The sequence below is a fragment of the Coptis chinensis genome, chromosome 1, assembly GCF_015680905.1.
Source record: "Coptis chinensis isolate HL-2020 chromosome 1, ASM1568090v1, whole genome shotgun sequence".
Taxonomy (NCBI): domain Eukaryota; kingdom Viridiplantae; phylum Streptophyta; class Magnoliopsida; order Ranunculales; family Ranunculaceae; genus Coptis; species Coptis chinensis.
The window spans coordinates 69,597,285-69,741,463 of record NC_141456.1 but is presented as its reverse complement, the minus strand read 5'-3'; the positions used below and the strand labels follow the sequence as shown (position 1 = coordinate 69,741,463).

Here is a 144,179-nt window from a genome sequence, read left to right as displayed (position 1 = left end):
ATAAGTCCGAGAATAGAATGAGCCGAAGAAAAGAAGAAGAGAAAAACACGTGTAAACAAAAATTGTTACTTGCTTCAGAAAATAAAGAAAAGAAGTTTCCATCCAAAGAAAAGAAAAATAGAAATAAAATAAAAACTCCAAAAAATAGAATAAAAAGGAGTCAAAAGCCAAGGAAAAGAAAAAAAAAAAAAAAAAAAAAAATACGGCTAAGGATGGAAACAAAGTGTAGAAGCAAAAGAAAATAACAAGGTTTTCTCTAAGTTACATAATACGAAGACTCTATTATCTCAGACTTGTCCTTTTGAATATCCATTTCCTTCCTTCTTAAACCATCTCCTAATCCCCGTAACACCTAATAAAGACCTCTAGCTCAATTAGGAATAGGTTAGTGTGATAGTAAGTGGCGATGTGTTTGATCGACCCGCTTCCTTGTTGTCATTGAGATTGTAAGGTAAAGTGTGCCCACTGCATTAATCGGAGTAGCTTAAACTTGAGTGGAAAAATCAGAGTGTTGTTTCTTGACTATTATTGTGAGAACCTACTTAAGGACGCTATTCCGAAGTTCTCGTAAACAAACCCGCTAAACATTTTATAGTACTACTCATTGTGTATATGTTTTTATTGTAGATGATAGATTATTATGCATATATTAACTTAGGTTTCTGACTTGGTTATTCTTATTCAATTGCTAGAGAGATGTATAGATAGTTGAGCATGAATAAGGAAACAATAGTTTTATTTCTTAGTCGTTGTAGTATAGATGAAGTTTGTGAGTACCTTCACTGGAAAACTCTCACGAGGCTATAACTCGTCCACTAGGGAATTCCTAGTGGTTTAAGGCCTTGTTGCATATGGTCAATGCAATCGCACTCAGCGAAACGAGAGTAGTTAGAACTCCATTTTTGGTCACTTATTCTAATTTCTCATATTTGCTTGAGGACAAGCAAAATCTTTGGGGTGGTTTGATAAGAGCCCAAAACCCAAGTTTTAACCCCTTAATAATCATACCGTTAGACCAATTATGTGAATAATAAGTAAGAGTTAACACCGACACGCAGCGTTTTATGCATTTCAGGGCTTCAAAGTCCATTATGTGCGAAATGTACCACTTTAGCGAGATAAAGGAGCAAAAGTCGTGAGAACTTCCGAAGCCGTATCTTTGGACTCAGACCTCGGAATTGGGCATACCTTATGTCAAAACGACCGGATCGGAAAGAGCTTTGCAATGGTCCAAGCCTTGACCAAATCAGAGGAGCAGAAGTGGACGAAAAGTCTGTGGAAGCAAACTGCAGCTGAAGAGGCCTTTTTGGACTGAAAGAATTGGGTTTTGGGCCTGATTCTCTGGCCCAACCCATGGCTCCAAGCCCATGCACGAATTTTGGATCTGGATGTATAAAAACAAAAGCTTAGCTCTTCATTAATGGTAGATAGTTAGGTTAGAAAATAAATTAGATTAGTTAGCCTCCATTAAAACCTTAGTTCTAGATCTAGTTTTATATTAAAGTAATTAGTTTTATTCTTGTTTTAAATTTAGTATTGAATGATTGTTCTCCCTTGAATTAGATAATAAAATAGTTGTTCTTGATTCAATTTCGATTTCTAGATCTAATTTCCATTATTGTTTGTTATCATTTCATAGTTATTAATTAGATTTCGATTATTGTTTAGTGAAATCGCATAAAGTTAGAATCTTTTCATTATGTTTAGTTTAGATTTAATGGGAATTGTTAGTTTGATGACTCAAGGCTAAACCTCCATTAGAGGGGTTGATGAAGCCTTGATGAAAACTTAGTTGTTAGTGTAGAATTGTTTGTAGATTCTATTCCACTCTAGAAGGTCGTGTTTCGCCATGAGAATGGGTGGACGACTTCACATGCTAGTTAGTACTCGGTAGAAATGCCATGAACACTAGGGATTAGAACTCGAATTTCTTGCTGTAAGAACGTGAGAATCGAGATACAAGAATCTATACTAGGTTATTAAGTTGGATTCGAGGTGGATTCAATTCCCCTCTAATCCTTTATCTAGATTCAAAAACAAGCATATTTCCATAGTATTCGTAGTTAAATTCAACGTAGACTCATTTTAGTTTCATCGTAGTATAACACCCTTCGTAAAGCTCTCATTGACTTAAGAGCGACTAGTTAGACTTAGAAAACAATCCGTGCTAGGGAACTAGGAGTGGAACGAACTTCATACTCCATTTAGTGCAATTCGCATTGAGAGTAGAAGCTTTGATAATAGACACGTAAAAGCAAAGTTTAGTTTACTTACGTTTGGATTCGTCGTTCATTTCGTAGGTAAACTATTCATTTTATAGTTATCATATCCCTAGCTACTCCGGAACTGGTAGCGGAGGGCACATGGTCCGGAGACTGCTCCTGAGCTCCTGATGGACCAGCACCATTCGTCTTTCGGCGATGGCGCTCGTGCCTCGAGGGTGTATCCTCAGAAGGAGAGTCCCCGTGACGTTGGAATCGTGTCAGCATCTCGTCCCGGAACTGGCACTGAGCTTCTAGCTCGGCCCTCATCTGTTCCCACCTCTCGTCCTCTCTCTGGGTACGGAGCTCGAAGTTATGATGCATCGTTGCCTGTCGAGTCCGGAGGTCTTCACAGATAGTGTTGAGCTTAACGCATGCCACGATGGATCACAGCCATGCGTTCTCGAGATCGACCAAAGACCTCTACAAGGCATCCTCGTCAAAACACGCCAACTCCTCCTCATCCTCCTCGAGGCATCCCGATTTCCCCGGCCTCCTCTTCATTCTCAGCTCCACCATCCTCTTCTTCTTCTTCTCTATCCTCAGCCAATCTCCAAACCCCGTTGGACACACTCCTTATAGATCACGAGGGTTACGGTGGAGGGATGATGTATGTCCGATCGATCGCTGGCTGCTTCAACTTCGCGATGATCTTTGTTATCAACACAGGGAGAGGGCAACAGACCTCCCTACTCCCCTAATCATGCTCAAGAAAAAACTCTAAGATGCAGAAGTCATACTTCCGCCTCTGGAGTATCCATAAGATGTGGAGGCAGTTCAGGCCGATGTCGCTGACCTTCCCCTTCCCCTAGACGTTCCGACCAATCCATCGGGTCAGAGCCACCGGGTTGGTCCTAAGGAAGTCTGTTTTAACACAATGTGATCTCGCATTGTAGTCGCATCCAATAACTGTCTCGTGCGTCAATGGCTCTACCCCATTATGTTGGGACTCCTGTAGGGTGACATCGAGATGGATTCTAGGCGGAATGCCTAGAATCTCAGCCAACAACCCAGTCGTCACTTCCTTCCGCCTCTTAAGCCACAACTACAAAAATCCTCGTCCCTACCAACTCCCTCAGATCGTAGAACCCGCCGGACTAAGTCCTCGTGGTAATAGGCTTCAGTCGAGTACCACAAGCTACTCCAGTCTCGACTGATCATCTCGTCACCGTAAAACGGCGCGAAGTGGTCGGCGGTAAAAGCTTGCTCCGGTAAAATTCGGCGTTGTTGAGCCATTGGAAGTTTGGAATGTAGTGGGGGTTTAAATGTGATGTGGTGGTGGTGGATTGGTGGCGTGGTAGCACCAAAATTTTGAATTTTCGGTGGTTTTTAGTGATGGAAATCGGTGGTGGTTGTGGTGGGAAGCTTTTAGGTTAGATTAGAAATCGATTTGAATTGGGGGCGTGGGTTAATTTAGGTTTTCTTTTTATTTATTTTATTTATTTGTTTCAAGCTTTTGGGCGTTAATGGCGGAATGGAGGAAGAAGATCGCGACTGTTGGCTAAGGTAAGGTGTATGCGCGGTCGCTACTGTGTCTTGTGGTTGGGCCCAAGCCCAAAATCGAAATTTGTGATTTTTTTCCGATTTTTCGCGAAACTTCAAATCAAAATTGCTGCTTTGTTACCGGTCCGATTTTTGCGAATGAGATATGGAAATGATCGGAGAGAATTTCCAATCCAATGATCCATAAAACACTCTATTCCGACCGTGGATGACATATAAGATAGTGGAAAATGCCTCGAAGTGCGTGCATGACGTACGTTATGCGAACAATTGAACTCTAAATTCATGGATTATGTCAACCCAAATCGTAATACAAAAAAAACGGCCTAAGCAACTCTAATGGGACATAAATATTTAGTAATGAAACATCTAACACCCCACCCCAAACAAATTTTTACAACGGCTTAGAAAATTTGTTTTAGCAATAGTCTTTTAAAGTCGATTCTGAGACTTCCTAGGTTACTATGCTTATTCTTTAATATATATATATATATATATATATATATATATATATATATATATATATATATATATATATATTTTAATTTTAAAAGTAAAAACAATAAACAATAAAGACATAATTCACCCCATAGAGAAACATGACTCAAAAAATCCGAGAAAACATGCAAGAGTAGAAAACGTGAATTATGTTTAAACGTGGACTTAGGATCCGGTACTTACAGACACACTCCATAGGGAGGGCCCGGTTACCTTAATGGTGCACTCACCAATATATGGAAATGAAAGGAAATGCACCAACCACAAAAGTTGAGTCGTTTATAGTCAGATACTCGAGACTTTATCTAGACGTATGTATGAACATGCAGTTTATCATATATCAACAACCGAAATAATTATGGATCATTCCATAAATAAATATCACAGAAAACATATCCAAACACAATCAAGCACCAAGATTTCCTATGACTCAACCTAGTGAAATGAAAGCGAAGTCAGATAACCCTATTATGTAACCTATCATGCACCTTATTTTTCATTTTTGAATGAGTGTGTGTTCTAGTAAATAAGTGTGGAAAAGTGAATGGTTGTGGAGAATATGGTGGATATGGATAAGTTGTAGAAAGACAGCCTGTAAACAATAAGGATGTGGTTTTAGCACAAAACTCATTCATTGTGTGTGTAGGGACTGTCTCAATTCTGAAAATGAAGGTGTCAAGTGGTTTGTCCTTCTGTAGTATTTGTTTACTAGGTGGATTTAAAAAAATATGAAGCACAGAAGAAACAACAGGATCGAGTGCAAACTCGAGATTCCATTAAAAGGGTGGAAGGAGGGGAATCGAGGTGGATGTTGTGCAAAGTAGTTCTTGATAGGGTGATTCATCACCTGCTCGAAAAAACTTATCGAATTGCTCATCTAGATTGGTCATATCCTCGTTACTATGATAGTCTTCTACATCTTTGAGAAAGTCATCTATCTCTTTCTCATCCGTAATATGTGTATCGACTAGTGTAGGGATGGAAATGTTGGAGTCTGAACTTCCAAAGGAAATAAATTTGGGCATATGATTATCAGAGAACGTGTTGTTGAAATAATCTCGAGCAACGCTCTCGATCATGCTAACCTCTCCATCCATAGACGAATCGGGTAACTGTGTCTTTGTTTTAAAAATATTGACTTCAACAGCAAGATGGCCAAAAGACATGGACATTGAACCATCGCGGCAATTAATGAGAGCATTGGCAGTTGCCAGGAAAGGACGCCCTAAGATGATCGGGACAGAGTCGTTAATGACTTCTGTGTCGAGGATGACAAAATCAGTCGGATAGTAAAAATCCTGAATTTTTACCATAACATTTTCGATGACACCCTTAGGATACTTAATAGACCGATCAGCTAATTGCAACGTCATTTTAGTGGGTTGCATCTCGTCTAGACCTATTTGTCTATACAAATAAAACGGGAGTAAGTTTACACTAGCCCCCAAGTCTAATAACGCGGTCGTCGTATAGGAATCTCCTAAGGTGCATTGTACAAGAGGGGCGACCACCGGGTCCTTGTACTTAACAATTCCATTATGTTCAGATAGAGTTGGGAATTGTTCTGTTAAAAAGGCGTCTTTTGGTATATTGGTCTTACGCCTAGTAGTACACAATTCCTTAAGAAACTTAGCATGGTGTGGTAGCTTTTTTATAGCTTCGAGGAAGGGAAGGTTTATAGTTAGATTCTTAAAAACATCCCTAATCTCCTCGTAATTTGTATCCCTAGTTAACATGGCTAATTTTTGTGGAAACGGTGGTTTATGTTTAAATTTAGCAATGGTATTACCTGGATGTTTAACCGTGGCTTCCTGTTTCTTAGGTTTTGTTATAACTGGTACCTCTACAGTGGTAGGCTCTTCAGTTTCTATTTCGGTATCTAGTAATATAGCAGGTGTAGGGTTATCTTGGTGGGGTAACTATAGGCATAGTTACTTTGTTATCAACCACTCTGCCAGTACGGAGAGTGGTGATGTCCTTTAGCTCACCTACATTTTCATACTCGTTACTAGTATTATTGGTTACCTCAAAGGCTATATTTGTTGTTTTAGGATTAGGTATTTCGTGACTGAAACACCTTTGGGTTGGGCTTTATCTTGAGCCACCTTTGTTTGGTTAAATTATTAACGGATTGTAGAAGCTGTTGGTTAGATTGAGCCATGGTTTGGAAAAGTTTTTGGCTCACTTGTATGAAGGTGTCAAGATGATCCGGTTGTGTGGTGTAGTAGTCACGGGTGGCGTGACTAGAACTATTTCACGTGAATTATTTATGGGTGGATTTTGGTAGTTATTATTTACCGGAACGATACCTCCACTAGCATTAGAATTATTATAACTACTTTGACCTTGTCCTTGACCTTGTCGAGGTTGCACTTAGTTGTTATAATTATTAAAATTCCCCTGACCCTGTCCTTGTCGTAGTGGGGCTTGGTTAAAGCCGTATGTAGGCCTAACATATTGGTTATTGTACCCTTGAGGTGTGACGTTTTGGTTATTTCTCCAACCGAAGTTGGGATTTTGTCTCCAAGGGGCGTTAGGTTCACTATTAATGGAACAAGCCTGTTCATAGGCTATAGGACAGTAGGAGTCGGGATGCTCAGGGCTCCAACAGAAACTACATGGATTTGAATTTACATTCATGATGGGAATAGGATTTTGTTGAACCGAAATGGCCTCTACCTTTTTAGTGAGTGATTCGATTAGAGTTTTTAGCTCAGGATCGTGTTTAATTTCAAACATACCGGCGGCCTTAACTGTATTAGAAGAACTAGCGGAGCGGTGGATATCGTCCACTACCCCCCCAGGTTGTTATTTCGCTTAGTTTGGTCCTCTAAAATTTATATATGCCTCCAGGCTCCTTTGCTTATGAAACTACCCCATTCATTATGTCAAGGACTTCTTTATGGTGGTGTAGAAGTCCTTTGAAAAGGCACGAACTAACGTGTCTTTTTCGCTAAGTTATGATGTGGACACTCTATAAGGAGATCGGTGAAACGATTCCAAGCCTCGAAAATGTTTCATGAGGATTTTGTCGAAAAGAAATGAATCTTGGAAAGCATCTCATCCGCCTTTAGGGGTAGGTAAAAATGTTCCATAAACAAATGAACAAGTTTAGCCCACAAGTCCACAGAATTGGGCTTTGGGCAGTTAACCAAGACGCCTTTATCGGCTTAAGGGAAAGGGAATACCCTTTAATTTAATTTGTTCCGCACCAACCGTAGGATGGTGGAATGTTGTTAGGACTTGTTCAATCCTACGCGATGTAGCCGATAAGGTTTTTCATGGTCTAATCCATGAAAAACGGGTAACAAATTAAAATATTTGGAGGGATTCGAAATCCCATTTGGGTCCGCTAAAACGATGCAAGATTTGGGGCTATCGCCGAGGCTTTGTAGAAGTCGGAGAGGCCTCTCTTCTTCGTCGGGCAATCGTGGTCGAGTGATGTGTGTGAAATAGTAGCTAGAGGTGTAGTGGGTGGTATACTAGATAGACTTGTTTGTTGACGCGTTGTTATGTAATTACGTTCGGTGTTTTGTTCGCCGCACCTTTAATCTCATACAAGGCTAAAACCAAACTTAGCTAAACACATCAACACTCCAAATAATTCTGATATACTAGTATAAACCTCTAACAGAGAGCGAGGTGTGGAAGAAAGGAATACCTGATTAAGGCCCTTTTTATGAATAGCGTCTTGTTTACGCTTGTTAGTTCGTATATAGCAGGTTAGAACACTGAAAAATATGAAAGATCAAAGTTCGAATCAAAACGCCGAAATCCGACAAAATTTTGTTAAGGGCGAATTGGTCGCATAGAAGCGGATCGCTTTTAGTGTATCTTAGATTTCGAGAGTTTAAAGTTAATTAGTCGCTCCCACATGGGGCGGTCGAAAGAGGTCCATGAGTTAGGGTGGTCATCAAGGAAGGAAGTGTATATCGGTCATAATTTCTGACCCGGAATTTTTCAACTCTGAAATGGACAACCACAGTATGAATCAAACAAGGGTGGGTGGGTGAAATGGGACTTTAAGAACAGTACTAACACTACGAAAACAATACGAAAGTGAAACTAAGATGACAGCGGCGCCATTTGATAAAAGATAAAATGAATAGTTTTACCTACGAAATAAAGCGATGAAACTCTAAACGCAAGTAAAACTAAACTTAATCTTGTGGGTCTATGTTTATTAAAGATTCTACTCTCAAGTCTATGAGATATAGTGAAGTAGAGTGATTCGTTCCACTCCTAGTCCTTCCGCATGCTATGTTCTCACGTGTTTGTAATCTCTACTTAAAGTCTAATGAGAGATTTACGAAAAAGGCAACTAGACTACGATGCAACTACCCACGAAATGCAACTAGTCGACGATGGGAATAACTAAGGGAATGCTACGTTGATTCGATGATAAGGAGTTAGAGGGGATTGATTCCAACCTTAACTCGACTTAATCCTATTAACGACGAATCGTCGTAATCCGAATTGAATCGCCAGCAGAACAATTGGTTCTTCCTAATCCCTAATTACACATGGCATTCCTACCAATTAATAACTAGCATGTGAACGATTAAACCCATTCTCATGGTGAACTAAACGCGTTTCTAGAGTGGAAAGGAAATTACGACGAATCTATGTTAATCGGAATCAAGCTTTCATCAAGGCTTCTCAACCCCCTCTAATGGAGGTTTAGCCGAGAATCATTACGCAATCATTTCCGATTACATTTAAACTAAACATGATATAAAGAATTGAAATTTACTTAATTAAACAATAATGAAATCTAATTTAATGACTCAAATGAAATAAGGACAGGAATTGAAATTAGATCTAGAAATGGAAATGACAAAAATCGAAATTGATAAAAATACTACTTTATTGATCTAATCAAAATGAAGAACAAGATTCAAAGGTTTAATCTAATACAATAATTGAAATGGAACTAAACTTAATTAATCTACATGAAAAACTAGATCTAGAATTCATTAATGGAGGCTACTAATCTAATCTATTTCTAGGTCTAACTATCTACCATTAACAAAGAGCTAAGCTTTTGTTTTTATACATTTAGATCCAAAAATCGTGCATGGGCTTGGAGCCATATTTTGGGCCAGAGAATCAGGCCCAAAACCCAATTCTTTCAGTCCAAAAAGGCCTCTTCAGCTACAGTTGGCTTCAACAGACTTTCCATCCACTTCTGCTCCTCTGATTGGGTCAAGGCTTAGAACATTGGAATGCTCTTTCCAAGCCGGTCGTTTTGACATAAGGTAGGCCCCATTCTGAGGTCTGAGTCCAAAGATATGTCCTTCGGAAGTTCTGCTGACTTTGTGTGTTGTTTCTGCCCGCGTCAACTTTTCAGCTTTTGACCGGGTTTTTAGAAAGGCTTTGTCTTCTCGAAACTTGGCCTTTAATCACGGAATTCCTTAGTAACCGACCTTTGCTCCTTTATCTCGCTAAAGTGGCACATTTCTGCACATAATGGACTTTGAAGCCTGAAATGCATAAAAACACGTAATCAGTGTTAACTCTTAATTATTACTCACATAATTGGTCTAAAAGTATGACTATTAAAGGGTTAAAACTACAGTTTTGGGCTCTTATCAGTTAACTTGGCTAATCTCTGGGGAAACAGTGGTTTCTCTCTATATTTGGCGTATGGATCAACAGGATGTCTAACCTTGACTTTTTGTTTCTTAGGTTGTGGTTTAACTAGTACCTCTACTAGGGTAGGATCTTCAGTTATTACTTCGGTATCTTGTAAAATATCAGGTGTAGGGACTACCGGTGGGGTAACTACAGGCATAGTTACGGCATTATCAACCATTCTGCCAAAATGGAGAGTGGTGATGGCATTTAGCTCACTTAGGTTTCCATTTTCATTACTAGTATTACCGTTTAACTTAAAGGTTGTGTTTGTTTTTTTAGGATTAGGTATCGCTTGACCTGGAAACACACCTTTTGGTTGTACTTTCTCTTGGGCTAACTGTTGTAAGGAAAGTTGGATGGACTGTAACATCTGTTGTTGGGTTTGCATAAAGGCGTCGAAATGATCCAGTTGTGGATGTGTAGCTGTTACAGGTGGTGTGACAGGAACTATCTCACGTTGATTATTAACTGGTGAGTTGTGATAGTTATGATTCACCGGAACGATACCTCTATTTGCATTATAATTATTATTATTATAATTATTATAATTACCTTGTCCTTGTCCTTGTCTCGATGGAGCCTGATTGTAATTATTTGCTGGCCTAACGTTTTGATTATTATATGCTGGAGGTGTAACTTGTTGATTATTTCGCCAACTGTAGTTGGGGTTTTGTCACCAAGGTGCGTTAGGTTCGCTATTAATGGAACAAACATTGTCTGGCTGTGCGGACTGTTGTTCATAGACTAGAGGACAATATGAGTCGGGATGTGTAGGACTCAAACAGAAATTACATGGAATAGAGATGATATTCATGGCAGGGGTAGGCTTTTGTTGAATAGAAATAGCTTCTACCTTTTTAGTGAGGGATTCAATTTGAGTTTTAAGCTCAGGATCGGATTTAACCTCAAACATACTGGTAGCCTTAACTGTTGAAGAAGAACTAGCAGAGCGGGAGATATCGACACTACCCCCACTATTATTACGCTTTGTTTTATCTTCTAAAAATTTATAAGCATCTAAGGCTCCTTTACTGAGGAAACTACCCCCATTCATTATATCTAGGACCTCTTTATGGTGGTGTAAAAGTCCCTTGAAAAAGGCACAAACTAACATGTCTTTCGCAAGGTTATGATGTGGACACTTTATAAGTGCTCAAAAAGTGCAATTTAACCCCCGATTATGCCTCTTATTTAGCCATCTTAGTGGACTAATAGTGTTTGTAAGTTATGTTTTATGATTCTACATGTGAAAAAGTGAGTTTTGTGGAACATTAGAGAAAAAGGGGTAAAACGGAGCAATTCGGAGCATTAAAGATCACATGGGAAGCCCGTGGACAATCATGGAGAAGGCCAAGGAATTGAAGCTATTGAAGATGCGACTTGGACCTATTTTAAAGCCTATTTGAAAGCCCAAGGCAAAAGAATTCGTTGCTTGGACCAAAGCCCGCAAAAGAGGATAGAAGGATAGAGCAAAGGAGGGGAAATAAACTTCCGTGTCTAGGACGCATGGATCGTGCGTCCAGATGCATTTCTCGCGTCTGAGATGCAAGGATCGTGCGTCTAGACACATGAAACGACACTGTAGCCACTTTCTTCTCAGTTTTGGAGATGAAGTTGGACTCTGAAAGAAGTTGATTTGTATTTGGAAACAAATGGCGGTTTGGAATGCTTCTAGAACTTATTGTAACCTCTATAAATATAGGACCTAAGTGTCTCATGTAATTTGCCAATTCACTTATACTCTTGTCTCCAAAACTTGAGGTAGAGAAAGATTAATAATAAAAGATTCGGTTTTAACTAGCCGAGTCTTAATAAGTTAGTCTTTCTAGTCTTATGTTCTTCGACTCTTCTTCTTCTCAATTTTCATGTTCTTCCTTCTTTATGGAAGGCTAATTTTCTCCTTCGAGGGAGGAGATGAAGCCGGTGCTTAGGGTTTAATGATTTTTCTGGTTCATGGTATTCTCCAACCAGGTTAGTTCTGTATGTTTTTAGTAATTAGTTCCATTGCCCAGACCAGGGGATGGAAGTATAGATTCAGGTTTTCATTTCTTGCAATCGAATATCATGCTAGTTTATGGTTTTATTTATTCCAATTGAATATTTGCTAGTGACATGCTTTTATTTATTGCAATTGAATATAATGCTAGAATAGGGTTTTATTTATTATAATTGAATATTATACTATTATTCTCTACTTTTCTTCTAGTTGTGTAATATTTTAGAGTAAGGGAAGTATTCCTTGTGTTTACCTTAGATGGTGATTCATTGAATAGCTGCCCAAGCTCACAGAAAAGGAAAGAATATATTAATAGCATAAATATAGGAACAACATTAAGTAGAGTTATTCGTTAATGATGTTTTGTCCAAGAGGGCATCGGCACTCGCTCGATTGCCTAATTGTAGTCTACTTGTGAGAACAACCATGAAACATAAGGTCACAGATCAAAAGTAACGGTGGATTCTAATCTCTTGAATTCCCTCTCTTATAAATTCTCAATAGTTTAGTCAGTTTAGTTTAGTTTAGCATTAGAATCTAAAATATCTATAATAATAGTTTTTAATCCGTCAAACCCCTTTTCTAGTCATGTCCTTCATATAAACATACACTTAAAAGTGGAACAATACCCTACTCATTCTTTACTCATTGAGGGATAATTAGGTTTTGATACGCTTCTATTTTGTTCAACGACCATCATCTATCTACATCATCCATATGCCATCTCAACACGCAAAAAGGAGTGCGCGTCAAATGGCGCCGCTGCCGTTTTAAGCTGTTTATGTTTAACGTTTTCTTTCAAGATTAGAACTTTGGATCTTGAGATAAGTTTAGCCACATCATCCATCTTTTTGAAAAAGAGAGAAACTTGAAGGACATCTCGTAGACAAGATCTACCATCCAAGTTTGTCGAATCTTCATTCTTTTTATTTCATTATTAGTATAGTTGCATCGTAGTTTAGTTTTATTGCTTTCTAGTATAATTGCATTTAGGACCTTTTCAACAATTGAAGTTGTAAGCCAACACAGCGAAACATCAAACTCTAGTGTTTCTTGTCTGAATCTTGACAAACGGACTATCGTATGTGGGCAGTGGTACTTAATAGAATTTGTTTAAGTCTTGAGAGTTAAGTGTGGAACGAATCCTGACTCTATATATATTGCATGAATCTATATATGTGAGTAGGAAATAAAATATTGATACCGTAAGAATAAGGTTAGAGTAATCTAATTGAGTTTTTACGGGTTATCAAATGGGCAATTAATATGCAACCACAACTCTAAGCATACATTTCTAGATAGGCGTGTGGTATTTCATTTTAAGAAAACAAGCCTGGTTATACTAGAATTAAAACTCCTCTGACAGAAGAAACAAGGATTGAAAGAAGGAGTACCTGAATGTCTCCTTGCTTCGCTTACGAATAACGTCTTGTATACGCATTCTCAGTGTTTGTATGATGTTAGAAACACTGAATGACTTGAAGAAATAAAAATTTGGAACAAACCTGAGGAAATCGGGCAAATTCAGCAGTTTAGGGTGCAGTCGCGCTCTGTTTGGGCGCAGGTGCGCTCGTGGCTTGGCTCTAATTCCAGTAATGTTAACGTGCTCCAAAAAATTTGAAAGTTTTACAGTAGTTTTCTAAGACATCTATCAAGTAGCCTGTAAAATTTCAGATCAATCGGAGCTATTAAAATCCCTCTACTGCCCTTCAAACTTTGTGAAACAGTTTTCAGACACAATACAAACAACCGAATAGTTAACCCATCAAAACAAAGCCAAAAATCGCCAAAATTTTACTGGAGACTCCTGACAGATCATACTTGTTCCTGTAAAACTTTTAGAGCAATTGGAGTTCTACAAACTCTTCTTATGAGCTGGTGTTCCAGAAACTAAGTGTTTGCAAAACTGCAGAAACACACTGGAAACACTCCACTATTTAGGAGGTCAAAACAATTCAAAAACTCGTAAAATTTTTATTTCAAGCTCCTGACGTAGGATAGATACTCCTGTAAAAATTATAGAATTTTTAGAACTGCCTAAGTAACCTTACTCGACAGTTTTTCCAAGAACACACGGTTTGAAAACTGAAATGCAGCACTGTAAAGATCGTATTTGTTCACAAGATAAAACAATTAGGAAATTTCTGACAAAATTACAGTAAATCAATAGCACATTAAAGATTACACCTGTAATTTTTTAGAATTTTTAGAAATTTACAAATACCTTTACTGCAGTGTTTTCCTCTGTGAATCCGCAGCCCCTATGCTTAAAACAGTGAACAGTTCCGAAAATTCAAGAAATAGGAATGAAAATTTAAAAGGGTGGGTGGGTAGAGAATGGGGGATTGCCCCTTGGATTAAATTAATTGAATTCTTGTCTTGAACAAGATTAAGATGGCAGCGGTGCCATTTGATAAACGTAAAAAGAGTAGTTTTACTAATGACTAAAGCTCGCGAGAACTCTAAACGCTAGTAAAACTAGAACTATTTTCGTGTATCTAATTTATCAAAGTTTTCTACTCTCAATCAAATTAAGATATAGTGGAGTAGGAAGTTCGTTCCACTCCTAGTTATTTATCATACGATGGTTTCGTGTCAACTAATCAATCATAAGTCTAGTAAGAGATTTACGAGGGGAATTCTATACTACGAGGTGAATTCAATTAACAAGTTACGAATAACGAAATGATAGAATGCTAAGGGTTTGAATCTAGATAAAGAATTAAAGGGAATTGAATCCACCTTAACTCGACTTAATCCTACTAACAAAGACTCATCGTGATCCAAATTGAATGTTTCGCATATCAAAATAGTAATTCTAATCCCTAATTATACATGGCATTTCTACCAATCCATAACTAGCATGTGAGCGATTAAACCATGTGAGCGATTAAACCCATTCTCATGGTGAATTAATCGTTTCTAGAGTGGAATAACTATCACGACGATTTCTAAGTTTAACAAAGATCAAGCTTCATCAAGGCTTCTTCAACCCCTCTAATGGAGGTTTAGCCTTGATTCATACAACTATCATTTCCCATTGAATTAAAACTATACATCATATAAAAATTCTATCTTTATGCAATTTGTCCAAACAATAATTGAAATCTTAGGTAATAACTGGAAAATGAATAACAAGTAATAAAGGAATTTAGATCTAAACAATTGTAAATGACAAAATCGAAATAAACAAGAATCTACTATTTTATTTATCTAATCGATGAAGAACAATGACTTAAGAGTTTAATCTAAAACAAGAATTAAATTGAAACTAAACATAATTAAAAACAATTAAAACTAGATCTAGAATTATCTATAGTTTTAGGTCTAATTAGCTACCATTAACAAAGAGCTAAGCTTTTGTTTTTATATGCTTCAGATCCAAAAATCGTGCATGGGCTTGGAGCCATGTTTTGGGCGGAAAATCGGGCCCAAAACCCAATTCTTTTAGTCCGAAAAGGGTTCTTCAGCTGGATTTGGCTTCAACAGACTTTTCGTCCACTTCTGCTCCTCTTATTGGGTCAAGACTTAGACCATTAGAAAGCTCTTCTTGAGCCGGTCGTTTTGACATAAGGTAGACCCAATTCCGAGGTCTGAGTCCAAAGATACGGCCTTCGGAAGTTCTGCTGACTTTGTGTGCTGTTTCTGCCCGCGTTGACTTTGACTTCTTAGCTTTCACCGGGCTTTAGAAAGGCTTTGTCTCCTTAAATCTTGGCATTTATCACATAACTTCTTAGCAACCAATCCTTGCTCCTTTATCTCGCCAAAGTAGCACATTTTTGCACATAATTGACTTTACTGCCTGAAATACATAAAAAACACGTAATCAGTGTTAACTCTTATTTATTACTCACATAATTGGTCTAAAAGTATGATTATTAAGGGGTTAAAACTACAGTTTTGGGCTCTTATCAGTTATATACTAAAAGCATTACTTTTGTATTAACTCTAATTTTTATATTTTGAATGAGAATCATATGGGCAAATGTGATGCATATTATATATGTTATTAGTTATATGCATATGTCTAATACTTTATGTTGTAGATGATATGGTATGAACACACAGAAGATCATATCATCAGTACCTTATAAAGTATAAGTAATCGTTCACAACCTAGATGGATTTGGACAAACCATTAGTACGGTTGTAGTATAATCTGGTATTAGTCTATCTTGACTATAGGATTACACTAATACACTTTGTGTGTATTGAGCAGGACCAAGTGAGATTGTTTTTCCTTATACTGACTATATAATAGAACAAACGCCTCTGTTATTATGGATGCTTGTCCTCCTAATCCGGATATAATAACGGGCACTTACATACATTGTACATTGCTTTAAATCATCAATGAGTGAGATTCATATGTGAATCAAGAAACTCGATGGATTGGGTAATGACATTGTATGTAAGGTGTGTTGTTGATTATAGAAGGAATATGTGTCCCACAAGAAGTCGGGTTGATGATGTCCCCTTGAGGAGCTCAAAAAGATTATCATGTAAACCCTACAGGTGGATTTATTCCGACATGACAATGAGGTTGAGTGGTACTACTCAAGGACATAAGAAGTTGATTAATGTAGTTGTCGAGAACTTGACTTAATCAATCCGCATTCGATATCTCAAACACGGGAGATCAACGAGCATATAATATGGAGCCCATAAACGCGGCCGACCGTAATTTGGGATTAGGGCGGTAGTGCAACAATGGGCTTTAGTGGAATAAGCCATTTGTTGATGGACTTGGGCCGTGTGTTTGGGGCTGAACATGGGAAGCCCAAGCCCGTCAAGAGGCCCAACCTTAATTTCTCCTCATGGTCCCTGTTGTAGCCTATAAATAGAATAATCTCTCTCTGGCCGAAATTCACTATTCATTATTCTGAAAAAGAGGCAAGAAAAGTAGATCTGAATTCGTTTCTGATCTTGAGAGAAAGAAAGGGATTTTTAGATTGTTGTCCACACAACGTCCAATCTATTCTAAAGGAATACAACAGAAGATCAAGAGGTTGATTGTTGATTTTGGATTTGATAAAGCTTGGATTCTCAGAGTTATCTAAATCAGATTCAAAGGTATATTTTCCAATCACAAATCGTGGACACCCATTAATTCCGCTGCGCGTGGTGTTCGCGGTTTGTAAAATATTTGCATTCTGAATAATGGTTCCTACAGTTATGAACCCAAATAATCCTGAAGCTATCCCACCCATGCAAGCACAACAGAGGAAGAAGCTCAGCGATTTTTATTCACCAATCATTGGAGACCCACCTAGCAGTATTGTTTTTCCAAAGACAGAATCTAACCAATTTGAACTTAGAGCATCAGTAATCTCTATGCTTCCAAAGTTCAATGGTTCCGACAATGTTCAGCCATATGTTCACATGAACAAATTTCTATCAGTCCTCAGAACTTTCAAGAACTAGAATATCAAAGATGAGAGTATCAAGTTGATTCTTTTTCCACTCTCACTCGAAGGTAAAGCCTCCGAATGGTTAACTGCATAGCCGATCAATTCAATAGACAACTGGGAGAAGTTGAGAACAAAGTTTATGAACAAGTTTTACCCACCCCAAAAGACTGATGCCATGCAGCAAGTTTTCAACAATTTCAAAGGAAAAGCGACTGAGGAATATCATTATAGTTAGGAGCGATTCAACAATCTGCTAGTCTCGTGTCCACATCATGGATACGACAAGAGCACATGCACTGGCTCATTTTTTCTATCGAGGACTCTCAATGGTGAATAAGCAGATGATACAGTCAATGCACAAAGACAAGTTTACATCGATGGATGGAGAGGAAGCTTACAACTTTCTCGAGAATTTAGCTAAAGGAACACAACAGTGGACTACTAGCAACGAGGATGTAGCTAGAATGGAGGGGGAGCCAAAGCAATTTGGTTACCAAGCACATGAACAATCAGATCAGGAACTGAAGTCTACATTGGTCAGCCTGGCCACCATCATTGAAACTCTGAGTAAGAAATTCAACCAGTTCTCCATGAATCCCTCCAAGATCAACAAGTCTCAAGTTAAATCTCTCCCAGTCATGCAAGCTAGCCGATACTGTGAAGTCTGTTCGGGCACTTCCTATTCAACTCTAGAATGTCCTGGTTACTATCAACATGCATCAGTTGGAGAGTACAATATAAACTCATTTCAGAGGCCCAACCAAGGTGGTAATAACTTTCAAGGTAATTATTGGAGACAGAACGCTGGACCCCCAGGTTCTCAAGACCAAAGTTATATTTCACAGACAAGTCAAGCTTCACAGTTGGTTCCTCAACAACAATTATTCTCTCACCATAATTCCAATACAAGTGGAGAGTTAGTGTCTGATCCTAGGAGAAATTATGTCGCACCTGCCAACCTGGAGAATGCTATTACTTTGCTATCACAGAAAAATCAAAAGTTTGGAAGTGTTCTAGAGCTTCTTGCATAGTCTCAGCTTAATCTCCAGCAATCTCAGGCAAGTCAATGTTCTAGAATGGAGTCTCTAAAGGCTAGGGTAGACCAACTCACTACTGCTTTGTCTGTAAAGACACAAGCCACTCAACCTAGCTTATTGGAACCAATATTAAGGAGTGAAGATGTATGCCACATTGGGATAACTTCTAGTACTGATCACCTCCATGATCATGTCAGCTCAGTTACTACTCTCAGATCAAGATTGAAGATAGACAACAAAGTTGACTTACCTTCTCATGATAACATTGTTACAGAGCAATCGGTCAAGATTTCAAATGAAGTTCGAAAGGAAGTGGGAGAAATCCTTTCCACTCCCATTTGTCAAGATGAACAAGACAAGATATGCAAGAATGACAAAGAGAAAGAAGAGCAAACACATGCTGATGTGTTTGTACCGAAGGAACCTTTTCCTATGTTTTTTGCTCTAAGCAAAAAGGACAAGCAATTTTTAGAGATGAAGGAGGCATTTGAGAAAGATAAAATCAATATCCTCTTTCTCATAGCCATCAAGCAGTTGCCATCATATGCCAAATTCTTGAAGGATGCATGCAACATAAAGAGAAGTACTCATGTTCCAAAGCGAGCGTTTCTAGCTGGACAAACAACATCTATTATTCATCAACAAACTCTAGTCAAGCTCAAAGATCCAGGAAGTCCTACAATATCATGCAAGATATGAGAAAAATTCACAAGTAATGCTCTTTTAAACCTTGGTGCTAGTGTTAATCTCTTGCCATATCATGTGTACCAAGCGTTGGGCCTGGAGAACCTAAAGCCTACAGAAGTCAAATTAAAGTTGGCTGATCATTCTACCAAGATTCTCAGAGGAATAGTTGAGGATATTCTTGTTCAAGTAGCCAATTTCTACTATCCAGTGGATTTCATTGTGATAGACACCCAGGAGGCCTTTGATAAAATGCCAATTATTTTAGGCCGACCTTTCCTCGCTACCGCAAAAGCTTTGATAAATTGTTACAATGGTGAAATGAAGATCAACTTTGGTAAGATGTCTATGGACATAAATATCTTTCACCTATTGCATAAGGATTATGATGACGCCGAAGGTGGAGAGGTGTACTTCCATGATAGCATGATACAAGAATCCTTCCCATTCGAAGATACAATTGAGAGTTGATAAATGTAAAATGAATAGTTTATCTACGAAATGAACGATAAAACTCAAAACGTAAGTAAACTAAAACTATTTACGTGTCTATTTTATCAAAGATTCTACTCTCAATCCTACGAGATATAGTGGAGTAGAGTGATTTGTTCCACTCCTAGTCCTTCCGTATGCTATGTTCTCACGTGTTCATACTATCTACTTAAAGTCAATGAGAGATTTATGAATGAGGCAACTAGACTACGATGCAACTACCCACAAAATGCAACTAGTCGACTATGGGAATAACTAAGAGAATGCTACGTTGATTCGATGATAAAGAGTTAGAGGGGGATTGATTCCACCTTAACTCGACTTAATCCTATTAACGACGAATCGTCGTAATCCGAATTGAACTGCTTCGCAGAACAAGTGGTTCTTCCTAATCCCTAATTACACATGCCATTCCTACCAATTCATAACTAGCATGTGAACGATTAAACCCATTCTCATGGTGAACTAATCGTTTCTAGAGTGGAAAGGAAATTACGACGATTCTACGATATTCGGAATCAAGCTTTCATCAAGGCTTCTCAACCCCCTCTAATAGAGGTTTAGCCGAGAATCATTACGCAATCATTTCCGATTACATTTAAACTAAACATGATATAAAGAATTGAAATTTACTTAATTAAACAATAATGAAATCTAATTTAATGACTCAATTGAAATAAAGATAGGAATTGAAATTAGATCTAGGAATGGAAATGACAAAATCGAAATTGATAAAAAATACTACTTTATTGATCTAATCAAAATGAAGAACAAGATTTAAAGGTTTAATCTAATACAATAATTGAAATGGAACTAAACTTAATTAATCTACATGAAAAACTAGATCTAGAATTCATTAATGGAGGCTAACTAATCTAAATCTAATCTAGGTCTAACTATCTACCATTAACAATCTACTATTCTATACCTAATTTTCTACCATTAACAAAGAGCTAAGCTTTTGTTTTTATACATCCAGATCCAAAAATCGTGCATGGGCTTGGAGCCATGTTTTGGGCCAGAGAATCAGGCCCAAAACCCAATTCTTTCAATCCAAAAAGGCCTCTTCAGCTGCAGTTGGCTTCCACAGACTTTTTGTCCACTTCTGATCCTCTAATTGGGTCAACGCTTGGACCATTGGAAAGCTCTTTCCGAGCCGGTCGTTTTAACATAAAGTAGGCCCCATTCCGAGGTCTGAGTCCAAAGATACGGCCTTCAGAAGTTCTACTGACTTTGAGTGTTGTTTCTGCCCGCGTTGACTTTGACTTTCAACTTTGACCGGGCTTTAGAAAGGCTTTGTCTTCTTGAATCTTGGCCTTTAATCATAGAACTCCTTAGCAACCAACCATTGCTCCTTTATCTCGCTATAGTGGCACATTTCTCGCACATAATGGACTTTACAACCTGAAATGCATAAAACACGTGTCGGTGCTAACTCTTAATTATTACTCACATAATTGGTCTAAAAGTGTAATGCATTCTGGGTTAAAACTACAGTTTTGGGCTCTTATCAAACCACCCCAAAACAGCATTTTGCTTGTCCTCAAGCAAAGATGAGAAATTAGAATAAGTGACCAAAAATGGAGTTCTAACTACTCTCGTTTAAAGTGCGATTGCATTGACCATATGCAACAAGGCCTTAAACCACTAGGAATTCCCTAGTGGACGAAGTTATAGCCTCGTGAGAGTTTTCCAAATGAAGGTACTCACAAACTTCATCTATACTACAACGACTAAGAAATAAAACTATTGTTTCCTTATTCATGCTCCAAACTATCTATACATCTCATTAGCTATGAACAAGAATAACCAAGTCACAAACCTAAGCTAATAAATGCATAATACTCAATCATCTATAATAAACATATATACAATGAGTAATACAATGAAATGTCTAGCAGGTCCGTTTCTGAAACTCGGAATAACGTCCTTAAGTTGGTTCTCACAATAATAGTCAAGATACAACACTCTGATTTTTCCACTCAAGTTTATTTACTCTACTAGTCTGCTTGGGCACACTTTACCTTACAATCTCAAATCTCAATGACACAAGGAAGCCGGAGTCGATCAAACACATCTGCCACTTTATCACACTAACCTATTCCTAATTGAGCTAGAGGTCTTTATTAGGTGTTACGGGGATTAGGAGATGGTTTAAGAAGGAAGGAAATGGATATTCAAAAAGGACAAGTCTGAGATAATAGAGTCTTCATATTATGTAACTAGAGAAAACCTTGTTATTTACTTTTGCTTCTACACTTTGTTTCCATCCTTACCCTTTTTTTTTTTTTACTTTGGCTTTTGACTCCCTTTTATTCTATTTTTTTTGGAGTTTTTATTTTCTTTCTATTTTTCTTTTTCTTTTCCTTGGATGGAAACTTCTTTTCTTTATTTTCTGAAGCAACTAACTAATTTTTGTTTACACAGGTTTTTCTCTTCTTCTTTCTTCCTCATTCTATTCTCAGACTTATTCTAAATTAGGTAGGTTGATTTTTATATATTTTTTTATTTTGTTTTGTTTTTGTAACAAGGTAAAGGAATTGTGGTTCATGGAAGGCTAAGGAAAGGCTCAGAGGGGCGACTAGCGGAAAATAATTCATAGGTTTAAATTTCTGGCTATATCGATCCAAAGAGGGCCTAAATTCTCACTTAGGATATGGCATAGTGATCAAGCAAGTGGACGTGTGATATCTCTATCCGGATTTTACTTCTCCCTTGTGTCATTTCTCGAATGTTTAAACTCATATCGGGCTTTAGGCTATATTCTCACAGGATTTGTAGAATAAGTACTCTAGCCTAGATTTCAGAAACTTACTACTAACAATCATAGATACTCATGTAATATATTTATAGATAGATGCAAAGATTATTACCTACATCTTAACCTGAGTTTCTAACAATTATTCTAATGCAAAAGCTACGTGAGACTTCTAGATTGTTAAGAGCATAGAGAAGGAAAACAATACCACTATTCCTAAGTGTATAGCATGAACTTATTTATTTATATTTTTGAATTTTTAAAATTTTAACTAGAAAACAAATGTATATTAACTCTATCTATATCCTAACAGATGCCTTAATTAGACGAGTTTCTATGCCCCCAAACAAAAAGCATGCTTTGTCCTCAAAGCATTTAAATAAAAAGGGTAGTAAAAATACCATTGAAACGCTGCGTGAAATTCGGGAACATCCGCAAAACAAAGTTAAAACGCATCTAATATAGGAAATAAAAGCCCACACAACTCTATACGAGTTCTACCCATTATGGGGTTAACAAGAATGAAATTGCTTGGGACATAAGCAAACACTAACTAGAATGAACACTTACCTTATTCCCCGCATTACTCGTCATCTTCCTCATTCTCTTCTTTCATAAAGAAGTGAGGTTCCTTTCGCGTCCTGCCATTCAATGATAATTTGCCAGGCTTCCCGCCATTTATCATCTATGATTGCTAACCTATTAAGAGCCACTTAGTCTGACGGGGTGTAGGGTGCAACCAGATGAGGTTGTATCCTCCACCCTTGCCAAGTCATTGCTCGGAAAGATTGAATAATATTATTGGTGGGTCGTACAGTGTCGACCGTAATCCAATCCGTGAAGCGTGTACAAAAAACAGGAAAGAAACATAGCATAATACGAGAAACTAGAACGGGCATAAGAAGGTACTTATGCCTCATGCTATGGGATCGAGCTAAACTAGACATCAAGGTTCGGGGAAGGTCATGACACATATGTCCCGTGGCTAAAGCAAGGAAGACGCGGCGCAAGTGGCATCATTCACGTAAGAAAAACGCCATTCCTCTAAAATGTTTAGCATGATCCAAAACATAACAGTTCCTATGTTCATGGACAAAGGGCTACCAAAGGCGACGTTATATTCCCCTTGGTCCTCAATACGAAAATGCCCGCCATACCATACGACTCATGCAAAACTCATAAGTGTAGACATACATATTATCGACCCAATAGCACCATGGGTCTTGTATTTCAAATGGGGCATAGCCACCCAAGAACAAATGCTAGCAAGAACACGGTAATTTCCATTGGTTCATTATCAATGTTGATGGAGAACACTTGTTCTCCATCCGGTCTTTCAAAGAAAATGCAGTTATCGTAAAAATAAGATGCTAGAGTCGGAGAATAAAGTGCATCCGGTCTTACCATAAAAGCGGCTCCCAACCAACGAATCGATAAACCGCGAAACCAAGCACCATAAGTAGTGCTTTGGAACAAATCTTCGAAAGACTGTTCGGTATCAATGTTAGAGATGTCATCTCAAAATTACGCTTTGGAATAGCTGCGAATGATCCGGATACTACGCGAAAAGCCGGAAATTTTCTGGTCCACGGAAGTCGTATGAAGTCGCTCTCGATAGGAGCGGTCGCTATTTCTCAAGAAATTGAAATTTCCAGTGTTTTGAGCGCTGGTCGCTCACTCAGCTTGGGCGGCCTCGACAAAAACTCAAAAATATACAGAGAGCGAAAAGTGCGCCTCAGAAGGGAAAAAAGCTTCGGAGTTGCGTAAACTCGGAAAAATGAGCCGAAACGAGGGAATCGCGGGAGTGAAAGGTGAGTGATGGAGTTTAGGTGTAGTGTGAGTTGTGAGGATAGATTGTATCAATTTTATATAGGTTTAAAGTTGCTAAAATAGATCGGGAAGTTGCCAAAACTAATTACGGCAGTTTCCGGAAATCCTAAAATTTCCAAACCCGAAAACGGAAACAACTCATATCCTTGATTCTAATTCAAACCCAGTATCTTTTAGGTTGATTTTATGATAGAATGTACCTATTTAATCTAGATTTCATCCTACAATGATACTCAATCATAGATATGCCTAAACGGCCAAATTTTCACGTTGACTCCGCAATAAATTCTAACACGAGGGTTATAAAAATAATGCTTGAATTGATAAAACCACCCCCAAACAAGTTGGGAAGGTGGGATCAATATGAAACAACCACGCATACTGAAAATAACCCCTTATATTAAAAATTTCATTCGGAGTACATTACACTACAAAATTCAAATTACGAAAATAAACTTGCAATAAAATAAATAACAATAATGAAATTACAAATAAAACAAAAAACATCAAACTATACTATCCCTAGCTACTCCGGAACTGGTGGCGGAGGGAACATGCTCCGGAGACTGCTCTTGAGCTCCTGAAGAGCTAGCACCATTCGTCCTTCGGCAACAACGCTCGTGCCTGGATGGTGTGTCCTCAGAAGGATAGTCCCCGTGAGGTGGGAATCGAGTCAGCATCTCGTCCCGGAACTGGCACTGAGCTTCTAGCTCGGCGCTCATCTGTTCCCACCTCTCGTCCTCTCTCTGGGTACAGAGCTTGTAGTTGTGATGCATCGTTGCCTGTCGAGTCCGGAGGTCTTCACAGATAGTGTTAAGCGAACGCATGCCTCGATGGATCACAGCCATGCGTTCTGCATCTGTCCAGCACCTCTCCAAGGCATCCGCGTCAAAACAGGTCAAGTCCTCCTCATCCTCGGAGGCATCCTGATGTCCCCCAGCCTCCTCGGCATTCTCAGCTCCTCCATCCTCTTCTTCTTCCTCTCTATCCCCAGCCAATCTCTAAACTCGTTGGACACACTCCTTATAGATGCGAGGGTTACGGTGGAGAGTGATGTATGTCCGATCAGTCGCCTGAGCTGCTCTCAACTTGAGCATGATCTTTGTTATCAACACAGGGAGAGGGGCAACAGTCCTCCCTACTCCCCTAATCATGCTTAACAAAAACTCTAAAATGCATAACTCATACTTCCGCTCCTGGAGTATCCATAAGATGTGGAGGCAGTTCAGGCCGATATCGCTGACCTTCCCCTTCTCCTGGATGTTCCGACCAATCCATCGAAAGCCAGAGCTTTGGTTGGTCCTAAGGGAAGTCAATCGAACACAATCGATCTCTCGCATTGTAGTCCCCTCCAATGATTGTCTCGTGCATCAATGGCTCTACCCCATTATGCTGGGACTCCTACAACGTGACATCCAAATGGATTCTAGGCGGAATGCCTAGAATCTTAGCCAACAACCCAGTCGTCACTTCCTTCCGCCTTTTCGCTACAACAACAAAAATCCTAGTCCCTTCCAACTCCCTCATATCATAGAACCGTCTGACTAAATCCTCGTGGTAATAGGCTTCAGTCGAGTACCACAAGCTATTCCATCTCGATCGATCATTTAAATCACCGAGAACGGCGCCAAGTGGTGGTCATAAAAGCTTGCTCGGTAAAATTCGGCGTTGTTGAGCCATGGAAAGTTTGGAATGTAGTGGGGGTTTAAATGTGATGTGGTGGTAGGATTTAAATAGACCGGTTGAAACAACAGTGGTGGTGGTGCAGTGGTGGCGCGGCAGCACCAAAATTTTTAATTTTTGGAGGTTTTGAGTGATGGAAATCGGTGGTGGTTGTGGTCGGTGGTGTTTGTGATTGATTTGGGATGGAAATTTATTTTGGGCGTGGGTTAATTGTTGGTTTCATTTTATTTTGATTTTTTTGTTTTGGTTTTGTTTTAAGCTTGGCGTTAATGGCGGAATGGAGGAAGAAGAAACGCAATTGTTGGTGGAGGTAAGGGCGCGTGCGCGTTGTCCGTGGGCGCAGGTTGGGCGAGGGTTGGGCCCAAGCCCAAAATCGAAATTTTGTGGATTTTTTCCGATTTTTCGCGAACTTCAAATCAAAATTGGTGCTTCGTTACCGGTCTAATTTTTGCGAATGAGATATGGAAATGATCAGGAGAGAATTTCCAATCCACTGATCCATAAAACACTCTATTCCGACCGTGGATGACATATAAGATAGTGGATAATGCCTCATGGACGACGTTATGCGAACAATTGAACTCTAAATTCATGGATTATGTCAACCCGAATCATAATACAATAAAACGGCCTAAGCAACTCTAATGGGACATAAATATTTAGTAATGCGAAAACACGAACACCCTATACCCCAAAAAAATTTTACAAAGCTTAGAAAATTTGTTTTTAGCGATGGGTCTTTTAAAGTCGATTCCGAGACTTCCTAGGTTACTATGCTTATTCTTTAATATATATATATATATATATATATATTTTAAAAGTAAAACAATAAACAATAAAGACATAATTCACCCCATAGAGAAACATGACTCAAAAAAATCCGAAAACATGCAAGAGTGGAAAAACGGAATTATGTTTAAACGTGGACTTAGGATCCGGTACTTACAGCCACACACTCCATAGGGAGGGCCCGGTTACCTTAATGGTGCACTCACCAATATATGGAAATGAAAGGAAATGCACCAAACACAAAAGTTGAGTCGTTTATAGTCAGATACTCGAGACTTTATCTAGACGTATGTATGAACATGTAGTTTATCATATATCAACAACCGAAATAGTTGTGGATCATTCCATAAATAAATATCCCAGAAAACATATCCAAACACAATCAAGCACCAAGATTTCCTATGACTCAACCTAGTGAAATGAAAGCGAAGTCGGATAACCTTATTACGTAACCTAGCATGCCCCTTCTTTTTCATTTTTGAATGAGTGGGTGTTCTAGTAAATAAGTGTAGAAAAGTGAATGGTTGTGGAGAATATGGTGGATATGGATAAGTTGTAGAAAGACACCTGTAAAACAATGAGGATGTGGTTTTAGCACAAAACTCATTCATTGTGTGTGTAGGGACCGCCTCAATTCTGAAAATGAAGGTGTCAAATGGTTTGTCCTTCCTCAGTAGTATTTGTTTATTAGGTGAATTTAAAAATTATAAAGCCTGAAGAAACAACAGGTCGAAAGTGCAAAATCGAGATTCCTTTGAAAGGGTGGAAGGAGGGGAATCGAGGTGGATGTTTTGCAAGGTAGTTCCTGATAGGGTGAATCGTCACCTGCTCTAAGAAACTCATCGAATTGCTCATCTAGATTGGTCATATCCTCGTTACTATTATACTTCTCTACATCTTTGAGAAAGTCATCTATCTCATCCTCATCCGTAATATGTGTATCGACTAGTGTAGGGATGGAAATGTTGGAGTCTGAACTTCCAAAGGAAAGAAATTTGGGCATATGATTATCAAGGAACGTGTTGTTGAAATAATCTCGAGCAAAGCTCTCGATCATGCTAACCTCTCCATCCATAGACGAATCGGGTAACTGTGTCTTTGTTTTAAAAACATTGACTTCAATAGTAAGATGGCCAAAAGACATGGACATTGAACCATCACGGCAATTTATGAGCGCATTGGCAGTTGCCAGAAAAGGTCGCCCTAAGATGATCGGAACAGAGTCGTTAACAGAGTCGTTAACGACTTCTGTGTCGAGGATGACAAAATCAGCCGGATAGTAAAAATCCTGAATTTTTACCAGAACATTTTCGACGACACCCTTAGGATACTTAATAGATCGATCAGCTAATTGCAACGTCATTTTAGTGGGTTGCATCTCGTCTAGACCTATTTGTCTATACAAATAAAATAGGAGTAAGTTGACACTAGCCCCCAAGTCTAATAACGCGGTCGTCGTATAGGAATCTCCTAAGGTGCATTGTACAGTAGGACAACCAGGGTCCTTGTACTTAACAATTCCATTATGTTCAGATAGAGTTGGGAATTGTTACGTTAAAAGCGCCTTTTGGTATATTGGTCTTATGCCTAGTAGTACACAATTCCTTAAGAAACTTAGCATGGTGTGGTAGCTTTTTTATAGCTTCGAGGAAGGGAAGGTTTATAGTTAGATTCTTGAAAACATCCCTAATCTCCTCGTAATTTGTATCCCTAGTTAACATGGCTAATTTTTGTGGAAACGGTGGTTTCTGTCTATATTTACCAATGGTATTACCTGGATGTTTAACCGTGGGCTCCTGTTTCTTAGGTTGTGTTGTAACTGGTACCTCTCCAGTGGTAGGCTCTTCAGTTTCTATTTCGGTATCTAGTATTATAGCAGGTGTAGGGGCTACTGGTGGGGTAACTATAGGCATAGTTACTTTGTCATCAACCACTCTACCAGAACGGAGGGTGGTGATGGCCTTTAGCTCCCCTACATTTTCATACTCATTACTAGTATTATCGGTTACCTCAAAGGCTGTATTTGTTGTTTTAGGATTAGGTATTTCGTTACCTGGAAACACACCTTTGGGTTGGGCTTTATCTTGAGCCAACTGTTTGGTTAAATTATTAACGGATTGTAGGAGCTGTTGGTTAGATTGAGCCATGGTTTGGAAAAGTTTTTGGCTCACTTGTATGAAGGTGTCAAGACGATCCGGTTGTGTGGGTGTAGTAGTCACGGGTGGTGTGACTGGAACTATTTCACGCGAATTATTTATGGGTGGATTTTGATAGTTATTATTTACCAGAACGATACCTTTATTAGCATTATAATTATTATAACTACTTTGACCTTGTGCTTGACCTTGTCGAGGTTACACTTGGTTGTTATAATTATTAAAATTCCTCTGACCCTATCCTTGTCGTAGTGGGGCTTGGTTAAAGCTGTGCGTAGGCCTAACATATTGATTATTGTACCCTTGAGGTGTGACGTTTTGGTTATTTCTCCAACCGGTTGGGATTTTGTCTCCAAGGGCGTTAGGTTCACTATTAATGGAACAAGCCTGCTCATAGGCAATAGGACAATTAATGAGTCGGGATGCTCGTGGCTCCAATAGAAACTACATTGATTTGTATTTACATTCATGACAGGGATTGGCTTTTGTTGTACGAAATGGCCTCTACCTTTTTGTGAGGGATTCAATTAGAGTTTTAAGCTCGGGATCTGATTTAACCTCAAACATACTAGTAGCCTTTAATCGTGGAAGAAGAACTAGCGAGCCGGAGTAATCGCCACTACCCCCTAGTTGTTATTTCGCTTTAGTTTGATCCTCTAAAATTTATAAGCCTCCGAGGCTCCTTTGCTTAAGAAACTACCCCATTCATTATGTCTAGGACTTCTTTATGGTGGTGTAGAAGTCCTTTGAAAAAGGCACGAAACTAACGTGTCTTTAAGCTAAGTTATGATGTGGACACTCTATAAGGAGATCGGTGAAACGATTCCAAGCCTCTGAAAATGATTCATGAGGATTTTGTCGAAAAGAAATGAATCTTGGAAAGCATCTCATCCGCCTTTAGGGGGGTAAAAATGTTCCATAAACCGCTAAACAAGTTTAGCCCAAGTCCACGTAATTAGGGCGCTTGGGCAGTTAACCAAGACGCCGCCTTTATCGGCTAAGGTGAAAGGGAATACCCTTAATTTAATTTGTTCCGCACCAACCGTAGGATGGTGGAATGTTGTTAGGACTTGTTCAATCCTACGATGTGCCGATAAGGTTTTTCATGGTCTAATCCATGAAAAACGGGTAACAAATTAAAAATATTTGGAGGGATTCGAAATCCCCACTGGTCTGCTAGAACGATGCATGATTTGGGGCTATCGCCAAGGCTTTGTAGAAGTCGAGAGAGGAGTCTCTTTTCTTCCGCCATTATATCGTGGTGTATGTGAAATAGTAGCTAGAGGTGTAGTGTGTGGTATACTAGATAGACTTGATTGTTGATGTTGTTGTGTATTTACGCTCGGTGTTTTGTTCGCCCGCACCTTAACCTCATACAAGGCTAAGACCAACTTAGCTAAACACGCCAACACTCCAAACAATTCTCGATATACTAGTATAAACCTCTAACAGAGATACGAGGTTTGGAAGAAAGGAATACCTGATTCGGCCCTGCTTCGCTTTATGAATAGCGCCTTGTTTACGCTTTGTTCAAAGTGTATATAGCAGGTTAGAACACTAAAAATATGAAAGAGCAAAGTTCGAAATCAAACCGCCGAAATCCGAAAAATATAACATGCCGGCCATGATAGCCTTCAGGCGCTCGAGGTAATTTTCAAATTACAAGAGTTTTTAGCGGTCGCTACCCACATGGGGGCGGTCGCTCATGTCCATGAGTTAAGTTAGGGCTGGTCAGGAGGAGGGAGGATGCCTTCGGTGTAATTTTTACCCGAATTTTTCAACTCAAATGGACAACCATAGTATGAATCAAACAAACAAGGGTGGGTGGGTGAAATGGGACTTTAAGAACAGTACTAATACTGCGAAAACAATACGAAAGTGAAACTAAGATGGCAGCGGCGCCATTTGATAAAAGTAAAATTGAATAGTTTATCTACGAAATGAACGATAAAACTCAAAACGTAAGTAAACTAAAACTATTTACGTGTCTATTTTATCAAAGATTCTACTCTCAATCCTATGAGATATAGTAGAGTAGAGTGATTCGTTCCACTCCTAGTCCTTCCGTATGCTATGTTCTCACGTGTTCGTACTATCTACTTAAAGTCAATGAGAGATTTACGAATAAGGCAACTAGACTACGATGCAACTACCCACAAAATGCAACTAGTCGACTATGGGAATAACTAAGGGAATGCTACGTTGATTCGATGATAAGGAGTTAGAGGGGGATTGATTCCACCTTAACTCGACTTAATCCTATTAACGACGAATCGTCGTAATCCGAATTGAACTGCTTCGCAGAACAAGTGGTTCTTCCTAATCCCTAATTACACATGCCATTCCTACCAATTCATAACTAGCATGTGAATGATTAAACCCATTCTCATGGTGAACTAATCGTTTCTAGAGTGGAAAGGAAATTACGACGATTCTACGATATTCGGAATCAAGCTTTCATCAAGGCTTCTCAACCCCCTCTAATAGAGGTTTAGCCGAGAATCATTACGCAATCATTTCCGATTACATTTAAACTAAACATGATATAAAGAATTGAAATTTACTTAATTAAACAATAATGAAATCTAATTTAATGACTCAATTGAAATAAAGACAGGAATTGAAATTAGATCTAGGAATGGAAATGACAAAATCGAAATTGATAAAAAATACTACTTTATTGATCTAATCAAAATGAAGAACAAGATTCAAAGGTTTAATCTAATACAATAATTGAAATGGAACTAAACTTAATTAATCTACATGAAAAACTAGATCTAGAATTCATTAATGGAGGCTAACTAATCTAAATCTAATCTAGGTCTAACTATCTACCATTAACAATCTACTATTCTATACCTAATTTTCTACCATTAACAAAGATCTAAGCTTTTGTTTTTATACATCCAGATCCAAAAATCGTGCATGGGCTTGGAGCCATGTTTTGGGCCAGAGAATCAGGCCCAAAACCCAATTCTTTCAGTCCAAAAAGGCCTCTTCAGCTGCAGTTGGCTTCCACAGACTTTTCGTCCACTTCTGCTCCTTTGATTGGGTCAAGGCTTTAAACATTGGAAATCTCTTTCCGAGCCGGTCGTTTTGACATAAAGTAGGCCCCATTCCGAGGTCTGAGTCCAAAGATACGGCCTTCGGAAGTTCTGCTGACTTTGAGTGCTGTTTCTGCCCGCGTTGACTTTGACTTTTCAGCTTTGACCGGGCTTTAGAAAGGCTTTGTCTTCTTGAATCTTGGCCTTTAATCATAGAACTCCTTAGTAACCAACCATTGCTCCTTTATCTCGCTAAAGTGGCACATTTCTGCACATAATGGACTTTGCAACCTGAAATGCATAAAAACACGTAATCAGTGCTAACTCTTAATTATTACTCACATAATTGGTCTAAAAGTATGTCTGTTACAGGGTTAAAACTATAGTTTTGGGCTCTTATCAAGAGTGCTCAATCTACAGAAAATTGTGATGAACCTGAGAACCCCACCACAGAGGCATTGCTAGCCATGTTCTTGGAATCTCTGTAGAAAATTTAGGATTTAAGTGAGCAGAATGGAAAATTAACAGAGAGAGTATCATATCTTGAGAAGATGAACTCTACATTTTGGGATGAACAACAGACTTCTACCCAAAAAAATTAGTTGCTAAAGAATCAGCTTAAAGAACTTTTGGAAAAACAACAGAATCTAGAAACTTAAATGAGTCTTCTGAAGCAGAAAGTGGACCATATTGATAAGAAGCATTGCACTATTGAAGCATCTTGTACACCATCATTGTCTGAACGAGAGAAGTATGTGAACTAGTCTACTGCCCACCCTGAGCGCAGTCATCCAGACATCCATTATCATTATTGTGGTGGTAAAGGGCACATCAGATACTATTATCCTATTAGAAAGAAAGATTTTTGCCAATCTTCTCCACAAAGGAACCACAAGGCCTATCACACAATCATCATACCTGAAATAGTTCAAGGTATAGAAGCAACTTCACCAGCAATCTTTCCAGCATATCAAGGAGTATTTTTAACAACCCAGAAGGTGAAACCTCCTCGTCCTCCAAACATTCGTCAAGTTTGGGTAAGAAAATTTTATCTCCTCACTCAAAATTGATATTGCATGATATATAGTCTTAGGGATCTGACTTAAAAAGACCTAACAAAAAAAATGAAAAATGAAAAAAAATTCTTGGTAAAAGGAAATGTTCTTTTTTATTATTAATTTTGATTTGGACTAATTATACATGATATTCTCTATTTTTGTGAGCTTAACCTTTATTTAAAAGAGAAAGAATCAAGTAATTCGGCATTAATGGTAACATCTTTCCTTTTTCTCATTCATTTCATTTACTTAATTTCTATACATTAAGGACAATGCATATGTTAAGTTGGGGGAGGGTGTAATTGAGAAATGAATTTTGAAAATTAGTTATCAAAAAAAATATTTTTGTTTCTATATCAGTAGCATGAGAAAAAAGAATTTTAATGATGAGTCTGGGATATAGATTCTATACTGCTTAGTGTTGAGTTTGATATATAGTTGATATTGTTGATTTTATTACCGCTTAGACTATTTATTATGCTCAGACATAGTTCTTGTTGATAGAATTCTTTATCAAGGCACCACCTTAGTACTTGGTCAGTTTTGTGTACGTCTGTTAGAAGAGAGATTTAATCCCTAGTAAACTGGAAGTATATTTTTTAGACTTAGCCCATGAGACTTGAGCTTTATACCCATTCTTTAAAGAGTCTTACGAAAAATTCGAATCTTAGTGACTCAACATCTTTCAGTTTTCTATGTCGTTGTAATATAGTCTTATTATTTGTTGATTTGGGTAAATCACGAAGTGACATCAACTGGGGAGATAGCCATTAGGTCTTGTAGTCTATTCGAAACAGAATATCATACTGATAAGTCAAGTAGTGAACCGATTCGGATTTTATCCCACCTAGTAGGATCATCATATTAAACCCTTTTGAGCCTTACAATAAGCCATTTTCTTTCATAAAACCCTTTACCCTTTACCCAACTCCAGACAAGGAGTATAGCCAAAAACCTTTATTAGCCATACCCATATGTTTCTGAGTATACGAGGGGCACAAGGAGGAAGAAAGAGCACAAAAAGAAGATTACAAGGAAATATTATAGAGATACAATGAAGACCATCATTCTATTCTAAGTGAAAAAAGCTAGTGGAAAACAAGCATATCCAGTACTAATCAAGGATATACCACTGAGCTAAAAAGAAAATTAAAGCAAAAAAAAAAAAAAAAAGTTCAACAGAATGGATGGAAAAGCTAAGACAAAGGAAGAATTTTCTCTGCGATACAGAATTTGAAGAAATCTTCCAAAGAAAGAAGCAAACCCCTTAGTGTTTTTAGAAACAACCTTTGAATCCTTTTTACCTTTCCTTCATAAACCAATACCTAAGCCAAGTTACAACCCATGACTTTTCACTACAGTATGGTACGAAGTCTATAATAGGTGAGACGATACTAAAGGGAAGGACCCGACACTTCATATGTGATTAACATTCTTTCCATGAGACTATTTTCATCCAGAAGTCCGTTTTTCAAGGTAGTATGTGGGATGTTCGTAATCATTATTCTTTTCCCCACATACATGAGGTAAAATAGTAGACCATCTTCTAAGAGATTTTTTTCTGAGAGCATGACCGTTGAGGATTGAAAGTCGAGATTATCTGTCTAAAGGTAAACTAGGGATTCCGTTTCTTGGATAGGAGAGTATAGGAGATTGACTGAGTACACACATAAGCCTTGATAGAGAATTTTGTCAATTTTTACTTTCTCCCATCATAATCTATGAGTCTTTGCAGCAATGTAGTTGGTAATAGAAACCCATCTATTGGAGTAAGCACTATGTTGGTAAGAAAATTTCTCTCTCTAAAAAATGCCATCATTAATGAACATGCTATTGATTGATTTTGTGGGTATATCACCTGAAAACCCTCACAAGACTATAACTCATCCTTTTTGGGGAACTTAAAGGTTTACAGCCTTGTTGCATATGGTAAATGCAATTGCGATGTCTGCAAAAGTAAGTTAGGATTTTATTTTTGTTACTAGAATGTGATTTTGATCACTTATCTATTTTTTTATCTTATTTGTTAAGAGACTAGCAAAACGCTAGTTGGGAGTTGTGAGAAGTGCTCAAAAAGTGCAATTTAACCCTCGATTATGCCTCTTGTTTAGCCATTTTAGTAGACTAATAGTGTTTGTAAGTTATGTTTTATGATTCTACAGGTGAAAAAAAAGAGTTTTGTGGAATATTAGAGAAAAAGGGGTAAAACGGAGCAATTCAGAGCATTAAAGATCACATAGGATGCCCGTGGACAATCATGGAGAAGGCCAAGGAATTAAAGCTATTAAAGATGCGACTTGGACCTATTTTAAAGCCTATTTGGAAGCCCAAGGCAAAAGGATTCGTTGTTTGGACCAAAGCACGCAAAAGAGGATAGAAGGATAGAGCAAAAAAAGGAAAATAGACTTCCGCATCTGGGACGCATGGATCGTGCATCCAGACGCACTTCTCGCGTCTAATACGCAAGGATTGTGCGTCCAGATGCATGAAACGACACTGTAGCCACTTTCTTCTCAATTTTGGAGACAAAGTTGGACTCTAAAAGAAGTTGATTTGTATTAGGAAACAAATGGCGGTTTGGAATGCTTCTAGAACTTATTGTAACCTCTATAAATAGAGGACTTAAGTGCCTCATGTAATTTGCCAATTCACTTATACTCTTGTCTCCAGAACTTAAGGCAAAGAGAGATTAATGATAAAATATTCAGTTTTAACTAACCGAGTCTTAATAAGTTAATCTTTCTAGTCTTATGTTCTTTGACTCTTCTTCTTCTCATTCTTCGTGTTTTTCCTTCTTTATGGAAGGCTAATCTTCTCCTTCAAGGGAGGAGATGAAGCCGATACTTAAGGTTTGATGATTTTTCTGGTTCATGGTATTCTCCAATCAGGTTAGTTCTTTATGTTTTTAGTCATTAGTTCCATTGCCCAAACCAAAAGATGGAAGTGTAGATTAAGGTTTTCATTTATTGCAATCGAATATCATGCTAGTTTAGGGTTTTATTTATTACAATTAAATATTTGCTAGTGACATTCTTTTATTTATTGCAATTGAATATAATGCTAGAATAGGGTTTTATTTATTATAATTGAATATTATACTATTATTCTCTACTTTTCTTCTAGTTGTGTAATGTTTTAGAGTAAGAGAAGGATTCCTTGTGTTTGCCTTAGATGGTGATTCACTGAATAGCTGCCCAAGCTCACATAAAAGGAAAGAAGATATTAATAGCATAAACATAGGAACAACCTTAAGTAGAGTTATTCGTTAACGATGTTTTGTCCAAGAGGGCATCGGCACTCGCTCGATTGCCTAATTGTAGTCTACTTGTGAGAACAACCATGAAGCATAAGGTCACAGATCAAAAGTAACAGTGGATTCTAATCTCTTGAATTCCCTTTCTTATAAATTCTCAATAGTTTAGTTAGTTTAGTTTAGTTTAGTTTAGCATTCTAATCTACAATATCTATAATAATAGTTTTTAATCCCTCAAACCCCCTTTCCAGTCCTGTCCTTCATATAAACATACATTTAAAAGTGGAACAATACCCTACTCATCCTTTACTCATTGAGGGATAATTAGGTCTTGATACGCTTCTATTTTGTTCAACGACCCTCATCTATCTACATCGTCCATATACCATATCAGCACGCAAAAAAAGAGAGCGTCAACACTCTATAAGAAGGTCAGTGAAACGATTCCAAGCCTCTGGAAAGGATTCATGAGGATTCTGTCGGAAAAAATGAATCTTGGAAAGCATTTCATTTGTCTTCAATGGTTGGTAAAAATGTTCCATAAACAATTGAACAAGTTTGGCCCTTGAGTCCCCAGAATTAGGCGCTTGGGCAGTTAACCTAAACGCCGCCTTGTCGGCTAAGGTGAAAGGAAACACCATTAGTTTAATTTGTTCCGAACTAGCCGTAGGATGATGGAATATAGTAAGGACTTGTTTAATCCTACGCATATGCTGATAAGGCTTTTCATGGTCTAACCCATGAAAAACGAGTAACAAATTAAATATATTTGGGGGATTCAAAAATCCCCCACTGGGTCTGCAAGAACGATGCAAGATTTTGGGCTATCGTTCAAGGCTTTGTAAAAGTCAGAGAGAGGAGACTCTCTTTCTTCAGCCATTATTTTAGGTGTGGTGTGTGGTATACTAGATAGGTGTGTATGTTGACGTTCACGATAAATTACAGTAATCGTTTTTCTCTACCTGATCTTAATCTCATGCAAGGCTAAGTCCAATATTGAAGAAACACGACAACAATCAAAACAACCCTGATATGCTAGTATAAGAACTCCTCTGATAGAAGATTCGAGGAGTGGAAGAAAAATGTACCTGAATGCCTCCTTGCTTCGCTTATGAATAGCATCTTGTATACGCAAGCTCAGTGTATTTAACAAGTTAGAAACACTGAATAACTTGAAGAAATGGAAGTTTGTACTAACCGGTGAAAATCGGGCTGTTCAGAAGAGGGCGCAGGGCGCGCTCACAAGTAGCCTAGATAGAGCAGTCGTCAGCCTTTTTCTAACTCAAGTTCTAGGCATTTCAGAGCAGGGGGTGCTCGAACTTTGCCTTGGATGGGCACAAGGCGTGCTCAGGCTTTTTCTGGGAATTTTTTTTTTAGTTTATGAACCAAACAATCACTGTTAGAACAACACAAGGGTGGGTGGATTTAATGGGACTTTGAGAAGACTAATAATACGAACGAAAACAAATCTAAATAGAACTAAGATAGTAGCGGCGCCATTTGATAAAAGGTAAAAATGATTGTTTGACCTACGAATAAGTGATGAAACTCAAATGTAAGTAAAACTAAGATTAATTCCTATTCTATATATCAAAGTTCTACACTCTTGATGCTATTGCAATAAGTAGAGTAGAGAATTCGTTTCACTCCTAGTTCTTTAGAATTAACGTTAACAACGATTATTGTAATTCGACGCCGATGAGAGTATGGATTAATGTAATTATGCTAACAACGAGGGAAATAACGTAATTGAATTGTTCTAAATAATAAGATGGCAATTAAAATACAAAAGTTCGAATCTAGATAAAGAATTAGGGTGATTTGCTTCCACCTTAATTCGATGTAATAAACTAGCAAGAATTGTCGTAATCCGAATTGCAATGCTTTCGCATAACAATTGGGTCTTTCTAATCCCTAATTATTCATGGTAATCTCTACCAACTAACAATTAGCATGTGAAGCAATCAAACTCATTCTCATGGTGAACTAACTACTTTCTAGAATGGAATAGATCATTACCGACAATTCTACGCTAATAACAATCAAGTTTCATCAAGGCTTCCTCAAACCCCTCTAATTGAGGTTTTAGCCTTGAATCATTATACTATCATTTCTAACACAAGAACAAATAGACCAACTCATTATTGAATAAATGATTAAACTTTATAAATCTAATTTAACAATAGTCTAAGAATTCAACTGAAATTAAAACTGGATTTAGGAAATGAAAGTAAGACAAACTAATTATGAATTTAGGACAAACTAAAGCTAAACAAGAATTAAATCATAAAACTAAATTAAAATGAAAAACTAATTCTTTATTATAAAACTAAATCTGATTCTAAAATAAAACTCATTCCTTTTTCTAAAACTAATTAACTGAATGTAAAAACTAGATCTAAAACTAAGTTATTGGATAATTGCTAAGTAAAAACTCCATATCTTAATAGCTAAGTCTTTGTCTTTCATATGGAGGAGACAAGATCTACAAATTCGTGCATGGGTTGAGGAGCCTTGTTTTGGGCATAAAAATCAAACCCAAAACCTCAGTACTTCAGTCCACAAAGGTTTTTCAGCTGGAAATGGATTCAACAGCCCTTTTCGTCCACTTCTACTCCTCTGATTGGGTCAAGGCTTGAACCATTGAAAATCTCTTTTCAAGCCGATCGTTTTGACATAAGGTAGGCCCAATGTCGAGGTTTGAGTCCAAAGATATGGCATTTAGAAGTTTAGTTGACTTTTGTGCGTTGTTTCTGTCCCCGTTGACTTTGACTTTTTAGCTTTGACCGGTATTTAAAAAGGCTTTTTCTTCTTGAATCTTGGCCTTTTATTATAGAACTTCTTAGCAACTAACCCTTGCTCCTTTATCTCGCAAAAAGGGCGCATTTCTGCATATATTTGACTCCAATGCCTGAAATACATAAGAACACGATAACAATACTAACCCTTACTTAGTAATCACATAATTTGTCAAAAGTGATATTGTTAAAGAGGTTAAAACTACAGTTTTGGGCTCTTATCAAACCACATAATTAGTCTTAGTTTTACTTACATTTAAGTTTCATCACTTATTCGTAGGTAAAACTATCATTTTTACCTTTTATCAAATGGCGCCGCTGCAATCTTAGTTTTGTTTAGAATTGTTTTCATTAGTATTGTTAGTCTTCCCAAAGTCCCATTAAACCTACCCACCCTTGTTTGGTTCAAACAGTGATTGTTTGGTTCATAAACTAAAAAAAAAAAAATCCCAGAAAAAGCCTAAGAAACTACAGCGCCATCCAAGTCAAAGTCCGAGTGCCCATCGTGACCAAAACGCTGAACTTCGAAGTTTGACGAAGCGACTGCTCCCTATCTAGGCTACTTGTGAGTGCGACCCGCGCCCTCTTTTGAATAGCCCGATTTTCACCAATTAGTACAAACTTCCATTTCTTCAAGTTATTCAGTGTTTCTAACTTGTTAAATACGCTGAGCTCGCGTATACAATACGCTATTCATAAGCGAAGCAAGGAGGCATTTAGGTACTTCTTTCTTCCACTCCTCGCATCTCCTGTTAGAGGATTTATACTAGCATATCAGGGTTGTTTTGAATGTTGTCGTATTTCTTTAATATTGGACTTAGCCTTGCATGAGATTAAAGTCAGGTAGAGAAAAATGATTAATGTAATCTATCGAGAACGTCAACACACACACCTATCTAGTATACCACACACCACACCTGAAATAATGGCTGAAGAAAGAGAGTCTCCTCTCTCTGACTTTAACAAAGCCTTGAACGATAGCCCAAAATCTTGCATCGTTCTTATAGACCCAGTGGGGGATTTCTGAATCCCCCCAAATATATTTAATTTGTTACCCGTTTTTCATGAGTTAGACCATGAAAAACCTTATTAGCATATGCGTAGGATTGAACAAGTCCTAACCACATTCCATTATCCTACGGTTAGTGCGGAACAAATTAAACTGAGGGTGTTTCCTTTCACCCTAGCCGACAAGGCGGCGTCTTGGCTAACTGCCCAAGCGCCTAATTCTGTTAGCGAAAGACATGTTAGTTCGTGCCTTTTTCAAAGGACTTTTACATCACCATAAAGAAGTCTTTGACATAATGAATGGGGGTAGTTTCCTAAGTAAAGGAGCCTCAGAGGATTATAAATTTTTAGAAGATCAAACTAAGCGTAATAATAACTTGGGGGTGGTGGGGGGGTAATGATGATATCTCCCGTTCCGCTAGTTCTTCTATAACAGTTAATGCCGCCGGTATGTTTGAGATGAAACCCGGTCCTGAACTAAAAAATTTAATCGAATCTCTCACTAAAAAGGTAGAGGCTATTTCTGTTTAACAAAAGCATATTCCCGTCATGAATGTTAACACCAATCCATGTAATTTCTGTTTGATTCCAGAGCATCCCGACTCCTATTGTCCTCTTGCCTATGAACAACAACAATCACAACAAGATAATGTTTGTTCCATTAATAGCTTAACCGACACGGCTTTTGGCGACAAAAACCCCAACTTCGGTCAAAAATAATCAACAACCTCTAAGGTTTAATAACCAAAATGTTAGGCCAACAAACAATTACAACCAAGCTCCACCGAGGCAAGGACAAGGACAAGGGAATTATAATAATTATAACAATAATAATTAAAATGCTAATAGAGGTATCGTTCCGGTAAATAACAACTATCAAAATCTACCCATTAATAATCAACGTGACATAGTTCCTGTCACACAACCTATAGTTAACACTCCTCCATAACCGGATTGTTTTGATGCCTTTATGCAAACCCAACAACATAATTTACAAGCCATCCAACTTTCCTTACAGCAGTTAGCACAAGAGAAAGTACAACCTAAAGGTGTGTTTCCAGGACAAGCAATACCTAATCCTAAATCAACAAACACAGCTTTTGAGTTGAACGGTAATACTAGTACGGAAAATGCAAATGTAGGTGAGCTAAATGCCATCACCACTCTCCTTTCTGAAAGAGTAGTTGATAACAACGTAACTATGCCTATAGTTACCCTAACCGTAGTCCCTACACCAGATATTGAACTAGATACCGAAAAAGAAATTGAAGATCCTACCCCTGTAGAGGTACCAGTTAAACTACAGCCTAAGAAACAGAAAAGCAAGGTTAAACATCATGTTGATCCATATGCTAAATATAGAAAGAAACCACCGTTTTCTCATAGATTAGCTATGTTAAACAAGGATACAAATTTTGACGAGATTAGGGAAGTTTTTAAAAATCTAACGATAAACTTACCTTTCCTTGAAGCAATTAAAAAGTTATCTCACCATGCTAAGTTTCTCAAAGAGTTGTGCACTACTAGGCGTAAGACAAAGATTCCTAAAAACACCTTTTCAACTGAATAGTTTCCAACTTTAACAGAACACAATGGAATCGTTAAGTACAAGGACCCTGGTCGTCCTACTATACAATGCACTTTAGAGAATACTCACACGACCACTGCTTTATTTGACCTGGGGGCGAGTGTTAACTTACTCCCTTATTATTTATATAAACAAATAGGTCTATAGGAAATGCAACCTACAACAATAATGCAATTAGCTTATAGGTCTATCAAGTATCCTAAGGGTGTAGTGGAAAACGTGCTGGTTAAGGTTCAGGATTTCAACTATCCTATAGATTTTGTTATCCTCGATACAGAAGTCACTAACGACTCTGTTCCGATCATTTTAGGGCGCCCTTTCTTGGCAACTGCCATCGCGGTTATAAACTGTCGTGATGGTTTGATGTCCTTGTCCTTTGGCCATCTTTCTGTTGAGGTCAATGTTTTTAAAACGATCAAACAGTTTCCTGATATGAATATCAATGGAGAGGTTAGCATGATCGAGAGCTTAGCTCATGATTACTTCAAAACCACGTTTCCTGATAACCAGATGCACAAATTCCTTTCCTTTAAAAGTTCCAACTTCGACAAGGACTCCTTGGACGTAGATGAAATTGAGGAATATTTCCTTCAACTCTTTTGCAACTCTTCCCTGCCACCTCGCGAGTCCCACCCTGCAAACATCCATTTATCCCTTGACACTATGACGGAAGATGAATTTTTCACCCTCTATCCCAGTGATTCTTTCGACCCACCTATTGAGGAATGTCTGGCATATCTCAAGGCTTCTACTGATCTAGACCTGAGAGTTCTAGCTGACACTCATTCATCTTCCATCACCAATTTTTCCCACCTTCCACCTTTTCAACGGAACCTGGAGTTTGCTCTTGACCCTCTTTGTTTCTTCTGTGCTTAATGATTTTCTAAATCCTCTTAATACAGAAATAATTCCCAAGGGAAAGGCACTTGACACCTTCATTTTCAGAATTGAGACAGTACCCACATTCTCATTTTTCCGTTCCTTCCTTCTAAAACTTATCCATATCCAACATATCTTCCACAAACATCCATTTTCTCATGATCATTCACTTCGACACGCTCTCATTCAAAGATGAAGATGAAGGTGAAGGTGCATGCTCGGGTACGTTCTAGATCTATCAGACTTTGCTTTCATTTCAATAAGTTGCGTCGTAGAAAATCTTAGTGCTTGATTCTGTTTGGGGGTACATTCCATGTTATTTATTTATGGAAAGACCCACAACTCTTTAGGTTGTTGATATATGAAAAACTGCAGGGTATGTATATATATATATATATATATATATATATATATATATATATATATATATATAGATCCAGTTATTTGTTAAAGTCTCGAGTATCTTACTATAAACGGCTCATTTTGTTGTTTGGTGTATTTTCTTACAATTTCATATATTGGTAAGTGCACCATTCAGGTAACCGGGCCCTCCCTATGGAGTGTGTTGCTATAAGTACCGGATCCTAAGTCCACGTTTAACATAATTCACGTTTTTCACTCTCGTATATTTTCTCGGTTTTTGAGTCATGTTCTTCTATGGTGTGACTTATGTCTTTATTGTTTTTTATTTTTCTTATATTAAATATTATTCATAAAAAGTAAAAAAAAATATCAAAATAATAAAAATAGTAATCTAGGAAGTCTCAGAAATCTGACTTTAAAAGACCCACGTTTTAAAACAAATTTTCAAACTTCATTGCCAAAAATTTGTTTATGGTGGGGTATTCGTTTTTCCATCCGGGATTGTTCAACTTTCCATTTGTGTTTCTTAGGCCGTTTAATCATATTTCGATTCAGTTTGACATTATCTATGAATTTAGATTTCATTCGTTCGCCTAACTTACGTCATGCACGCACTTGGAGGCGTTTTCCATCTTCTTATATATCACCCATGGTCGGAATAGAGTGTTGTATGGATCATTGGATTGGAAATTCTCTCCTGATCATTTCCATAGCTCATTCACAAAAATCGAACTGGTAACAAAGCAGTAATTTTAGTTTGAAGTTGTGCAAAAATCGAAAAAAATTCGAAAAATAAAATTGGGCTTAGGCCCAATCTCGCGCACACGTGTCATGCATGTGCGTCTCCATCCTTCAAACCAACAGTTTGCGTTTTCCATTTCCCACCGCCATTAACAAGCTTCAAACCCTAGAAACCAAATTAAAAAAAAAAAAAAAAAAACTAAGCCCAGACCTAAAGTTTAAAACATCTCAAATCTTCTCCAAACCTCTCCCACACCAATTTCAAACAATTTTAACCACCGAAAAGATACAAAAAACCAAGAATTTCAAACTGCCACCACCACCACCACACCTCCTCCCATTCCTTTAAGTGAGTTTGATTTTAACTCCATTCCCCACCTTATTCAAACTCACAAATCCACCAAAAACTTCAATGGCTCTAAGACGAAGAATTTTGCCGAAACAAGCTTTTACTGCCGCCCGCTTTACGCCGTTTTTTCATAACGAGATAATTAGGAGGAATTGGAATAGGTTGTGGTACTCGACAAATAATTTCTACCACTCTGATTTGGTCGAAAAATTCTATAAGAAGAGAGAGTTGGATGGTCATAAAATTTTCATGAAGGTGGCTGGGACTAGGAGAGAATTATCGAGAGAGAAGTTGGCTGAGATTGTAGGCATTATGCCTGAACGCCACCTCGAAGCCACCGTGCAGGAATACCAGTATACTGGAGTTCCTGCATTGATGAAAGACACTCTCATGGAAGGTCAATACAATCCGAATTCTCATTGTGCTCGACAGTCTTCTCTACGAACCAACTAACTGGTTGTAGCTCAGTGGATTGGTAAGAACGTCATTTGGAAGGAGAAAGTGAGCGACATCGGTTTGACATGTATGCACGGGGGACCAAGAACTAAGCGGACTATGTTGAAATTACATTCAAATAAAATTATTTATACAGAGTGTATCCAAAAGACTTGGATGTTGCCGGAGGATAGGGTGGTTGATTCGGATGAGGAAATGGAGGACATGACATGTTTGGATGAAGATGTATTGGAGAGGTGTACGTCTGATTTAGAATGCATGTCAGTGTTGCATACTGGCGTGCGTTGCATTTATGCTATTTGTGAAGATGTAAGGGATAGGCAGATTATAATTCGAAATAAACAAAAGAACCTTCAGACGATTTTGAAATCCTCGAAAAGGGTCAGGATGATCTCTTGTATAACATGGGGACACTCCTTCAGCGTCACGATGCGTATTATACAGAGATGAAGGCAGAGATGAAAGAAGAAATGGAAGCACAACGCCTGTTCTAAGTAGAGATTCTACAACGCATGCCACCCTGGAGGGTTCTATTTCAGATGAGTTTGAGAGACATGAGCATCGTCGTCAAAGGACGGATGGCTTAGGCCGTTCTTCATCTTAGGCACAATCTCCATCCCATGGTCCATCTTCATCACGTGGCTAGGTGTTTCAAAAAATTTGTTGTTTCGATGTTATTTAGTTGTTTTTATTGTTTTTATTAGTTCAAATATTAAGTTTATTTGAATTCGGTAGTGAATTGTATTTCAATTTCAATTTTTAATATAACATGCTTCTTTTCAAATTGTGCATTGTTTTTATTGTTAATCCCACCTTTCCGAATTGTTTGGGGGTGGTATTATTTATTCTGGCATAATTTTTATATGAACCTCAATTTTAGAAGTTGTTTTGGAATGATTGTTGGGAATATTGCCGATATTGGCATACCTATGATTAGATGTGCTGGTAGGATGAAATCTAAATGAGTGTAGAAGTTACTATTCTAAATTCAGTCTAAAACATATTAGGGTTGTTTTAGAATAAAGAATATGGGTTGTTTCCGTTTTCGGTTTAGAAAATATTTTGTTTCTGGCAATTGCCTTAAAACTTTTTGGCAACTTGCCAATTCATTTTGGAAGCTCACAACCTATATAAACTTCTTTCATCCTACACTCACAACCCACACTACATCCCACTTTCATCTCTCACCTTTCACTCCCAAGTTTTCCCTTATTTCCTTCTCACTTCAAAGACTCAAAGCTTTCGAGCGTGCTCAAGGCGATTGAGCCACACTTGAACCACCAAAAACTCAAAAATCACTTGAAGCCACCCCATCCCATCCCAAGTTAAGCGCTACCACCAGCACTGAACTCGAAGTTTTACCTCGACCGAATTTCACCATCCCAGGCAAAAGGTGAACACACCCTGTGCCTAAGTGCCTGGAACTCGAAATTCACCAAGGCGCATCCCGCGCCCTACCTAGGCATAGCTTGAGCGCCCCCTGCGCTATGACATCCGTAGGCACGAAAAATTCTAATTTTTTTGTGGGGTGTTCCAGGATCGTTTGGAGCTGTTCCAGCGAGTAGGTTGGTGATGACATCCCCTCGTATCATACCGGAACAGTCTTTTGAAAACTTGTTCCAAAGTGACACCTATGGTGCGTGGTTTCGCGAAGTGATCATTCTAGCAGGCTAGGGGCCGCTATTGGTAAGTCCTTATGAGCTTTATTCTCCAGCACTTGTTCTCCATCACCATCGGGGATGAACCGATAGAAATTTCCCGATTCTTGCTAGCCTTTGTTCTTAGACTTGCTGATAAGAACCCAAAACTGTAGTTTCAACCCCTTAATAATACTACTTTTAAACCAATTATGCGAGTAATAAATAAGAGTTAATGCTAATTACATGCTTTTATGTATTTCAGACATGGAACTCAATTATGTGTAGAAATGTGCCACTTTGGCGATATAAAGGAGCAAAGGGTTGGTTGCTAAGAAGTTCTGTGATAAAGGCCAAGATTCAAGGAGACAAGGCCTTTATGAAGCCCGGTCAAAAGCTGAAAAGTCAACACGGGCAGAAACAGTGCACAAGTCAGCAGAACTTCCGAAGACCATATCTTTGGATCAGGACTTGGATTTGCTCCTACCTTACATTAAAATGACCGGCTCGGAAAGAGCTTTCTAATGGTATAAGCCTTGACCCAATCAGAGGAGCAGAAGTGGATGAAAAGTCTTCTGAAGTCAAAGCCAACTGAAACGAGCTCTGTGGACTGAGGAAAGTGGGCTTTGGGCTCGATTTTCAGGCCCAAAACATGGCTCCTCATCCCATGAAATTGTAGATCTGGTCTCCTCCTTTACACAAAACAAGACTTAGCTCTTTAAAAAGATATAGTTAGATAGCTTAAAATAGAAAGTAGCCATTAGAATAGCTTGTAGATCTAGTTTTTGAATTTCAATGAATAATTAATTAGTTTCATTCCTTGTTTTAGATTAATTATTTGAATTATTGTTCTTCATTCATTAGATAAATAAAATAGTAGTTCTTGTTAAATTCGATTTTGTCATTTAAATTTGTTTAGATCTACTTTCAATTATTGTTTGTTATTCATTTCCTAGTTATTAATTTGGATTTCAATTCTTGAGTAATTAAATTAGTAAAGTTCAAATCTTTATATTATGTCTAGTTTTAATTCAATTAGGAATGATAGTTTGATGAATCAAGGCTAAACCTCCATTAGAGGGGTTTGATGAAGCCTTGATGAAAACTTGATTGTGTAGTATAGAATCGTTGTAATAATCTATTCCACTCTAGAAGGTCGTTGATTCGCCATGAGAATGGGTGGACGACCTCACATGCTAGTTATGAATTGGTAGAAATGCCATGTATAATTAGGGATTATAACGACCAATTCTTACCGTAAGAATGTAAGAATTGGTTTACAACAAATCTATGCTAGTTTATTAAGTTGGTAATCAAAGTGGAATCAAATTCCCCTAATTCTTTATCTAGATTCAACTCTTAGCATTCTGTCATTCCGTTATTTGTATCTTGTTATTTGAATTCACATCGTAGTATAAATTCCCTTCATAAATCTCTCATTGACCTTGGATAGACCATCAATTATAGAAAACTTGAATGCTAAAGGACTAGGAGTTGAACGAATCTTCTATTCCAACTCTACGTCAATAGATTTGAGAGTAGAAAACAAATATGTTTGATAAGTCTAGAATAAGCAACAGTTTATAGTTTTACTTTCGTTTAGAGTTTCATCACTCTATTTGTGAGTAAGACTATCTTTTTACGATTATCACTTACTATGCCCGCTGAAATACAAGACTCATGGGCCTATTTGGTAGATAATATGTACATGTATAACTATGAGGATTTGCATGAGCATTACGGGGCAGGAATCTTTAGGATAGAGGACCAAGGGGATTATAACGTCGCCCTTGGTAGCCTGTCTATGAACGTGGGCACTGTTATGTTTTGGATCATGCTAAACATTAGAGGGGAATGGCGTTATTCTTCTGTGAATGATGAAACTTGTGATATTTTCCTTGCTTTAGCTTGGGGGACGTACACTCTATGATATTCCCCAGACCCTACTGTCTACTTTAGCCTGAGCCCATAGCAAGAGGCATAAGTACCTTCTTATGCCTATTTTAATTTGCCGTATTATGTTATGTTTATTCCCTATTTTTTATGCCCGTTTCACGGATTGGGTTGGGGTCGATATTGTGAGATCCACCAATTGTATTATTCGATCGTTCCATGCAATGACTTGCCAAGGGTGGAGGATACAACCTCATCAGGTTGCACCTTACACCCCATCCGACCAAGTGGCGCTTAATAGGTTAGCAATCGTAGATGATAAATGGCGTGAAGCCTGGCAAATCATCAGGGCATGGCAGGATGCGAAGGAACCTCATTTCTTTATAGAAGAGTAGGAGGATGACGCTTAAACGCTAGAGAGGAGGTAAGTTTTTATTTTTGTTCGTGTCTGCTTATGTCCCAAGCAATTTACTTCTTGTAACCCCATAACGGGTGAAACTCATATAGAGTTGCGTCTGTTTATATTTTTCTATATTACTATATTTTAACCTTGTTTTGCAGATGTTCCAAAATTTCATGTATTTCCAAGGTATTTTTGTACCCTTTTTATTTCAATACTTTGAGGACAAAGCATGCTTCTTGTTTGGGGGTGGCATAGAAACACACGTAATTTAAGGCATCTGTTAGGATATAAATATGTATAATGATAGTTTTTGGTATCTAGTAAACTAATTTAAGGCATCTAGTAAAAAAATAAATAAAATCAAAAATATAAATAAAAAGTTTATGTTATACACTTAGGAGTATTGGTATTGTTTTCTTTCTCTATGCTTTTAATAATCTAGAAGTCTCACGTTAACTTTTGCATTAGAATAGTTTTTAGAAACTTAGGTTAATATGCAGGTAATAATCTTTGCATCTTTCTATAAATATATTACATGAGTATCTATGATTGTTTAGCAGTAAGTTTCTGAAATCTAGGTTATAGTACTTATTCTACAAATCATGTAAGAATATAGCCTAAAGCCTTATATGAGTTAAATATTTGAGAAATGACACAAGGGAGAAGTAAATTCTGGATAGAGAAATCACACGTCCACTTGCTTGATCACTATACCATATCCTAAGCGAGAATTTAAGCCCTCTTTGGATCGATATAGCCAAAAATTCAAACCTATGAATTATTTTCCGCTAGTCGCCCCTCTGAGCCTTTCTTTAGCCTTTCATAAACCACAATTCCTTTACCCTTTTACAAAAACAAAACAAAATAAAAAATCAACCTACCCATTTTAGAACGAGTCTGAGAATAGGATGAGTGAAGAAAAGAGAAGAGAAAAACCTGTGTAAACAAAAATTAGTTAGTTGCTTTCGAAAAGAAAAAGAAAAGAAGTTTTCATCCAAAGAAAAGAAAAGAAAAGAAAAGAAAAATAAAATTAGAAACAAAATAAAAATTTCCAAAAATAGAATAAAAGGAGTCAAAAAGCTAAAATAAAAAGGTTAAGGATGGAAACAAAGTGTATAAGCAAAATAACAAGGTTTCTCTAGTTACAGAATATGAAGATTCTATTATCTCAGACTGGTTCTTTTTTAATATCCATTTCCTTCATTATTAAACCATCTCCTAATCCCCGCAATACCTAATAAAGACATCTAGCTCAATTAGGAATAGGTTAGTGTGATAGTAAGTGGCAGATGTGTTTGATCGACTTCGACTTTCTTAGCTTGTGTGTCATTGAGTTTGTAAGATAAAGTGTGCCCACTGCACACTGGAGTAGTGAAAATTGAGCAGAAAAATCAGAGTGTTTTTGTCTTGACTTTTATGTGAGGACCTACTTAAGGACGATATTCCAAAGTTTCAGAAACGGACCTGTTAATGCATCTCATAGTCTTACTCATTGTATATATGTTTATTCGTAGATGATTAATTATTATGCATATATTAGCTTAGGTTTCGACTTGATTATTCTGTATTCATTGCTAGTGAGATGTATAGATAATTGAGACATAAATAAGAAAACAATAGTTTTATTTCTTAGTCGTTGTAGTATAGATGAAATTTGTGAGTATCTTCACTGGAAAACTCTCACGAGGCTATAACTCGTCTACTAGGGAATTCCTAGCGGTTTAAGGTCTTGTTGCATTTTGTCAATGAAATCGCACTCAGCGAAACGAGATTAGTTAGAACTCCATTTTTGGTCACTTATTCTAATTTCTCATATTTGCTTGAGGACAAGCAAAATGCTGTTTGGGGGTAGTTTGATAAGAGCCCAAAAATATAGTTTTAACCCCTTTAACAATATCTCTTTTGACCAATTAGGTGATTAATAAGTAAGAATTAGTACTGTTATCGTGTTCTTATGTATTCCAAGCATTGGAGTCAAATATATCTTGCAATCGCCCCTTTTGAGATAAAGAAGGTTGAGGTTGGTCGCTAAGAAGTTCTATGATAAAAGGCCAAGATTCAAGAAGAAAAAGCTTTTTTAAAGCCCAGTCAAAGTTGAAAAGTCAAAGTCAACCGGCGAGAAACAAGCGCCTGAAAGTCAGTGTGAGAACTTCGAAGTCGTCAGATCTTTAGACTCAAACCTCGGAATTAGGCCTACCTTATGTCGAAACGACCAGCTTCGAAAGAAATTTCCAATGGTCTAAGCCTTGACCCAATCAGAGGAGCAAAAGTGGATTAAAAGGCTATTAAAGTCAAATCCAGCTGAAAACCCCTTTGTAAACTGAAGTAATAAGGTTTTGGGCTCGATTTTCCAACCAAACAAAAACTCCTCGGCCCCCACATTTAATTGTGGATCTTGTCTCCTCCATATGAGGAGACAAAGACTTAGCTCTGAAGCTACTTAGTTTTTACTTAGTCAATTAGTTTTTAGTTTCTTTTTAATTTAATGAATTAAAACTAAGTATTTTAATCAAAGTAATTAGTGAATGATCAAAATACTTAGTTTTAATTTATTAAATTAAAAACTAACTAAAAATTAATTGACTAAGTAAAAACTAAGTAGCTTCAGAGCTAAGTCTTTATCTCCTTATATGGAGGAGACAAGATCCACAATTTTGTGCATGGGCTGAGGAGCCATGTTTTGGGTCGGAAAATCGAGCCCAAAACCTTATTACTTCAGTCCACAAAGGGGTTTTCAGTTGGATTTGACTTTAATAGCCTTTTCATCCACTTTTCCTCCTCTGATTGGGTCAAGGCTTAGACCATTGGAAATCTCTTTCCAAGCCGGTCGTTTCGACATAAGGTAGGCCCAATTCCGAGGTCTGAGTCTAAAGATACGGCCTTCTAAGTTCTATCGACTTTACGCTACGCTTCGCCCCCCGACTTTGACTTTTCAACTTTGACCGGGCTTTAGAAAGGCTTTTTCTTCTTGAATCTTGGCATTTTATCATAAAACTTCTTAGCGACCAACCCTTGCTCCTTTATCTCGCAAAAAGGGCGTATTTCTGCACATATTTGACTCCAATGCCTGAAATACATAAGAACACGATAACAGTACTAATTCTTACTTATTAATCACCTAATTGGTCAAAAACAATATTGTTAAAGGGGTTAAAACTATAGTTTTGGGCTCTTATCAGTGTGCGAGAGTTAATGTTTTCCGGAAAGACACAGACAATTGAAGGATGAAGACGAATGGAGTAAACCGTGTTTCTGGGTTTGCTAAGTAGCGTATGGAGGAAGTTGGAAAGATGAGGAAAAGATACACGGTTTATTTCAAACTTTTATATTTAAAATTGTGAACCTGGTTGTTATTTGGGCCCATATATAACCGCTTCTCAAAAAGTTGAAATTTGAAGTGAAATTTCAAAATTTCGAGAGGGGGCGATGTAGTGGCCAAATATCGTGCCTTTAAATATTTTTATTAGATATTTCAAAACTCGAGATATTGACATGAGGGTCAATATCTCGGTATATTTCGTGGTTATTCCAAATATTTGCAGGTATTGAGCGGGAAAATAAGGATGAAGACAATGGACACGTGCCATGAGTTGATTGGGTCAAAACTAATTGAGGACACTATATAAAGACTGGATGAAGTGAAAAATAGGGATTTATTCGATCATTCCCACAAAAAATATTAGAAACATGATAGAGAAAGAGAGGATCAGAGTGATTGTAAAACCTTCATGATTGTTCAATAAAAAAGTTTCATTTATTTCATATCGGATCTACAACTTACTTCAATTTCATTCAAACCATCATTTAATCTTAGTGATCTTAGAACAATTAAGAGAGATCTTTCGTAGACATCATGGTTATTACTTTAATTGCATTAGCGGTTAGCCCTTGTACATACTTACTCAGTTTAATTGCATTTTCTACATTATAGTTGTTGACTTTATTCAGTTACCAATGTTGACTCTACTCTGAAAACTAGTGTTTTGAGAAAAAATCTTCCAAAACTACAAGGTTCTATATCGTCCACATATAGTGGTGGAGAGATGAAGACAAACGAACATGAGCTTCAAAAGGGCAATGATACGCTTTCAAGTCCTATAAACTAATAGGAGTGCAACTACACTTACCATGGGAGGTTGAGTGTTACACTTGCCAACTTGGGCGTAGAAGAGTTGGTCCGAACCTTGGAAATATCCCCTGTTTTTAAAGGACAGTAGTATTTAGGCTAATTTAGTTATTAACTTATTATTTATATTCGTTTGTTGATGTAGCATTTTGACAAAATTGAGAACATCCACATTCTTATTCCTAGTGTATATTTATGGGTTAGTTAGACTTACTCCCATTAGAGCATCTCCAATGGAGGGTGTAAACCGTGTAGAGTGTAAAATTTACACTCTAAATATAAAAAAAACTCTTTCTAATGGGGTGGTATACCGTAGATAATATAGTATTAGTTGATAGAGGAGGTGGGGAATTCCCCATCTTGCTATCAGTTGATAATAAATAGCTTGGGCAACACTTTAACCAACGTCCAAACAAAAAAAGAATTGGACGTTACATTAAGTAATGTCCCTTTCTTATTCTAAAGTAATTTTTTAACTCGGACGTCACTTAAAGTGATGTCATAGTTTAAATTAAAGAGAGACGTCACTTTAAGTAACGTCCGAGTTTAAAATCCAATTTTTTTTACACTTTTCCATTGGGGAGTATAGAGTGTGGATATTTATAGGCTATACAATAATATGCAATTAGAGTTATAAAATCCTAATAGCACCTATGTAGAGCTTAGGTCGAGGTATAATTTTACACCCCCTATTGGAGATGCCCATACTAGTTGCAATTAGTGTTACCCCTATATTAGTGATACCTCCTCTCCCTAGTTGCAAGATCTAACGGCTACGAGATGATTTTTCAGATGAAGGTCATGACCGTTGGATCTTACAAATGGGGGTAATAATTGCAACTATAACTAGTGATGGGGGTAAGTCTAACTAACCCTATATTTATTAGAGACTTTTCAAGGTTATAGGTTGTATGACAACAATGGTTGATACTTTGGAGTTCACCATTGATATGGCAACAATGGTTGATACTTTGGAGTTCACCATTGATAAGTCTTGGAAGTAGGTCTATGTATAATCAGATATTATAAGCCGAAAGCAAGCTTTTGGAACAGCATGTCCACCTGTAAGCTTTCCCAACATGTTTTACTTTCACATTTAAATATCTTTAATAATATATGCGGAGTATGGAGCCCATCTTAGTGACAAAACAAGTGGCAGCCAAGGCAAAACTCCTTGGATCAGCTACTAATAAGTGAACTGGACCCAATTGTATGTTATAGACTTTTGATATGGAATCTTATATGTGCCTTATTTATTCTAACACCAATTTTTTTCGCCTTATACTTTGTTTTCATCTAAACTAATTAATGATTGGAGTACGCTACACATATCCCACTAAATGAGAACATTTTGCAAACACACGTACGTGGAAATAAGAGAAAATAGATTATGGTCATATTTTCTAACTCCTTTTTAAAAACAAATTTATGTTGGACCATGCCTTATGTTGGACCATGCCACCGAGATTTACAAATTATTAGTTTCCTAGATTTCATTTTAAGTTCAAGAAAATCGCGTTTGTAAATTAGCTACAATGAGAAGAAAAAAGGTTTTACTAAATTTGAAACTCCGATCCATGTAATATTAATATTTTTATTAAAAAAAATTAAATTCAAATTCAAGAAAAAATAATTGAGATCCGTGCAATGCATGCGCGCAAGTGCTAGTGTATGTAAAACGAAAAGGAGCAAGTACAATCTATCCCTATGTATGGCACTGCCTCAACCCATATGGAACGTTTTATATGAATCGTTTTTAAACCGAAGAGAAAAATGATTGGAGCACAATCATTTCAAACATTTATAATGTTTAGATATAAATAATTGGTTGCATTATTGATTTGTTTCAAGGTATTGATTTATTAAAATGTATTCTGTTATAATTCATTAATCAAATTTTAGAATGGAACCCGTTTGTAGGAAAGAACATATTTGTACGATGAATTTGTATTATTACTTTTGCATCTACTGAACCATAAATAAGTAGGGAAAGATAAAAATAAATAATAAAAATAAATAAATAAAAATTAAGAGAAAGATATAGACCCCAACTTGGAGTGTCGTATTTTAATTGGAGAGGGTGAGGTAGATCATAGATGAGCGTGGCTTCTGAAAATAAAATAAAATGGCATGCATGTGTTGTGTGCCCGTCAACTCTTCTTCTCCCCCACAAGTGCTACCTACCTCTCCTCTTCTCCTATCTTGCACTTAATTCCATCTTTCTCTCTCTCTGTCTCTAGTCACAACTTTACTCCATTTACAGTTCTCCTGCAGTTTCCTCCAAATCCACCAAAAAACATCTTTGCCTTGTATATTTTCATTTCTTGAACACTCTCCTCCATAAGGCTTTAACTTCTAAATTCTTTGTTTCTTTTAGTATCTTTGTTGTCCTGCTTGAGAGCTTCATTTACTGTGTTGGTTCACTTATCAATCTTCATTAGTTATACTTATCAATCTTCATTGGTTATACTTATCAATCTTCATTTGACTTGAATTTCTTTTAGATTCAGTTTAGCTCCTCTGTTTACTATTTTGACTTAGCTACAAAGAAAAGCAAGCATGATTACCATTGCCTCTCCTGAAACCAAACCTCCTCAGATTAATCCCCAAGTATCCACTTCTGAAACTGAGAATACTTGTCCAGAAACCTTTGTCTTTCGCTCGAAACTTCCTGATATACCCATCTCCAACCACCTCCCTCTGCATACCTATTGTTTTGAAAGACTCTCAGAATTCTCTGATAGACCTTGTTTGATCTCAGGTTCTGATGGAAGAATCTACACTTACGCCGAAACCCATCTCATTTGCCAGAGAACTGCTGTTGGTCTATCAAGTTTGGGCATCAAGAAAGGCGATGTTATTATGATTCTCCTCCAAAACTGTCCTGAATTTGTATTCTCGTTCATGGGTGCTTCAATGCTTGGGGCTATAACTACCACAGCCAATCCATTTTACACATCAGCAGAGATCTTCAAGCAAGTATCTGCTTCAGGTGCCAAACTAATCATTACACAGTCCCTCTATGTCGATAAGCTCCAACACTCTAATGGGATTTGTTGTGAGGACTTCAAAGTAGTCACTATTAATGACCCACAAAAGAACTGTATACATTTCTCTGAGATTTCAAACGCGGATGAGTTGAAAATTGAACCTGTTTCAATTGATCCCAATGATGCAGTGGCTCTTCCCTACTCTTCGGGGACAACTGGATTGCCCAAAGGTGTAATGCTGACACATAAGAGCTTGATCTCTAGTGTAGCTCAACAAATTGATGGAGAAAATCCCAATTTGTATTTAACAGCAGATGACACTGTCCTCTGTGTTCTTCCCCTGTTTCATATATACTCCTTAAACTCTGTTCTCCTCTGTTCTCTGAGAAGAGGGGCTGGAGTACTGTTAATGCAGAAATTTGAAATAAAGACATTGTTGAATTTGATCCAGAAACACCGGGTTTCAGTGGCTGCAGTAGTGCCTCCTTTGGTGTTAGCGTTGGCAAAGGATCCAACAGTTGATAAATTCGATCTGAGCTCAATACGGATAGTATTGTCTGGGGCAGCCCCACTTAGTAAGGAGCTGGAAGAGGCTCTAAGAAGCAGAGTCCCTCAGGCCATCTTTGGACAGGTAACTGAGCCCTCGTAAAACCTTGACTTAATGAAATTCACACTAAACTTAGGAGCTTAGAGTGAATTTCACTACTTTTTATCCTTTCTGTCTTTCTATCAATACGCCTCCTATATTTTGGCGTACCCCCCTTTATCAAAAGTAGTGCAAAAAGAGGCAAGCCTATCTGCTGTCAATGGTTGTTGTTGTTGTTCTTTTCATAGACTTTACAGAAGCCTTCGACATTTCTTTTTACAACCTTTATAACTCCATACTATATCAATGAGAGTTCTATTTCTAAGATTTTGTATGCTAGTATCACTTTCTTAGATTTGAATAACGTTGTTCAATTGATACAACGGCGTCGTAACAGGGATGGTTTAGTGTTATGGAAGTATATAATGGACATGTGGTATTTGTAGGGCTACGGAATGACAGAGGCGGGGCCAGTGTTGTCAATGTGTTCAGGTTTTGCAAAACAGCCCTTCCCAACAAAGTCAGGTTCTTGTGGCACTGTGGTTAGAAATGCAGAGCTCAAGATCATTGATCCAGAATCTGGTTTGTCTCTTCGGCGTAACCAACCCGGTGAGATATGCATCCGTGGGCCACAAATCATGAAAGGTCAAACCCCTCTTTCTACTCAACCAATGATACAAATAATACCTGCATACACACACGGCTCTGTAATGAATTAAAGAGAAACGTGATACTGTACTAGTTGTTAGGGAATAACGATACCAATTGATCCTCACTACTAAGATAACTTGCACTTGAACCAACTACAACTCCAAACAAATTCTAAATATCCACTACAACCAACTTAACATGTCCAACTCTCTCAACAACTATTAACAACAAATAAAAATGCAAATAAAAATTAAACATATCACAACACAAAGATGTAACGTGGTTCGACCAATGGTGCCTACTTCCACAAGAGCTAATCTTTTTATAGCGTAGGAAAGAAGATTACAATCACTCCTCTCAAGTCTTTCCACTTTACTAGATCACTCCTCTCTTTTTATAGGTTTTTCTCTCTGTAAAGGTTTTCTCTCAATCTTGATTGCTCTCAAAATTGGGTTTCAATTTTGTGACTTAGGTTTTTCAAAACCTTACTTCTGTTTTTATACTGCCCTTTCAATTTTCCGGTTACTGTAGAAATAGAAACTGCAAATATAGACATGGGCGGCGCGACTCTTGGCGGGGGCCAATTTCGAAGTGCCACACCACCAGTGCCTGTTTAGAGTGGGGAAAAAAAAACTATCTTCTTTTTCACGGCAAGGCCTCGGGCACGCCTTGGGCTAGACAAATCTGAGTGCACGCGCGTGCTCAGACCTCTTCACACGAACAATACTGATTTCTCTCGCTTCTTCCTCATCCTCATGTGAGAGATAACTCCAACAATCTCGCCCTCCCGAACAGTGAGGGGGGCTACCTCCATGCATTCCCAAATCAACAGGAGGAGTCTGCTACCATTCCGGCGGTAACACAACAAACATCAAACTTACCTTTCGGTAAGACTTTGGTCATCATATCCGATCTATTCTTGTCAGTATAGATCTTCTCAATACTCAAATGCTTGTCTTCGAGAACTTCTCTAATCCAATGATAACGCACATGTATATGCTTGGATGTAGAATGAAAACTCGGATTCTTGCTCAAATGGATGGCGCTCTGACTGTCACATAGAACAACAAACTATTTTTGCTTTAGCCCTAATTTATCGAAGAACCTCTTCATCCATAACATCTTTTTGCAACACTCAGTGGCTGCAATATACTTGGCTTCTGTAGTGGAGGGGCAACACACATTTGCAAGTTAGATTGCCAAGAAACTGCTCCCCCTGCAAAAGTAAACAGATAATCGTAGGTGGACTTCATCGAGTCAACATCACCTACCATGTCTGTATCAGTGTAGCCTTCAAGCAAGGGCTTACTTTCACCAAAACACAAACACGCTTTGGAAGTGCCCATTGAGATATCTCAATATCCACTTAACACCTTCTCAATGCTCCTTACCCGGATTTGACAGAAATCGGCTTACAACACTAACGGCAAAAGCAATATCCGGTCTTGTACACACTATTGCATACATCAACCTGCCCACTGCGGATGCATTAGAAATCTTTTCCATTTCATTCTGCTCATGCTCACCTTTTGGACACATACCTTTGGTCATGCGGAACTAGCCACCAAGCGGACAACTGACTGGCTTTCGCTTGATCCATGTTGAATCTCTTCAACACCTTCTCAATGTAGCTTTTTTGAGAAAGCAGCAACTTCCCACTTTTTCTGTCATGAGTGATCCGCATCCCAAGTATCTGTTTTGCTTGACCCAAATCCTTCATCTCAAAGGACTTACTCAAGTCTTTCTTCAGCTTGGATATCTTATTAATGTTCGGGCCAACTATCAACATATCATCCACATACAACAAGAGTACTATGAAATCCCCATCTAGAAATTTTTTAACAAACACACAATGATCGGAAGCAGACTTCTTGTATTCTTGCTTTATCATAAAGGAATCAAACTTTATGTACTATTGTCTCGGTGCCTGCTTCAACCCATACAAACCCTTTATTAGCTTGCATACTAGGTGCTCCTTGCCTTTGACCTCAAACCCCTCTGGATGGTCCATGTAGACATCTTCTTCAAGGTCTCCATGAAGAAAAGTTGTCTTAACATCTAGTTGCTCAACCTCTAGATTCATACTTGCGGTTAGACCCAATACCACTCTAATAGAAGTCATCTTAACTACAAAAGAGAAAATTTCATCAAAGTCAATCCCTTTCCTTTGACCGAATCCCTTCACAACAAAGCGAGTTTTGTGCCTTGGGTGTAGATTATTCTTCTCATGCTTGACTTTTTAGATCTACTTATTCTTGAGAAATTTTCTTCCTTTCGGTTTCTCAACTAAGTCATAAGTGTGATTCTTGTGAAAAAATCCATCTCATCATGCATGGCCTTCAACCACTTCCCTTTATCTGTACCTTCAAGAGCCTCTTGATAGTACATAGGTTCTCCACCATCAGATAATAAACATATGTATGTGGTGGATACCTGGTTGAAGCTAGTCTCTCTCTTTCAGACCTCCTTACCCCATCTTCTTGTGGCTCAGGAGGATGCACTTCTGCTTGCTCAGGTGGTGGTTCATCCACTTCATCTGCATCTTCTATATCAATAGGTTCTATCCCATCATAAGCAATAGGATCATCATCATGAGCTTCAAACCCATAGTTCTCTGCATTCTCAATGCCTTCTGCACGTTCCACAGTAGGAACTTCTGGTTCTGAATCAACAAGATCATTAGTGAAAGCTTCTAGTTTCTCACCATCCTCAAAGTCTGTTATGGTTTAGTCTTCCAAGAACACAACATCTCGACTTCGGATTACCTTCTTGTTAATCGGATCATAGAGTTTGTAGCCAAACTTCTCATCCCCATAACTCAAAAAAATGCACTGCTTGGCTTTGTCATCAAGCTTGGATCTCTCATCCTTGGGAATATGAACAAATGCCCTGCACCCAAATACCATCAAGTATCTATAATCAACATCTCTGCCTAACCATACTCTCTCTGGATAATTACTATTTAGAGGCTTTGACGGCCATAGGTTGATCATATGTACGGCTGTGCGTATTGCTTCTATCCAGTAAGTTCTCGGTAACTTAGAGTGAGACAGCATGCATCTCATCCTCTCTACAATGGTACGATTCATCCTCTCGGCTATACCATTTTGTTACAAAGTCTTGGAAATAGTCTGCTCATGACGAATCCCATGAATCTTGCAATACTCTTCAAACGGCCCTATGTACTCACCCCCATTATCTGACCGAATACACTTCAAAGGCTTTCCTGTCTCTCTTTCCACCATGCTATGGAAAATCTTGAACACACCAAGTACTTCATCCTTGGTCTTCAGACTATATGCCCATATCTTTCTTGATGCATCATCAATGAAAGTCGAAAAGTAAAGCTCCCGTGGGACTTTACTTTCATAGGACCACATAAGTCAGTGTGAACTAGCTCAAGGACATTGTCCTTTCTGTGAGACGAGAATCTTTGGAAAGACACCCTGTGTTGCTTTCCTACAAAATAATGAGTACATCTATTTAAATGAGTATCTTTGATGTCTGGCAAGGCCTTTTGCTTGGCAAGAACTTCCATGCCTTTTTCGCCCATATGGCATAGTCTCTTATGCCATAGCTCGGAGGAAGGTTTTCTTCTACCACATTTACTTCTGCTTTACACAAGCTAGCCTGTGTCTTGTAAAGAGAGCAAGTTTTCTTTCCTTTGGCTACTACAATGGAACCTCTTCTCAGTTTCCATACCCTATTACCAAACGAATTTAGAAAGCCATCATCATCTAACTTCCCAGCGGAAATTAGGCATAGCCGAATGTCAAGGACATGTCTTACATTCTTGAGTGTCAAGGTGTGGCCGACATTGATTTCTACATGAGGATCACTGATGCCTACAATCTTTGAGACGCCATTGTTACCTATCTTTACCTCACCAAATTCACCACAGCTGTAGGTAGTGAAGAATCCCTTGTGCCATGTGATGTGATAGGGTGCTCCTGTATCTATCACTTACTCTGTATCTTGGCATGAGGTACTAAGACAACACATACCACATTCTGACAGAATTTCCACTAGACCATCGTCGATTAGTGCGGTAGTATCTCTGCCTGTGTTTCCGTTTCTCTTTACCATGTCTTCATGTACACAGTTATTATTCTCATCCCTCTTCCATGTTCTGCACTCATACCTGAAGTGACCCTTGGTGGCACAATAGTAGCATTGTCTCTCTGCCTTAGGAGTTCTAGCTTCACCACTAGATTTGTTTCTATCATCACATCTAGAATGAGATGATGGTTTTTTGCTTTTACCTCTCCCCTGCTTCTCTGTGACAAGGATCTCTGAGTGAGATTAACTACTTCTTGAACCCCTTCTTTGTCTCCTCATTCAACAATGCCCTGGTAGCCATCTCCATGGAAATAACTCCATCCTTGGCGGCTCCGTTAAGAGAAACTGCTAACGTCTCCCAATTGTCGGGTAGAAAGTTTAATAGGAGCAAAACTTCAACTTCGTCTCCCATATCAATCTTCATCAGTGTCTGGTGATTGATGGTATTCTCAGACTTCATTAAGATGCTCAGACATTGAAGAACCTTTTTTGTACTTCGTGTTTGCAAACTTCTTAATGAGTAGCACTTTGTTTCCGACCGACTTCCTCTCATAGAGGTCTTCAAGTTTCTTCCACAACCCAAAAGCTGTAGTCTCTTAGGATACATGGTGGAAGACGCTGTCGTCAATCCACTGTCGAATGTACCCTATTGCTTTTCTGTCAAGCTTGCTCCACTCATCCACAACAATCACTTCCGGTTTTTCTCCTCCATCTATATATTAAGATAGAGTTTTTTTTTCCACTACAAGACAAAATTATAATAAAAGACGGTCCGGATCATTTCTATCACAATCTAACGACTACTGTGAGGCTAATCATCCTCGAGATAAGGGATCGAATTTAATTGTTGGAATATGACATTAACGGGAATGAATCCCACTTCATTTTTACGGGCTTTTCTCACACCAAGTCGCGAGTTCGAGTTAGAGCCCAGCATCAATTTCATTTTTTTTTGGGCACTCCTTTTTTTTCACTCACTAGAAATATAAAATTTTGCCCTCAAACAAAAAAACACCTCCTGGTATCCAAGCTTTGTTACAAAGTTTCAGGACTATTTGTTTGAGAATGTTCAAGGGGTTGTAGCTAATGAGGTTAATAAGGTTAAGGTTTATGGGAAGGACTTTATAAGGTTGGCAAAGGGGGAGGCGGCGGATGATTTTTGATTTGGGAGGGTGTAGAAGATGGGGGTGGGTCGGCGAGGCTACTCAGAATTTGATGGAGGAGTTTAAGAAAGCAGCACAAGGAGGAGGAATACAGAGTTTGGCATTGGGTGCTTGGAGAATAGTTTTTTGGTTGGTGGTTCTGGTGTTGAGGTTGTTAAGAATTTTAGTGATGGGATTCAAGGGAAGGGTGTTTATGTGAAGTTTGATAATGGGAGTTCTAAATTTGGTTCACATTTTGGCCATTCGGTTTCAACACCGAAAAAAACTCTTCTTATGAGGGCCAAGATTAATACACTGCGTATGAACTCGACTACGAATGAGGTTAGTTCTCATTCGACTGGGCTTCATCAGCTTGATATTGAAATGAGGAGGATAGTTTTGGAATGGAAGTTTGAGAAAGAGGGGACTGATATTACAATGAGTGATATAACTAACAATAGTAAGGGGTCTCAGTTGGACCCTTCGGCATCGATATTCTTGGGTTTGGATGATAATAGGATTTGTAGGTGGGATAAGCGTGATCGAAAAGATATGATTCAGAATCTCGCAAGTGAGAGTACATCCGTCCTGAATTTGACTCAAGGACATCAGTTTTCTAGAGGGACGAACTTTCAGTGTTTTTCCATTATTGGTGGTGGTTCAATTGTGGTTGGATCTCTTGATGGTAAAATTAGATTGTATTTGCCATTATTGGTGGTGGTTCAATGTGTCATGAGTGTCGTCTGGCACGGGCATCAACTAGTTTTCAATGGGTTGTACCAAGTCGTCGTAATAGAGCAAGTCTTCCATCTTGGCTTTCCAAATAGTGTAGTTAGCGATCTATTCAAACTAGTCATTCGAGGGTTTACAGAATGGTCCATTTCTACAAGCTATATCAACTCAAACCTTCTCTCAGGAATTTTGTCAAACACCTTCCGTTCAAAATTTGGATAACAACTTAGATTAATCTAACCTAGCTCTGATACCACTTGTTGGGAATAACGATACCAATCGATCCTCACTACTAAGATAACTTGCACTTGGACTAACTACAACTCCAGACAAATTCTAAATATCCACTACAACCAACCTAGCATGCCCAACTCTCTAAACAACTATTAACAATAAATAATAATGCAAAGAAAAGTTAAACATAACATAACACAAAGATGTAACGTGGTTCGCCCAATGGTGCCTACTTCCACAAGAGCTAATCCTTTTATAACATGGGAATAAAGATTACAATCACTCCTCTCAAGTCTCTCCACCTTACTAGATCACTCCTCTCTCTTTACAGGTTTTTCTCTCTGCAAATGTTTTCTCTCAATCTTGATTGCTCTCAAAATTGGGTTTAAATTTCGTGACTTAGGTTTTCCAAAACTTTACTTCTGTTTTTATACTGCCCTTTCAATTTTGCGGTTATTGTAGAAATAGAAACTGCAAATATAGGCATGGGCGCGGGCGTACTCTTGGCAAGGCCAATTTCGAAGCCCCTCAAGTACTGTTTAAGAGAGGTCAAAAAAAAACTAGAGTTAACTAGTATTAACCCCTACTAGATGAGCCAATTAGGTTTTTCCCTACTAGATGAGAAATTAGGGTCTCCCCTAAAACACACAAAAAAAAAAAAAAGTGGGTTGACCCGAAATTTTTGTGTGTATTTGGGGGAGACCCTAATTTCCCATCTAGTAGGGGGGAAATCCTAATTGGCTCATCTAGGGGGGGGGGGGGTAATACTAGTTCACCCAAAAAACTATCTTCTTTTTTATGGCAAGGGCGCGGGCGCCCCTTGGGCTAGACCAATTTGAGTGCGCGTGCTCATACCTCTTCACATGAACAGTACTGATTTCTCTCGCTTCTTCCTCATCCTCATGTGAGGGATAACTCCAACACTAATATCATACCCCAAGGCAATCAAAGAACAAAAGAAGTAGAGGAAGCATGCACGGGAAGTTTTAAATAATAGGACATTGAAAAATGCGTTTCTCAACTCGTAAGCACACACCAAACACATTTGGTCTATCCGCATAGCTGATATATATCACACTGTGATCACTAACAGGGTATCTAAATGATGCGGATGCTACAGCGTCGACAATTGATCTGGATGGTTGGCTGCACACTGGCGACATCGGTTATGTGGATGATGATGATGAAGTCTTCATTGTTGACAGAGTCAAGGAACTCATAAAATTCAAAGGATTCCAAGTAACATTGTCGATCCTAGTTTATGTTACGTAGTGTAGCTGAAACCTATATTTCACTAGGAATAGTGGTGGGTAGTTGTTAATCTTGCTATCATTGAGGAAAATAAAATATTATACCGGTTAAGTTCACATTTCCTTCGTCAATGCTTGCTATTTTAACTTTTTCTAGTGCGCAGGTACCACCAGCTGAGCTTGAGGCCCTTCTTGTTAGTCACCCATCCATAGCAGATGCAGCAGTTGTGCCGTGAGTACAACCCTAATATTTTAAAAGCCATTGCCGTGAATATATACATGAATAAAAACTACTTGATAGTTGAACAAGTACTGACTACATCTGTTGTGAATTATCAGTCAGATGGACGCAGTAGCAGGTGAAGTACCTGTCGCATTTGTCGTCCGATCAAATGATTTTGAGCTTACCGAGGAAGCTGTAAAAGAATTTATAGCAAAACAGGTAAGCTAGATCAAAATCTTTTTCCACTTAATTTAACTCAAAATAAGACCGAAATCCATGAGGCAGGAATTTATCGTGTACTTGGACAATTTAGAATCATCTCAGTCGTGAGAAACACATGATAGTTAGCTGATACGCTCGCATTGTTTTCATGTTAACAGGTAGTGTTCTATAAGAGATTGCACAAGGTATACTTCATTCATGCGATTCCAAAGTCGCCTTCCGGAAAGATTTTAAGAAAAGATCTAAGAGCCAAATTGGCTTCATCTTCGTGAGGGAAACATGGAATGCAGGATTTAAGTTAGCATCTTTTATTTATCTGGGACTGTAATATTATATGCTGTTTCCAAATATGGACAGTGAAACGTCCAATCTACATGGATAAACAGAAAAGGATGTTTAAATCTCAACTTCCTAAACTAAGAAAACAACAACATTTATAATAATTTTCACATGATACTGTGGACCTTTACGTATAAATCCAACAATGACAAGTTTTCATTGAAGATATAGGTCATCTATTTAGCATCTAATGTTTGATATGCTTAGTTTGCCGTGTTTTCTGTCACTTAGACACCTTCACCTGACGCTGCTCAGGTTGTTTTTCGTTGAGTATCAACTCTTTAAGCAACACTAGATTTTATGTCTTTTATACCATTTCTCTGGGTAGACGCCGCTACAAGCTGGGTTCTTACGAGTAACCACTCCATCTTCTGCTGTTCTATTCCTTGGAGCTCAAAAGAAGCTTTCCAGATCAAGATGTTCAAAGCAACAAGGATTTCTAAAGTGCATCTGGATCCTCTTGGTAACACTCCAGTTTAATCATTCACGAATGTACGAATGCTCAAGAACTAACAAGGGGAGAAGGTCCAATGCACCTGTTGCGGTTCCGTTGTATTATAAACTTATGGCACTTAAATATCAAACTTGACTTCCAAGCAATGTACGTATTCATCTCTGCATCCGACAAATATCCGCCCCCCTATCATCACTGGGGAGGAGAATATATCACCAGGTAGGTCCACTTTTGCAAATTCTTGCACAGCGGGAAGAACTGTATCTTTAGCAGGGTGGTTCTTTTCTCTCAAAGCACTCAAACTGACTTGAAGTACATACACACTTCCGGAACTGCTACAGACGCAAGCCAACCTGAGAGACAAGGTGCATCTCTATAAATCACTTCTTAGAGATTGAACATTATGAGGGAAACAAGCCACTTCTTAAGTTTATTTACCTGTCTGATGAATACGAGGGATCAGATATCAATTGCATGTTCTCATCAACATAAGCAGATGACGTGATTGGGTCACCTATATTATATTCCCACATCATATCTCCTGTTTCCTGAAGGAAATGAGTACCAAGGTTAAGTAAAAATTAAAAAGCAGTAACTCCCTGACAAACGAAAAAAATAAAAATAAAAATAAATAAAAATTTAAAAATACTCCTACTAGATCGAATGGACGATATAACCTACTCTTCAGCATAGGCTTACGGGCAGCATTGGTTAGATGTACTGATAAACTCACTAGGTTTACAGAGGATGATAGACAACTTCCCCTAATGGAACAGTCACATGCTTACTTGTCATCTATAAAGGCAAACATGTCCCTGTCCCCTAATCGAACATTGAACAGAAGTGTATTTACTATTTATCCTTATTAGATATGTGATATCAGCATATACTAAGACCAAGTACTCTTTCCCCTTGATTAGCATGTAATGTATTTTTTTTCCTCCATTAGACTACTTCCCATCTAATATTGTGAAGGAGGATCTGAAGGAAAAATGTACCTGAGAATTTAAATTTATAACACAGGTTGGGGGTCTGCAGTCTGCCTACCCCTAGTTTCTTTAAAAGGAAAAAGGAAAAAAGAAGACCAACTACTCATGCTTGCATGTCCATAACAGGTCAGATCAGAATACAGAGGCTGCGGGCAAACCTCAAAATACATATATACCAAATCTCATTCCGAATCATTAACTACACAGTACTTTTTGGAAAATCTCCAGCAAAGAGGGGGGTTCGGAAGGCCCCAGCCAGCTCATTAGAAAATCAGAGAAAAGGAACACGGGGAAGGGACGTCATGAGCCTTACCCATTTCAAATCACCAATGCGTGCCTGATGCTATAAGGCAAGCAACCATTGGTTTTATTTGTAAGACCTGAAACTAAAGGACAACAACCAAAAAATTTAACCACAAACTATAGACAGCCCCGATGAGTATTTTCGACGACATGGTGGAAAAATACATGGAAGTATTTATAGACGATTTTTCAGTTTTTGGATCATCTTTTGAGGATTGCCTACACCATCTCTCCTTAGTCCTTAAACGTTGTTGCGACACCAACTTAGTTTTAACCCTACCATGCTAAACTGTACAACTTCCACTAGTCCAATAGGTGAACTTTTATATGAAAACATAATACGAAATAGATAAACGAAACCTACGGTTAGAAGTCATTGTTTTAAAAAATGCATTGAGAAATACAATGTCTATTAGTAAATCAAATATGTCTCTGCTACAAACGATGAAACAATTAGATACAATTGATTGGAGTCTCTTTAGATACACCTATTAATAATTCTTTGACCGAAAATTGATCAAGTCTAATTAATTTGAACCTTCAATGTTTTCGGAAGACTAGATTATAATAGAGAAAATTGTATATAATAGAGATCTCACAAAATAAATTATAATTACAAGAACTATACTAGTAAAAATTATAATAACAATAGTATTGTAATATTAGTCCTATTGGGCCTATACTTGGGCCCAACCTATGTACACTGTAACTCTGTTATTATAAATAGAGGATGGGTCTCCCTTTGAGACCTAACTTTTACTGTCTCTCTTTCTACATGGTATCAGAAAAAAAACAGGAAGAGAGAAGTAAGAAGATCAAACCCTAGTCACCAACCTTAGCCACCACCCTAGCCGCCACCCCCTTCCTTCTTCCCCGGCTCGGCAAATGACGATATTGCTTACCGACTGTGCCATTGAGTCGCTTCATCGGCGACTTACTTTTTGCCTCCTCTTGTTTTCCGGTAGGTTTTAGATTTATCACAGATTTTCCGATAGGTTTTCGGCGTTTATCACATTTTTCCCAAGCAGGTTTCCGGCAATTATAACTTTTTTTCTCACATCAAGGTACTATTCTTTGCACTATATCCCTTATCATGACGGATAACGACTCTAAAGGTACGGATGATGTCTCCTTGTTGAATAATTTCTCTTCTTCGAAGAAAATTACTACCGCTCTTCTTAATGGGCGGAATTTCCACTCTTGGGCTCGCTTACGTTTAGGCTTATTTTTGGGGGCCAAAGGGAAGATGGATTGGCTTGTTCCCAACAAGATGATTTGTCCAATTAATATAGACCCTACCTACAATAGTTGGTCCATGACCAACTGTATGATTCTAAGTTGGTTGTTCAACTCTATGGAGCCTGATGTCTATGAGATGTTTACCTTTTATGAGACTTTTGATGGTTTATGGGCTGCTCTCTCCGAAATGTATGCTACTACGAACAATGAGGTTCGAATTTATGAGCTCTACCGTGAGTTGGGTCATCGCCACACGGGGGCTCTTTCTTTTCTTAGCTTACTTTGGGTACTTGAAAAGAAGGGAGGAGCTTTCTACTTACACTTCCCTATCCAAGATTCTTGGTATGACACCTACTATTATGGCCGCTCTTGAGCGTGAGGAGAAACAGAGTTCATCGGTTCCTTATTGGTCTTCACTCGATTTTGAAGCCATTCGCACTCAAGTTCTCAATCTCGCACCTCTTCCATCTCTTTGAGGCGTATGCCATTATTGAGAAACATGAGCGTCGTGTTCGGATTACTTTTCTCCAATGGTTTTACGATGCACCGTCTTCTGGCGATCGGATGGCGTTTGTTGTTACTACTCGACCCCGTGGGTCTTCTTGGTGGCTTTAGTTCTCTTCGTTCCATCCGGGAACACTCGTGGGCGCTTTTGTGATCATTGCGGCAGTGGCGGTGGCCACCTTATTGATAGTTGCTATCGGTTGCATCCGTCGAGCTTCGTCCCAAGAGGGGGTCGAGGGGCTTAGGAGGCGACAAGCCTCGTTTTCGGCTATTCGATATTTACGGTAGTCATCATTCAAGGGGAGTTTCGAGGATTCGGGACTTTTACCCAAAGACAGATTGATCGGCTTTTACGTGTTATGTCTCTACGGGGGGACATCTAGTACTTTTGCCATGATCACGCCACGTACACACCCATCGCGTTCCATATTCGTTCCCCCGCTCCATCTAGTTGGGTCCTTGATTCCGGGCAAATGATCATATGATGGCGAGTCTAGATTATTGTCGATAGCACACCCTTTCACATCATGTCCGCGCTTGATGGCTCATATACACCACTATTACCCGTAAAGCGGTACCGTTTAGTTATCCCCCCGCTATCTCTTTTTAGAGTCGGTCTTACATGTTCCTCACTTAGCACTTAGCATTTATCCGTTAGTCGTCGCTTCTTAAAAGATTATCAACGCTCATTGTTTTTCTTACCCCATTCTTGTTATCTTGAACCCGAGTAATGGGCAGATTTTTGGCGGGGCTATGAGCATCTTGCGGACTATACTACTTTGGAGATCCCCCTTGTCCCAAAGACTGCTCCACCAAGATCGAGTTTGCATGCTAGTGTGTTGCTCGTGTCGGGCCGTTATTTGTTTTCTGACGAGTCTTTGAAAAGTTGGCATGCTCGGTTGGGCCATATCAACTTCAAGTATCTATGTACTTTATTTCCTGAATTAATAAAAGCATGCAAACATACTCTTTTCATTGTGATACTTGTTCTTTGTCTAAACGTAATGCGTAATTCTTATATTCCTCGCGATTTTAGATCTCCTTTGTATGTTTGATGTGATTCATACGGATGTTTGGGGCCCTTCTCCCCGCGACTACCCTCTCTAGCCATAGGTACTACGCGACCTTTATAGATGACCATACTTTCGGTGTACTTGGATCTATTTACTTCAAGAAGAAATCAAGAGTTCCTCCTGTTTTCACTTTCGGTTTCTCCAACTCATTAAAACTTCGATTCAATATCGTGGTTCGCGGACTTCGGTCCGATAACGCTTGAAGGAGTATGTTTCAAACGATTTTGTCGCCCGCCTTAACTAACAGGGTATCCTTCAAAGAATCGACTGTCCTTATACACCCGAAAGCAAAATGGTGTTCTTTGAACGAAAAAATCGAGTCTTATGGATGTAGTTCGGTGTTTGTTGCAAGGTATGCATGTTCCTCGATCCTATCGGCATTATCGCGTTCTTACCACCGCTTACTACTTCAAACCGCGACACCCAAGTAGAGTTCTTAATGGTAAGGCCCCTCTTCAAGTTGATACCCCCCGGGTTCTTACGTTTCCCATTATTCCCTGTGTTTGGTCGTGTTTGCTATGTTCATGATAAAAGTCCTACGCCGAACCAAATTGGATGATAAATCCATTCGGTTGTGTCTTTCTAGGGTATTCCCCATGTCCAAGCGGGTATCGTTGTTATCATCCACCTAGTCGTCGCCTCTATCATACCTTGGATGTCACATTTGTCGAGCATAGTGCATATTTTGATCCTTATACATCTGTGCAGGAACCTTTATCTTCCCCAGAGGAGGCGTCTTCCGCTGTTTATCCTATTCCTATCTTTGATACTCCTCTGGTGGTCCCTCCTACTAAACCTTTACAGGTGTATACTCGTCGCACTTCTCCTCATGCTCATGCTCTGCCCACTGCCTCAGGTACCATTCCTTCACCTTCTAGTGATCTACCTACTGTGATTGCTCCTACTTGTTGACTCCGCATGATTGTTCTGCTGATTCTCCCGTTGTTGAGCCCCCCTCGATTTCCTTCCGGGACCGTGCATCCCCGCACAAATCACGGTTTTCCCACTAACCATCCTATTCAGCGGTTTGTCTCTTATCGGTGTGATCGCTTCCTATCGACGATATCGACTTCGGTTTCCTCCATTCGGATACCGCGATCGGTTTCGAGGCTCTGTCGGATCCACATTAGGTAGCCATTATCGGTGAGATGATATGATAGCCCTCGAAAGCGAATCGGACTTGGGAAATGGTTGCTTTACCTCCCAAGACTTCATACGATGGATCTGAAATGGGTTTTACAAATGAAGTACTTGGCGGATGGTACAAATGAACGATATAAGGCCCGTTTGGTTGCTAAAGGGATTTACCGCAGTGCACTGGCGTGACTTTGGTGCGACCTTTGCTCCGTAAAGCCAAGTTAAAATCTGTTCGACTTCTTATTTCCCCGGGTCGCCTCTTATGATTGGCCTCTTCATCGGTTGGATGTGAAGAATGCCTTCCTTCACGGAGATCCGGCCGGACGATTTACATGGATCCCCACCGGGCTTTTCGTGGTGAGGGGAGTATGCTAGGAAAGTTTGTCGACTCGTAAGTCCCTTATATGGGCTTAAGCGGTCACCACGAGCCCGGTTCGATGGATTCACAAAGGTTGTCTTCGATATGGATTTACCAGTGCCACTTTCGGACCATACATTGTTTGTTCGGAACTCACGGGGCCGCGACTTATCTCTTGTATATGTGGGCGACATTATTATTACAGAGACGATCGCATCGGCATTGTACAAATTAAGGAATCCGCTTGGAAGTCTTTTGAGGTTAAAAACTTGGGTCCTCTACGTTACTTTCTTGGCATTGAGATTGCACGTAGTCCCGGGAATCTCTTTATCTCAACGAAAGTATGTTCTAGATCTTCCGACCGATACAGGATCTTTGGGTTGTCGACCGGTTTCTACTCTATGGTGCCCTAACGGTAGGTTAGTTCGCGACGATGGACCATTGTTGTCGATCCATCGCCTTATCGGTAGCTTGTTGGACGCCTTATTTATCTAGTTAATACTAGACTAGACATTTACTATCTTTGTGAAAGCGAGTTAGTCGGTTCATGCATGCTCCATGTCAATCTCATATGGATGCAAATGGAGCATATTCTCGGCACTAAGTCTTGCCTCGGCTTAGGTCTCTTCTATGCACCGGTTCATTGGGTCCCTTAGAATCTTTACCGATTCTCGATTATGGAGGTTCTATCGGCGATCGTTCCACTACCGGGCTTTATTGGCTTTTCGTGGGGAATCACCTTATCTCATGGAAAAGCGTAAGCGATCTGTCGTCTCCGTGATCATCTCTGGAAGTGAAGTATCGTGCCCTAGCTTTGGGCACTTGTGAGATTATGTGGTTGGGATCTATTTTGGGAGAGCTTGGTTTTGCACGATCTAGATCATCCGATTTCATTGTGACAATCAAAGTTTGCATCCATTTAGCCGGATTCATCTACATGAGCGGACTAAACGCACATAGAGATTGATGTGCATTTTCTGGGGGAAAGTTCGTCTTTGGGATTGTCTCCCCGCCCTTTGTTAGGACTAAGGCACGCAATTGCCGATACTCTTTACCAAACCAAATGGGACTCACCGATCTTCGCTCTTCCATTGGCAAAATTTGGAGGTCTATCGGATATCTTCGCACTAGCTTGAGGGGAGTATTGTAATATTAGTCCTATTGGGCCTATACTTGGGCCCAACCTATGTACACTGTAACTCTGTTATTATAAATAGAGGATGGGTCTCCCTTTGAGACCTAACTTTTACTGTCTCTCTTTCTACAAATAGTAATAAATTCTTATAAACAATAATTGAAAAAGGTTATAATTAGAAAAATTATAACACTAACAAAGAGAGTTAACTTAGATCACTACAACATGTGCTCTAATATACACTATAATAAGTCCTGACAATAATAAAGAGAGTTAACTTAGATTACCCCAAAAAAATATTGAGTTCAAGAGCTTACTAATTCAAATGAGTAGATGCTGCCGTTTCTGGAAGATATGAGCACCTGCATCGATATAATGGTGTACATTTATGCACCAGTGAGACACGCAGAGGTGAAGAAGGCACAGAACAATGTAGTCAGTTTGGAAACGAATCCTAAAATGACTGGGGCCTAAATCGAATCGAATGCAATCGTACATCATAAGATGCGTATTGATCTTTAAAGGTATGTTATAGACATGCATGTATGAATATGGTTAAATGCATATGCATTGTTTGCTTTTCCATATAAAAGACCACCTGAATTCTTTTCCTAATATATAAAGGTGTGATTAATAAAAATTCTTAAATTGATCATTGGAACTATCAGACTACCTCGTACGAAACAAAACTCAGATCACATTCTTAAATAGTAACTGGGAGCATGTACCCCATCTCTCTAAGTGGGAGATGCCTTATATATCCAAGAATTAAGAGGACCATCGACAAAAAACTGTCATGAAGAGGCACTATCCACCCACTTTGAGCATGTATTCTTTATTCCTAGTGAAATCTTACATTCACTAATGAAATTAGATGGCTACTTTTACAAGAATAGAAGAATAATACCTGAGAAGGAACAGCATCTGTTAGGCAAGCACCAGCAAATATGGGGCCACCAGTGATAGCCTAAAATTAAGTATAAGCTTAACTTCATCAATACTGCTGAGACGCGCGACAGACACAAACAACATGTAAAGCACGGAGAAATCAAGTACAAGAAGAAATCACTATATTAGAAACGGAAGGAGAAATCACTATATCTATTTTTGAACAACTTCCCATAGACAAATTCCATTCTCAACAAGAATGGATTTTAATATTCCAATATGTATGCTTGCGGAAACAACGCATACCTTCCATACGACTGATCCGCTTTTACTCAACACTGTTACATGTCCATCCACTGAACAACAAACGACTGCAAGCAAGAGTAGGATACAGAAATTCAAACATGACCCAATGTATATGATAAACCTTGTAATGGGAGAGATGCCTAACCATCCCAAATGAACATCCCATCTAGATACCCCTCATTAGCCCTTTGATCCAAACTATCCGACGATCATCATTTCACAAAAACAAACAACTTAAGTGACTAAAAGACAACAAGGCTAAATCTGAAAATTCTTACCACCCCTTTCTTCTTCACTCACATTTGATCTACCAAAACAGAACCATAAAAAAAAGAAAAAAATTGGCTAGAAAAAACAAGTTCTCTCTTTCATCTACGGCAACGAAGAAAAGCCAAGCAAGAAAACTGATTATATGCCAAAAAATTTCTAACAAGAGAATACTTTTTATTTGTTCTTTTTTTTCAACGATAAAAGTCGCACTAATTCATTAATATATCAAGAGTTGCAATGTCTTGTAGCAAGAAGCTACTAGACCTTTCCACAAGTATCCCTCTATACCCTTGTTACACCCTCACTACCTTACAAGAGTTTCCTAGTTACACATAAAATCTTGTAGGCTACCCCCTTAAAACAAGGATTTATGCATGCCCAATTATATAATGTTGAGATTATTCCACCCCCAAATTCTAGGTGTATCCTACCTATGTTCTCTCCCCGAGCCTCCTCTCATATTCATAGAATTTGTCACTCTACATAAATTCGAGCTTATGGAGAAATTGACAATTTGACATATTATCAGAGCTCTTTCTAAGAGCTCTTAGGTTTAATTCTTGTTAGGTGACGTTGCACACAAAATAAAAACAAAATGCTCATCTGTATTTATTTCCAGTGTATCCCACTGAGTGGGAGTGTTGAGATTATTCCACCCCAATTTCTAACTATGTCCCACATATATTCTCTCCCTGAGTCTCCTCTCATATTAATAGAATTTGCTCATCTACATAAGTTCGAGCTCATGGAGAAATTGGCAATTTGACACATAGATCCTTCTTGATCTCTTCCACTACCTTGTTAGTTTCCTTTTCTTCATACTCAAATACCCTTGTATTCCTTTCTTTCCACACAATCAATGTTGCTCCGCAAACCGTGTTACTTTGCTAGGAAAAAGATGTAGTATTAAATTATTACCTAATGTTAGTGGTGTCCTCCAAGGAGTTTGGAAAGACGAAAAGAATAACTCCCAAAGACCCTTCGAGAACTCACCATGAAGAATGTGATCCACTCTCTTCTTCCTCCTTAAAAAGTGAGTATGTTCTCAAGCTCCATACCTCTACCATTCAAGATGCCGATGGTTTGAATTCTACCCATAAAGGCAAGCAAACAAAAGAAAGCCACTTTGAATGAAATTGAAATTCATCGATATCCGCTTGAACAGGAAAATAGGAACCATCTCCTTTTATTGTAGCGTTTGCAAAGCATACTCCTTGGCCAATCTTTGGTAGAATGCTCACACCAAGAAATCTTCTTGTGATGTCAAAAGGTCCAACTTGATGCTTCCTTATAACCCCAAGACCATCAATAAAGTAACTTCGGATTGGGGCTTTGGTGTTTCTCTCAAAAAGTTGTCAAAAAAACAACTTAAAAAAAAAATTCTCAAAAAGGAACTCAAAATTCTTGTTAGTATTTTTTTCAGTTGGCTTTTCACTACTCAAACTCCTATGGATACGTGAACTGTTGATAAAACTATCACCCCATTTTTTTGAAACAATCATATTTCTGCCACACAAAATACAACTACCGGTAATGAAAAACAGTTTAGTGCCATGTGATAAAAGTTGAGAATGAGAAGTATAGGTGAATATTTAATAAATGACCAAGATGAAGAAATGAGAGAACAGTATAAAGCTTCGAACTGCTATATTCATGCGAGTGAAGAAGAAAGAGGTGTGGTATGAATTTCAGTTTTACCCTTGTTGTCTTAATCACTTAAGTTGTTTGTTTTTGGAAATCCTGATCGTTGGATAGTTTCAAAACAAAGGGCTATTGAGGGGTGACTAAATGGGATGTTTTTTTTGGATGGCTAGGCATCCCTCCCCATCTTGTAAACACATTCCATTATGGCGTGTACACAAAACAATTTTTTGACATTTGTAAAGAGTGTCATCATACAATATTACAAACATCTAAGCTTCAGACAGATTTTGGATCAAGAATATTAGTTAGGACTTAGGAGTACCATTTCCATTAGCTGAACTGATTAGAGATCCAAAGACTGGCGCTCCCAACTCATGCATCCACACACTTTGAAATGGTGAAGTCTGCATTTGTAAAGAAATATAAGTATATAGGTGAGGATATTATTACACCAGAAAAAGAAAAAATAAAAATAAAAATGACACATGTTTGTTACTTTGTTGGGTCCATATGGAGAAGAGTCGGGAGCTGATTTTTTGTGAAGCTACCTTGAGTCCTTGACACCCCTAAATGACAAACCGAATTGGCATCCCTACCAAAAAGATGGATCTACACAATGAGTTGTTATTTTTGGTGGATATGATCTACAGATCTACCTATCATTATTTCCAAAAAAACTCAGCCACTACTGTAGTGTAGGTACAGTTTCTGGTAGGGATTTCAATTTTGGATATCCTTTCTCCAGTGGCGCCTTACAAGATGAACTAACGGCTGAAATTTTGTGGACATTGTCACTATGTAAATTATCTCCACAAAAAATCAGCTCACTACAAAATTTCTAGATTTTCACATTTTGAATTTATCAAACCGTCCAGAATATTCGATTTAGCAACCCTCTTTTTACAAACTGTAAACAAAGTAAGTGCACCCTCATAAGCAAGAGAATTAACCCAATGTAAGTGCATCCCCTGAGGAGAAATAGAGAAATAGGAGTCACCAATATGTACCTCTATTAATATAGCAGTCACGCGTCCCATAGTAGATGCCACATAGAGCATATTGTGTACCTACATAAAGAGAAATACTTAACTCCTAATAAACAGATACAAAGTTCCACGCGAGAGAAACATATGAAGTTCAGATTAGAGAAGAAACAAAACCTACCACACTGATTGAAGGGGACCCATATATGCTACCGCCACATGATATATGACAAACACAGCAGTGGTTTTTGTAGTCCAATGCATATAGATTATGATCATACGAACCACACCTGCAAAAGTTTTGTCACAAATAACTAGCCCACAGTAACATCAAGCATAGAAGTAAACAATATTTGGTAATGAGGAAGGAAAATTAAATAGCAGAAGATAATATATCTCAGCTTTTAGTTCATGAACTTTCTAATCACACTAGAGAAACAAAACATTCCAAGATCTATGCAATATCCAACCACTGAAACTTGTTTGAACAAGACTTTGACCAACCCCTATCATACATAATTAATTTCTTTAAAGGACAGTTCAGACTTGAGAGGATTATGCAAGTAAAATTTTGATTCTTTGATATTGGGGATGCATAATTAAATGTGGTTTGACCGTTATGCAATTATTCTAGAGTGTTCAATCATCGGAGATTATACTGAGTTGGGAAGAACACCGCTCGTGTTCCTCTTCTCACCTTTTCCTTCTTTGGTATCCTCTTCTTTCATGGATTTTTAGCTTCTATTCTCGAGTTTGTGAGTTTTCTTGGATACCAGGCACTATTCGTGTGATTTACGAGAAGAAAGATTCCTTTTAGGTTAGGAAACCTGATTCAATACTTTCCCAAATCAAATCCTTCAAGAAATATACAGAACCAGAGAGCCTCCCAACCCAACAAACAGATAAAGAGATGATATAAATGGTGATGTGTTATTTTCAGCTCACAAAATCAGGTCATGGGTGTCAGTTATGTATCTCAAACTAAAGATAAACTCTAAGCACATAAGCTTCCATCAATGTCAGAGAAAGGGAACCAACAATAAGCTTAAGATATAGCTTGGAACCTTGGACATTATGGAACGAAAGAAACTTAAGAATTTTTAAGTGCAAGGAAAGGGACATTCGTCAAATTGTGTGGGAGGTCAAGGAGAGTTTTTTCGATCGGGCTCATGCTTCTTTCCTTTTTGGGGTGTGACTTTTGATGATTATATGAATAATTGGAACACAATTGTAAGATGACGACCATTGTTGATGGCCTTGTAGCATCTTGCTATTGGAGTTATCCCTCACATGAGGAAGAGGGAGAGAATCCGATGGTGTTTGCGTGAAGAAGTTTGAGCGAGCGAAAGCTCGGAAATGGTCTTGCCCAAGGGTGCCTTGGAGAAAAAAAAAGTTTTTTTTTTCGGTTTTCGAAACAATGTTCTTGGACTTTTCTTGCGAGAATTGAAGAGAGGGTGCGTCTTGAAATGGCCTCGTGTCTAAAAAAGACGCTGCTTGAGTCCAAATTGGTCAGAATTTATATTTTTCAGTAACCGCAAGACAGCGTGTTTTGTATAAATAGAGAACATGGTTTTTGGGAAAACCTAACACAAAAGTCACGAAAAAGAAACCCAATTTTGAGAGAGATCAAAATTGAGAGATAACCTTTACAGAGAGAAAAGTCTGTAAAGAGAGATGAGTGATCTAGTAAGGTGGAGAGAGTGAGAGGAGTGATTGTAATCTTCCTTCCCACGTCATAAAAGGATTAGCTCTTGTGGAAGTAGACACCATTGGCTAAACCACGTTACATCTTTGTGTTGTGGTATGCTTTATCTTTTTTACATTATTATTTGTTGTTAATAGTTGTTTAGAGAGTTGGGCATGCTAGGTTGGTTGTACTGAATATTTAGAATTTGTCTGGAGTTGTAGTGAGTTCATATTACAAGTTATTTGTGTAGTGGGGATCGATTGGTATTGTTATTCCCAACAAGTGGTATTAGAGCCAGATTAGATTAACCTAGGTTGTTATCCGAATTTTGCTCGGAAGGTGTTTGACAAAATTCCTGAGAGAAGTTTTGAGTTTAAATAATTTGTAGAGAATGACCATTCTATGAAGACTCGCATGATTAGTCTGAATAGAGCAAACTACACTATTTGGAAAGTCAAGATGGAAGAATTGCTATACTGCAAGGACTTGACACAACCCATTGAGAATGGGGGAGTAAAACCGGAAACGACTGTCGTGGCTGAGTGGAATAAGTTTGACAGAAAAGCAATAGGGTACATTCGACAGTGGATTGACGACAGTGTCTTTCATCATGTATCCCAAGAGACTACTGCTTTTGGCTTGTGGAAGAAACTCGAAGACTTCTATGAGTGGAAGTCGGGCGGAAACAAAGTGTTGCTCATTAAGAAGTTTGCCAACACGAAGTACAAAGAAGGTTCTTCAATGTCTGAGCATCTTAATAAAGTACAGAATACCATCAATCAGTTGCATTTGATGAAGATTAATATGGGTGACAAAGTTGAGGCTTTGTTCCTATTAACCTCTCTGCCCGACAATTGGGAGACATTAACAGTTTCTCTTAACGGAGCCGCTAAGGATGAAGTTATTTCCATAAAGATGGCTACCGAGGCATTGTTGAATGAAGAGACAAGAAGGGGTTCAAGAAGCAACTCCTCTCACTCAAAGATCTTTGTCACAGAGAAGCAGGGGAGAGGTAAGAGCAGAAAACCATCTCATTCTAGAGGTGATAACAGAAGCAAATTTAGGGGTGAAGCTAGAACTCCTAAGGCAGAGAGATAATATTATTATTGTCTTACCAAAGTCACTTCGGTATGAGTCTGCGAACAACAAGAGGGATGAGAAGAATAATTGTGTACATGAAGACATGGTATAGAGGAACGGAAACACAGACAGAGATACTACAACACTAGTCGACGATGGTCTAGTGGGAATTGTGTCAGAATGTGGTGTGTGCTGTCTTAGTACCTCATGCCAGGATACAGAGTGGGTGATAGATACAGGAGCATCCTATCACGTCACACCGCACAGGGGATTCTTCACTACCTACAGCTGTGGTGAGGTTGGTGAAGTAAAGATGGGTAACAGTGAAGTCTCAAAGATTGTAGGCATTGGTGATGTTCATGTAGAAACCAATGTCGGCTATACCTTGACACTCAAGGATGTAAGACATGTCCCTGACATTCGGCTAAACCTAATTTCCGTTACGAAGTTAGATGATGATGGCTTTCTAAACTCGTTTGGTAACGGGGTATGGAAACTGAGCAGAGATTCCATTATAGCAGCCAAAGGGAAGAAAATTTGCTCTCTTTACAAAACACAGGCTAGTTTGTGTAAAGCAGAAGTACATGCAGCAGAAGAAGAAGCTTTTTCCGAGCTATGACATAAGAAACTACGCCATATGGGCGAAAAAAGCATGGAAGTTCTTGCGAAAAGCAAAAGGCGCACCCGGACATCAAAGGTAATGTATTTAAATAGATGTAATCATCGCCTCTTGTAGGAAAGCAACATAGGGTGTCTTTCCAAAGATTCTGTCTTCTGAAAAGGACAATGTCTTTAAGCTAGTTCACACCGACTTATGTGGTCCCATGAAAGTAAAGTCCACGGGGAGCTTTGTCTTCTTGACTTTCATTGATGATCGTCAAAAGATATGGGCATATAGTCCGAAGTGTATTCCTTTCGGATAATGGGGGTGAAGTACATAGGGCGTTTGAAAGAGTATTGCAAGACTCGTGAGATTAAATGAAAGCGTAATCGCTCCCAAGACACCGCATGACAAAATGGTATAGCCAAGAGGGATGAATCGTACCATTATAGAGGATGAGATGCATGCTATCTCACTCTAAGTCACCTAGAAGTTACTGGGTAGAAGCAATGCGTACAGCTCTGCATGTTATCAACCTATCGCCGTCAAAGCCTCTGAATAGTGATTATCCAGATAGAGTATGGTCAGGTAGAGATATTGATTATGGATACTTGAGGGTATTTGGGTGCAGGGCATTTGTTGATATTCTCAAGGATGAGAGATCCAAGCTTGATGACAAAGCCAAAAAGTGCATTTTTCTGAGTTATGGGGATGAGAAGTTTGGCTACAAACTCTATGATCCGATTAACAAGAAGATAATCTGAAGTCGAGATGTTGTGTTCTTGGAAGACTAAACCATAACAGACTTTGAGGATGGTGAGAAACTAGAAGCTTTCACTAATGATCTTGTTAATTCAGAACCAGAAGTTTCTACTGTGGAACGTCGTCGAAGCACCGGTGAATGCTGAAGAACCATGGGTTTGAACCTCACGATGATGATTCTATTGCTTTCGTGATGGGATAGAACCTATTGATATAGAAGATGTAGATGAAATGCATGAACCACCACCCGAAAGCGAAGTGCATCCTCCCGAGCCACCCGAAGATGGGGTAAGGAGGTCCGAAAGAGAGACTAGCTTCAACTGACCATCCACCACATACGTATGTTTTACTATCTGATGGTGGAGAACCTATGTACTATCAAGAGGCTCTTGAAGGTACAGACAAAGAGAAGTGGTTGAAGGCCATGCATGATGAGATGGATTCTTTGCATAAGAAAGGAAGAAAAATTCTTAAGAATAAGTGGATCTACAAATTCAAGCATGAGGAGAATAATCCACACCTAAAAGCTCGCCTTGTTGTTAAGGGATTCGGTTAAAGGAAATGTATTGACTTTGATGAAAGTTTTTCTCTTGTAGTTAAGATGACTTCTATCAGGGTGGTATTGGGTCTGACCGCAAGTATGAACCTAGAGGTTGAGCAGCTAGATGTTAAGACAACTTTTCTTCTTGGAGACCTTGAAAAAGATGTTTACATGGACCAGCCAGAGGGGTTTGAGGTCAAAGGCAAAGAAGCACATAGTATCTAACGATAAAAGAGTTTGTATGGGTTGAAACATGTACCGAGACAGTAGTACATAAAGTTTGATTCCTTTATAGTGAAGCAAGGATACAAAAAGTTTGCTTTCGATCATTGTGTGTTTGTTCAGAAATTTCCAGATGAGAATTTCATAGTGCTCTTGTTGTATGTGGATGATATGTTGATAGCTGGCCCAAACATCAACAAGATATCCAAACTGAAGAAAAACTTGTGTAAGTTTTTTGAGATGAAGAATTTGGGTCAAGCAAAGCAGATACTTGGGATGCGGATTACTCATGACAGAAAGAGTGGGAAGTTGTGGCTTTCTCAAGAAAGCTATATTGAGAAGGTGTTGAAGAGATTCAACATGGATCGTCGGGCTAGTCGGTTAATCCGCCGGTGGCGGTTCGCATGATCAAAGAGATGTGTCCAAAGGGTGAGGCATGAAGCGGTCGGATGAAAAAAGATTCCTTATGCATCCGCAGTGGGCAACTTGATATATGCAATGATGTGTACAAAACGGATATTGCTTTCGCCGTTGGTGTTGTAAGCCGATTTCTGTCAAATCCGGGTAAAGAGCATTGGGAAGGTGTTAAGTGGATATTGAGATATCTCAAGGGCACTTCCAAAGCGTGTTTGTGTTTTGGTGGAAATAAGCCCTTACTTGAAAGCTACACTGATGCAAACATGGCAGGTGATGTTGACTCGATGAAGTCCACTCCGGTTATCTGATTACTTTTGCAGAGGGAGCAGTTTCTTGCCAATCTAAGTTGCAAAAGTGTGTTGCCCTCTCCACTTCGAAGTATATTGCGACCACCGAGTGTTGTTGCAAAGATACTTATGGATGAAAAGGTTCTTCGATGAACTAGGGCTAAAGCAGAAACAGTTTGTAGTTTTATGTATCAGTCAGAGCGCCATCCATTTGAGCAAGAATCCGAGTTTTCGTTCTAGATCCAAACACATACATGTGCGTTATTATTGGATTAAAGAAGTACTCGAAGACAAGCATTTGTGCATTGAGAAGATCCATACCGACAAAATCGGGTTGGATATGATGACCAAAGTCTTACTGAAAGGTAAGTTTGATGTTTGTTGTGCTACCGTCGGGATGGTAGCACACTTCTCCTGTTAATTTGGAAATTGCACGGAGGTATCCCCCTTCACTGTTCGGGAGGAGGAGATTGTTGGAGTTATCTCTCACATGAGGAAAAGGGAGAGAATCCGGCGGTGTTTGCGTGAAGAAGTTTGAGCGAGAGAAAGCTTGGAAATGGTCTTGCCCAAGGGTGCCTTGGAGAAAAAGATAGTTTTTTTTCCTCAGTTTTTCCGAAACAATGTTACTCTCAGTTTTTCCGAAACAATGTTACTGGACTTTTTTCTTGCGGGATTCAAGAGAAGCGTGCTTGAAAATGGCTTGTCCACGGTAGGGATGCCGCGACGCCGCCTTCGAGTCCAAATTGGTTAGAATTTCTATTTTTCAGTAACCGCAAGACGGCGTGTTTTGTATATATAGAGAACATGGTTTTTGGAAAAACCTAACACAAAAGTCACGAAAAAGAAACCCAATTTTGAGAGAGATCAAAATTGAGAGATAAGCTTTGCAGAGAGAAAAGTTTGTAAAGAGAGAGGAGTGATCTCGTAAAGTGGAGAGACTGAGAGGAGTGATTGTAATCTTCATTCCCACGTTATAAAAGGATTAGCTCTTGTGGAAGTAGGCACCATTGGCCGAACCACGTTACATCTTTGTGTTGTGGTATGCTTTATCTTCTTTACATTATTATTTAGAGAGTTGGGCATGCTAGGTTGGTTGTAGTGGATATTTAGAATTTGTCTGGAGTTGTAGTCTGTTCATATTACAGGTTATCTGTGTAGTGGGGATCGATTGGTATCGTTATTCCCAACACTTGCTAATTAAGCGCATCATTTGTACTTACTGAGTTATTGAATTTTATTTTTGATCGTTAAAATTCAATTCATTCAGTTGAGGAAGATATACTAATGTAGTTCTGACTGGCGGAAGCTTCAGTTTAATAGTATCTACATTTTAATTGAAACCCAATTTAAAGAAGACCTAAAATCACTCTTTTATTGAATCTCTCAATCACATAAACTTCAACATTGAGGAACCGTAATTATAAACTCTTATTTAAACTAAACCTAAAAGCATAAACCAATAGTAACACGACATGTGTCACAACTAACTAATGAACTCGAACCATGGGCTTGGACTCAACTAAGGGGCTCACGCCCATAAATTGTAGGGGGAACATAGGCGCACGCCTATGACACTGACATACTCGACTAATGTTGTGCATCACTCTCCCCATGTTGACGAAGCTTGTCCACAAGCTAAAGCAGTGGAGCGTCTGAAGCTGGAAACACTGACAAAGCTTCATGCTGGAAATCTAGGACAAGATCAGGTGGCTTGGCAACAACATCTTTGACCTCATCTTCACCTTCAGCTAATAAAACAGGGCGCTTTTTTTTCTTAGGACACTCGGCAGCAATGTGACCCATAACGCCACATTCAAAGCACTTTCTAGCAAAGACTATATGTCCCAAAGAACGGGGGTAGCGTGAGTAACTACACTTACAACTAGTATAAGGTCGCGAAGTCGCACCCGTGTGAAAGCACTCTTTTCAAAGACGCAATGCATACTTAAACGCGGTAGCCATGTCCTCAATCTCAAACATGACAAGTGCTTCACGAATTGACTTTGCGCGGCCCATTCAAATAACGACCCACCCTCTCGTTCACCGGTTTTGACCAACCCAAAGACGAAAGTACAAAACAACCAAACCGCCAAGATATTCTTGAACCGAAGACAACCGTTGTTTCAAATTCTGTAGACGAATGAACAAATCTTGTTGGTACTGTTTAGGAACAAAATGCGCATGTAACTCTCGGCGCATACTAGCCCAAGTGCAAACACGCCTGTAACATTGATTAACCCTCCGCAGATTTAATTCATCCTACCACACCAAAACATAACCCTTCAACTTAGTAGCGACTAATTTAACCTTCTTTCCATCATCTAAGTTTTTATAATCAAAGGCTTTTTCAATTTGATTAAGCCAATCAATAAACTCGTCAGGATCGAATTTACCATCAAAAGTAGGCACATCGATTTTAATATCACCCGCCTAACTCCTCTCCAATATTCGAAGGAAACGATTAACATCAACAACCCCATTATCAATATTCTGAACACTATGGTCTTCATCAAAATAATTAAAATGGTCATACCTTTCAAAATCACCTATCTGGCGATTAGGTTCACGGTCTGCCCTACGACCACTTCGGTCAGTAGAAGGAGAAGAAGGAGGAGATGGAGACCGACCCCTATTCTCTTGCCTTGCATTGCGAATAATGGGTTGTTCCCAAAAATTCCTATCACCATCAACCCAGCGCTGCACAAGACGTTGGTAACCACGACCTCTACCTCGAACCTGATTAACACGCGGAATCTCACACCCTTGTGGAGGAAGACGCACACCTCTAGTTGCCTCTTGCATTGGTAGCCCTCGATTTTGGCTATTAGGGTTTAACCTTGGCTGAAAAATCGGATCTTGTGGGTCCTCGGGGTGCCACGGTGTAGTGGACTGGTGGTGGCACTATAGGTGGAACACGCACAGGGGGTTCACCAACACCTTCATCACCTTGACCATCTCCAATAATAGGTGGTATATGATCACCTACTACACCCAGGGGATGAACCTGAATGTCGTTATTCTCTCCAACAACTCTTTCCCCGCCATTATTCTCTAGAGCAATAGGCGCAAAAGGGTTTAGAAGAGGGATTGTACCAGCACTCTACAAGGATGCATCATCAGTATCTGAAACCACTGAACCATTATTCTGTGGTGGTGGCGGCTGTTGTGCCTCTCTCGTTGCAGTAAAGTTCTGGAACATCTGTGTCATGTTTTTCATGTTTTCCTCTAAACGAAACATGCGAGTATTCATGGATGGCGGACGACCTCGAGTTGCTTTGTTATTCACCATAATAACACAAAAAAAAATTGACTTTTTGAGAAAAAAACTCTCCATGAACAGTGATGCGGTGAATAATACCCGATGAACAGTGTTTTCGGTGAACGGTACTGTGAATAGTAACCCCTGGAATTAATCTGCTCTGATACCAAATAATGTAGTTCTGATTGGCGGAAGCTTCAGTTTAATAGAATATACACTTTAATTGAAACACAATTTAAAGAAGACTTAAACTCACTCTTTTATTGAATCTCTCAATCACACAAACTTCAACACTGAGGAACCCTAATTACAAACTCTTATTTAAACTAAACCTAGAAAGCATAAACCAATAGTAACACGACATGTGTCACAACTAACTAATGGACTCGAACCATGGGCTTGGACTCAACTAAAGGGCTCACGCCCATAAATTGTAGAGGGAACATAGGCGCACGCCTATGACACTGACATACTCGACTAATATTCTACATCATATACTTAAGAGACAAACCATTAAGCTTATAAAAGGAACAAAATCTAACTATCACATTCAAAGCCAAATTAAAATGAAGACAAAAAGGCATGTGAAAGTATCATAGAACTATACCAAATCAGCTTTCTCTGCTTGTCCACAACTGGTTGTGACTTGACCTTCAAAAACAGAAAGAAAGGTTAACACAATTGGGGAGATAAAGACAATATTCAAATGGAAAAACGTGTAACGTGGAAGGCCAAGTTGCAACTGTGTTTCTGAAGTACGACTTGAAATCAGTCAATTAATATTAAATTGGGGATAAAGTATCTAGTCAGGCCGTCAGGGTAAAACCTGCTCTATTGTGTTTGACTTCAAATACAACAAAGGAAGTTACTTACCCTATTACCCTAATATCAACCCCTTAACTCTCAACATCTGTTAGATGAACAGAGAAGGGCAAGAGCATGCATTTGTTGACCACCTTTTCACATCCTACCAATTCCAATCCTTTTAAGCATATACCGATGCATTTTACAAGATCACCGTCATAGTCATAAGTATCTCCTAAACTACCATGAATATTCTTTGAAACCACTCGAGTTAGTTCCTTTTTCTTTTTGAAAGCACTCCAGGTTCGTGAGTACATTTCTAATTAACACTAGTACACTATTAATAACTTAATCACTTAATAAAGACACTTTGTTCCATGATATCGTAGTTTATATTAACACTGGGAACCCTAAATTACTTAACAACAACTACTTGAAGTGTTCAAACAGGCAAATATGCACAGGAGCAGTAGTTATATCCCACCAAAAAAAGGAAAACAAGAAACCAAAATCCTTCACAAACATAAGAAACTTAACTAAGGAAAAGGTATGAGCTTATATGTGTTAAAGCTTACAACACAAGATATTAACACACCATATGTCAGGATTTAGAAAATCATACCTCACCTAGTGTATTGAAGGCCCAAGAGATGTTGCCAGTCATAAAATCAAGGAAATATATTTTTCCTTTGTAGCATCCAACTACAACCTAAAAGACACCAAAATGAACAAAATAAGAACCTCTTTTATATCTGCCAAAGAAATTAGAACTTCATTAACTCTCTTATGCAGGTTTCTACTGAAATGCACCTGAGAAAAATCATCAACAATTGCAGCTGAACATTCAATTCGCCCTTCCAACTTGACCTCCCATTGGACTAATCCACTATACAAATTTAAGTGAATTCAGTAAAATTTAACATCCTCGAGATAAAGAGAGGATAGAAGCTCCTACAAATTTCAAAACCATCATACTTAACTAAAAGACATTTGTTTGCAAAAAGGGTAAAACAATTCAAATAAAGAAACTCCACCAAGGTCAATAAAACTACAATTTGTCATACTTGTTGTACTGCACTCTAATAAGCGTACATGTATGAGTGTATACATATCTAGGAGGCCATTCTTCAATGAGTAAGCACAAACTTGGACCTTCCAAGTTCTCCATGGGAAGTTTGTCTAACAAGGCACAACGAGGTTTTGATGATCTGGCATAGACTTGCGAGAAGGTAAATATGGCGACCAAAGTCGAGTCATTTCATTTCAGTATTTGCTTGTTAATCTACAACACTAATATATTCTGATTCTAGGGATGGGTCATATCTGCAGCCTGCAGCGTAGAAGGTGTATCTTGGGCATTTTATGTGTTGTTACTTTTTGTACCCTCAATCTATTTATCCTTTACAGTTTTAGCAAAAATTTAATACTTTATCAATCAAAGAAACAAAAAATCAAAAATCAAAAATCAAAAATCAAAAAACAAAACAAAACAGAACAGAACAAAACAGAACAGAAGGTAAAAGAGCAAATGGTTCATACCTTGCCGCATCAATGCAAAGAAATATTTGTGAATGAGATCCAATAAATAGATAAATGTCACCATCCTTTGAAACAACCAATGGAGATGCATCTATACAGGATTTTGAATGAACCTTCCACAGTTCATGCAGAGAACCTTTTCTATTTCTTGGATATTGAGCTGACCAGCAAGCTTGACAAACATCATTGCCATCATATTTCCCTTCATAGAAAACCTTGTTACATCGACTAAAAGAACAGGAAGTTAATAGATTCAACCTTGAAACCCAGGGGACCTCTTCTCTTAAGGGTGTAATACTTGAACTTGGGTAGGTATTCTTTTCCACCTTCAAACATTTGCTGACAGGAGATTCATCAATAGATCCAGAATGGATTCCCAATGAACTTCTAACCAGCTTATTTCCATTTTGAGCTTCAAGGTCTACATCCCAATCAAATTTACTTCCCAACTGAAATGTATGTTCCAGTTCATGATCAAGAATGGCATTTAAAAGCTTATATGGGCTGGAATAGATGTACAACAATTTCATATTAACTCCTAACTTGTAGGAAACTTGAGCTGCAGAAAGAGAATTACCACCCATCTCAAAGAAATCATCATCATTCTTAATTTCTCCCACCATTAATGCATCACTGAAAGCCTGTTGAAGACAAAAAATGAAAAGTAACATGATTTAATTAATTAGGATTTCTAGAATGAACTCTTAATATTAACATAATTACATATCATCAGAATATTTATCGCAGTGACTCAAAAAATTAAACTAACAGATACTTGGGAATAAATAGCATAGACTGTAGAGTGCTTTATTAATCCAACACTTTTCAGGAAATATAATGGTCGGCAAATGGGAACTATGATGTGGTTAACGACTTAAAAATTTCCCCTGTATATGCACATTTAACACTCGTCACTGGTAATAGTGTTGTGCTACATATCTTGTTAAAAGAACTTCTCAGTAAAAAAAAGTTCTCTTTACAGATAAGAAATCAAGAGAATGAGTAAAAGAGCTAACACAAACCTCTTTGATAGCTTGCAAAAGGCTGTAACCACCACGACTAATATCAGAATTACTTTTGACCTGCTTTAAAAGAAATGCAGAATCTGACAGAAAAGCATAATCCAATTTCCCAGTAGACGTCAACGGTAATGATTTTATAGCCAAATAACAATTTGGAATCATTGCTGGAGGTAGCCTTTTGACTAACCAATTCCTAAAATGTGAGTCTAACATCTGAATTTTTTCATTTCCTTTTAATACTACATAAGCCACAAGACATGCACATTTGCTTTGACTTTCATGAGAAATCACAGCGACATCAACAACATCTGGATGCTCCCTAAGATTATTTTCAATCTCCTCCAAAGCAACACGCTGTCCATTAACTTTTAGAGTGCGGTCTTTCCGCCCCAAAAAGACTAAATCACCGGTATGAAGCCTTCTAGCAAAATCACCAGTTCTGAAATATAACTGATTTTCCTTATCCAGGAATGGGCGACTGTTACGAAGTTCAGAGACTTGAGACAACTTCAAATAATCCATAGTCGTAGCAGCCGGATCAAGAAAGTACTCCATCGATGTGCATAAGCCACCAACATATATTTCACCTTCATCTGGTTCATTTGGTTCTCCAAAGAGGATTATGTCGCAGTTAGAAATAGGTGTCCCGATTGGCACACTGCTAAGTACATCTGTCTCCAACACCGTTGGCAACCTCTTGCAATCAAAGTATGTACAGTCACCTGACACCTGTGTTTCCAAGCATTGAACTAGTTACTCATTGCAGTATTTACAATGCTAGACATAATATCGGACAGCAATTCTGCATCGGTATCTATGTATACGCATAAGGCCACATGCAGTTACGCTGTCGAAATCCTTCTAAAAGTCGGTGTACTTGACCAAATATCATGTTCACTGATTGATCAGACCATATAGAGCAAAGGATGAAAAATACGAAAACACAAACAAAGTAGACGCGCCGCCTGTGTTTCCAAGCATTAAACTAGTTAATCATTGCAGTATTTATGATGCTAGACACAATATTGGTCTGCAATTCTGCATCAGTACCTATGTATAGGCCACATGTAGTTATGCTGTCGACGACCTTCTAAAAGTCGGAGTACTTCACTAAATATCAGGTTCACCGATAGATCAGACCATATAGAGCAAAGGATGAAAAATACAAAAACACAAACAAAGTAGACCCCGTAACTAGAATTAGGAATGTACTAGTTGTGTACTAAAAAGACCGACCAAATATATATCATTAAATAAGTCTACTCATGGTGGTCCAACACCATGAAAAAATTCAATTCTTCTCATGGTTTTAGATTCCTTGTTTCTTGCTGACATGTGCCATATAATTTATGGATCCAAACTGAAGCATATTATACAAAACGTTCTTAAAATTCTGCTGCCGCTATTTCCATTAGGGTATTGTGGCAGAAACTAACAGCTTTCTCTATGGAGTCCAAGAAAATTTTGGAAAAGACAGATGCTCTGTGACTTCTAGGTTCACACCTTATCTGAATCTCGCAAGAATGGTACACAACTTACTCTTTAGGCAATGCAACAGCAGACACAATCATAAGAAAACACAAAGATTGACTTTTGGTGAAATTAAGGCTATTTTTTCCTATAATATTCAAACATTAAACTAACATATGCAACTCGTATTCATATTTACCAATTTGGAGAAGGAAACATGAAAAGTAGATTCACTTCTAACCTCTGTACTTCCATAAAGATTTAAGATAGAGATCTTCGGTAATAGCTTGTGAAGCACATGACACAAAGAAATAGGAAGGACCTCTCCACTGAAAACTAACACTTTGAAAAAGCTCTGTACGCGTATATTATGGGGACTTTGCATAGCAGGAAGAATGGCTCTCATCACGGACGGAACTATCATCAATCTGGATATTCGATAAGCCTACAAAACAGAGAAAAACTTTCAGAATAAAGGAATATTTATTAGAACCCCCATTCATACTCGAAGAAAGTAAAAACGTCAGTAAAAGTTGATAGGGTTTCCTTTCCTTTTAATGTGAAAATCTCCACTTCAGAGAGGATGGTAAAAAGCTCTGACAAGAGAGGGGATCTTACAAGACTTTTTAGTGATCACAAAATGTGAAGTTCAAGATTCAAAGTTCAGTTTTTTTTTTTTTTTTTTTTTTTCGCTAAACAAAATGGCAAGTTCATGAACTCTCAGTTGCTACAAAAACCATAATTTCAGCTAAAAAAATGAGGATTACAGCTTGAATTTATGTTTTACTGCCTCATAAGGAAATAGTTATAACATTCTATTTCCTCCAATTGTCTGGGTTTCTTCATATCATAAACATTATAAACTGAATATCACATATAAATCCACAAACATCTAAAAAAGATTCTAAACGTGAAACCTGTTCAATTCAAAGTAGATTTACATGGCAAAGTTACAACTTATGTCCTTAACTACAAGCATGTTGCAGGTGCCGACTAGCAAAGTCGGTAAAACCTTTGGGTGGTGATATCAGAGGTCTGGGGCTCAAACCCCGCCAGCATCAAAGAGTTACTGATCTCATTTAAAACAGGCTTACCAATAAAATAAAAAAAAAAAAATCTACAAGCTTGTCTGCTAAGCACTTGATGACGCCCAGTCACAAAATACATCTGTATCGGCCAAATTCATGACTATCAGGATGACACGTCTCATGGATGGAGGTAACATAAGGTACAAGGGAGAGAGCATAGGATCCAGTCCGCGAAACATTAAAGGGACGTGGACTCTAGAAAGACATAAGGGCAAGGAGGGGTTCAGTGACTCAAGAAGATGCAAGATAGTGAAACCGGAGTCAGGTATACGGTATCCAGTCCGCGATAAGTAATGCGAGAGGTGGACAGTTAGAGAGAGGGGAGAGCGGTTACGAGAGGAGAGAAAGAGGAGATGAGAAGGAGAAAAAGAGAGGAGAACTAGGGCGGCACAGCTTGATCCCCCGGGAAGTCGGGGGTACGTAGGCAGCCCTAAATGGGTTCAGTTGAAAGGTTCAAAGGAGAGGGAGTCTCATCTTCGAGAAGGACAGAGGAGAGTGGAGGTGTGAGGTTAAAGGGTACAAACTGGGTTCACACAACATCTAAGTAAGATTAGAGCTTAAATCTAAGAATAACCTCAAAATTTCAATATCCAGTTATTGCTATAAGAATGTGATAGACTATTTTGACTAAGAAATGCCCGATCCTCAACAATCACAGTTTTAGCTGATCTCAACTACATGCTGCTTCAGCTGGCAGTTTGAGCTTCAATCAGAGGTGACTCTTCCAGAATCATGCTAAAGTCCAGGTCCTCAAAACATTTCCCTAGCCTCCTCAACGTAGGTAGCTCCTAGACCATCCTTACAAAAAGTGGCTCCTCCACCAGTGGTGCCTGCAGTATTACGTCTTGCTCTAACAGATATTCTAACTCTAGGTGAGCACCGGTGATCAAATCCACTTTTAGGAAGAGTTGCGGTGAAGTGATACACCCCTTGGCTGATTTTGAATGCATATACAACAATTTCACAAAAAGATGAGATCAATCACTCAAAACTATTGTCTTATGAACCTTGTTATATCTTGGGATCTTGGGTTTCCGAGAAACTGAAATGATTAGTTCGGAACTCCAACTCTCAATCCGAACCTGAACATGTTTATTTGTTGTTTAAGTCAATAAAGCAGACCTATTGACTTGGGAAACATAAGCTTCTAGAAGAGTCTGGGTAGGACTTAACAAGAGATTGTTTCCTAGTTAAACACTAATTACTTAGCTTACAAGTAGTTATAGGAAACTTAATCTATTATTATAAATAGAATAGTTAAACTACATTTTGAGTTTGATTCCTCTTCACATAATACATAGGCAGCCGTTAAAGAACGTAGTTCAACTCATTATCTTCTAGATCTCTTTTTCTTTTTGATCCAATACTTCTCATTGTTCTTTGATCATCAACAAAATATTTGTGTTTCTAAATTAGGAAAAATCATCACATAATGTGCATTAGGTGTGGCAAGAGAAAATAAGTCGGCATCTCTTCAGGGAGTTTATTTCAACCAAAGCAGTATGGGATCCTTGATTACCTTTAGGAGTCCGAAAAACCTTAGATGGTCAACTCTTTGACACTTTATGCTTGTCGTGTGTTATCTCCAATCTCCTATTACGAAATTTTTCTTGGAAGGTGTTACTATGTGCTTTGTGCTGGTCCTTACGGCTGGAAAGAAATAGAAGGATCTTTGAAGATAACTTCTCTTCTATTGATAAGGTTAGCTGTAATATCAAGATGGCTTCAGTTTTGGCTTTCTACCAATACTAGGTTGAGGCCTTAGGCAAAAAAGAACTCATTTTCATGTGTGATAATATAAATTTTACTCGCTGCTTGTGAACTTGGTGATGCTATCTCTTGACTTGGAATGACATCTTACCTTAGTGCTTTAGGCGCATCACGAGATTTTGGGTGAAGTTGACTCTGTGAAAAGTCACTTCATTCACTTGGATGACTTTTCTTGGGCAAAGGTGTAAAGGGTTGGACATTGCTAATGAAGGCTCCTTTTGTAACCATCACTTAGAAAACGAAGGAGAGGATGTGGATCATCCTAGTCAAACGTCATGTTGTAACCATCAGACTTTTTTTTAACAAACAACCAAGGGTCCAGGTGATGTTTTTAAATATGTTAGAAATACATTGTACAATTGGTCTAGATGGACCACATCACCTAAAATATTGTGGTTTTTTACTTGTGTTTGTGGCTGTAACCATTTTCTTAGCATCTACCTAAGGTGAGCTTACCATAAATTAACTTCTATAGTTTTATCTATATTTTGTCATCACAGGGTTCATAAAAGACCTAAATAACCACAATAAGAAAGTGAATATATGATTAGTAGTCCAGGTGTGGGCATAAAAATAAGTAACAGATATCTGAATCAACATTGTAATAGCAAGGAAACAATAATGTCAACAGGGAGATTATAGAATGCATACCTTCAAAAACTCTGCAATATAAAATGGATTTATTCTGAACTCCTCAAAAGGAGGTATAACCAGAGGGACAGAACTGAGAATGCCACTTAAAAATTCTTGCAGATGGTCAATAAAGCTGATTGATGTCTTGAACAGTAAAATTTCCTCTACATGTAAGGGAAACAACTCTTGCATCCATAAGTAGCGATTCAAGAGACCTTGAAACAAAGAACTCAGTTACCAACCCAAGTAATATTTGAGGAATCTAGTTTTAATTGTTTCATATTAATTATACAATTCAGTCAAATCATGTCATTGGAGTTTTAGTATTTGACAAAGATTCCTGAAGTACACAAGTAGAATACGCCAATAGAATTTGATATCTATCTATATCCTCGCACCCAATGTATTTTTCAAGCTCTATTAAAAATCCACATCATCTCCTATTAAAACGGTATCCCTATTGGAAAAGGAATTCTAGCATTTCTATATTAAATCGGGAATCTTTCTCCTACTAAAACAAGAATCACGCTTCTAAATTAAGTCAATTATTAAAACGGGATCCCTCCCCAAATGAAAGGGGTTTTAAACCTCAATTAAAACGGGCTTTCTTTCTAGTCTAAAATAAATGTTTCACGCTCTAATTCATTTACCATGACATCAGAATTTTATGAAAAAAATGGAAATTTACATTTTCACCTTGAAGTTCAGGACTTATATTAAGATAATTGACAGATACTAGGCCACATAACTTGAGTCTCCTATACAAAATGACTAAGAATTAGTGAATGACTAGATATAATTGCCCAAAGCCTTGCGAGGGTCGAGACGTGGAGATCTCGATCGGAGAAAGATGTGAACAAGTGAGATAAGAAACTTTGAAGAATAAGAACAATAGATATCGGAGAAAGATGTGAACAAGTGAGATAAGAAACTTCGAAGAATAAGAACAATAGATCAAGAATCAGATGAATACTGTGTAGAAGAAAAGAGATAATAAGAATGGTAAATTTGGAAGAGTAATCTTCAATTCAATTGATAATAATCAGAACGGTTGGTTCTACAAAACAATAGAGAATCCATATTTCTAGATCTGGTTCTTTGGACTTCATGTAATTTGAAAATGGAAACCAGTTCTAATTCTACTAGACAAAAATAAACTACTAACTAAATCAATTCCTAGTTCTACTATAAAACATAGTAATGCTAGTAGCCAAAATCATAATTTTTGTCCTACATCACTTAATGCTTCTCACAACATACAAAAGATAGGTAAAATACATTATACTAATACTTTCTACTTGGGTACCTACCATGTAAGCATTTTCTATTGTGATACTAATTGCTAATGACTTCTTTCCAACTTTAAAAAACCTAAACAAAATTGACCGATCTGGGACTAAATTTCCTAAAGCTTACACTAAGGACCCATAACCAATACTTCTAACACTTTTGGAACATGGCTTTCTACTGCATAATCGTTCTGAAGAAGGCTATGCATTAGATGCAACGCACGCGTTCATGTGTCCACCTTAAGTAAAACTTACACTAGTCAAAACTAAGATGTTTCTATATTGGTATGCACAGAAATCTGTCTAAGGGTAACTGCCAAAAGTTTACTACATCAAGGATATAAAATGATGCATAATATCACACTTTAGCTGAAGCTAGTGTTAGATAGTACAGAACAAACAATGCCTAAGGCACCCAATTCAATAGCCAATATCGTTTGTTTTGCTATGATATATAGCAGCGATAAGAGCAAAATGAGTATGATTACCTATCTCAGTGCCGCATACACCCTTAGGCTTCCCAGTTGATCCAGAAGTGTACATCAAATAACAAAACTTTCTCTTTCTCATACTCTGACAAGGCCAAACTAACTCGGAACACCCGAACACCTTTTCACGATTCTCTTTCATAGACATTTCTAAAACAGGACAACTACTTTGTTCCACTAACCAATCAGATTCCTCAAGCTGAAAATCTTCAGTTGCTGTAAAACATGATTTACTCTTAACAATCAAAGCCACCTTGGATGAAGAAATAATAGACAATATCCTCTGTTTAGGCCATGAAGGATCTAATGGTAAAAATGCTTCTCCACATCTTAGTACCGAAAGAAGTGCAACAATGTATTCAACACTAGGCACCATATATATTCCAATTATACGTGGCCCACCAATTTCTTCTACGCATTCATCATTAACAATACAATCTGCAGTAATAATAATAAATAAATTCAATAATAATTCTACATATTGATGACGTGTCAGTATATAACACTAACCTTGGGGGGGTCTGATTAAGTAAGGGGGGTCGTCAGGATTATCGATGACGTGGCTAATTCGATAACTGAGAGACTGGACAGAAGAGAGAACGTCTGAATAAGTGAAGAATTCGTCTCCTTTTAAATATGGGTTGGAATGAGATTCGCGATATGAGTTGTAGTCTAATAATATGTTGTCGAGATTATTATTGTTGATGTCGTGGGGGCGAAACTGTCTGCAAATTTGAGCTCCAGCCGACGCGTGTATAACGGAAATATTGTTGGGGTTTAGTGAGGCGGTTTTGTAGAATAAATGAGAAATGCAGCACAAGTTGTTCTCTTCTCCACTTTTCTCGTTTGCCATGTCCACAATTCTCAGTTAGAGGAGAGCGGTCACTTGCTGCTCTTCTTTTCTTCAGGACTACCTTGTGCTTGTTGGTTGGTTGATGATTAGTATTTCAAATTACTATTCCCAGTAGTCATTCTCTGATTTAGAAACCGAGTGTCTATTTCAAATAGGAGTCTTTATTTGTTTTTGAAACAGACGAACTTACCTCTATATAAATAGGACCGTCCATAAGAGCTATTGAAGAGAGAAACACATCTACCAATTCTAAGCCCAAGCTACTGTTGCTGTCCTTCTTCTTCTCTTGTTACTGTTGGCCGCAATAGAGAGTTATACTGCGGTTATAGAGAGTAGCATGTTCGAGTGCAAGTCAGCCTGCTAAACCATTGTATCCTTTGAAGAAGACGTCACTGTTACCATTCTGCACCACTGGAAGGGGCGAAATATTTCCTTAAGATTGTTAGAATATTTGTATGAAAACAGTAACTAGAGTAGAACAGAAAGAATAGTAGACGAACAGTGAACAACCAAGGCGTGGTATGCTTTTTAGAGTTTTTGTTGGATTTGCTAGGATTACCTTTAACGATATTGGCTTTGGAATGAAATTTCTTAGACAACACTTCATCCCGAGTATTGTTCTTTTTCACTATGTGAATGTAAATGATCACATCCTCAAGAGTCATCTGCTTACGTTTATGCTTCATACTATTCTTATAGTGTTTCCAAGATTCAGGGAGTTTCTCAATCAAACATCCAGCAACAAAGGTTTCGAATAAATCAATACCCTCAGTTTTCAAATCATTAACTATCACATGAAAATCATGGATTTGAGACGTTACATCTCTATCCTCTCTCATCTGGAACTTTAGAAAAGTCCTAACAACATATTTTTAAGTACCAACATCCTCTATTATGTAATTTTTGTTTAAACTCTCCCATATATCATATGTATTCTTATTTGAACAATAAATATAAAAAATTTCATTAGACAAAGTACTCAAAATAGCATGACGACATATCTTATTCCCATTGAGTCAAACAGCTTGATTTCTTTCGAAATCATTAGAACCCTCCATAGGTGTTGTATCAGTGAGATACTTTGCATAGTTGAGTACATCTAGGGCTGAGTACACCCTTTCTCTCTATCGCTTGAAGTGTGAACTGTTGAAAGATTCAATCTTTAACATATTGGGTAAGTTGCGAGCATTTAGTAGATGAGTAGCATCTCTCATAGTCGAAGTAACCTCCATGACTCCTGAATTGGTTTCTTTGTTTGGTGTGTCTGCTGATGTAGACATCTTGATTCTTTCCTTAAGATTGTTGGATGCGAATAAAGAAAACAATGAAGAGACAATGACAACAGTAACAAGGAACAACCAAGGCGCGGATTAGGCTGTCCTTAAGGAAAGATTTCGCCCATTCCAGTGGTGCAGAAAGGTAGCAGTGGAGTTTTCTTCACAGGATACAATGGTTTAGCAGTCTGACTTGCACTCGAACAGGCTGCTCTCTAGTGTAGGAACCGTTATTTCATAATGTAAATTTTACAAACCGTGAAAACCATGCGTATCGGAATTAATGGTGTTCACGATTTTGATTGGAAAACATACATGTAGATCAGCTGTGATAACTCTGAGAATCCAGAATCAGCAACCTCTTGATTTTCTGTTGTATTCCTATGCACAGAGTGGACGTTGTGTGGGCAATGATCTTCCAACCTCTTCTTTCTCTCTTGGCCTCTCTCACTCACAAAGTTTGGAACCAATTTTTAGATCTACTTTTCTTTAGCAAAACCTTGAGAAAAATGGCCAGAGAAAGAGGTTTCTATTTATAGGCTACAACAGGGACCATGAGAAAAAATTAGGATTGGGCCTCCTAACGGGCTTGGGCTTCCCATGTTCTCCCAGAACACACGGCCCAAGTCTGTCAACAAATGACTTATTCCACTAATGGTCATTGTTGCACTACCGCCCTAATCCCAAATTACGTGTTACGTTTATAGGCTCCATATTATATGCTCGTTGATCTCCCCGTGTTTAAAATATCGAATGCCCGTTGATTAAGTCAAGTTACTGACAACTATATTAATCAACTTCTTATGTCCTTGAGTAGTACCACTCAACCTCATTGTTATGTCGAATCAAATCCACCTGCATGGTTTACATGACAATCCCTATGAGCTCCTCGAGGGGACATCATCACCGACTTCTTGGGGATCACAGTTCCTTTTATAATCAATAGCACACCTTACATACAATGTCATTACCCAATCCATCGAGTTTGTTGATTCACAAATGAATCTCACTCATTGATGATTTAAAGCAATGTACAATGCACGTAAGTGCCCATTATTATATCCGGATTAAGAGGACAAACATCCATAATAACAGAGGTGTTTGTTCTCTTATATAGTTAGTATAAAGAGAAACAACCTCACTTGGTCCTGTTCAATACACACAAAGTGTACTAGTGTAATCCTATAGTTAAGATAGACTAATACCAGATTATACTACAACCGTACCAATGGTCTGTCTAAATCCATTTAGGTTGTGAACGTTTACTTATACTTTATACGGTACTGATGATATGATATTCTGTGTATCATCACACACCATATCATCTACAACATAAAGTATTAGACACATGCATATAACTAATAACATATATAATATGCATAACATTTGCCCATATGATTCTCATTCAAAATATAAAGAATTAGAGCTAATACAAAAGTGATGCTTTTAGTATATAACCCTATCATCTAGAACGGTAGTATAACTCTCTCTGGCGACTATAGTAAGAAGAGAAGAATAAGAGAATGGTAGGACGCGAGTTCTGTTTCTCTTATGGGTTTCACGAGTTCTATTTGAGTGAGATACCTTTATGGACGTACAGTCCTGTTTATATAGAGGTTAGGTCGGTCACAGCAGTCAGTCTCTTAAATAGATAAGGAAGAGAGACCAACTCGTAATAGAATACCGAAATTTGCTACTGAAGCAAAAACAAAAACAAGTTTAGGCAATTGGTGAAAGCCACTACCCACTAGACACAACAATAAGCCCAAGCCCAAGCCCGACTCATTCATATTTTTGTACCAATGGTTTCTAAAATCATGTGCTTTTATCTAAAGATCGCGTGTGTGGCTTTGGGTGAGTCCTCCCTCCAAACACAAAAGCAGTTCTACTGTGTTGTGCCAGTTCTACACAAAAGCAAAATAGATCACATGCACCCACACTACTCTTTCATTATATGCCAGTTCTACGGTGTTGCGCTTTTTGGCCCTGCGCTGCCTGTGTTCCATGAATGCTCTAGAGTACTTACCCGAATACTCATAAGAACCGACCCAGTTCTACATTCACATAGGTGGATATCCATCAAGTGTACATTGCAGTTAAAATATAATATCTCATTATAAAATGGACTATGGACTCCAATAAGAGTAAAATAACTCATCTTTACTCATTGCATTCGAGTTATACAAAGTATACAAAAATACTATCTCGTCATAGGGTGGGACATCTAAAAAAAGACGATAGCATACTAGAGCGACTAGGTGACTTGTTTTTCTTTTTGAACCTACTTCATGGGATCTCCAATCACATAGGTGGGGTTGCCGTCAGTGCTGCCCTCTATCTTAGGCAAAAGTCCCATCCCCCTCGACGTCTCAACCACTTGCCTCCTGCTAAGCGGTTTGGTCAGAGGATCGGCCAAATTTAACTCTGACCTCACAAAATCTGACCACCTTTCTAACCACAGCAGCAGTTTGACTTTGACTTCTAACCGGTTGACTTTGGCCAGGACGGTTTGACTTTGGCAATAGTTTGACTTTGGATGTTTGTCACAACTCAGATTCCAACAATCTAATTTTTTTAGCGTGGAATTAGTGTCTTTGCTTTATAGATATAGTCTCGGATGTATATGTCTGCTTTCCCATTATACAATTTGCTCTTTGCCTTAATATGCTATTCGCGGCAATATCGACAATCACAATGCATAGGTATAGGCTGGAGGCGGTTTTGTACCAATAGGAAGATCTGCCAAGAGGTTTCTAAGTCAATAAATTTCATAAAAATCCTCTCAAGACTTGCTTTATCTAAAGCAATAAGCTTGGACTCCATGGTTGAACGAGCTATCAAGGTCTGTTTAGAAGATTTCCAAGCGACTGCACCTCCACCAAGGGTGAATATATATTCAATAGTGGACTTTATATCATGATACCAATTAAAGATTGAATTTTTATTGATCTTTTGTAGTTTATCAAACCTTATATGGTTGTAGACCTTTCTCCTACGTTTGTGGGAGTCAAATCTGAGATTTCTATCAAGAAAAACGTCAAAGTTTGTCTTTTTGACAGCTGTGTTACTCGTTACGGAAACTGTTATAACATTCAGCTCAGAGCTCGGTTTTGAAATCTGCTTTTTGTGTTGGATAGCTGATTCAAAGAGCTTTCCAATGGTATAAGACTTGATACCTAATTCGTCCTAAGCTGGTTCAGTGTTATAGTTCTTTTGAATTGTTTCTCTGGAAGGAGGAAAATATGGTAATCCGGCTTTTCAATCGGTTAGGTATCGTATTCTTTCACTCTTTGCAATTGTTTTGGTTTGATTATATGATGATATTCTTACCTTGAGTTGCATGCTAGTTTTTATTCTTAGGAGGAAAATCCTTAAGCTTAAACTTATTTAATAACCTAGTCAACAAATTATACGTGTTTATCACTAAAATATTAATTGGTTAAAAGTAGTTTGATATATATATATATTTTTTACATATGTAGATGTATGTAGATGGTCCAAGAGAGACCTTAAGATAGTTAATATCAACCACACTCAAATCTTGGGTAGTAATTATAATGTATTCAATGCATAATTGCTTATCTCTATTGAGTGTACGTGTTGTTAGACGATGGTTATAATTGTAATATTGTAAAAATACATGTTAGATGAAGTAACTTGTAGCTTATATATAATATAACATATGTTAATGTTTTGTAACATGCCAGCTTTGAATATTAATCATCGTGGATTTACTTTGAATTTGATGATAGTTTATTGGTAAATTTTTTCTAGTTGAAGACATTAATGGGTAGAGCCATTTGATGTTATGGTAGTACTTGAGGTCTTGTTGATAATGTATTCTATCTTACTTGAGCTCATGTAAGAAGAGGAGGTGGAGTCCTCAGTTGTTTTGCATATTCAGTGGCTAGATTTGCTTAATATCATATACCTTTTGTTATGAGGGGTATATTTAAAGTTTACTTTTCCTGAACCTATGATATGATATTAATCATGTTTGGCATGAATGCATTATTTAACATTGGCATGAACCTTAATAATGTCATATATTATTAAATAATGAGCATCATTGTCTACGAGAGGAAACAATATGGGAAACAATCAATATCCTCATAAACCTAATTTAATCAAGGAGATGTAAGGTTATGGATTGTCTTCTTAGACAATATCCTCCAGTGACTATTTTAGACAAAGAGATGTAACACTTGTAGATTGTCTTATTAGATATTATCCTCCTATAACTATGAATAAATAGCCAAGGTGATGTACAAGTGCGTGGATTGTCTCACTATATAAGTTGGAATGTTGAATAATTAAAAGAAGAATGATAATGATATTATCTTGGGTAAATCCTTTTTCATCTAATTCTTCTATTCTTTAAAATTCATTAGAATCATTTGTGGATTTCCTTTCATATAGATAGCATGAACATAATATAACTATGTTTAATATATCCATAATCATAGACTTGAGTAAAATATATTCTTGTCATAAGAGTGTATATTATTATTGTTGTTTCTTTTAGTGTTTGTAGTGGTATAATGTGTTTTGCATGTAAGTTTGATTAGGTTGAGTAACCATTGAATTGTGGGGTGGTTGTGACCCATATGCATGACACTGTTTTACCATAGTTTACCTTACAAGATAACTGGAAAGATACTGAACTACAAAGTATGGAAAGGTTTTAGGCTTATCCAAAAATGCTTTAAAATGTGGGGGGTGTCTTGCCAAGGCAATTGTGAATGAATCTAAAAGAAGTTTTTTTTTAGACCTATAACTATCTAGTAGATGTTCATTGGTGAAACTCATAATAGTGATGTTTATTTTCAGTTGTCATGAGTGATAACAATCTTGTAGATACCACACTATTATTGAATGTCTTATATGCTAATTTTATTTGAGGTTGTGTTTTCTGTGAAATTGGCATAGAGTGGTTGAATGTTTATAATGAGCTATATAAGAGAATCCCATAATTTCTAAACAAGAAATTTGGAAGACTAGTAGTGAGTATATCTACCATTCATGGTGATGCCGTTTATATGTTTCTTGGAGAAGATTCATTAACCTATAAAGAAGTTGTCTGTCTATGAGAAGTGTCCTTTTTGAAGGATACAACTCCTCTAAACTAGACTCTTGATTTACACAAATCATTAAGGGGAGATAGTTAATATACCTATTGGGGGATCTATAGGTTGAATTGGATCTTCAAGAGAAAACTAAAACGTGATAGTTGTATTGCAAAATACAAGGCTAATAATAATAGCTAAGGGGTTTCACTCAGAGAAAAGATTTATACTATTTTGGAACCTTGCTCATGTAACTTGAATTTCTTCTTCAGAATTCTAAAGACTCTAGTTGAATGGTTGTGAGGAACTACAATACCAAGTAGTGCTAGGTGATGAGCTTAAGGTACACAATTTAGTTAAATCTTTGTATGAGTTAATTCAAGCTCCTATAAATGGTATGAGCAATTCAACAACATATTGGTGTCGTATGGATGTCAAAGTACCGTTGTTGATAAAGACGTGTACTTTCTTTAGAGTAAAGCAAGACATATGTGTTAATCTCTCTTTGTTTAGATGATTTAATATCATGAGTGCTAGCATTGAGAATATGTATGAGACAGAGAAATTCCTATTTGAAACACATAATAGACCATCATTGGAAATGATAGTTCATTATGTTGTTAAACTCATTTATGTAACTGCTATATTCAGTTGTTAAGATGTTGACGTTTGAATATGGTTGAAGCCCACAACGTACCTTAAACCAGACCGGCCGGATTTTATAGGGGAATTTCGGGAACTACAAAATTGAATGACTGGTGAATATAGGAATTAAAACTCATGTTGGTCTCATTATGTTGCTATAGTACTTAGTAGAAATATTTTTCATTGAAAAGTATGGGTATTATGATAGTAAGCATGTGTTAACACCTATTGTCGCAAATATCCATCTTATGAAAAATTAATCTACTTGTTTTTCTCATACTAAATATGTCAATATATATCATTGGTAGCCTATTGTACTTGATGGATTATATATGTGAGACATGACATTGCCTATATTAATGGCATACTGAGTTGATAATCCATTGTTCTTATAAGGAACATTGGATGTATATTATCAGATTATCCAAGTACTATAGCGGAGCCATTGATTATGGACTTATATTCAGTAGATTTCCATCATTGTTGGAAAGGTAATGTGTTATAAACTGGATCCAGTAATGTTTATGTGTTTACCCTTGGTGGAAATTGAGTGTCTTGGATATCATCCAAGCTAATCGCCTTAGAAAAGGCATGTGATGATGCTGAATGGGTTAGCAACCTCTTGGCAAATCTTCCCATTGGCTCTAAATAGCCTCCTGATGTGTATATGCTTTGCAACTGTCTCATTGCAATAGCTAAGACATAAAGAAATATGTGCAATAGGAAAAGAATACATATAAATTTGAGATATAACTTAATCAAGCAGCTGCTAGAGATTATGTTAGGTCCGACTTAGTTTGGCCACATGTCTGGCCGCACCACTTATTTGGAGGCAAGTGGTTATACGTCGAGGGGGTTGGGACTTATGCCCATATATAGGGCGACACTGACGACAACCCTACCTATGTGATTGGCAATCCCATGAAGTAGGTTCAAAGGGAAAAACAAGTCACTTCATCGTCCAACAGTACTATCGTCTTATTTTATGAGACGTCCCACCCTATGGCTAGATGGTACTATAGTATACATTGTATAACTATAATTGCAGTGAGTAAGGATAAGTTATTTAACTCTTATTGGATTCCATAGCGCATATTTTAATGAGGTGGTGTATTTAAACTGCAATGTACACCTGATGGAAATCCACCCTATGACGAGATAGTATTTTTGTATACTTTGTATAACTCGAATGCAATGAGTAAGGATGAGTTATTTTACTCTTATTGGAGTCCATAGTCCATTTTATAATGAGATAGTGTATTTTAACTGCAATGTACACTTGATGGATATCCACCTATGTGAATGTAGAACTGGGTCGGTTCTTATGAGTATTCGGGCAAGTACTCTAGAGCATTCATGGAACACAGGCAGCGCAGAGCCAAAAAGCGCAACACCGTAGAACTGGCATATAATGAAAGAGTAGTGCGGGTGCATGTGATCTATTTTACTACAAGGGAATGTTGGTTCAAAGATTTTATAATCCACCACTTTCACGTATTATAAGACATGTTACCCTATAACTGGTTCAAGCCCATAAAGCACCAGTATCTTAGGCATTGCTTTTTCGATTCTCTCTGGCATTTCGTAAACCCATTTCTTTTGTCATATCCTATTCCAAAACAGTGGGGGACTATAAGTATTTTGAAATAGTGGGGGATTGTTGGAATCTCTTGATGATTAGTATTTCAAATTACTATTCCCAGTAGGAGTCATTCTCTGATTTGGAAACTGAGTGTCTATTCCAAATAGGAGTCTTTATTTGTTTTGGAAATAGACGAACTTACCTCTATATAAACAGGGACTTTGCGTCCATAAGAGGTATTTAAGAGAGAAACACATCTCGCACTTCTAAACCCAAGCTACTATTGCTACCTTTCTTCTTCACTTCTTAATGTTAGCCGCCAGAGAGAGTTATACTACCGTTCTAGAGAGCAGCCTATTTGAGTGCAAGTTAGCCTACTAAACCATTGTATCTTGTGATGAAGACGCCACTGTTGCCTTTCTGCACCACTGGAAGGGTCAAAATCTTTCCTTAAAGATAGCCTAATCCACGCCTTGGTTGTTCACTATTCGTCTAATGTTCCTTCTGTTCTACTCTAGTTGCTGTTTTCATACAAATATTCTAACAGTGCTCAGTAGCAGTTGGGGCCACAATCGATTAGACTAGGCTCAGTAGCAATATACTGGACATAGACTAAGACCCGTCAACTAAATCTGTAGTGATCAAGAGAACTATCTAATTGTCAATGAACTGATGAAGATTTAGAATTGAAATGATAAAGAAATAAACTTTGATTATTAATCACAATGGCTGTTACAATATTCTCTCTCTCTCTCTCTCTCTGTGTGTGTGTGTGTGTGTGTTTACAGTTTTTCTAGAATGAATCCAATCTCCTATTTCTTCATCCTTCCAGTCTTTATATAGTGTTCCCATTGTAGTTTTGCCCAATCATTTCCTGCCACGTGTCCATTCTCTTCTTCTTCCTCTTTTTCCCGCTTTGAACCTGCAACATCTAAATTTATGTGCGAAATATTGACAGTCATGTCGATATTTCTAGTTAAACACAATATTTGGGCTGGAATATCGGGCTGGCAATATTTGCCCACGATATCTCCCCTCTCGAAACTTTCAAATTTCTATCTCGAAAATTTGAATGTTTCGAGAAACCTGGGAAAAAACCCAAAATTCAAATTTCCAAGCGGTTATTGTTAGAATTGAAAAGTCAGATCAAAATATCAACTATAAAAAGTTTCTTTTGCTTTCTCTTTCTTCTTTTATTCCCAAAAAAGCTTGAGACATTCAAACCCCACCACCATTAACGTCCTGAAAAGCTTCACTTTGGACTTACTCGCTGTCCTATTCATCAGATCTTTCTAAACTTGACAGGTTAGTTAAAATAAACTTTAATATACTTATTTGCTATCATAATCTTTTTCCTTTCACTCTATTATTTCTGAATATCATGTCTGTTTCTTTTCTTGATTTTAAGAGGGTTAGGGTTAGGGTTTTTAAACTTGATTTTTTTATTTACACAACCATTTATACTAACTAGACTTTTGAATCATATATTTTGATATGTTTCAGTATGGCTAGGAGAAAAACTTGCTGTGTTAATTTTAGGCGAACACTCTCGAAACAATCCTGGCTTCAACGTCAAGAACCTATGCTTTTGAGACACACATCCTCACCTCGAAACCCGACATTGTCACCACACAACCTTGATATGAGTATAACAAATAAAATATTATACAATTATACTGAGTATAATGATAGTAATACCGATGAAGGATACAATTCTAATAAAAAATTTATTGTTTCTAGTGATACCAATATGTCGAATGATGGTATTGAGTTTGCAACTTCGAAACAGCTCTTCTTCTTCAACCTCAACATCGCAAAGGACTGAGGCTGATGAACCAGCTTGGCGCCCATCGTATCTTGTTGATGGCTTATCACGCCATCCTTTCGAGACTGTGGCCTCAGAGTTAGAGTGCGAAATCATGGAAGATCACAGCATATATGAAGCAGTGGGTTGAATCCATACCTTCCAAAAAGACCCAACTTAGACATAATTAAAGCTGCATATCAGATACCATATAATATCACTCTTCGACACTACGTTGGATGTAAGAGAGGAACCAAATGCCAAAGTGGCGAAGCCCAGACAATGATCATCCCTGTTGGGCAACTAGCTGCTGGTTTGTGACTCCCCTTACCTGACCTCGATCGAGAGGTACTGAACCACCTGGCCATCTCTCCTGGCCAAGGCACTGGCCATTTTTGGAGACTACTGTATATTTGCAACTATTATAATTCTCATCTTGAACCCGGTGTGTGGAGATCCTAAAGAATCCAGCTTATCGACATTCAAAACCACTATACCTTTGTCGAACGCACCGAGAAAAACAAATATGGTATATCTGAGCCTAGTGGATATTTTTATCCCAAGAAACGAAGCAACCGACCAGGTATCATAAGAGTAAATTGAGATAGTGACTTTAGATGGCCATTATATCCTATCATTGTATCTGGTCAATGGGAGTCATTTGCTTCTATTGCTATTCCTTCCTTGGTACACCACATTTTTAATCTTAGAGGTACATAATCTATGATCCCAAGTCTTGCCACAAAATTTTGACACTCGATCTCAGATTTTTCATTTGACTGGCCTATCCTTATGCCCTTGTTTCAGCATTAAAACCTGCGACTTTGAGAAGTCGTGGAGAATCTTTTAGAGTTATGGATCTTCTGAGAGGCATTGATGAATAAATAACTGCTCGAACTGGTGCTGATAAATATGGAAATCCAGCTTCGAATGTCGATTTACAAGATGTCGACAATTATGTTGCTCCTTTGTATACTTTAAAGAGTAATGTGCTCCGAGGTCAAGATCCTTCACCTTCCCAACCTGTTATACCTTCTAAAGCTGCTCCATTTTCATTACAACCTTGCTCGTTTGAAAAAGGATTTAGAAATTTTTTTGATTCTTCTGAATTGCCTGTTAACACTCCTCGATGTTATTTTGATTATATGATAAATGGTTTTAAAATGACTGAAAATCTCTTTCCCAAAATCAAACAAGAAGTTCTAGACTTCTATAATTATCCACTTTTGCAAGATGTGTTTGATCACCACTGCTTATTGTACACAGATATGGCATCTCGCATTCCTCATGTTTAAGACAAATCAACCAAATCCCTGAACAAGTTTTTGAATGCAAAAAAATCAACAGGTGGCAGTTCCTCCCTGGCTCCTATCTCTCCCAAAGAAAAAAATGTCGATACTGGTCTTCATCAAAAGAAAAGAAAAGAACCTTGTTCCACTGAAGCGCCACCAACCTCGAAGGTGACTAAGGCTGCAAAAACTACCACCACTATTACACCTATCCTTGTGACCTCCAAATCATCAGCTATTCCAGCCACTAATAAACCCACTATTCCGTCCACTGCTTCTGGCTCTTCTTCTCCATCTGAAGTTTTTGTGGATGATTTTGTCCTTCGAAACAAGAAAAAGGTTCTGAAATCTACTTCTCTATTTTCTGATCCTTCGACTTCTGGACTTAGAGAAGCCCTTGTTATGAATACAATTCTTCCTCGAGATAGATCAGCGATGGCTGAAATCGCCACAACTTAACGATTTCAAATTTTGTGTTCTTCTCTCTAAAAAGTAAGTATATACCTTTGGCCTTATTCTTATCTCGGTTTGCCCATTATTTATAATGTACTCATCTACTATATCTTGATTCGAGGCTAAAGTTGCTGCTGTCAGTCAGTTTGAACACGATATGAGTAACTTCCGCCTTCTCCAGGATGAAAATGACAAATTGAGAAAAAAGAAAGAAAAACTCCAACATTCTTTTGAAGAAGAAAAGAACCAACATGCTCTCACCCGCTCCTAACTCAATGCTGCTGAAACCGCTCGTGATGCTGTGCATGCCGATATGAAGAGATTTGTTGATGAGAATACCGAGTTGATTAAGAAAATGAATAACTTTTATGCTGATATGGAGAAGAAACTCGAACAAGAAAGAACAAAGAAAACTGGTCTTGAGGTAGAACTTAAAAAAGCTAATCTCGAGCTGGTTACTGCTGAAGAGAATATGAAATATTGTGTTTCCACTATGAAGAGTTTTAGATCATATCTTCTTGCTGATGTTATCACTGAACACAACCTTGATTTTGATGATGAGAGCGATATCCCGTCCGAAATTGCTGCCCTTGATCTTGAGAAAGACGTTGTCGAATCTGCTATCCCTATCATTGAGGCTATCGAGACTGAGAAAACCAATGACACAGATGACGTGGGTAAAACTAATCCCAATGAGACTGTTGCTATCCCACCTTTCGATCTTGCAACATTTCAACTTGATTCCTCTACCTTAGAGGGAATCGATATGCTTTCTGGTATCGGCTTAGATCTTGAATCCAGATGCAACCTTAGTCAAAATGACAATTCCACCCCGAGATGAAATTTGGCTCTATTTGTAATATTGATACAATGACCTATCTTCTTTTCTTAAACTTGGTTCGATATATGAAATAGATATCTTTTTCTCCTTTTGGCTTGTTTAATATTTACATTATATCTGTTAGTAACCTTTATCTTTTGCACTAAAATTTGACTTTCGATACCACTCCAACTAAAAGCAGTATCAATTTATACTTAGTAATATTTTGAAATTAAAAATTCGACTTTCGATACCACTCCAACTAAAAGCAATATCAATTGATACTTAGTGATATTTTGAAATTAAAATTCAACTTTCGATACCACTCCACTTAAAAGCAGTATCAATTGATACTTAGTAATATTTTGAAAAGGAAATTCGACTTTCGATACCACTCCACTTAAAAGCAGTATCAATTGATACTTAATAATATTTTGAAAAGAAAATTTAAATTTCGATACCACTCTACTTAAAAGCAGTATCAATTGATACTTAGTAATATTTTGAAAAGAAAATTCGACTTTCGATACCACTCCACATAAAAGCAGTATCAATTGATACTTAGTAATATTTTGAAAAGAAAATTCGACTTTCGATACCACTCCACTTAAAAGCAGTATTAATTGATACTTAGTAATATTTTGAAAAGGAAATTCGACTTTCGATACCATTGCACTTAAAAAGCAGTATCAATTGATACTTAGTAATATTTTGAAAAGGAAATTCGACTTTCGATACCACTCCACTTAAAAGCAGTATCAATTGATACTTGGTAATATTTTGAAAAGGAAATTCGACTTTCGATACCACTCTATTTAAAAGCAGTATCAATTGATACTTAGTAATATTTTGAAAAGGAAATTCGACTTTTGATACCACTCCATTTAAAAGCAGTATCAATTGATACTTAGTAATATTTTGAAAAGGAAATTCAACTTTTGATACCACTCCACTTAAAAGCAGTATCAATTGATACTTAGTAATATTTTGAAAAGGAAATTCGACTTTCGATACCACTCCACTTAAAAGCATAATCAATTGATACTTAGTAATATTTTGAAAAGAAAATTTGACTTTCAATACCACTCTACTTAAAAGCAGTATCAATTGATACTTAGTAATATTTTGAAAAGAAAATTCGACTTTCAATACCACTCCACTTAAAAGCAGTATCAATTGATACTTAATAATATTTTGAAAATAAAATTTGACTTTCGATACCACTCCATTTAAAAGCAGTATCAATTGATACTTAGTAATATTTTGAAAAGGAAATTCGACTTTCGATACCCTTGTCTTCAATCCTTTATTTTTGACTTGGTATCGAGATGAGGATCTACAGATCACCATTTTCTTTGACCTGGTACAGATACTAGGATTCGAACTCGTCACCTTTCTTGAATTCAACTTTGGTAATGAACCTTGTAACATTTACTCAATGTAAACATTCATATTAACAATAAATAAATTCAACCAACTGGATCACAACCCAACATGCATTTAAGCTTTATTATCACTTAAACCTAAAACTTTATCAAGCCCAAGAATTACTTTTTCATTAACTTTCCTCGTTTTTTGAATAATTATCATTAAATTCCCTCGTTTTCTTGCTAATGAACATTAAATTACCTCATTTTCTTAATAATGAACATTAAATTCCCTCATTTTTATAATTTTTAGTACTATAAAAAGACCACCATTTGCATAATTCTAAACCATCTTCTGCCAATTTTTTACTGAAAACACTTAAACTAAAAAACAAAAATATCTCCCATCTCAAACTTCCTAACTATTCTTGCTTTCTTTATGGTTCTCCCTTACTAGTGATAAGAGCCCAAAACTGTAGTTTTAACCCCTTAACAATATTGCTGTTAGACCAATTATGCGATTAATAATATAGGTTTATCACTAATTACGTGCTTTTGAGTATTTCAGGCTTTGGAGTTGAATAAATATAAATTCATTACAAGTTAGGTGCTAAAAGGAGCTAAAGTGATTGCTATGAAAGTTCTATGAAGAAAGCCAAGTTTCATGGAGAAAAAACCCTTAAAAAGCCCAAGTCAAAGCTATTAAGTGAAAGTCAAACCGGATTAGAAAGCTGAACAAAATTCAATAGAACTTAAAAAGGCCATATCTCAGACCTCGGATTTGGGCCCATTTTATATCAAAATGATCGACTCAGAAAGCTCTTTCCAATGGTCTAGACCTTGACTCGATCAGAGCAGTATAAGTTGGTGAAAACTTGTGCTACAGTAACACAACCAGAATGGGAAGTCTTGGATTCAACAAATTGGGTTTGGGGCTTGATTCTTCGGCCTAAAACATGGCTCCTCAGCCTATGCACGAATTTGTGGATCTAGCTCTTCTATATCAAGAGACAAAAGCTTAGCTCTTAATCTATCTACATTTAAACCTAGTTCTAGTTCATAAAATTTAGTTTTGTAGATAGAATTAGTTTTAATTCATTAAATTAGTTTTTTTAGATTAATTTAGTTAGTTGTCAATTTTATTAGTTGTTAGAACAAGTTTTGAATTTTAGAATAAAATACTTAGTTTATATTTCAATATTTAATTTCGAATTCAATCTTTAATTCATAATTAGTTTGTCTTAATTTGATAATTAGTTAATCATCATCTTAGTTCTAAATTAGTTTTAAATCTTATTTTAATTCATTTTGAATCTTAGACTGTTGTTAAATTAGATTTATGAAGTTTAATCATTTATTCAATAATGAGTTGTGTTAGTTGTTCTCGTTTTAGAAATGATAGTATAATGATTCAAGGCTAAAACCTCCATTAGAGGAGTTGAAGAAGCCTTAATGAAGCTTAATTGTTGTTAGCGTAGAATAGTTCATAATATTCCATTCCATTCTAGAAAACAATTAGTTCACCATGAGAATGAGTTGGATTGTTTCGCATGCTAGTTGTTAGTTGGTAGAGATTACCATGAACAATTAGGGATTAGGAAGCCCCAATTGCTATGCGAAAGCATTGCAATTCAGATTACGACAATTCCTCGCTAGTTGATTAAGTCAAATTAAGGTGGAATCAAATCCCCCTAATTCCTTATCATATTATCAATTTAGTATTTCCATATTTTAATTATCGTATTGATAAATGATAAAATGAATAGTTTACCTACGAAATGAACGATGAACTCAAAACGTAAGTAAACTAAAACTATCTTATGATGCTTATATTTATCAAAGTTTCTCTACTCTCAATGCCTTGAGATATAGTGGAGTAGGAAGTTCGTTCCACTCCTAGTGCTCTAGCATGGAATTGTTTTCTAATCTAATTAGTCGGTCTTAAGTCAATGAGAGCTTTACGAGGGGGAATTATACTACAATGCAATATGAAATTGATTATTTTAATTTAAACTACGAATGCTATGGAAATATGATTGTTTTTTAATCTAGATAAAGGATTAGAGGGGAATTGAATCCACCTCGAATCCAACTTAATAACCTAGCATAGATTGTTGTATCTCGATTCTTACGTTCTTACGGCAAGAATTTCGAGTTCTAATCCCTAGTGTTCGTGGCATTTCTACCAAATACTAACTAGCATGTGAGGTCGTCCACCCATTCTCATGGCGAAACACGGCCTTCTAGAGTGGAATAGAATCTACAAACAATTCTATAATAACAACTAAGTTTTCATTAAGGCTTCATTAACCCCCCTAATGGAGGTTTTAGCCTTGATTCATCAAACTAACATTTCCCCTTGAATCTAAACTAAACATAATGTAAAGAATTGAAATTTACTTAATCAAACAATAATGACATCTAATTTAATGACTAAAATGAAATAAGAACAAAAATTGAAATTAGATCTAGAAATGGAAATGACAAAAATCGAAATTGATAAAAATACTACTTTATTGATCTAATCAAATGAAGAACAAGATTCAAAGGTTTAATCTAATACAATGAATTGAAACTAATTAAACTAAGTTCTAAAACTAATTAATGGAGGCTAACTAATCTAGGTCTAACTATCTACCATTAACAAAGAGTGAAGCTTTGGTTTTTATACTCTCAGATCCAAAAATCGTGCATGGGCTTGGAGCCATGTTTTGGGCCAGAGAATCAGGCCCAAAACCCAATTCTTTCAGTCCAAAAAGGCCTCTTCAGCTGAAGTTCGCTTCAACAGATTTTTCGTCCACTTCTACTCAATTCATTGGGTCAAGGCTTGGACCATTGGAAAGCTCTTTCCGAGCCGGTCGTTTTGACATAAGGTAGGCCCAATTCCGAGGTTTGAGTCCAAAGATATGGTCTTCTAAGTTCTCATTGACTTTGTGCTTGCTTCACTTTTGCGTGGAATTTGACTTTTCAGCTTTGACCGGGCTTTAGAAAGGCTTTGTCTTCTTGAATCTTGGCCTTTAATCACAAAACTATTTAGTAACCGACCTTTGCTCCTTTATCTCGCTAAAGTGGCACATTTCTGCACATAATGGACTTTGAAGCCTAAAATGCATAAAAACACGTAATCAGTGTTAACTCTTAATTATTACTCACATAATTGGTCTAAAAGTATGACTGTTACAGGGTTAAAACTATAGTTTTGGGCTCTTATCAAACCACCCCCAAACAGCATTTTGCTTGTCCTCAAGCAAAGATGAGAAATTAGAATAAGTGACCAAAAATGGAGTTCTATCTACTCTTGTTTTGCGCTGAGTGCGATTGCATTGACCATATGCAACAAGGCCTTAAACCACTAGGAATTCCCTAGTGGACGAGTTATAGCCTCGTGAGAGTTTTCCAGTGAAGGTACTGATAAACGTAAAATGAATAGTTCACCTACGAAATGAACGATAAAACTCAAAACGTAAGTAAACTAAAACTATTTACGTGTCTATTTTATGAAAGATTCTACTCTCAATCCTATAAGATATAGTGGAGTAGAGTGATTCGTTCCAATCCTAGTCCTTCCGTATGCTATGTTCTCACGTGTAAGTACTCTACTTAAAGTCAATGAGAGATTTATGAATGAGGCAACTAGACTACGATGCAACTACCCACGAAATGCAACTAGTCGACGATGGGAATAACTAAGGGAATGCTACATTGATTCGATGATAAGGAGTTAGAGGGGAATTGATTCCACCTTAACTCGACTTAATCCTATTAACTACAAATCGTCGTAATCCGAATTGAACTGCTTCGCAGAACAACTGGTTATTCCTAATCCCTAATTACACATGGCATTTCTACCAATTAATAACTAGCATGTGAACGATTAAACCCATTCTCATGGTGAACTAAACGTTTATAGAGTGGAAAGGAAATTATGACGAATCTACGTTAATCGGAATCAAGCTTTCATCAAGGGTTCTCAACCCCCTCTAATGGAGGTTTAGCCGAGAATCATTCTGTAATCATTTCGATTAAATTTAAACTAAACATGATATAAAGAATTGAAATTTACTTAATTAAACAATAATGAAATCTAATTTAATGACTAAAATGCAATAAGGACAGGAATTGAAATTGGATCTAGAAATGGAAATGACAAAATCAAAATTGATAAAAAATACTACTTTATTGATCTAATCAAAATGAAGAACAAGATTCAAAGGTTTAATCTAATACATTAGTTGAAATGGAACTAAACTTAATTAATCTACATGAAAAACTAGATCTATAATTTATTAATGGAGGCTAACTAATCTAAATCTAATCTAGGTCTAACTATCTACCATTAACAATCTACTAAGCTTTTGTTTTTATACATTCAGATCCAAAAATCGTGCATGGGCTTGGAGCCATGTTTTGGGCCAGAGAATCAGGCCCAAAACCCAATTCTTTCAGTCCAAAAAGGCCTCTTCAGCTGCAGTTGGCTTCCACAGACTTTTCGTCCACTTTTATTCCTCTGATTAGGTCAAGGCTTGGACCATTGGAAAGCTCTTTCCGAGCCGGTCGTTTTGACTTAAAGTAGGCTCCATTCTGAGGTCTGAGTCCAAAGATATGGTCTTCGGAAGTTCTATTGACTTTGTGCACTGTTTCTGCCTGTGTGGACTTTGACTTTTCAGCTTTGACCGGGCTTTAGAAAGGCTTTGTCTTCTTGAATCTTGGCCTTTAATCACGGAACTCCTTAGTAACCGACCTTTGCTCCTTTATCTCGCTAAAGTGGCACATTTCTACACATAATGGACTTTGAAGCCTGAAATGCATAAAACACGTGTCGGTGTTAACTCTTAATTATTACTCACATAATTGGTCTAAAAGTATGACTGTTATAGGGTTAAAAACTACAGTTTTGGGCTCTTATCAAACCACCCCCAAACAGTATTTTGCTTGTCCTCAAGCAAAGATGAGAAATTAGAATAAGTGACCAAAAATGGAGTTCTAACTACTCTCGTTTCGCTGAGTGCGATTGCATTGACCATATGCAACAAGGCCTTAAACCACTAGGAATTCCCTAGTGGACGAGTTATAGCCTCGTGAGAGTTTTCCAGTGAAGGTACTCACAAACTTCATCTATACTACAACGACTAAGAAATAAAACTATTGTTTCCTTATTCATGCTCCAAACTATCTATACATCTCACTAGCTATGAACAAGAATAACCAAGTCACAAACCTAAGCTAATATATGCATAATACTCAATCATCTATAATAAACATATATACAATGAGTAATACTATGAAATGTCTAGCAGATCCGTTTTCTGAAACTTCGAATAAGCGTCCTTAAGTAGGTTCTCACAATAATAGTCAAGATACAACACTCTGATTTTTCCACTCAAGTTTAAGCTTACTCTAGTGCTGTGATGGGCACACTTTACCTTACAATCTCAATGACAACAAGGAAGCCGGAGTCGATCAAACACATCTGCCACTTACTATCACACTAGCCTATTCCTAATTGAGCTAGAGGTCTTTATTAGGTGTTGTGGGGATTAGGAGATGGTTTAAGAAGGAAGGAAATGGATATTCAAAAAGGACAAGTCTGAGATAATAGAGTCTTCATATTATGTAACTAGAGAAAACCTTGTTATTTACTTTTGCTTCTAAACTTTGTTTCCATCCTTAGCCATATTTTTCTTTTTCTTTTCTCTCTCTCTTTTTTCTTTGGCTTTTGACTCCCTTTTATTCTATTTTTGGAGTTTTTATTTTATTTATATTTATATTTTTCTTTTCCTTGGATGGAAACTTCTTTTCTTTATTTTCTGAAGCAATTAACTAACTTTTGTTTACACAGGTTTTTCTCTTCTTCTTTCTTCCTCATTCTATTCTCAGACTTATTCTAAATTGGGTAGGTTGATTTATTATTATTTTTTTTATTTTGTTTTTGTTTTTGTAACAGGGTAAAGGATTTGTGGTTTATGGAAGGCTAAAGAAAGGCTCAGAGGGGCGACTAGCGGAAAATAATTCATAGGTTTGAATTTCTGGCTATATCGATCCAAAAAGGGCCTAAATTCTCGCTTAGGATATGGCATAGTGATCAAGCAAGTGGACGTGTGATTTCTCTATCCGGATTTTACTTCTCCCTTGTGTTATTTCTCAAATGTTTCGCTCATATAAGGCTTTAGGCTATATTCTCACAGGATTTGTAGAATAAGTACTCTAGCCTAGATTTCAGAACTTACTGCTAACAATCATAGATACTCATGTAATATATTTATAGATAGATGCAAAGATTATTACCTATATATTAACCTAAGTTTCTAACAATTATTATGATGCAACAGCTGCGTGAGACTTCTAGATTGTTAAGAGCATGGAGAAAGAAACAATACCAATATTCCTAAGTGTATAGCATAACTTATTTATTTATATTTTTGAATTTTTGAAATTTTAACTAGAAACAAATGCATATTATACATATCTATATCCTAACAGATGCCTTAATTACACGTGTTTCTATGCCCCCCAAAAAAAAGCATGCTTTGTCCTCAAAGCAATTAAATAAAGAGGGTAGGAAAAATACCATTGAAGCGCGTGAAATTCGGAACATCCTAAAACAAGGTTAGAACGCGTACTAATATAGGAAATAAAAGCCCATTAACAACTCTATACGAGTTCTACCCATTATGGGGTTAACAAGAATGAAATTGCATGGGACATAAGCGGACACTAACTAGAATGAACACTTACCTTATTCCCCGTGATTACTCGTCATCTTCCTCATTCTCTTCTTTCATAAAGAAGTGAGGTTCCTTCGCGTCCCCGCCATTCAATGATAATTTGCCGGCTTCCCGCCATTTATCATCTATGATTGCTAACCTATTAAGAGCCACTTGAATTCCGGACGGGTGTAGGGTGCAACCAGATGAGGTTGTATCCTCCACCCTTGCCAAAGTCATTACACGGAAAGATCGAATAATACTATTGGTGGGTGCATGCGATTAATGGGCCCGATAATCAAATCCGTGAAGCGTGTACAAAAAACAGGAAAGAAACATAGCATAATCACGAGAAACTAGAACGGGCATAAGAACGTGCTTATGCCTCATGCTATGGGATCGAGCTAAACTAGACATCAAGGTTCGGGAAGGTCATGACACATACGTCCCCGTGGCTAAAGCAAGGAAGACGGCGCAAGTGGCATCATTCACGAAAGAAAACGCCATTCCCCTAAAATGTTTAGCATGATCCAAAACATAACAGTTCCTATGTTCATGGACCGGGCTACCAAAGGCGATATTTCCCTTGGTCCTCAATACGGAAAATGCCTGCGGCATACGACTCATGCAAAAACTCATAAGTGTAGACATACATATTATCGACCCAATAGCACCATGGGTCTTGTATTTCAAATGGGCATAGCCACCAAGAACAAATGCTAGCAAGAACACGGTAATTTCCATTGGTTCATTATCAATGTTGATGGAGAACACTTGTTCTCCATCTGGTCTTTCAAAGAAAATGCAGTTATCGTAAAAATAAGATGCTAGAGTCGGAGAATAAAGTGCATCCGGTCTTACCATAAGCGGCTCCCAGCTAACGAATGTGATCGATTCGCGAAACCAAGCACCATAAGTAGTGCTTTGGAACAAATCTTCGAAAGACTGTTCCGGTATCAATGTTGGAGATGTCATCTCAAAATTACGCTTTGGAATAGCTGCGAATGATCCGGATACTACGCTGCGTGAAAACTGGAAATTTTCTGTCCACGGAAGTCGTATAGTCTTCGATAGATAGGCGCTGATCGCTCTGAAGAAATTGAAATTTCCAGTGTTTGAGCATGGGTCGCGCTCTGACAAAAACTCAGAAAAAATATACAGAGCGAAAGTGCGCCTATAGAAAAGCTCTTTCTTCGGAGTTCTGCGTAAATCGAAAATGAGCGAAACGAGGGAATCGCGCGGGAGTGAAAGGTGAGTGATGGAGTTTAGGCGTAGTGTGAGTTGTGAGGATAGATTGTATCAAGTTTATATAGGTTTAAAGTTGCTAAAATGGATCGGGAAGTTGCCAAAACTAATTACGGCAGTTTCCGGAAATCCTAAAATTTCCAAACCCGAAAACGGAAACAACTCATATCCTTGATTCTAATTCAAACCCAGTATCTTTTAGGTTGATTTTATGATAGAATGTACCTATTTAATCTAGATTTCATCCTACAATGATACTCAATCATATATATGCCTAAACGGCCAAATTTTCACCTTGACTCCGCATTAAATTCTAACACGAGGGTTATAAAAATAATGCTTGAATTAATAAAACCACCCCCAAACAAGTTGGGAAGGTGGGATCAATATGAAACAGCCACGCATACTGAAAATAACCCCTTATATTAAAATTTTCATTCGGAGTACATTACACTACAAAATTCAAATTACGGAAATAAACTAGCAATAAAATAAATAACAATAATGAAATTACAAATAAAACATAAAACATAAAACTATACTATCCCTAGCTACTCCGGAACTGGTGGCGGAGGGCACACGGTCCGGAGACTGCTCCTGAGCTCCTGATGGACCAGCACCATTCGTCTTTCGGCGACGGCGCTCGTGTCTCGAGGGTGTATCCTCAGAAGGAGAATCCCCGTGAGGTGGGAATCGTGTCAACATCTCGTCCTGGAACTGGTGCTGAGCTTCTAGCTCGGCGCTCATCTGTTCCCACCTCTCGTCCTCTCTCTGGGTACGGAGCTCGTAGTTGTGATGCATCGTTGCCTGTCGAGTCCGGAGGTCTTCACAGATAGTGTTAAGTGAACGCATGCCTCGATGGATCACAGCCATGCGTTCTGCATCTGTCCATCACCTCTCCAAGGCATCCGCATCAAAACAGGTCAAGTCCTCCTCGTCCTCGGAGGCATCCTGATGTCCCCCAGCCTCCTCGGCATTCTCAGGTCCTCCATCCTCTTCTTCTTCCTCTCTATCCTCAGCCAATCTCCAAACCCGTTGGACACACCCCTTATAGATCACGGGGGTTACGGTGGAGTGATGATGTATGTCGATCGAAATGCTGAGCTGCTCTCAACTTGAGCATGATCTTTGTTATCAACACAGGGAGAGGGGCAACAGTCCTCCCTACTCCCCTAATCATGCTCAACAAAAACTCTAAAATGCAGAACTCATACTTCCACTCCTGGAGTATCCATAAGATGTGGAGGCGGTTCAGGCCGATATCGCTGACCTTCCCCTTCCCCTGGATGTTCCGACCAATCCATCGAGTCAGTTTTTGGTTGGTCCTAAAGAAGTCTGTCCGAACACAATGCGATCTCGCATTGTAGTCCCCTCCAATGACTATCTCGTGCATCAATGGCTCTACCCCATTATCTTTGGGACTCTATAACGTGACATCGAAATGGATTCTAGGCGGAATGCCTAGAATCTCGACCAACAAACCCGTCGTCACTTCCTTCCGCCTCTCCGCTACAACAACAAAATCCTAGTCCCTTCCAACTCCCTCAGATCATAGAACCGTCCTGACTAAATCCTCGTGGTAATAGGCTTCCCGGTCCGAGTACCACAAGCTATTCTAGTCTCGGTGATCATTTCACACCGTAGAAACGGTAGCGAAGTGGTCACCGTAAAAGCTTGCTCGGTAAAATTCGGCGTTGTTGAGCCATGGAAAGTTTGGAATGTAGTGGGGGTTTAAATGTGATGTGGTGGTGGGATTTAAATAGACCGGTTGAAACAACAGTGGTGGTGGTGCAGTGGTGTTTGTGATTGATTTGGGATGGAAATTTATTTTGGGCGTGGGTTAATTGTTGGTTTCATTTTATTTTGATTTTTTTTTTGTTTTGGTTTTGTTTTAAGCTTGGCGTTAATGGCGGAATGGAGGAAGAAGAAACGCGACTTTTGGTGGAGGTAAGGCGGCGTCTTGTATCCCGTGGGCGGTTGAAGCAGCCCAAAATCGAAATTTTGTGGATTTTTTTCCGATTTTTCGCGTACTTCAAATCAAAATTGGCGCTTTGTTACCGGTCCGATTTTTGCGAATGAGATATGGAAATGATCAGGAGAGAATTTCCAATCCACTGATCCATAAAACACTCTATTTCGACCGTGGATGACATATAAGATAGTGGATAACACCTCGAAGTGCGTGCATGACGTACGTTATGCGAACAATTGAACTCTAAATTCATGGATTATGTCAACCCGAATCGTAATACAATAAAACGGCCTAAGCAACTCTAATGGGACATAAATATTTAGTAATGCGAAACATTTAACACCCCACCCCCAAACAAATTTTTACAACGAAGCTTAGAAAATTTGTTTTAGCGATGGTCTTTTAAAGTCGATTCCCCGACTTCCTAGGTTACTATACTTATTCTTTAATATATATATATATATATATATATATATATATATATATATATATATATATATATATATATATTTTTTTTTTTTTTTTTTTTTTAATTTTAAAAGTAAAACAATAAACAATAAAGACATAATTCACCCCATAGAGAAACATGACTCAAAAAATCCGAGAAAACATGCAAGAGTGGAAAACGTGAATTATGTTTAAACGTGGACTTAGGATCCGGTACTTACAGCTACACACTCCATAGGAGGGCCCGTTACCTTAATGGTGCACTCACCAATATATGGAAATGAAAGGAATTGCACCAAACACAAAAAAGTTGAGTCGTTTATAGTCGGATACTTTCGAGACTTTATCTAGGCGTATGTATGAACATGCAGTTTATCATATATCAACAACCTAAATAGTTGTGGATTATTCCATAAATAAATATCCTTAAAACATATCCAAACACAATCAAGCACCAAGATTTCCTATGACTCAACCTAGTGAAATGAAAGTGAAGTCGGATAACCTTATTACGTAACCTAGCATGCCCCTTCTTTTTCATTTTTGAATGAGTGGGTGTTCTAGTAAATAAGTGTGGAAAAGTGAATGGTTGTGGAGAATATGGTGGATATGGATAAGTTGTAGAAAGATAGCCTGTAAACAATGAGGATGTGGTTTTAGCACAAAACTCATTCATTGTGTGTGTGGGGGACTGTCTCAATTCTGAAAATGAAGGTGTCAAATGGTTTGTCCTTCTGTAGTATTTGTTTATTAGGTGAATTTAAAAATTATAAAGCCTGGAAGAAACAACGGTCGAAAGTGCAAAATCGAGATTCTTTTGAAAGGGTGGAAGGAGGGGAATCGAGGTGGATGTTGTGCAAGGTAGTTCTTGATAGGGTGAATCGTCACCTGCTTTAAAACTTCATCGAATTGCTCATCTAGATTGGTCATATCCTCGTTACTATTATAGTTCTCTACATCTTTGAGAAAGTCATCTATCTCATCCTCATCCGTAACATGTGTATCGACCGTGTAGGGATGGAAATGTTGAGTCTGAACTTCCAAAGGAAAGAAATTTGGGCATATGATTATCAAGGAACGTGTTGTTGAAATAATCTCGAGCAAAGCTCTCGGTCATGCTAACCTCTCCATCCATAGACGAATCGGGTAACTGTGTCTTTGTTTTAAAAACATTGACTTCAACAAACAAGATGGCCAAAGACATGGACATTGAACCATCAGCGACAATTAATGAGCGCGTTGGCGGTTGCTAGAAAAGGACGCCCTAAGATGATCGGGACAGAGTCGTTAACGACTTCTGTGTCGAGGATGACAAAATCAGCCGGATAGTAAAAATCCTGAATTTTTACCAGAACATTTTCTATGACACCCTTAGGATACTTAATAGACCCGATCGACTAATTGCAACATCATTCTAGTGGGTTGCATCTCGTCTAGACCTATTTGTCTATACAAATAAAATGGGGAGTAAGTTGACACTAGCCCCCAAGTTTAATAATCATGATTCGTCGTATAAGAATCTCCTAAGGTGCATTGTATAGTAGGATCGACCGGGGTCCTTGTACTTAACAATTCCATTATGTTCGATAGAGTTGGGAATTGTTACGTTAAAAAGCGCCTTTTGGTATATTGGTCTTACTAGTAGTACATAATTCCTTAAGAAACTTAGCATGGTGTGGTAGCTTTTTATAGCTTCGAGGAAGGGAAGGTTTATAGTTAGATTCTTGAAAACATCCATAATCTCCTCGTAATTTGTATCCCTAGTTAACATGGCTAATTTTTGTGGAAACGGTGGTTTCGTCTATATTTTAGCAATGGTATTACCGGATGTTTAACCGTGGCCTCCTGTTTCTTAGGTTGTGTTGTATGAATCGGGTACCTCTACGCTGGTAGGCTCTTCAGTTTCTATTTCGTATCTAGTAATATAGCGGTGTAGGGGCTCTTGGTGGGGTAACTATAGGCATAGTTACTTTGTTATCAACCACTCTACCGAGCGGAGGGTGGTGATGGCCTTTAGCTCCCCTACATTTTCATACTCATTACTAGTATTATCGGTTACCTCAAAGGCTGTATTTGTTGTTTTAGGATTAGGTATTTAGTTACACGGAAACACACCTTTGGGTTGGGCTTTATCTTGAGCCAACTGTTTGGTTAAATTATTAACGGATTGTAGAAATTTGTTGGTTAGATTGAGCCATGGTTTGGAAAAGTTTTTGCTCACTTGTATGAAGGTGTCAAGGCGATTCGGTTGTGTGGGTGTAGTAGTCATGGGTGGTGTGGACCGAACTATTTCCGTGAATTATTTATGGGTGGATTTTGATAGTTATTATTTACCTAACGATACCTCTATTAGCATTATAATTATTATAACTACTTTGACCTTGTGCTTGACCTTGTCGAGGTTGCACTTGGTTGTTATAATTATTAAAATTCCCCGACCACAATCCTTGTCGTAGTGGGGCTTGGTTAAAGCCGTGCGTAGGCCTAACATATTGATTATTGTACCCTTGAGGTGTGACGTTTTGGTTATTTCTCCAACCGAAGTTGGGATTTTGTCTCCAAGGGGCGTTAAGTTCACTATTAATGGAACAAGCCTGTTCATAGGCAATAGGACAATGTGAGTCGGGATGCTCAGGGCTCCAACAGAAACTACATGGATTTGTATTTACATTCATGACAGGGATTGGCTTTTGTTTTACAGAAATGGCCTCTACCTTTTTTGTGAGGGATTCAATTAGAGTTTTAAGCTCAGGATCTGATTTAACCTCAAACATACTGGTAGCCTTAACTGTGGAAGAAGAACTAGCGGAGCGGGAGTAATCGTCACTACCCCCCCAGTTGTTATTTCGCTTAGTTTGATCCTCTAAAAAATTATAAGCCTCCGAGGATCCTTTGCTTAAGAAACTACCCCCATTTATTATGCTAGGACTTCTTTATGGTGGTGTAGAAGTCCTTTGAAAAAGGCACGAACTAACGTGTCTTTCGCTAAGTTATGATGTGGACACTCTATAAGGAGATCGGTGAAACGATTCCAAGCCTCTGAAAATGATTCATAAGGATTTTGTCGAAAGAAATGAATCTTGGAAAGCATCTCATCCGTCTTTAGGGGTGGGTAAAAATGTTCCATAAACAGCTGAACAAGTTTAGCCCACGAGTCTACAGAATTAGGCGTTTGGGTAGTTAACCAAGACGCCGCCTTATTGGCTAAGGTGAAAGGGAATACCTTTAATTTAATTTGTTCCGTACCAACTGTAGGATGGAGGAATGTTGTTAGGACTTGTTCAATCCTACGCATGTGCTGATAAGGTTTTTCATGGTCTAATCCATGAAAAACGGGTAACAAATTAAAAATTTTGGAGGGATTCGAAATCCCCATTGGGTCTGCTAGAACGATGCAAGATTTGGGGCTATCGCTCAAGGCTTTGTAGAAGTCAGAGAGAGGAGTCTCTCTTTCTTCCGCCATTATATCAGGTGGTGTATGTGAAATAGTAGCTAGAGGTGTAGTGTGTGGTATACTAGATAGACTTGATTGTTGATGTTGTTGTGTATTTACGTTCGGTGTTTTTGTTCGACCAGACCTTAACCTCATACAAGGGTAAGACCAACTTAGCTAAACACGTCAACACTCCAAACAATTCTGATATACTAGTATAAACCTCTAACAAGAGATGCGAGGTTTGGAAGAAAAGAATACCTGATTGCGTCCTTGCTTCACTTATGAATAGTGTCTTGTTTACGCTTGTTCAGTGTATATAGCAGGTTAGAACACTGAAAAATATGAAAGAGCAAAGTTCGAGTCAAAACTGTCGAAATTCGAAAAATTTAACATTGTGGGCGCGTCGCGCAAGATAGAAGCGTGATCGCGCAAGTAATTTTCAAATTACGGTGTTTTTTAGCTGGTCGCTACCCACACATGGGGGGTCGGGTCTATGTCTATGTCTAGTGAGTTAGGAGTGGTCGGCTCAGGAGAGGCGTAGCGCGCCAAATAATTTTACCCGAATTTTTCAACTCAAAATGGACAACCACGGTATGAATCAAACAAGGGTGGGTGGGTGAAATGGGACTTTAAGAACAGTACTAATACTACGAAAACAATACGAAAGTGAAACTAAGATGGCAGCGGCGCCATTTGATAAACGTAAAATGAATAGTTTACCTACGAAATGAACGATAAAACTCAAAACGTAAGTAAACTAAAACTATTTACGTGTCTATTTTATCAAAGATTCTACTCTCAATCCTATGAGATATAGTGGAGTAGAGTGATTCGTTCCACTCCTAGTCCTTCCGTATGCTATGTTCTCACGTGTAAGTACTCTACTTAAAGTCAATAAGAGATTTACGAATGAGGCAACTAGACTACGATGCAACTACCCACGAAATGCAACTAGTCGACGATGGAAATAACTAAGGGAATGCTACGTTGATTCGATGATAAGGAGTTAGAGGGGAATTGATTCCACCTTAACTCGACTTAATCCTATTAACTACAAATCGTCGTCAGAAATCCAATTGAACTGCCCAGCGAGAATAATTGGTTCTTCCTAATCCCTAATTACACATGGCATTTCTACCAATTAATAACTAGCATGTGAACGATTAAACCCATTCTCATGGTGAACTAAACGTTTATAGAGTGGAAAGGAAATTACGACGAATCTACGTTAATCGGAATCAAGCTTTCATCAAGGCTTCTCAACCCCCTCTAATGGAGGTTTAGCCGAGAATCATTACGCAATCATTTCCGATTAAATTTAAACTAAACATGATATAAAGAATTGAAATTTACTTAATTAAACAATAATGAAATCTAATTTAATGACTAAAATGCAATAAGGACAGGAATTGAAATTGGATCTAGAAATGGAAATGACAAAATCGAAATTGATAAAAAATACTACTTTATTGATCTAATCAAAATGAAGAACAAGTTTCAAAGGTTTAATCTAATACAATAGTTGAAATGGAACTAAACTTAATTAATCTACATGAAAAACTAGATCTAGAATTTATTAATGGAGGCTAACTAATCTAAATCTAATCTAGGTCTAATTATCTACCATTAACAATCTACTAAGCTTTTGTTTTTATACATTCAGATCCAAAAATCGTGCATGGGCTTGGAGCCATGTTTTGGGCCAGAGAATCAGGCCTAAAACCCAATTCTTTCAGTCCAAAAAGGCCTCTTCAGCTGCAGTTGGCTTCCACAGAGTTTTTGTCTACTTCTGCTCTTCTGATTGGGTCAAGGCTTGGACCATTGGAAAGCTCTTTCCGAGCCGGTCGTTTTGACATAAAGTAGGCCCCATTCCGAGGTCTGAGTCCAAAGATATGGTCTTCGGAAGTTCTATTGACTTTGTGCAATCAAGCTACACTTTGCGTGGACTTTGACTTTTCAGCTTTGACCGGGCTTTAGAAAGGCTTTGTCTTCTTGAATCTTGGCCTTTAATCACGGAACTCCTTTGTAACCGACCTTTGCTCCTTTATCTCGCTAAAGTGGCACATTTCTACACATAATGGACTTTGAAGCCTGAAATGCATAAAAACACGTAATTAGTGTTTACTCTTAATTATTACTCACATAATTGGTCTAAAAGTATGACTGTTACAGGGTTAAAACTACAGTTTTGGGCTCTTATCAGGTACTCACAAACTTCATCTATACTACAACGACTAAGAAATAAAACTATTGTTTCCTTATTCATGCTCTAAATTAACTATACCTCTCAATAGCAATGCATATAGAGTAATCAAGTCGAAACCTAAGCTAATATATGCATAATAATCAATCATCTACAATAAACATATATACAATGAGTAATACTATGAAATGCAATAGCAGGTCCGTTTCTGAAACTCGGAATAACGTCCTTTAGTAGGTTCTCACAATAATAGTCAAGATACAACACTCTGATTTTTCCACTCAAGTTTCACTACTCTAGTGCGCAGTGGGCACACTTTACCTTACAATCTCAATGACACACAAGGAAGCCGGAGTCGATCAAACACATCTGCCACTTACTATCACACTAACCTATTCCTAATTGAGCTAGAAGTCTTTATTAGGTGTTGCGGGGATTAGGAGATGGTTTAAGAAGGAAGGAAATGGATATTCAAAAGGGACAAGTCTGAGATAATAGAGTCTTCATATTATGTAAGTAGAGAAAACCTTGTTATTTACTTTTGCTTCTACACTTTGTTTCCATCCTTAGCCATATATTTTTTTTTTCTTTTTCTTTGGTTTTTGACTCCTTTTATTCTATTTTTTTGGAGTTTTTATTTTATTTTATTTCTATTTTTATTTTTCTTTTCTTTGGATGGAAACTTCTTTTCTTTATTTTTTTGAAGCAATTAACTAACTTTTGTTTACACAGGTTTTTCTCTTCTTCTTTCTTCTTTATTCTATTCTCAGACTTATCTAAATTGGGTAGGTTGAATTTTTTTATTTTTTTTTATTTTGTAACAGGGTAAAGAATTTGTGGTTTATGGAAGGGCTAATGAAAGGCTCAGTGGGGCGACTAGCGGAAAATATACTTAGGTCAGAATTTCTAGCTCCATCGATCCAAAAAGGGCCTAAATTCTCTCTTAGGACATGGTATAGTGGTCAAGCAAGTGGACGTGTGATTTCTCTATTCGGAATACACTTCTCCCTTGTGTCATTTCTCAAATGTTTCACTCATATAAGGCTTTAGGCTATATTCTCACAGGATTTGTAGAATAAGTACTCTAGCCTAGATTTCAGAAACTTACTGCCAAACAATTATAGATACTCATGTAATATATTTATAGATAGATGCAAAGATTATTACCTATATATTAACCTAAGTTTCTAAAAACTATTCTAATGCAAAAGCTACGTGAGACTTCTAGATTATTAAGAGCATAGAAAAGAAACAATACCAATATTCCTAAGTGTATAGCATAAACTTTTTATTTTTTATTTTTATTTATTTTTTAAGACAAATAATCTGAAATATACAACCTAATATGTGCTTAACATTTACATCGTGTTTCTATACCACCCCCAAACAATTTGGGAGAAGGGGTTCATGAAACAATTCAATAGCACAATTAAATTATGTAACTAACTAATTTTTATAATTTTTAACATTTTATAAATAAAAGTGCATAATTTACATCCTAAAAGTGTCTAATTTTTTCAAATGTTTCTATCCCACCCCCAAACAATCAACGCTTTGTCCTCAAAGTGTAAAGAGATAAGGAAAGAATTTACCATAGAAGCGTAGCAAAAATTGGCGCATTCACTGTAGAATGAAATATTGTAAAGATGATATGATAATATGAAGCACAATTAAACTGCATTGCGTTACTAACTAACACAAACTCTCTTGGAGTAAACATGACAGGCTTAGGGTGGCAACAAGATTTGAAATGAATACCAAAATCACCCCCAAACAAAATTGGAAAACTCTTTTTAAGTTTGAAATTTTTGTTTGGCCTATACTCCAGAAAGTTGGTATTGTACTAAAACTTGGGTCTTTTAAGGTCAGATTCCCAAGACTTGCTAGATTACTATTTTTATAGCTTTAAACTTTTTTACTTTTTATGAATTAGGTTTAATATAAAGGAAAACAATAATCAGTAAAGACATAATTCACACCATAGAGAAACATGACTCAAAAACCAAGAAAACATGCAAGAGTGGAAAACGTGAATTATGTGAACCGTGGACTTAGGATCCGGTACTTACAACCACACACTCCATAGGGAGGGCCCGGTTACCTGAATGGTGCATTCACCAATATATGGAAATGAAAGGAATTGCACCAAACACAAAAATTGAGTCGTTTATAGTCAGATACCCGAAACTTATCTAAACATATGTATGAATATGTAGTTTATCATATATCAACAACCGAAATAGTTGTGGATCGTTCCATAAATAAATATCATAGAAAACATATCCAAACACAATCAAGCACCAAGATTTCCTACGACGCAGCCTAGTGGAATGAAAGCGAAGTCGGATAGACCTATAACATAACCGAGCATGCACCTTATGTTTCATCTTTGAACGAGAGGGTGTCCCAGTGAATAAGTGTGGAAAGTGAATGGTTATGGAAGATACGGTGGATTGGGATAAGTTTTAGAGGGAAAGCATGGAAAAAATGAGGATGTGGGTTTAGCACAAAACTCATTCATGGTGTAGTTAGGGACTGTCTCAAGTCTGAAAATGAAGGTGTCAAGTGGTTTATCCTTGGGAAGTATTTGTTTACTAGGTGGATTTAAAAAATCATGAAGCACAGGAGAAACTAAAGGATCGAGTGCAAACTCGAGGTTCCTTTGAAAAGGTGGAGGGTGGGGAATATTGGTGAGGGAAGGTGAATGATTCTCAGCTAGAGCTCTTAAGTCCATATCATCAGAAATCTTGATATATGCAAGACATTCCTCAATAGGTGGGTCAAAAGAATCACTAGGATAGAGATTGAAAAATTCATCTTCCGTCATAGCATCAAGGGATGAATGGTTGTTGGCAAGGGGACTTCGCGAAAGTGGTAAAAAGCGGTGCAAAAAGAGTTTCGAGAATTCTTCTTCGATTTAGCCTACTACCGGGAGTCATTGTTAAAGTCGGAATTTCGAAGGAAAGGAATTTGTTAATCTGTTTCTCCGAAACATGTTTTGAAGTAATCTTGAGCTAAGCTCTCGATCATGCTAACCTCTCCATTTGTAGATGAATCGATATCTTTTGTGTCCTCGTTTTGAAAACATTTACCTCAACGAGAAAGATGGCCAAAGGACAAGGACATCGAACCATCGCGGGCAGTTTATGAGCCGTTGGCGTAGCCAAGAAGGGACGCCCTAAAATGATAGGTACAGAGTCGTTAGTGACTTATTGGTCGGGATAACGGTCGGTGGGTAGTAAAATTTTGAACTTTAACCAAAGACGTTTTCAACCACACCCTTAGGATACTTAATAGACCGATCAGCTAATTGCAATGTCATTTTAGTAGGTTGCATCTCCTCTAGACCTATTTGTTTATACAAATAAAATGGGAGTAAGTTAACACTAGCCCCCAGGTCTAGTAGCGCGGTCGTCGTATGAGAATCTCCTAAGGTGCATTGTACAGTAGGACGACCAGGGTCCTTGTACTTAACAATTCTATTATTTTTGGATAAAGTTGGGAACTGTTCAGTTAGAAAGGCGTCTTTACGTATGTTGGTCTTACGCCTAGTAGTGCACAACTCCTTAAGAAACTTAGCGTGGTTAGGTAGCTTTTTTATAGCTTCGAGAAAAGGAAGGTTTATCGTTATATTCTTGAAAACGTTCCTAATCTCCTCAAAGTTTGTATCCTTGGTTAGCATGGCTAACTTCTGAGGGAATGGTGGTTTCGCTCTATATTTAGCGTATGGCTCGACTTGATGTGTAACCTTGGCTTTCTGTTTCTTAGGTTATGGTTTAACTGGTACCTCTACAGTGGTAGGTTCTTCAGTTTCTATTTCGGTATCTAGTTCGATATCCGGTGTAGGAATCTTGATGGGGTAACTATAGGCATAGTTACTTTGTTATCAATCACTCTTCCAGAACGGAGAGTGGTGATGGCATTTAGCTCACCTACGGTTGTAGTTTCCGTACTAGTATTACCGTTTACTTCAAAGGCTGTGTTTGCTGTTCTAGGGTTGGGTATCGCTTGGCCTGGAAACACGCCTTTTGGTTGGGCTTTCTCTTGGGCTAACTGTTGGTTTAAATTATTAACGGATTGTAGAATGTGTTGTGGTTTGGAAAAGTTGTTGGCTCACTTGTATGAAGGTGTCAAGACGATCCGGTTGTGTGGGTGTAGTAGTCACGGGTGGTGTGACTGGAACTATCTCGCGTTGATTATTTATGGGCGGATTGTGATAGTTATTATTTACCGGAATGATACCTCTATTAGCATTATAATTATTATAACTACATTGACCTTGTACTTGACCTTGTCGAGGTTGGCGCTTTGGTTGTTATAATTATTATAATTACCCCGACTCTGTCCTTTGTTGTGGTGGAGCTTGGTTATAACCGTGCGTTGGCTTTAACATATTGATTATTGTACCACGTAGGTGTGACTTGTTGGTTATTTCTCCAACCGAAGTTGGGATTTTGTCTCCAAGGGGCTTAGGTTCACTATTAATGGAACAAGAATGTTCATAGGCTATAGGGCCGAGTGGGAGTCGGGATGCTTTCGGGACTCAACAAAACTACATGGATTTGAATTTACATTCATGACGGGGATAGGCTTTTGTTGAATAGAAATAGCCTCTACCTTTTAGTTTAGATATTATATTAAATTTTTAAGTTTCGGATCGGGTTTCATCTCAAACATACCGGGCGGCCTTAATCTGTTGAAGAAGAACTAGCGAGGCGGGGATATCATCACTCCCAATTGTTATTGCGTTTAGTTTGTTCTTTTAAAATTTGTAAGCCTCCGAGGCTCCTTTACTTAGGAAACTACCCCCATTCATTATGTCAAGGACTTCTTTATGGTGATGTTGAAGTCCTTTGAAAAGGCACGCACTAACGTGTCTTTTGCTAGATTATGGTGTGGACACTCTATAAGCGGTCGGTGAAAGCGATTCCAAGCCTCTGAAAATGATTCATGAGGATTTTGTCGAAAGAAGTGAATCTTGGAAAGCATTTCATCCGTCTTTAGGGGTGGGTAAAATGTTCCATAAACAAATTTGAACAAGTTTGGCCCATGAGTCCATTGAATTAGGCGCCTTTGGGCGTTAACCAAGACGCCTTATCAGCTAAGGTGAAAGGGAATACCCTCAATTTAATTTGTTCCGCACCAACCGTAGGATGGTGGAATGTTATGGGACTTGTTCAATCCTACGTGTCTAATGCCGATAAGGTTTTTCATGGTCTAAACCATGAAAAACGGGTAACAAATTAAATATATTTGGGGGATCGAAAATCCCCACCGGGTCTACTAGAACGATGTAAGATTTAGGGCTATCGCCAAGGCTTTATAAAAGTCGAGAGAGAGTCTCTCTTCTTCACCATAATATCGGGTGGTGTGTGTGAAATAGTAGCTAGAGGTGTAGTGGGTGGGAAACTAGATAGACTTGTTTGTTGACGTTGCCGCGTAATTACGTTAGTTGTTTTTCTTCGACCGGACCTTAATCTCATGCAAGACTAAGTCGAACTTAACTAAACATGCAACACTCCAAACAATTACGATATACTAGTAGAAACCTCTAACCGAGATCACGAGGTGTGGAAGAAAGGAATACCTGATTGCGTCCTTGCTTCGCTTATGAATAGCGTCTTGTTTACGGCGTGTTCGATTAATAAATAACAAGTTAAAACACCGAAAAACTTGAAAAATCGAAATTCAAACAAACTTGCAGAAATCCGGAAAATTTTTGCTTAGGAGCCGGGTGCTTTCGCATAGAAGAACGGTCGCTCCTTGTTCCAGTGACTTAAGCTGGTCGCTGGCTCGAGAAGGCGCGAGCGCTCGTGTTCCAAAGCTATAGGCGAAGCGGTCGCGCTCAGTGTATATTTTTGCGGAACTTTTTCAACGCTGAAATGGACAACCACAGTATGAATCAAACAAGGGTGGGTGGGTTTAATGGGACTTAAAAATGACTAATTCTACTATGAAAACAATGCTAAAGTGCAACTAAGATGGCAGCGGCGCCATTTGATAAATGATAAAATGAATAGTTTACCTACGAAATGAACGATGAACTCAAAACGTAAGTAAACTAAAACTATCTTATGATGCTTATATTTATCAAAGTTTCTCTACTCTCAATCCCTTGAGATATAGTGGAGTAGGAAGTTCGTTCCACTCCTAGTGCTCTAGCATGGAATTGTTTTCTAATCTAATTAGTCGGTCTTAAGTCAATGAGAGCTTTACGAGGGGGAATTATACTACGATGCAATATGAAATTGATTATTTTAATTTAAACTACGAATGCTATGGAAATATGATTGTTTTTGAATCTAGATAAAGGATTAGAGGGGAATTGAATCCACCTCGAATCCAACTTAATAACCTAGCATAGATTGTTGTATCTCGATTCTTACGTTCTTATGGCAAGAATTTCGAGTTCTAATCCCTAGTGTTCGTGGCATTTCTACCAAATACTAACTAGCATGTGAGGTCGTCCACCCATTCTCATGGCGAAACACGGCCTTCTAGAGTGGAATAGAATCTACAAACAATTCTATACTAACAACTAAGTTTTCATCAAGGCTTCATCAACCCCTCTAATAGAGGTTTTAGCCTTGATTCATCAAACTAACATTTCCCCTTGAATCTAAACTAAACATAATGTAAAGAATTGAAATTTACTTAATCAAACAATAATGACATCTAATTTAATGACTAAAATGAAATAAGAACAAGAATTGAAATTAGATCTAGAAATGGAAATGACAAAAATCGAAATTGATAAAAATACTACTTTATTGATCTAATCAAATGAAGAACAAGATTCAAAGGTTTAATCTAGTACAATGAATTGAAACTAATTAAACTAAGTTCTAAAACTAATTAATGGAGGCTAACTAATCTAGGTCTAACTATCTACCATTAACAAAGAGTGAAGCTTTGGTTTTTATACTCTCAGATCCAAAAATCGTGCATGGGCTTGGAGCCATGTTTTGGGCCGAGAATCGGGGCCCAAAACCCAATTCTTCGATCCAAAAGGCCTCTTCAAACAGTGTAGTTCGCTTCAACAGACTTTTCGTCCACTTTTGCTCCTCTGATTGGGTCAAGGCTTGGACCATTGGAAAGCTCTTTCCGAGCCGGTCGTTTTGACATAAGGTAGGTCCAATTCGGAGGTCTGAGTCCAAAGATATGGTCTTCGGAAGTTCTGTTGACTTTGTGCAATTTGTTTTACGCACGCGTGGACTTTGACTTTTCAGCTTTGACCGGGCTTTAGAAAGGCTTTGTCTTCTTGAATCTTGGCCTTTAATCACGGAACTCCTTAGTAACCGACCTTTGCTCCTTTATCTCGCTAAAGTGGCACATTTCTGCACATAATGGACTTTGAAGCCTGAAATGCATAAAAACACGTAATCAGTGTTAACTCTTAATTATTACTCACATAATTGGTCTAAAAGTATGACTGTTACAGGGTTAAAACTACAGTTTTGGGCTCTTATCACGTATCTTGATTAGTAGTTTTTCCTTCATAGTATAATTTCCGTTGTTACTCTCATTGACTTTGGTAGACTGATTATCGTAGTTAACTTGAATTCTAAAGAACTAGGAGTGGAACGAATCTTTTATTCCAACTATATTGCAATAGTATCGAGAGTAGAAAACTTTGATAACATTAAGCGTAAAATAGTTCTAGTTTTAGTTGCGTTTTAGTTTATTCGCTTATTCGTAGGTAAAACTATCATTTTTATATTTTATCAAATGGCGCCGCTACCATCTTAGTTCCTTTTAGAATTGTTTTCATTAGTATTGTTTGGATTCCCAAATTCCCATTAAACCCACCCACCCTTGTTTGATTTTAACAGTGATTGTCTGGTTCAGAAACTAATTTTTTTTTTGAAGAACAAGCCTAAGCGCGCCCCGCGCCCATACAAGGCTAACTTCGAGCGCCTCTAGCGCTGAAGCACCAGGAACTTGAATTGGACTTGAGCGTGATGATAAACATAAAAAGATAGTATTACTCACAAATAAAGCGATGAAACTCTAAACGCAAGTAAAACTATAAACTGGATTGTTACTAGACTTATCAAAGATATTTGTTTTCTACTCTCGAATCTATTGACGTAGAGTTGGAATAGAAGATTCGTTCCACTCCTAGTCCTTTGGCATTCAAATTTTCTACAATTGATGGTCTATCCAAAGTCAATGAGAGATTTATGAGGGAATTTATACTACGATGTGAATTCAAATAACAAGATACGAATAACGAAATGACAGGATGCTAAGGGTTTAAATCTAGATAAAGAATTAAAGGGGATTGAATCCACCTTAACTCTACTTTGGAGTGAGGGTTGAGAATATTACCGTAATTGGCATACCTATGATTAGATGTGGTGGTAGGATGAAATCCAAGAGAGTTTAGAAGTTACTATTCTAAATTCAGTATAAAAGATATTAGGGTTGCTATAGAATCAAGAATATGGTTTGTTTCCGTTTCCAGTTTTGGAAATTTTTGTTTCCGACAATTGCCTGAAAACGATTTGGAAATTTCCCGATTAGTTTTGGAAACCCAGCCCTATATAAACTTCATTCATTCTCCACACAACACACACATCTCTCACATTCATCTCTCACTTTTCACTCCCAATTTCCCTTAATTTTCCTTTGCACTTCAGCGTAACAGCTCCCCGAGCACACCTGCGCCCCAGAGGAGCGCCACCTGCGCCCTACACTGTCACAGAAAAATTCTACCCTGAGCGCGACCTGCGTCCTCTCTAGCCCAAACCTGAGCGCTACCTGCGCCCAAAACACTGGAATTCCAGTTTTCATCTGTAGCGCGACACACACCCATCCCAGGCAAAAAGTGAGCGCACCCTCCACCCAAGTGCCTGGAACTCAAAATTCACCAGAGCGCGACATGCGCCCATCCCAGGCATAGGTTGAGCGCACCACGCGCCCTGACCCCGGTGAGCACCAAAAATTTCCAATTTTCTGAAGGTTGTTTCAGGATAGTTGTGGCTGTTCCAGAAGGTAGTTTTGAGATGACAACTTTTAAAGTCATCCCCGAGCAATCTTCCGAAGACTTATTCCAAAGCACCGCCTATGGTGCTTGGTTTCACGAGGTGATCATACACGTCGGCTGGAAACCGTTAATGGTAAGACCTGATGAACATTATTCTCCCGCACTTACATCGAATTTTTATGATAATTGCGTGTTCTTTGATAGACCAAATGGAGAACAAGTTTGTTCTCCATCACTATTGAGGATGAACAAAGTGTGATAGACCAAAGTGTTCTCCATCACCATTGAGGATGAACCAATGAAAATTACTAGGTTTTTACTAGCATTTGTTCTCGGACTTGCTATGCCCGTTGAAATACAAGACCCATGGGGCTATTGGGTAGATAATATGTATGTCTACACCTATGAGTTTTTGCATGAAGCTTATGGGCCAGGAATTTTCCGTATTGAGGACCAAGGGGAATACAACGTCGCCCTTGGTAGCCTTTCCATGAACGTGGGCATTGTTATGTTTTGGATCATGCTAAACATATTAGGGGAATGGCATTTTTCTTCTGTGAAGGAAGCCACTTGCAGCGTTCTCCTTGCTTTAGCCACGGGACGTATGTTCTATGACCTTCCCCGAACCTTAATGTCTAGTTTAGCATGAGCCCATAGCATGAAGCATAAGTACCTTCTTATGCCTGTTTTAGTTTGCCGAATTATGCTATGTTTCTTCCCTATTTTTTGTACCCGTTTCACGGATTGGGTTAGAATTTAATCGGCGTCCCGACCAATAGTATCATTCAACCTTTTCGTGCAATGACTTGGCAAGGGTGGAGGATACAACCTCATCTGGTTGCACCTTACACCCCATCCGACCAAGTGGCGCTTAATAGGTTAGTAATCATAGATGATAAACGGCGGGCCTGGCAAATTATCATGGCATGGTAGGACGCGAAAAAACCTCATTTCTTTCTAGATAATGAGGATGACGATTAAGCGGGAGTGCAGGTAAGTTTTAGTTTCAGTTAGTGTCTGCTTATGTCCCAATCAAGTTAATTTCTTACTACCTTATAACAGGTGGAACTCCTATAGAGTTGCATCAATTTTTTATTTTTCTATATTGGTATGTTATAACCTGGTTTTGCAGATGTTCCAGAATTTCATGCGTTTCAATGGTATTTTTCTACCCTCTTTATTTAAAATACTTTGAGGACAAAGCATGCTTCTTGTTTGGGGGCAAAAACATGTGTAATTAAGGTATCTGTTAGGATATAGATATGTATAATATGCACTTATTTTCTAGTTAAAAATTTAAAAATTTCAAAGATTAAAAAAAAAATAAAAAAAAAAGTTTATGCTATACACTTAGGAATATTGGTATTGTTTTCTTTCTCTATGCTCTTAATAACCTAGAAGTCTCACGTAGCTTTTACATTGGAATAATTTTTAGAAACTTAGGCTAATATGTAGGTAATAATCCTTGCATCTATCTATAAATATGTTACATGAGTATCTATAATTGTTGGCAGTAAATTTCTGAAATCTAGGCTAGAGTACTTATTCTACAAATCCTGTGAGAATATAGCCTAAAGCCTTATATGAGTGAAACATTTGAGATATGACACAAGGGAGAAGTAAAATCTGGATAGAGAAATCACACGTCCACTTGCTTGATCACTATACCATATCCTAAGCGAGAATTTAGGCCCTATTTGGATCAATATAGCCAGAAATTAAAACCTTATGAAATTATTTTCCGCTAGTCGCCCCTCTGAACCTTTCTTTAGCCTTTCATAAACCACAATTCCTTTACCCTTTTACAAAACAAAATAAAAATAAAAATTAGCCTAACCATTTTTTGAATGAGTCTGAGAATAGAGATGAAGAATAGAAAAGAGAAAGACCTTTGGAATCAAGAATTCATTAGTCGCTTCAAATAAGAAAAAAAAAAGTTTCCATCCAAATAAAAATAAATAAATGAAAGAAAATAAAGAGTTAGAACTCCAAAAATAGAATCAAAGGAGTCAAAAGCCAAAGAAAAAGAAAAATATGGCTAAGGATGGAAACAAAGTGTAGAAGCAAAAGTAAGGAACAAGGTCTTCTTTAGTTACATAATATGAGGACTCTATTATCTCAGACTTGTCCTTTTTGAATATCCATTTCCTTCCTTCTTAAACCATCTCATAATACCCGTAACACCTAATAAAGACCTCTAGCTCAATTAGGAATAGGTTAGTATGATAATAAGTGGTAGATGTGTTTAATCGACTCTGGCTTCCTTGTGTGTCATTGAGATTGTAAGGTAAAGTGTGCCCACCGCACACTGGAGTAGCGAAACTTGAGCGGAAAAATCAGAGTAGTTTTTGTCTTGACATTTATGTGAGGACCTACTTAAGGACGCTATTTTGAGTTTTCAGAAACGGACATGCTAGTGCATTTCATAGTATTACTCATTGTATATATGTTTATTGTAGACGATTGATTATTATGCATATATTAGCTTAGGTTTTGACTTGATTATTCAGTATTCATTGCAAGTGAGATGTATAGATAATTTGGAGCATGAATAAGGAAACAATAGTTTTATTTCTTAGTCGTTGTAGTATAGATGAAGTTTGTGAGTACCTTCACTGGAAAACTCTCACGAGGCTATAACTCGTCCACTAGGGAATTCCTAGTGGTTTAAAGCCTTGTTGCATATGGTCAATGCAATCGCACTCAGCGAAACGAGAGTAGTTAGAACTCTATTTTTGGTCACTTATTCTAATTTCTCATATTTACTTGAGGACAAGCAAAATGCTGTTTGGGTGATTTGATAAGAGCCCAAAACTGTAGTTTTAACCCCTTAACAATCATACTTTTAGACTAATTATGCGAGTAATAAATAAGAGTTAATGCTAATTACGTGCTTTTATGTATTTCAGGCATGAAACTCAATTATGTGCAGAAATGTGCCACTTTGGCAATATAAAGGAGCAAAGGGTTGGTTGCTAAGAAGTTCTGTGATAAAGGCCAAGATTCAAGGAGACAAAGCCTTTATAAAGGCCGGTCAAAAGCTGAAAAGTCAACACGGGCAGAAATAGTGCACAAGTCAACAGAACTTCCGAATACCATATCTTTGGACTCAGGCCTCGGATTTGGGCCTACCTTACGTCAAAACGACCGGCTCGGAAAGAGCTTTCCAATGGTCCAGGCCTTAACACAATCAGAGGAGCAAAAGTGGACGAAATGTCTACTGAAGTCAAAGCTAGTAGAAACGGGCTCTGTGGACTGAAGAAATTGGGCTTTGGGCTCGATTTTCCGGCCCAAAACATGGCTCCTCAGCCCATGCACAAAATTGGGGATCTCTTTCTCCTTTTCAAGGGAAGAAAGGAGGCAACTCATAAGTTAGACCTAGGGTAGAAAATAAATTAGGTTAGCCTCCATTAAATATAGTTTAGAACTTAGTTTTTTAGTTAGTAAATTAGTTTTTAGTTAGTTCTTAATTATTTTAGAATGAAATAACATTGTTTTATATAGTTAGATAGCTTAGAATAGAAAGTATCCATTAAAAATTAGCTTGTAGATCTAGTTTTTGGATTCAATTAGTTAAATTAATTAGTTTCATTCCTTGTTTTAGATTAATTCTTTGAATCATTGTTCTTCATTGATTAGATAAATAAAATAGTTTATTTTTGTTCATTTCGAATTTGTCATTTAAATTTGTAGATCTAATTTCAATTCTTGTTGTTATTAAATTCTTAGTTATTAATTAGATTTGAAGTATTGTTTAATCAAAATTAGTAAAGTTCAAATATTTATATTATGTCTAGTGTTAATTCAATGGGAAATGATAGCTTGATGAATCAAGGTTAAACCTCCATTAGAGGGGTTGAAGAAGCCTTGATGAAACTTGATCTTTGTTAACTTAGAAATCGTCGTGAGAGTTTATTCCACTCTAGAAGGTCATTGATTCGCCATGAGAATGGGTGGACGACCTCACATGCTAGTTATTAATTGGTAGAGATGCCATGTATAATTAGGGATTAGAATTACCATTTTGATATATCGAAGCATTGCAATTTGGATCACGACGAGTCTTTGTTAGTTGATTAAGTAGAGTTAAGGTGGATTCAATTCCCTTTAATTCTTTATCTAGATTCAAACCCTTAGCATCCTGTCATTTCGTTATTCGTATCTTGTTATTTGAATTCACATCGTAGTATAAATTCCCTCGTAAATGTCTCATTGACTTTGGATAGACCATCAATTGTAGAAAACTTGAATGCTAAAGGACTAGGAGTGGAACGAATCTTCTATTCCAACTCTACGTCAATAGATTCGAGAGTAGAAAATAAATATCTTTGATAAGTCTAGTAACAATCCAATTTATAGTTTTACTTGCATTTAGAGTTTCATAGCTTTATTTGTGAGTAAGACTATCTTTTTATGTTTATCAAATGGCGTCGCTGCCATCTTAGTACTCTTTAGTATTGTTTTCTTTAGAATTGATAGTTTTTCAAAGTCCCATAACCCACCCACCCTTGTTTGATTCTCACTGTGGTTGTCCGTTTTAGCACTGCAATTTTCCTCGAAAAATTACTCGGAGCGCGACCCGTGCCCTGGGCAACCCAAATAGGAGCGCACCCTGCGCCCAAACGCTTGGAATTCCACTTTTTGGCTGAGCGCGACCTGCGCCCTACCAAGGCTAACTTTGAGCGCGACCTGCGCCCACACGCCTGGAACTCAAGCTTAACCTGAGCGCGACCTGCGCCCTACCTAAGCCTATTCTAAGCGCGACTGCGCCCTCTGCTGAAACTGCCCGATTTCCACAGGTTTGTTTCAAACTTCCATTTCTTCAAGATTTTCAGTGTTCTAACTTGTTATATACACTGAGCACGCGTAAACAAGACGCTATTCATAAGCGAAGCAAGGAAGCTTTCAGGTACTCTTTTCTTCCACACCTCGCATCTTCTATTAAAGGTTCATACTAGCATATTAGGATTGTTTGGAGTGTTGTTGTGTTTCGTTAAAATTGGTCTTAGCCTTGCATGAGATTTAGGTCAGGCCAAAGAAAAACCTTACGTAATTTACCGACAACATCAACACACACGCCTATCTAGTATACCACACGCCTATCTAGAAATTTATAATTAGAGTTTCGTTTGCATATTAATTGTCCTAGAACATATATATATATATATATATATATATATATATATATATATATATATATATATATATATATATATCAATATGTAGATGAGCAATCATGTGATTATTATGACAACCCTTCACCATGTTCATGTTATGGTAGTCCTGACCATTGGGCTTCTCATTGCCCATTATATCAAGAGTTTGAGCCTACTATAGGATATAATAATAATTATGAGCCTCAATTTTCAAATTTTTATAGTAACCTATACAATCAAGAGTTTTCTAGTCATCCAAACTATTCATGGAGTTCCACCAATAACAATCAACCAGCCATTCAACCTCAACCTAACCCATCACAGTACGATATCAACCAGAGTCACTCAAACGCTAATAACTATGACTATCAAACACCATACCAACTAGAACCACACCACCAAGCTTCCCTTCTGCTAACAACATTTGACAAAATAATGGCCCAAAACAAAATAATACTTCAGAACCTAGAACAGACAAGATTGATGCTAACCTCACCTAACACAAAACTTTCAACCTTGCCCGAAACTGACACACAAGTAAAACAACTCATTCCCATAACCACACCATTCAACCTAGTTAAGACCCACCCTGAATTTCATGAACCATTACCTACCCATGACCCTCCCATTAACCATTATGTTAACTCCACACCCTACCTGGATGAGAAAATTCTTGAAGATGACTCTTTAGGACTTGTTTTGAATGACCATTCAAATTTGATAGATGCCTCCGAGGAACCTCCCACTGATCCATCTGACGATGAATATAAGGATGACACTTTAGAAGATATTTATAAAGGTGTGACGAAGGAAGAATTTGATAACTATTGGCATTCTCTTAATATGGACCCTCCTGTTGAGCATGTCCAGGCCTCTGTGTTTGCTAACCGCACTCGGCTGGATGATTCCTCGACACATTCGAATGATGCCATGGAGGATACTTATAGTGTTTTAGAAGAAGAGGGTGAAGACATAGAGATTAACAATTCTAATCTCAGACATGAACAAGTTAATGTGCAAGAAAAAGAGGAAGTAACTTCTTTAGCGCAATGTGAATCTCAATTTAGTTTGGCAGCTGAGGAAATAACAATGGAAGGAATAGATGACTTTCTTAAAGATAAAGCCACGAACCATAACATTGTGGATTCAGCCAAGCCAAATGTAGAGTTCTTAAAAGCGTGTGAGGATCCAACAACTGATGAACCACCAACTGACCACCAACCACCTAAGTTACCACCTCCTAAAATCCAACCATCTATCAACACTAAAACCATCCATTCACCCACCATTTCAGAGGAACCTCGAATTTGCACTTGAGCCTATTACCTCAGAGACCATCTATAATTTTTTCAACCCTCACAGTGAAGAGTGTTTGCCTAGCACACAATCCTATGAGTACACCATTCCTGTAGTTGAGAACCAAGCTTTGACCGAGTGTAGTGAGGAACCTAGTTTGTCTTATTTTTCCGCATCTGAGCCTCATGAAAGACATCAGGATCAAGACTTCATTCCTTTCTCACCTAAAGTATTGCTAATTCATCTGTTGGGTCATTCAAACTTTTTAACACAGCTATAACATGATGGTTTGCATATGTTTTTTTGAGGGGTTGCATTAGTTTTCTTTTATTCTTCTACATATTTGCTTCCAATTATACAACTCCATTCTGTTTGAAGGTGCATTTAGTAGCATGTTTTTATGGCTAGATCCCAAACTCTTTCGACTACTAGTTTATAGTTGACCACGCATCATCTATTCTGTGCCACCCCAGTTTCTTGTTTGTTTGGGGGTGTGCACCGTCTAGGGGAATCTGACGTAAAATGACCACATTAAGTCTAGGGGAATCTGACTTTAAAATAACCATGTTTTAAAACAAATTTTCAGAAACCTATTTTCAAAAATTTGTTTGGGAGTGGGGTGTTTGGTTTTTCCATTCTTGATCACTAAACTTCCTATTCTTATCCCTTCCCCATCTCGTAGCTAGATTTCTTGTTATTTGTAGTTTTGATGTTGTTTTTATTAGTTCGGATGTTAAGTTGTTGAATTAAGTAGTTAAATTTAAAATCGGTAGTTAATTGTATTCGAATTTTGATTTTAATATAATATGGTTCTTTTCAGATTGTGCGTTGTTTTTATCGTTAATCCCACCTTCTCGAATTGTTTGGGGGTGGTATTATTTACTCTAGCATGATTTGTTACCGTAATTGGCATACCTATGATTAGAAGTGGTGGTAGGATGAAATCCAAGAGAGTTTAGAAGTTACTATTCTAAATTCAGTATAAAAGATATTAGGGTTGTTATAGAATCAAGAATATGGTTTGTTTCCGTTTCCAGTTTTGGAAATTTTTGTTTCCGACAATTGCTTGAAAACGATTTGGAAATTTCCCGATTCGTTTTGGAAACCCAACCCTATATAAACAATTTATTTCCAAAACTATTTTATTTATCTAATCAATGAAGAACAATAATTCAAAGAATTAATCTAAAACAAGGAATGAAACTAATTAATTTAACTAATGAATTCAAAAACTAGATCAACAAGTTATTTTTAATGACTACTTTCTATTCTAAGCTATCTAAATATATAAAACAATGTTATTTCAATCTAAACTAATTAAGAACTAACTAAAAACTAATTTACTAACTAAAAAACTAAGTTCTAAACTATATTTAATGGAGGCTAACCTAATATATTTTCTACCCTAGGTCTGACTAATGAGTTGCCTCCTTTCTTCCCTTGAAAAGGAGAAACAGATCCCCAATTTTGCGTATGGGCTGAGGAGCCATGTTTTGGGCCGGAAAATCGAGCCCAAAGCCCAATTTCTTCAGTCCACAGAGCCGTTTCAGCTGGCTTTGACTTCAGCAGACTTTTCATCCACTTCTGCTCCTCTGATTGGGTCAAGGCTTGGACCATTGGAAAGATCTTTCCGATCCGGTCGTTTTGACATAAGGTAGGCCCAAATCCGAGGAATGAGTCCAAAGATATGGTTTTTGGAAGTTCTGCTAACTTGTGCACTATTTCTGCCCGTGTTAACTTTTCTGCTTTTGACCGGCCTTTATAAAGGCTTTGTCTCCTTGAATCTTGGCCTTTATCATAGAACTTCTTAGCAACCAACCCTTTGCTCCTTTATATCGCCAAAGTGGCACATTTCTGCACATAATTGAGTTTCATGCCTGAAATACATAAAAGCACGTAATTAACATCTTATTTATTACTCGCATAATTGGTCTAAAAGTATGATTGTTAAGGGGTTAAAACTACAGTTTTGGGCTCTTATCACATGACCTGCGCCCTACCAAGGCAAAGTTCGAGCGCCCCCTGCGCTGAAGCGCCTCGAACTCGAGTTGGACCTGAGCACGACCCGCGCCCTCTTCTTGAACCGCCCGATTTTCACTGGTTAGTTCAAATTTCCATTACTTCAAGCTATTCAGTGTTTCTAACTTGTTACATACACTGAGCTCGCGTATACAAGACGCTATTCATAAGTGAAGCAAGGAGGCATTCAGGTACTTCTTTCTTCCACTCTTTGCATCTTCGGTTAGAGGATTTATACTAGCATATCAGGATTGTTTTGACGGTTGTCGTGTTTAGTTAAGATTAGTCTTAGCCTTGCACGTGATTAAGGTCAGGTCGAAGAAAAACGTCTAACGTAATCAATCATCAACGTCAACACACATGCCTATCTAGCATACCACACGCCTATCTAGAATTTATAGTTAGAGTTTCGTTTGCATATCAATATGTAGACGACCAATCATGTGATTCTTATGCAAACCTTTCACCATGTTCATGCTGTGGTAGTCCTGACCATTGGGCTTCTCATTGCCCATCCTATCAAGAGTTTGAGCCTACTATAAGATATAATAATAATTA

The 144,179-nt window shown here is 37.9% G+C and overlaps 2 protein-coding genes and 1 pseudogene across 8 annotated transcripts; 2 read left to right on the top strand and 1 right to left on the bottom strand.

Annotated features, from left to right (window-relative positions):
• The first annotated feature begins 29,516 nt into the window (after positions 1-29,516).
• LOC147525082 (small nucleolar RNA R71) lies at positions 29,517-29,611 on the top strand (annotated as a pseudogene).
• Positions 29,612-54,469: 24,858 nt separating this feature from the next.
• Positions 54,470-64,897, top strand: 4CL3 (4-coumarate:CoA ligase 3). Of its 2 annotated transcripts, XM_086605251.1 has the most exons (6): positions 54,470-55,952; positions 56,354-56,552; positions 63,819-63,964; positions 64,140-64,207; positions 64,315-64,417; positions 64,579-64,897. In XM_086605251.1, the coding sequence occupies exons 1-6, from the start codon at positions 54,891-54,893 to the stop codon at positions 64,690-64,692; spliced, it is 1,692 nt and encodes a 563-aa protein (XP_086461377.1). In that variant the 5' UTR covers positions 54,470-54,890; the 3' UTR covers positions 64,693-64,897. The 2 variants fall into 2 exon arrangements, with proteins under 2 accessions (XP_086461377.1, XP_086461378.1); XM_086605252.1 differs by lacking the exons at positions 64,315-64,417; positions 64,579-64,897 and having other exon boundaries at positions 63,819-64,031.
• LOC147525080 (AMP-dependent synthetase and ligase family protein) lies at positions 64,706-96,068 on the bottom strand. Of its 6 annotated transcripts, none has more exons than XR_015221016.1 (18): positions 95,512-96,021; positions 95,002-95,439; positions 93,243-93,439; positions 89,975-90,178; positions 88,264-88,992; positions 87,242-87,882; positions 86,513-86,588; positions 86,325-86,411; positions 85,506-85,549; positions 76,224-76,332; positions 76,067-76,126; positions 75,556-75,651; positions 75,382-75,463; positions 73,146-73,210; positions 72,859-72,918; positions 72,269-72,313; positions 65,652-65,761; positions 64,706-65,566 (listed from the first exon to the last, which is right to left on the bottom strand). XR_015221016.1 is itself a non-coding variant. In XM_086605234.1 (17 exons), the coding sequence occupies exons 1-17, from the start codon at positions 95,852-95,854 to the stop codon at positions 65,332-65,334; spliced, it is 3,525 nt and encodes a 1,174-aa protein (XP_086461360.1). In that variant the 5' UTR covers positions 95,855-96,068; the 3' UTR covers positions 64,706-65,331. The 6 variants fall into 6 exon arrangements, 2 of the variants coding, with proteins under 2 accessions (XP_086461360.1, XP_086461366.1); XR_015221013.1 differs by lacking the exon at positions 75,556-75,651 and adding an exon at positions 66,516-66,588 and having other exon boundaries at positions 64,838-65,566; XM_086605234.1 differs by lacking the exon at positions 75,556-75,651 and having other exon boundaries at positions 95,512-96,068.
• Between the last annotated feature and the right edge of the window lie 48,111 nt (positions 96,069-144,179).

Bases quoted from the DNA above. Each gene is read 5' to 3' on its own strand.
- 4CL3 (XM_086605251.1), top strand. From the start codon at position 54,891: ATGATTACCATTGCCTCTCCTGAAACCAAACCTCCTCAGATTAATCCC. The intron at 55,953-56,353 runs GTAACTGAGCCC...TGGTATTTGTAG, and splicing joins CTCAGGCCATCTTTGGACAG to GGCTACGGAATGACAGAGGC. The intron at 64,208-64,314 runs GTGAGTACAACC...GTGAATTATCAG, and splicing joins GCAGATGCAGCAGTTGTGCC to TCAGATGGACGCAGTAGCAG.
- LOC147525080 (XM_086605234.1), bottom strand. From the start codon at position 95,854: ATGGCAAACGAGAAAAGTGGAGAAGAGAACAACTTGTGCTGCATTTCT. The intron at 75,464-76,066 runs GTACATATTGGT...TTACAAATGCAG, and splicing joins TGACTGCTATATTAATAGAG to ACTTCACCATTTCAAAGTGT. The intron at 72,919-73,145 runs GTATGCGTTGTT...ACTTAATTTTAG, and splicing joins GCGGATCAGTCGTATGGAAG to GCTATCACTGGTGGCCCCAT.